Source organism: Xyrauchen texanus, chromosome 39 (assembly GCF_025860055.1).
Source record: "Xyrauchen texanus isolate HMW12.3.18 chromosome 39, RBS_HiC_50CHRs, whole genome shotgun sequence".
Classification (NCBI taxonomy): domain Eukaryota; kingdom Metazoa; phylum Chordata; class Actinopteri; order Cypriniformes; family Catostomidae; genus Xyrauchen; species Xyrauchen texanus.
The window spans coordinates 24,766,313-24,910,491 of NC_068314.1; the positions used below are offsets into that span (position 1 = coordinate 24,766,313).

Sequence of the window (144,179 nt, forward strand, 5' to 3'; positions counted from 1 at the left end):
GCAGTCCCAAGACAGCATCATCCAATAAAGCTTTATAGGCTACTAGAGATGCACCGATCGACCGACCAGGGACCGGAATCATCCGATTTTCCGCATGCTCGGCCCGGACCGGTGACCGGCCGGTCCGTGTGAGTGAAGAAAACATAAAGTTCGCAATTTGTAATAATTGTAAGGGACGTTCGGAACAACAAACATAATTAGACACTTAAAACACCATCACCCAGCTGAAAATGGCCATTTTAAAAAAGAAGCTAAAAAAGTGAAAGCGGCTGAAGCATAGCCAGAGCTCTGAGCCATCCACAAGTCAGCAGCCTCTCCTATCTTTCCTTGGTATAAGTAGCGAAAAGACCAAAGCAATTACGAGGAAAATTATGGAATTCATGGCCCTGGATGACCAGCGGTTCTCCATAGTTGAGGACAGAAGGTTCAGAAATCTGATACAGCATCACACCCATCCCAAAGAGTAGCCTATACTTTTCCGACGTCGCGTTGCCCGAGTTGTTTAATCTCGTGCCATGTCACACGCGCAGCCTGTTACAACCTGTCAACATTTGTGGGGTGCTGGATGGCAGAGGCAAATTGTGCCGTTGTGATTTAATGTGCTGAGAAACGTAATTTTTCCCACCGTGTCCGATATTAAAATCAGTGCGACACACACTGCAAAAGGCGTGGGTATTGTTGATATGGCTTTGGGATATGAAATTTAATTCTTCCGTCCAGCTGTTGTTAAATTTACATGTGTGTGTGTATATATATATATATATATATATATATATATATATATATATATATATATATATATATATATATATAAATTCTTTTTTTCGCCGGAGCACCACCTGAGTCTTCTCCAGTCTACCAGCAATGCTTGATTCAACTTCCCGCGTCGACTGCCTGCGCAGATATCAACAGAACATCTGGGTTTTGGGTGCCAGATTGAGGTCACAAATTATTAGAAATTAGTATGTGTTGATTGTGTGAGTAGGATGCGTTTCATGCAAGATCTGGCAACTGGACAACCTTGGCATAATATATTGATGTGATTATTCATAGCCTATAACATGGTTTGGGCCATACAACTTACGGGAGTTTCCCGGGAGAAATAACAAAACGCGAGAGGGGCGGGAGATGGGTGTGAAATACGGGAGACTCCTGGAAAAACTGGGAGTGTTGACAGGTATGGTTACAAGCCGATCCCGAAACAACAATCAGTTTTACAACTGATATTTGGATATCTAACGTAAGCTTAATGTCAATGTAGAGCGTATTGGACACTTCAGTTTTGTTCATAGGTTTGTAATCTTTGGAATTGTTTTGTTAGACGAGTAAAAAAAGAGAAAAATTTCCATTTATAAAAATAGTGGAAAATGACATCTGTTTTGTTATATAAAGCAACTCGTTTGCATTTAATTGTTATTTCTACCTCTTTCCAGTCACAGAGCACTTTATTTTGAGAGTTGTTTAAGTGAGAGAAGATCCTGTAACTTAGTGCAGTTTGGGGGAAATTGTAATGTTTAAGAATTTATTTTATTATGCAAATATAATTTAGCATTGAAGAAAGGTAGATTTTGTTTGTATATGCGGTTAATAATAGTTCTTGGCAGGTCACACTTGCAAAACAAAACGGATATCGGAATCGGCCAAGAAAATTGCAATCGGTGCATCTCTACCTTATACCATTCGTGCCATTGAAGAAATTGTAAGTCTATCCCTCACAGCCTCGTTGTCATTCCCATAAAAAAAAAAAAAAAAAAAATGGCGCTAGTGTGAATAAACTCTATACCCTGCTTTAAACTCTCTTAATTTAAACTAACAATGAACAGTAATATTACAGCACGTATTAGTCTTGGTTAATGTTATTTTCGACATTTACGACTTTTAATTTGAAAAGTATACAAGTATACAGTATATTAGCATTAGATAATGCATTATGAACTGACACAATCTTACAGTGAACTGTTGTGTTTTCACAAATGAACATTAAAAAGATGAATAGGGCCTACTGTAAAAATATACAGTATAAGTTCATAATACCTAATGTTAACACATAAAACCTTATTGTAAAATGTTACTATCTTAATAAATGCATTTTGATCCATTGCCAGATTTCTTTACTATTATATATGATTTTATAATAAAAAAATTATTATGAATGTCAGTACATTTGTTATTGTAGTTCTTATTTTTTAACAGCCATTTTTCTTCTTGTGTAATTGCAGTGCACTTGTGTTTTTAATTGCATATAAAAACACATAATTAGAGATTTAATCTACTTCTCTCTCTACTTCTTACAAAGGTCACCTGTCTGATCCGTGTACTGACCGAAGTTGTAAAACAGAAAACGCAGGCCAATCCCTCCCTCAATACCTATCAGGTGCTGCTGAATACACTACAAGAAGAAAATTATACAAATGCTATGATATTAGCCTGTGCTTTGAGTATAATTTAAATAGAAATGTATGTATTCATATTGTTGATAATTCCACTCATATGCTGGGTTAGTCTGCCCCTTTATGTCCTTTTCAGAATTCTTTTCTGAATATTTATTTATTTGTATTAGCAATTTATCTAGTTAATTAAACTAATTAGCAATGGAACAATCATCAGAAACCCCCACCCACACACACATGCACACTCTTTAAATGGATCTCTTTTTCTCACCCTTTGAGTAATCATCTGGTTCCCTTTGCACCTGCATCGCATTATAATGCTTATTGAGTTCCTGCAAAGCTCATATTTCTTCATTTGTTTGCCCATTTAATTTTTTCCCACATTCATGTTGTGTATTGACAGAAGAATGTAAAGGCAGTGAAATATTTGGAATCTAAGAGAACTTGTTGTCTATATAAAGGCGACACTCATTTTTTTATGAGGTGATATCGTTTCTCACTGCTGGGCGATCCTGTGCTTATTTTCCGCCTCACTTAACACACGTTATTCACGCAAAATTCCATCTGGATTTAAAGAAAAAAAGAACAACAAGCCTTGTCTGATTTCTCCAAGGGCTTCTGAATAAATGAATACATTTTGGATGTGAGCGAGCGGCTCTGACTGAATACTAAGGGCCAGATAAAATAGAGGTGCTGAGAGGTGCCCCGCTTCTTCCTTGGGATTGGCTTTGACGTGTGTCAGGAAACTAATTCATTTTCTCGGCCAGCTATCTTATCCAGCACCGCAACCCTGTCAGGGTAAGTTTGTTTACCCTGGATGCCGAGTCCCACTCACGCAAAGATTTAATTGGGGTCTTCTCCATTATGCAGATTCATTAAAGAGCCCTGGACAAGAGGTTGTGAGGAGATACAACTCGCAGAGATGCTCACAGAAAAAGCCACTAACAATTCATTCTTTTGTTCTAAAGTCTTTGTTTTCAAAGTTAGGTTCCTCAAGAACATATTAGTTCTGGTTTAAAGGGATGCTTCCCCAGAAATGAAAATTCGGACATTATTTACTCAGAGCAGAGCAGCCTCTTGTGTTTCATGGATGGAATTCAGTCACACAGGTTTTGAACGACATGAGTAAATGAAGACAGAATCTTCTTTCGGTTTTTTGGTGAACTATTCCTGTAAGTAGAATTTTTATACTGCATTGAATATGTGTTTTGGGAAATTAGCCTGAAGTACTTGATAAACTTCTGAACATATGTGTCTGAAAGTCTCTTCTTCATAGGGTCTAACCTTTTTGCAACCACTAGAGAGCACAACAGGCTCAGGGCAAAACCAATAACCGTCTGCATGGATTCTTCAGATTACTACTATCTACATCAAGTAACAGAACTTTAATCAACTTAATGAACGTTTTAAGGTCAATAGGAGTCTTTCTCTCTTGTTCCCTCTTTTAAAATGTTTGATGTCCTTTATTGTATATCTTGGCATTTTTTACGCAGTGCAGATTGTATTTTTAATAAGAATAGTATGGAATTTGTTTGAAAAGTTTCCTGTCATGTTGACAGAGGGATCCAATCATAGCACTTTCTCATGGTCTATGACACTCGCCTGAGAGAGAGAGAGCGTGAGAGACAGACAGAGGAAGAGAAGCTCACAGTTCTCTTGGTAGCCATCTGACAAACGTCATTGTATGTCAGCACAGATGTTAAAGAGGGGAGGAGAAGAGAGCTGGCAACCCTGTAAGAATGTAGATATGAAACACCTACGCCTTGAGCGGCATTCTTATTTTAAGTTCTGCATTAGTTGTTGCTGAGATCACTAAAAACATTTTTTCCATAGCATTCACTTAGACTCAGGTGCTGCTATTACACTTAAAGAAACAGTTCACCCAAACATGAAAATTCTATCATTCATTCATTTAATTCATTAATTTATTCTGTCAATGTTTTACTCAACCTCATGTTATTTGAAAGCTGTATGTTTTTTTTTTTGTTCTTTGCAACACAAATAACGATATTTTGCTGAATGTCCAATCTGCCTTACAGATAAACAAACTGATCTCATAGTGAGATCGGAAACAGCTCCTTCTTTAGCTAAAATCGGTCTGTTCGCATTGAAATGGGAAACACTGCCCCCAGTGGCCAAAGCGGTAAGTGTTGTTGGGACTTTGGGCATGTGCGAGCTCCATTTCCTTTGTGAAATGTTCACGGAGGGACCAAAAGCGAGTTTTTAAACAAGTTGTTCTCATCTGTACAGGCTTTAAAACACTGAAGAGGAATGCATATTTTACTGTATCCCCAACACAAACCCCCAACCTAAACCTAACCATCCGTAAAGTAAACATTTTATGTAAGAGGGAAAAATGTAACCTTTGAATCGTGCTTGTTGCTGATTATGCGAAAGCAGTTACTTCCTGGTTTCAACACAGAATTAGAATTTGGGTCTCCCACGCTCCTGATGCAATGCACTTGGGGGAAGGTAAATAGGAAGCCAAAAATGCCAGATAGGAGATGACGCTTGTCAGTGACTCGCCATAATTTGGGCAATCCTAGGGTGCTGGAACTTCCAGAAACAATATGCCGAGTTTTGCACGTTATTATGAACGTGGACTGGGGTTGTAAAACTCCAAAACTGACCAAAAAAACTAAACAAAAAAAGCAACATATAAGTTGTCCATTTAATTAGTGTACTATATTTCAGGTTTTCTGAAGCCTTACAATAGGTATAGATGATGTCATTTTTGGGTGAACTATACCTTTAAAGATTCTCCCCGATTTCACAACTTGGCTTGTAACATATCTGCGGCTGAATCCTATTGTCTCACATTATAAGACTTCCCACATATGTTTTGAAATGGTGTTGATGGCTGAATGCACACAGTTTAGTGAAATGCCTATTGTTATGCTGAGGAGGAATTGCTGGTCTTGTTTTTTTTTTTTTTTTTACTTAGTTCACTCTGTCTGACAGAATGGCAAAAGAGTTTCTTGTTAAATTAATCCAACTCAGTTCTCTGTCCTATTCTTCTTTCTTCATCTCACTCTCCCTCTCTTACTCTGAACGCTAGTTGACACTAAAGTCAAAGAGCCCCAGAGGTCCTGGACCTGTCCACGATCAATTTGTCTGCTTTATCCCTGTGTTTATGTGGCTGTTGATTGGTCACATTGGACCATGTAGAAAACAGGTTGAAGTGTGCATGATTGAACTGCATTGCGACATTGATTTGCCTCCTTCTGTTTTCCCTGTTAAACTCAGAGAGGGTGGGAGGAGAGGTTTGTCTTTATTCTTTTCCATTGTGTTCATTTGCCAATAAATTTCCTTTCTGTTTTCTGTCTGTGTTAAATTGGTTACAATTTTCCCAATTATTTATAAATTATAGTTCAACATGTATAAGACCTAACAACGTACCACAATACATATGTCACATATGTTCAATAGATTGCATCATGATATTACAACTTTAAAAGTGTTTTTGAGGTGTTCTTGAAAGGGTTTTGAGGTGAATTGTGGTAAAATGCTGCAAAATTGCAACAAATTTTTTCAAGGAAACAAAATGTCATTTTATGAAATTATTAACACAAATGCTTGTACTTTCTTGAAAAGTCTTTCCAGCAAGCTCTGAGGCTGAAATGGATATGCTCAACTCAGAGCGGCCCTTATACACTCTTTGAAGTTAAATTAGACTATGTATCATTTTTAATATTTACCTATGATTTACAGAATTGTGTGGATTACATAAAAAAAGTTGTTGACCACTAAGGCCCATTGTTCTGTGCTTCAGTAAAATGTCTCATATTTATTTTTGTGGGACACTGCTATTTTTCCATCACTAATCATTGGGAATTGACTGAACAAATTACTGGTCAGATTCTTAATCTGATCCAGAACAATTTAGCTGTGGTGTCAGTAGGCAGCAACCAAGTTATCTTATTTTGGCATGCTGGGATGTCTAAATTGTAAATTGATTCTTGCCAAACTTTAGCTGCTGCTTTATGTAGTTTTAACCCACATTTAGTTAAAAAGTATTGCTTTAAAATAAATTAAATGCAATTTTGCTATAGTTGTTCTCTGAGAGTTAGAGATTTAATTGAACTTCAATCAAATGTTTTTCAAAGCTGAGCCATCCAGCCCTTGATCTTCAGACCTGCCTCATCACTCAGTGTGATCTTATTTATTGTCTTTATTGTATCTGATTAGCAGAAATTAAACCTGCAAGCCATGCACATTCCTCATCATATTTCACAATGTCTTGTGTGTGTGTGCATTTGTGAGTACATTTCTGTGTATGTGTGGGTGCATGTACAGTATACTGTATATAAATGTGTATGCGTTAGCATTGATCCATAGTGGTTTGTGTTTATTCTCTGTCGTCTGGTTGGCTGGTGGGCTGAGTTTCTGTTTATTTTAACTATGTCATATATCACTGAATGATTTACGGTGCACATGTGGAGGCATGGAGTCTTCCTTTCTGTCCTCCACCTGAGCACATTATGCCTCCAGCTGAAATATGAGAGGGAATTTTAAAGAATTTGTTGTACTGTCAGAACAAAGATTCTGTTCCCATACTGGCTGTGTATTCAAGAGGGCTGGTTCTCCACAACATGATCACACTGGAAATCGACATGTTGCTTCCGAAAGTTCATGTACCCTGAAATCATACCTATTTAGCTGAATTACAAGCACTATCCCCTATCAGGCATTTTTGCATCAATTCATGCACAAACACATAACCCTCTAGCAGTACTGATAGCATGTTGCACAAGCTACCTGCAAGATACAGGTTCTGGTCTTGTGGGAACCAGGAAGTTATCAAGTTCAGATTAACAATGTTGAGTGTGATTTGAAGGCTGCATTTTCACTCTAAAATAAAACATTTTCTTCACTAATGGTTAGGTTTTGGGTTGGGGGTACAGTTTATAAAAATATGCCTTCCTGTTGACTTTATTACGTCATTTACTAAAAATACAACTAGATTTTGGTACCACTTTGTGGACGTTTTCACCAGCAAACAGAGCACAGACATACGTTCAACAACACTTCTATCTTTGGCCACTGGGGGGCAGTGATCCAAATTTCTGTAAGCACAAACTGATCTTTCAGTTTCAGATGAATGTGGCCCAAATAGATTTTATGTTCAAATCAAATTTTTTTTGTAAAGGCTGTTCACACTACATTTTTCCCCATATCAGACAAGTGTGAACAGCTGACACTTCATGCTGCATGCGTATAACACTCCGGATCGGATTTGAATGTTAGATTCAAAGCACTTGTAGCTGTTCACATGGTCATCCAATTAATGGGTCTGTGTCATGTGTGAGTGACCATTTACTGACCGTCTGATGTGTATTGCACAAAAAATGTCAAGAGCTATCTCAAAAGACCAAGCTCTTATCTGACTGGATGAGTTTACACTTTCCCTGTATTAAGGTACACAGATTTGATCAGTTCAGAAATTTTCCAAGCTTTTACAATGAGTGCTTCTAAGGAAGAGGTAGTCACTGGATTTGGGAAATATTTAGTTTGAGACACTTAGTACCAATTAATTGAGATAGATACATGGATATTCCATTTGATTATTCTGTATATTTTTCATTTACCTACCCTTAAATATCATGTAAAAATGAAAAACTGTTGGTCACTTTACATGCAAATCAGATGTCATCTCCTGTCTAAGTGGGCAGTCCTTGGCCAGAATAAGCTGCAATGTGGTCCAGACTTTGTGCCAAATGTCTGGTTACGGTAGAATTTAAACCAAATTACCCAAGGAGAATTATGCAGTCTTGTATGCAGGTGGTAGTCTGCTGATGTATTGTAGGGATGTTTTGGACAATGTGAAGATAGGTTAAGTTGAGTGTGTATGTCATGAACACACTCTGAATGAGCCAAAAGTTTGTCTCTGACTGCCGCTTGCTCCAACGTCCACTCTTTTCACTCACTGAGGGACTAGTTTTGGCTGGACTTCTCATAGGGCTGCTGATCAGAATTAGGAGAATCCTGTTATATGATAGGGCTAAACAAGACACTCCATTTGTCTGAGATTTTCTGATAACTAATAAGAGTTGAATTGGATACAGACATTTCCATGTGTGGAAAAGACCTTGTTCACACGCACACACTTGTGAATGAACTCTTGCAGTGTCCCCAATACCCTTTAATAGAATACACACTCACAGTTGAGGTAGCCAGCATAATATACAGAGATTGATGTATAGTTCATGTTGTTGGTGTGCACTCCCATTCCTTTTTGACTCAAATCTGTCATTCTTTTCATTCTTATCTCAAGCTGGGACTCCTGTCTAGCACTAGTCTCATATCAACCACAGCTGTTAAATGAACCTTTTAACTCAAAATCCAGTGCAGAATTTGTTCCTCTCACTGAGAGCGTAACGATCCCTAGACTAGACACTCTCGCCAAGGTTTCTGGACTGGGATCTTCAGAACAGCCTGAAATGTTGATATTTCTGTCCAACGTTGTCTGTCCAACCAATAAACTCAATCACCTCTTTCAAAATGATTTTGTCGATAGATATTTAGTGTGCTTTCCACCCAATCCAAACTCAGGGTCTCGAACTTCCATGTGTGCAACATTTCATGAGTTATGCGCCACTATGACACTTCATTCAAAAACAAACACTCAGTCTTTACAGCTATTGTCCATATAGATATTTAAAGTAGGACTGAGCATCGCCATCTACTTTACAAAACGCATACATATCGCAATGCATACACAAGGCAGATCTCTCCTGTGCAGTTTGCTTCGCATTTGTCCAGTCGTGTTTCTGGCCACACTGAAAGACAACCTGCTTATTTCTTAAATAAACTAGCCCAATATGAAATGTATATGAATGCACACACAAATATAAAATATTGATTGAAGAATCAAAGTATTGATGCCATACAGTGAGAAAACTATTATTGTGATAGGCTATATATGATGTATTAGTGCAGCCCTAGTTTGAAGAAATATTAAAGTCCTCTGTGTTTTTATTCCCTTTTGAGGTTCAGAGAAGGCAGACTCAAACTTTGCCCTGTTTTAGTTTTTTTTTTTTTTCAGGGTTTGTCACTGTGTGTTTGTGTGAACAACCTATTTGTTGTTTAGATTGTTTTAATTAGCATATCTCACTTGGTCTTAGGGTTATGTTTGCTTCCCACAATTTTCTGCATGTTTGCCTCAATCCAAGCAGAAAACAATCTCTGCCCCTCACATATGGTTTCAATAAGGGCCGCCGGTCTGGCTGGGGACCTAGAGTGAGAGAGGCAGAGAGAGAGGGGTAATGGGGACTGGGGTGAGGGGGTAGGGGCTCATGTCCCTCTGTTGCCCCACAGACCTGTGACCTGAGCTTGAAAATGCCTCAGAGCAACAACAGTATCACTGGGACTCACATGCATAAACAAGCACTTACCCAGACATAAGTAAAATTACCCACTGACTGTAAAGACTTATAAGAGTTTAATGATGCTCGCATGAGAAAGCAATTTGGAAAGAGAGACAGTCATCCCTCCTAGCGGATGATATGCATTGCCCTTCTCATGAAAGAGCTGTGCCCTTGTAAAACAAGTGTGAGGCTAACCTCTAATTGTAGGGCGAGCTTTACTGTCTCACGCTGTGATTTATTTCCCTTCTGCCATTGCTCTCTCTTTTTCTTCATTCTTCTACAAACTGTCTTGGATGCATTCACTTAACCGTTACTATATTTTGGCATGATTTATTTCCAGACTGATCACACTGTGAATGCAGCAACAGTAGTTAGAATGTTCTGCTGCTGAAAACAGTCTGTGCTTACCGATATTTGAAGTACTGCCCCCTGTGGACGAAGCTGGAAGTGTTAAACATATAGGTATTTATGATTGGTGCCAAAAATGAGTTGTATTTTTAGTTGTAAATTATGTTGTACAGTTAAATGGAATGCTTATATTAACTGTACCCCCTAACCCAACCCTAAACCTACCCGTCAGTGGAGTAAAAATGTAATTTAACAGCAAAAAAGCAACATCCAAATCACGCTCACCATTATTTATGTGAATGCGAATACTTCCTAATTCCCACGGGACAAGAACCTGTGTCTCAGAGATGTAGCATAGCGTAGCATTCAGAACCTTCCCCAAATATTGGCAGTTGTGCCATGCAAATTGTTTTCAGCACAAAATAGTACTGCATGTTTGTGTTGTTACCTAATTTGTCTTGTGTTTAACAATGCTATCAGTGGGAACAGTTCATTATTATTGAATCCCCACCACTCTTTATATCCTCTCAATATTCTTTTTAAAGGTTCACTCTTAACATTTGTGTTTGTTGCATTGACACCTAGTGCTGTACATGCAGCATCACACAAAATTTTTAGTTCTCAGTTACCGATTAACTATTCTACTATTACCATTCATTTCTGTTTAAAAGTTTTGCAGCTAGCTAAAGAAGATCACTGAGTGAAGTGATTTTTTTAAAACATTCTTTGCCTCCTCTTTTAATTTGAAGACAACTTTTCTTTCTGTCCCTCTCACTCTCATAGTCGGTCTCATTTCTTTCTGTAGTTTATCTCGGGGGCAGTGATGCTTATGTGCCCTGGAGTTGTGTACTTAACCCCAGTTGTCTCTAGAGAAAAATAGAGCCTGATCACTGAATTGCGTGATAATGGGAGGTTGAAGGTTAATGGCTCTATGGGACAATTAATGTTATTATTACAGCTTGTGTGAGGCTATGACCAGGAGCTCGTTCCAATCAATAATTGTTCCAAATTTGGCTGAAGCACTGAATTTGATTTCTCAGACATGGAAAATTAAATAGCTTGGTGAATTTCTTTCACACGTTTGACCCAACCATCAGCATTGACTTCACTATTCAGCATTTCCTGTGTCCATGTAAGGTCAACATATATTAAAGTAAAACATGTCTCATGGCAGATTTTATCTGGCAGGACCTAAAAATGAACTCCCATTGTTTAAAGCTCATAATATAAATCACAGAACTCAGAAGGCAGTTTGCTATTGTGTCTAATAGTGAACAAGTAATCATTGCCAATTTAGCTACACTATTGCTCTCTTGAGGGATAGTATTGGACTAAATCGAGTGAAATCATGGTGATGTCATTTGAAACTACACTTGCTGGGAAGGCCATAAATGGGGCTGTGATTAGTGTGCCAGGTAGGCGTTGTTGTGTTTTGCTTATATAATTGTAAGCTTCTGCCCAATATCTAATGGTAACCATAAATAATATCAGTGAAACAGCATGAAGTGTTATCTGCTCAATGTTAAGGGCTGCGTAGATGATTGGTGGTTTGGGAGGATGCACCTGCTGAAGCACTGACGGGTGAGAGCTGAAGACTGACTGTAATGTTTAGCTTATTTCACTTAACAGCAGCCCATAGCTGGAAACATCTGTAGAGAGCTGTCAGATTTGGGGTGAGAGGATGATGTTACTGCTTTATTTTTAAAAAAAAATCTTTACTTAGTCAACCCTCAGAGCAGAGGAAAAAAATCTAGCTGGAACTCCTCTTCCATTTCCATTGTGAAGCATTTAATTTTGGTGCATGCTAAGACAAATAGACCTTTGTCAGGGTAGATGGCATATTTAATTTTTAAGGCTAGTCAGGTCACTCAGTGGCCATGTTCCAAACACCTCTGGGCAGCCTGCAGGATGCTGTTTTCTTGGGATACAATAACAGCTCCCATCCCAATCTTGAATGTGGCCTGAAAGACCAAAATTTGGAAAACATTTGGTCCAGATTATGAGCTAATAACATATTTCAAATCAGCAATAAAATCTGACAACAGTCATCATATATTGTGCTTCTTTAGCTCACATTACACTGAAAAAAATGTTACAGACTGGTCTTGCTAATGTGCATGTGTGATCTCTGTGTAAACTGACTCAAAAAGGTGATTAGGGGCCCTATTTTAAGAGTGCTAAGCATGGGGGAGTCACGCGATGCAATGCGAGAGTCTGACGTGTGAATGGCAAGCACTGCACACTTTGTTAGTTTTTAATTATTTTAATTTCATAAACCGGTAAGATTCAATACACCCTGCTACATATCTGTTCTTTGAAGTCAACATGGCAAAGAATTCAACATTTTCGGGCTCTGGAGATATTAAAAGACACATACATGCTCAAGCTGAAACCTCTGACAGGCCTGCAGACCAGGGACTCAGTTTGGAAGGTGCGGCGGGAGAAATCCAGCGGAAATTTGAGAGCATGTCTGTGATGCTGATGGAAGTTGTTGCTGACTGTAATACGTCGATCAATTACAGTGATGGAAACAAAAGTTTCTGAGTTGGTTACAAGAATCAGGGATCGATTCTCTGGAGTCATCGAAGAGGGAATTAGCTGCTAATACGCTAGTAACCAAAGTAGATTTGGAACGTGTTTTGGAAAAACTGGAAGACCTGGAGAATCGTAGCCAGCAAAACAACGTCCGAATTGTTGGAATTCCTGAGCATGAAGGAATCGAGATATGGTGAAATTCCTAGATGAGTTCTTCCCGAGTCTGCTCAACATAACAGGACATAAGATGGAAATAGAGCAAGCTCACAGAGTCCCAGCTCGCAGATCGGCTGAGGGAGTCAGGCCCCGATCAATTCTGGCCAAATTTCTGAGATCATTCGATAAAGATCTTGTGTCGCTCGAGGCAAGGAGCAAAGAAAAGCTTTCTTGGAAGAATCACAGTATTTTCTTGTTCCCAGACTTTGCAACGTGAGAAACGTGATCGATTCAAGGAATGCAAGAAACTCTTACATTAATGGAAGCTCGCTTTTGTACTGATGTTTCTAGCCAAACCGAGAATAGTTACTAAGGATGGCTGCAAAATATGTACATGCCCACAACAAGAATTGTCTTTCATAGAGACAATGGGGTGAGTAAGCCTTATGGTGATTTTCATGTGGCCCCCGAGTGAATTGACTCGCTGAGCATACACTTGACTGTCTGAGGAGGCTGGGTGCCAATTTTTTTTTTTTTTTTGTGCTAGTTCCGCCTAGCGGCTGGAGTCTGTTTTGTGTAGTAACACATTCAAGAATCTCTTGCATTGACAGAGGATCACTTATGCACTAATGTTTCCAGCCAGTTGAAAATAGATACTAAGGATGGCCACAAAATATTTACATGCTTACAACAAGCAATGTTTTTCATAAAATCGATGGACTGAGGAAGTCTGTGTGTTTCTCACGGGCCTCATACACTTGACCGTCCAAGGAAACTGGGCACCTGTTATGTTTCTTTTTGTGCTGTTTCTGCCTGGTGGCTTGAGTTTTATTGTGGAGTATTTTTTGTAGGACATTGGAAGGATTAGGTCATCTACTGCACTTATGAAACAGTCGGCTCACTGAACATTAATTTGACGGTCCGAAGAAACAGGCAGAAAAAATGTTTTTATATTTTTTTTTGTGCTGGTTCTGCTGGAGGCTGGAGCTTGTTTTGCGGAGGAACACACCTGTGATACAGTTTTGTGAATGAATCTACATGTTCTTTGTTTATTCTGCCTATTGGCGGGAGTTTGTTTTATAGATTATTTTCTGTTATGTAATTCTGTCTCACAAAATTTGTATAGAACAACCGGACTTGATTAATCCGATGGCAAAGTTGTCACGGGGGCTCTTGTAGGCATACATTGACTGTTTGAGTTTAAAGTGTTGGACACCAGTCGGCGCTGTTGTGTGCGGGGGTTAATGCGCACATTTTCCTTTTTTAATGTTTGTTTAGTTCGGGGGGAAGTTTGATTGTTGCACTAATGGGGAATGTGGTCTTTATAATTGACACAATCTATTTTTCTAACATGTCAAATGATAATATGAGTGGATTGTCTCTCTCCACATGGAATCTGAATGGGTTGGGGCACCCCATAAAAAGAAGGAAGGTTATTTATTTTCTTAAACATAAGGAAAATGATATTGTGTTTCTTGAAGAAACACATCTTTCTCCACAGGAAGCTGAAAGATATGGGAAGATAGGTGGTGGAAATGCTTTCTTTTGTGCTGGCTCAAGTAAGAGCAGGGGAGTCATTACATTGATAGTGCCATACGATACCAATCATCACTATGGAAAGGCTGGTATAAGTGTCTTTATAGAAATGCTGTATTTTAGCTTTTTTTAAATTATTTTGTTCTCTTTTATCTTTGTATCTTCTTATCTTTTTTCATATATATGTTTTGATTTATGTATTGTTGCATGTTATGTCTGTGCCTTCTGAATGGACTAAGAGTCTGTAAATAAAGGTTGATGATGATGATGATGATGATGATGATAAGTAAACATCTACAATTCAATTCTAATATTTGCGCACCTAACGCTGATGATCATGGCTTTTTTACAGAGGATGTTGCAAGCTGCTGGCACCTCTCGTGATATAATATAGGGAGGAGACCAATATTATATCTGATTATAGCTGAGTCCATCTTTTTATGGACTCAGTCCTTGATCATAGTGAAGAAAAATGTGTAAGCCCCCTAGAGCAACATTAACTCTCCAAAGGATGTGTAAAAATCTTGATCTTACAGATATTTGGAGACTATAAACCCTTCTGGGAGGGATTATACATTTTTCTAAGGCGGTTCTTAGGGGTCAGATCATACAGTATGCCGTATTCATCAAAAAATCCAAAGCACGAGAACTCGTGGAGTTAGAAGTGAATATTAAAAATGCAGAGGCAGAGCTGAAGCGTCGAATGTCACCCGATGGCCTCAGAGAATAAACCCGACTGAAATACAGATATAATACTATTTTGTGGTGGAAGGTGGAGTCGGGGGACAAAGCAGGGAAGCTTTTGGCTAGATATATGAAGCAGAGAGAGTCTTTTTCTTCCATTCCGTATTTACCTCCGCCATTGATATTAATAATGCTTTTAAAGAATTATATCTTGATCTGTATAGTTCCATGTCTTCTTCTACTGATGAACATATTAGAAACTTTGTGGAACCATTAGATCTCCCTAAACTGACAACTGAGAAAAAAAATTATCTTGATTCTGAGCTTGGCGAGTTAATTTGGGCCTTGCCTACAGGCAAAGCTACCCTGCCAGATGGATTTGCTACTGAATTTTTTTTTATTCTATTACTATTGCTTATACTTAGGTTGGGGTGGGCGATATGACCAAAATCTTATATCATGATATCAATTATTTTATATCATGATAACGATATACAGTGCATTCAGAAATTATTCAGACCCCTTAATTTTTTCACATTTTGTTATGTTGCAGCCTAGATTCTTCTAGATCATCTTTGAGATGTTTCTACACTTTTACTGGAGTCCACCAGTGGAAAATTCAATTGATTGAACATTATTTGGAAAGGCACATATCTGTTTATATAAGGTCCCAGCTGAAAATGCATATCATATTGGCAAAAACCAAGCCATGAGGTCAAAGGAACAGCCTGCAGAGCTCAGAGGCAGAATTGTGTCGAGGCACAGATCTGGGGAAGGCTACAAATAACTTTTGGCTGCATTGAAGGTTCCCAAGAGCACAATGGCCTAAATAATTCTTAAATGAAAGAAGTTTGGAACAACCAGGACTCTTTCTAGAGCTGGCTGGCCGGCTAAACTGAGCAATCGTGGGAAAAGGGCCTTGGTAAGAGAGGTGACAAAGAACCTGATGGTCACTCTGGCTGAACTCCAGAGATCATGAGTGGAGATGGGAGAAACTTACAGAAGCACAACCAACACTACAACTCTCCACCGATCTTGGCTTTATGGCAGAGAGTCCAGATGAAAGCCTATCTTCAGTGCAAGACACAAAAAAGCATCTAAAGGTCTCTCAGGCTGTGAGAAGCAAGATTCTCTGGTCTGATGAAACAAAGATCTGTTTGTCCTCAATTCCAAGCGTAATGTCTGGAGGAAACCAGGCATTGCTCATCACCTGCGCTATACCATCCCAGCGGTGAAGCATGGTCATGGTAGCATCATGCTGTGGGGGTGTTTTTCAGCGTCAGGGTTAAGGCTGACTGGTCAGGGTTGAAGGAAAGCTGAATGCAGCAAAATATCAGAGATGTCGAGAATGCAGAGATATCCTTAATGAAAACCTGGTCTAGAGTGTTAAAGACCTCAGACAGGACAATGACCCTAAACACACAGCCAAGACAATGCAAGAGTGGCTTGGGGACAACTATGTTAATGTCCTTGAGTGGCCCAGCCAGAGCTTGGACTTTAACCCAATCAAACATCTCTGGAGAGACCTGAAAATGACTGCCCACCGACGGTCCACATCCAACCTGACAGAGCTTGAGAGAATCTGCAGAGAAGAATGGCAGAAAATCCCCAAATCCAGGTGAGCAAAGCTTGTTGCATCATACCAAAAGGGCTAAGGGTCTGAATACTTACGTCAATGTGTTATTGAGTTTTTCTTTTTAATAAATTTGCAAAGTTTTTGCTTTGTCATTATGGGGTATGGAGTGTAGATTGGTGTGGAAAAAAGTATTTAAAGCATTTTAGCATAAGGCTGCAACTTAAAAATATGTGGAAAAAAAATTAAGGTGTCAGAATACTTTATGAATATTTTGTTTTTTTAAATAAATAAAAATGTGTTTATATAACCATATTGTAATGCCTATTTTTGAAAAACCTAAAAATGGAAAATGAAAACTACTTCCTAAAAATTTAATTTTCTCTTAATTTGAAACTTGAAAAACATAGTCAAACTCAATCAAAATACAGTTGGTGGTATTCAATAAATGGTAATCAACCTTACCATAATGCTAAATTTCACATTTCAGACTGATGTTGTTGACTAGTAGTATCATTATGAAGCACTTCATTAGGCTCTTAATGGTTTAAGACATCTCTGTAAACAATATTTGAATACCTGAATGCAAAATTTGTTTGCTAACATCATTCAAACTAAATATTATTAAGGGTGATGTGTAGTTAAAAAAATCTGCATGACAGTTGACACATAATTGTTGGTGCATGACACATTTTTAGCTGTTTTCCTCATCAGTGTTGGTTAGAATGTCAGGCTCTCTTGCCGTTTGAGATGTTTAACTTCCTTCATAGCACTTTAATGTAAAAAAACAAAAAAATTCAGTAGAATACAAATGGGTCACACAAGTTTTGAAGTTTGTGCTGCGATAGAGAGAAACCAGGTTGAGTAGCGCAAGTGTCTGTGGAGCCCAATCTGAAAGCCTGTTGGACTCATGCACACTTTTACAACCCCTAACACATAAGTATAAACCCCTAATCATAAGTATTAAACTTAGGTGTATAACCCCTCCCACACTGTACATGCTACGGAAATGAACGATTCTTCAAATTGTGCGACATGTTGAGAAGAAGCTTGATATTACTTTTGAAAATAATCAAACTTATGATGTTTGCCTAGTAGATGATAAAACAGGCAAAATAACTTACATTGAAGGAGAGACTGAATTCATTCAGTATATATGAACCATATTAAGCCCAGGTAATGTGGTTACATTTTTAAATTGGAATAAACACACACACTTGTGCATATACATACAGTTATCATTCTGCATCATGGCAAGAGATCATCTGGTTCTTATCTTGCTGTAATTCATTTGAGCCCCATATCAAATATGCTTTCAGCCTTGGTCTGTCTCCTGTCTCCCGATACAAAGAAGTGCTATTTATAACAAAACAAATACACATGTTCACTATTACCAAAACTGGAGAAGTGGAGAAGCTCTGTATACACACCTTCTGCACAGTGTCTTCCAGATAACAAGATTCCAAACTTCTTTTTCAGACTGAAGCCATTAGAGTTTCTTGCACAATATTTATACTTGTTGGTTAATGTCAGTGCAATCTAGCTTTCGTGAATGCATCTCTCCGCCCCTAGAGCACTGGATTGTGTGCCAAATTCTGTTGCATGAAAATTGCAAAGTGTTCCACGATTCATCATGGAAGCCTATTTTCACCTTCCGGTCTCCAGTTTTTTCCCACGCATGTATGCACTTGTGTATGTTCTTAGTGGATTATGTGAAAACATGCCAAAAAACCCCAAAACCTTTGGGTCCAATAGAGCTGATAATTTACAGAGTTGCAATGAGCGTCTTTTGATATGCCTCACCCATTTAGGTTCAAGGAGAGGGAGCATGAAGTAAATCTATGGACCCCGCTTACGTTGATGATATCATTAACTACTTTGAGTAATGACATTAACATCTGCACATCTCCTACTCCAACTACCAACAGTTTCACTCTAACCAACAATTAAAATGTTTGTTGTTCTTTGTCCAGAATGCTGGTATTAGTACTTTTTGCTTCCTTTACAGACCGGAACCAGAATACAGTCCAGCGGAAATCAGAATCAAATAGTGGTTGGTCAGAAAAATGTGAATAGGAGAACTGTGAATTTGTTGTTTTGTTTTAAAAAGCCTTTCTGTGTCACTTATATACTCTCCTCTTGCCCCCTGCCATCTTCTATCTTGTCTCTGAAACAGTCTCTGTCTTGCTCAGTCTTTCCGTCTCCCCCTTAGGACCACCATCCATTTCCCCGGCACTGTCAGCACCTAATTGGACCGGCCAGGGGGCATCCGATGTCACATGCACGCAGATTATAAATTGACTCACTAAAAGATTTCCTCTGACATCATGCCCCTTGTGTGAGGCCCCTCTCTGTGCTTTTGTGCCTTGCATGAAAGGACCTCCATGGTGGAATGACAAGTTTTTGTGTTAATATGTGTTCATATATGCACCTGTTGCTTTCATTGGTCACTGTCATACTTGAATTTCCTATTTTGATTGCCATGCCAAGGCACATCATTCACCTGTTCAAATGGGAACAAAGGGAATTGAACGGTTTGCTTGTAGCCATTGTGTGTCGGCCGTAGACCCGGTAGCTCGTTGATAGGGGTTCGGACTATGTTTTCACTGTTCTTTTGTTCACTTGTTGCATCAGCCTGGCACACTTGCTGCGACGGCACAATGCAACCATGGCCAGAAAATCCCCCCACAATGTAAATATTATGTGATGGTTCTGGGAAGCGTTTTCGGTCATGTCGATGGAATTGCACTCTTGAATATTTGCCAGTTCACTGATTCCAAACAGTCCTTAACCACATAACCCCTCCCTCTCCCTCTATTTCTTCTTACTTTCTTTCCCCCTCCAGCCTCAAACAAGTCTTAATTTGTTTAGAATATTATTGCCTAGAACTTTTACTTGCTTGTTTGAAGCGCTGATGGAAAAGCAAGTAAATGATTGGCTGGCCACAGCATTCCGCAACTCCTGATTGGCTGATTGGAAGATTCTAGAGCTCCACGCCTGGTTTGGCTTGTTCAAGCAATGTTTGTGAAAGTATTTATGTGATTGTGTGGCATTCAGCCTGTCAGGTAGAATTCTTCAGCAAGTGGATTCACATATCCATACACAAGAGTAATGAACTCTGCTGATTCATGTTTGCTCCACACTTTTGAGACAGAAAGGTTTATATTCAAAACCTAAAATCCACCTTTCTCGGCAGATTTGACTTTTGAATTTACAGGGATTTACAAACTGTGTGTTTTAGTCATGGGAGCACAAAGATTTTTGTACAGCAAGGAGGACATGTGGGTTTTTTCTGTCTGAGTGTGTAGGCCTCTATCCTTTCCTTAGCCAAGTTTAAATGGCCACAGGGAAGCAAGAAACACAACACAGCCAGGTCCCCTCTCTCTTCCTCTCCCCATCCACTCTGATAAAGTGTTTGGCGCATCCCGCTGGCCTGCTTTCAGCTCATTGATTTTCTATTATTTATGTGTTTATTTATTTTTGAAACAGGTTCCCAGAGGAGTTTTTATAGCACGGTTTTTAGTTTTTTTTGTAGGCTCACAAGAGATCAGGGGTTCAGATCTTGCTCCATTAATATCAACCTCTAACATTAAATCAGTGTAAAGTCCAAAGTGCCAGGGCACTGATTTGCGGTTATTATGCAGGTGTTCTGAGTGGCTCTTAGGTGGTTAGTTACTGTCCCAAATCAAAAGAGCCCAACACCGAGTCGATTCTTGTCCCTTTATAAAGCTTGGGTCTCTCCTTCAATACAAGTCTGTGGAATTAAGTTGCAAACTGAAGTTTAATACTTAGTTAACCATTTGCTAAGTATAACCCTAAGGATGACCCTAGGTATTTCTTCAACTTGGACAAAAAAAAATTCACAAAATGTATGTATATATATATATAATAATTTTTTTTTTGTCTACAAACAATGCCCAAATGTGTGTTAAATGCATGCATCCCAGGATATTTGAAATATTTGTCATTTTTATTTCTGAAAGTTATGAAAATTCCCACCTGTTACGTAAGTAGGTGAGCCTCCCACGGCGGAGCGTCATGTAACCCCATTTATAATCAATGATGCTCTCTCTCTACACCCGTTGCGGCATGTCTGTCGTGGCGCATCTATCGCACCGACAATAAACGGGTGTCGCGTTCCATTTTGCACCACATGCCCTGGCGCTACTGCACAAATTTAACGGTTTAGAACGTTAGTGTCGAAGTGTCCAGTGTAGACAGCCTCAAGACGTTGCATCGTGTCGCATCAACAGACACGCCTGGTGTAGACAGGGTGCTAGCTAATTTCATAGCTAACAATTTCATATGAATACAATTTATTTATACATTTATTTTTTAGAGATAGGGAGCGAGGTAAGGCTTTTGTATTTGTGTTTGCTTTATTTTATCAGGTTATGTTAGTTGTTGGGATATCAGTTAGAGTGAAAGTTTTGTTTGTTATTTTGGTCATTTCGGTCAATCGCCTTTTGCTTCCTATTGTAAAGTGGTGATAAAATAAAACAAATATTTGTTCTTTCAGTTTGTTGACATGCATCATTTATATTTCAGCTTGACGATAGACGCAGGTCGTAACATTAGTAAAGAGTTATAATAGAAGACATTTAGATATTGCTTTGGTTAAAAGTAAAATAGCACCAGTTTTATAATTATTTATGTGCTTTCTTGGTGAATGAATGAGTGGTGTAATTAACTGTTTCAAATTATAGTATGTTTCACAGAGTAAGTTTTCTCTAAGTCTGGATTCCATCATTAGAAAATGTAAAGTTAATATATCTTTTCTTGGAGCTCTGCACTCTGTCAGGTGTTGAACACATACACACACACACACACACACACACACATACACACACACGCACACACACACACACACACACACACACACACACACACACACACACACACACACACACACACACACACACACACACACACAGTACCGTGACAGTTGTGAGCAAACATGCCTGTGCAAACACAAATGTGACACCTACACGTGCACACACGCACCTGTGAAGAGGCTCATAAATCACTCAAGACACAAACAGGTTTAGCGACATGTTTGACTTTGGCAGATGTCTTTGCATAATAAAACTTTCTTTCTCTCCATCTGTCTCAAGTTCTCGCCCCCTCCTCCTCTCCTCCTCCAATTTGTTCCTGTTTGTTCCTCATCACACTTAAACAAGCTGTCAATTAAAGGCTTTGGCTGATAAATTTGCTAATGCATTATGCAACTGTGTGTGTGTGTGTGTGTGTGTGTGTGTGTGTGTGTGTGTGTGTGTGTACAAGCTTTTTTACGGGACACATTCTTGAAAATATCCTCACTAAAATAATGAAATATGTCACAAATGGACTTGTGAGGTTGCCACTCGTTGCCATTTTTCACAGCTCTCAGTAATAAAGTAAGGATTAGTCTGTGGCTTTTAGTGATCCAGTTCACCTCCATTCTGTCTGCTGCTTTCATACCCAGTGTGCTGAATTACAACTCAGCTGATGACTTATCCATCTGGCCCTCATCTACTTTCTGTCATTCAGCCTGACTCTGTTTTCCCTCGATTCTGCTGTCTCTGAGTGTCTCTGGAGTAGCCTGTATGTCCTCCCTCTAGGGTTGAGAAATATCCTCTTTCCACCAATTCTTCTTTTTATTTCAGCACTGTACAAATAAATGTCTGCCTCACGCGTCCCTCACTTTGAAAAACATTTTAGTCAGAACTGCAGAATCATTACCATTATTGCAGTATGATTTCTCTTTTCAGTATTTTCTTTTTTTTTTTTCGTCAATCTTTATTTACAACGTTTCGACCCTGACCTGATGACCCAAATTAGGTTTCATCAGGTCAAACAAACTAATCTTCTTTTCCCTCTTAAGCTACAAATGCTGTGGGTGGAGTATACCATCACCGGATGTTAAAATATATTTACAAATGAACAACTAATGTTTTTTTTTACATTTATATATATATATATATATATATATATATATACATACATGGATGGGAGGGTTACTTTTGAAATGTATTCCATGACAGATTATGGAATACATGCTGTAAAATGTAATTTGTAACGTATTTTGTAATTAGATCACTCAAGATTAGTAACATATTCTAAATACTTTGGATTACTTCTTCAGCACTGGTAGATTTTTTTCACTTGTTTTGACTATAAAAACTCTTCCAGTACAGTAAGACAAAATATACATGTTAAAAATACATTCTCTGAAAAACCTAAATATATTATGTAGTGTTGTTTCTAAAACAAGATTAATCAAATTGATTTTGTTTTAAGGATTTTTTGATATTTTTACTGGAAAACAATTAAAAATGTATAACAAGAATATGTTTTTTTCCCTAATATCAAAGGTCTTACTAGAAAAAAAAAGAAATTATGAGCTAACCTGAATATTTTTATAAAAAAATATAAATGTGACTTGTAACATGTGCATGTAAAATGGCTAGAAATGGCATTTTAACTTGACAATTTACATAAGGTTTATTTATATTTCTTCTGCTCCAAACTTACCTCAAACTTAATTATCTGTCTGCTTGTATGAATGTAACACATTATAAGAAAATATTTCACCACTGTTCAAATGCACTTTGGATCGCACTATTTATATGTATAAATGTTTTCATCTGAAAGGGCTAAATATTAAATGAAACAAATGACAATAAAATTTAAAGTAATCTCTTCAGTAATCAAAATACTTTTTGAATGTAACTGTATTATAATACCAATTATTTAAATTGTAACTGTAGTGGAATGCTGTTACTTATATTTTGTATTTTAAATACGTAATCTTGTCACGTGAATTTCATGTGCAATTTCTGCAGATGATGAGAGAGGTCAATTAGAGAATGGCCAGACTACTTTGAACTGAGAAAGTCTACGGTAACTCAGATAACTACTCTGTACAATTGTTGCGAGAAGAATAGCAGGATTTGCTGTTTTGGTGGCACGAGGGAGACCTACACAATATTAGGCAGGTGGTTTTAATGTTGTGGCTGATTGATGTAGTTAATAGTATATATATCAACTATAAATAAAAAACATTAGAAGTCATCAATAATTTACAAAAACATTATGAATGCCTTCCAATGCCATTAAGAAAATATTTTGAATGCATTATGTTGACCCCAAAATGTATTTTGACAACAACAAAAAACAAAAAAAAAATAGGTGAGCGTCACTGCAGTAGATAACAAAGCAGTAACACAGGTGTAGTTCATCATTTTAAAGAAATATTCCGGGATTAATACAAATTGAGTTCAGTCGTCATCATTTGTGGAATAAAGTTAATTACAACAACAACAAAAAAAAGTCGACCCATCCCTTCTTTTCTTTAAAAAACAAAATATCAAGGTTATAGTGAGCCACTTACAATGGAAGTGAATGGAGGGTTCAAAGGCAGAATTTTATGAAGCTTATATATTGTTTTTACGGTCATTTGAAGGTTTTAGGGTTTACACAGTCACGTCATCATGGCAACACAATCTAAATTTACACAGGAAATGCTTGAAAGCAATTTTATCACACTAAAATCATGTTTTCATGCTTATTGTTTATGTCTTGTGGCTATACTTCTAAAACAGTGAGTATTTTAATGTGTACAGATTGGCCCCATTCACTTCCATTGTAAGTGCCTCTCTTTAATCCAATTTGGTGTTTTTTTTTCTTGCTTTTTTTTTTTTAAAGAAAAGTGGTAATCGTTTTTGTGGTTATTAACATTATGCCACGATGCTGTCGTTTGAGCTTGTGTTGAATCCGGAATATTCCTTTAACCAAGGACATGTTCAACCAAGTTTGAAAACCCAAAATTGTCCAAATTCAATTGGTCTTAATTGAACAGTATATCTATGGTGTAATTGTTTTTTTTTTTTAAACCTAACAAACTTGTGTTATTGTGAATTGTTTCACCAAATGCCTACATTAATGCTCATGCAACTGCACGATAAAGATCCTATATTGAATTAGTATAGACATAATTTAAGTTTAAATTAAGTATATCACATTAGAATGCATTTTTGAAGTAAATAAAAGCAAACTGAAAATAAATGTGATTTAAATGGAACTAATCGAACTCAATCAGGTTTCAGATTGATCTCCTCTCTCCCTCTCTCTTCTCATTAGAATTCCTCCAATGAGTCTGACCTATTAAAGCCATTTGTCAAATAGTATGCAAACCACCACCCATCCAATCAACCTTCATTTAAATGCATTTTGACATCTGTTTTCCCAGATTCCACAGCCATAAGTCTGACAGTGTAGTGTTGAACAGAATACTAATGTTTAAACACACACAAACACATGGCCAGCCTTGTCTCTTAATGATAACGTACCTGAGAGTTACGCATGGTGATACGGTCACTGACAGCAGAGAGACTGTTTAATAGTGTGGTGTTGTTTGTCATTCTGTTCTGAAATCTTGACTTTTTTATTTATTTATTTTATGTCAAATTGACACTGCCACAGAGACAACACAATTGCCCAGGCATCATGTAATAGATTAATATTTTAAGCTGAAGTGTGTAAAGTTTTATAATATAATAATACTCCATTGATAGATTAGTTGTTCTGAATGTTGTTCTTCTGATATGTGTATATATATATATATATATATATATATATATATATATATATATATATATATATATATATATATATATATATATGTAAATGCTATGTTGTAAAACATCATGGTTACTGTTGTAACCTCCGTTCCCTGATGGAGGGAACGAGACAGTGTGTTGATGTAGTGACACTAGGGGTTGCTCTTTAGAGCCCTGAGCGCCTCCCATTCTTTGAGAAAAGCATTTTTTGAAAATGGAATTTGCATGCCACTCTCCCATACATACGGGTATAAAAGGAGCTGGAATGCCCACTCCATTCAGGTTTTGTGCTGAGGAGCCGGGACAAGGTCCTTTTCTCTCTATGTTTTTCTCTCCAGAGAGTATAAGATTCAGCTGGGGCCAGTTAACACTATTGCACGTGCCTAGACTACCAATGTGGACATCGCCTGCCTGAGTGCTCACGCCTTGGCTTGGTGTACCTGCAGGATAGCCAGCATACAGGGCGGATGCGGCCTGTCCAGTGGCACTGTAGGCTTTGGTCACCATCAACAACATACAGGCTCTGGAGGGGAGCGGTGGTCGATCCTGCCAGGTGGCGTTTTGCGGGCACAGGTGCATCGCAACCGCCTTATCCACCTGAGGGACCTCAGTGTACCCATGGAACGACCTGCTGTCGAGGGTAGTGAGAGCGGACAAACCGGGAAATCTGTTTCGGGCAGTGAAAGGTGCCCTCCATGACCTCGTCAGTTCGTCATGCACCTCTGGGAAGAAAGGCCATGAGCAGCACCTGAACCCAGGAACCAATCATCAAGCCGCGAACACTCAGGGGAGTGTAGAGCATTCCAGTCCAACCCGATGCTCGCGGTGGCCCAGGCAAGCATGGCGGTCAGCTCTGCGTCAGCCTCAGACTGGGTGGGCAGACCCGAAGGTGGCAGCCCAGTCGAGTCATCAGCGTCTGACATCGCCAGTGCACTATCCGATGCAGCGATCAAAGATTCATCCTGCTCCCAGTCCCTGAAAGAGACGTCATGCTGGCCATGAGGTGGGCTGGTCTAATTTTTTAACCGGACGGGAGCAAACGAGAGTGCTAGGGAACGGGAGGTCTGCGGGGAATTACCCGGCAAGACCATGCCCAATGAACTCCACAAATCGCATCCAGCGCCAGCTGGGCCGACCTCATACCCGTGGGTTGAAAGCTCAGCACGTGGGGCGGCTAGAGTGGCCTTCCGCCGGAAGAAGGAAAGCCGCGACCGCAACATTGCCATGGTCATATTTTTGCAATGAGAACATGAACCATCCACAAACGATGCCTCAGTGTGACAGGTGAGGCAGCATCCATGGCCGTCGGAAGCAGGAAGATAACGACTGCATCCAGGAATCACACAAAGACGGAAAGGCATCTTTATAAATACGTGTCTTTATAAAGATGTTCAACGTCAATGTGTGTGTTCTAATAGAGAAAATATTCTCTTTAGCAGGAATCTAAACTCTTTTAGCGCTGTCAAATCACCCAGGGGTGAAATCTGCACTCATCGTGCAGAAGGAGAGAAAGCCGATGGAAATGTACCATATATCCAACAGCATATGCTTCTTAAGAGGTGAATGGAACAGCAGTAGTATTCAGCTCGCTGATAGTTGGCTGGATAAAAATTTTTTGTTTTTAAATGAAAACAAAACAGAGATCATTGTTTTCGGGTCCACTGGTAATCCCCAGGCTGTTACCTTTGACCTAAGCAGACTAGTGGCATTTAGTTCTGCAAGTGTGCGGAACTTGGGCGTTTGTCTGGATGAGTCTTTAAATTTTGAAAAGCAAATCTCTTCTGTAATAAGCTCTAGTTTTTATCACCTGCGGCTGTTGTCAAAAGTCAAACCTTTTCTTAATCACAAAACTCTTGAGATGGCTGTTCATGCTTTTATCACCACACGTGTAGATAACTGCAATTCACTTTACTGCGGTATCTCAAAACGCAAACAGCTCGTCTTCAACTGGTGCAAAATGCCGCTGCAAGATTCCTCACAAATGGTCGGAAAAGTGACCACATCACCCCAATTCTGAGGTCTCGTCACTGGTTGCCCATTCATTTCAGAATTGAGTTTAAAATCCTGTTATTTGTGTACAAAGCTCTATGCAACCAAGCGCCTAGCTACCTAACTGAACTGCTTCAACCTTACACGCCGTCAAGAAGTCTGAGATCAGGTGAAAAAATCTGTTACAAGTCCCTCAATGCAGACTTAAACGTAGAGGGGATCGAGCCTTTTCTGTGGTTGGGCCTCGGTTGTGGAACAATTTGCCCTTGGACGTTCGGATAGCCCCTTCTGTGATTTCTTTTAAGTCACTTTTAAAAACGCACTTGTTCTCTTTGGCCTACAAATAAGGTGCATATACGTGTATATGTATGTGTATATGTGTACATATATGTGTGTGTGTGTATGTGTGTGTGTGTATATATATATATATACGTATGTGTATGTGTGTGTGTATGGGTGTTTTTATAGATATATTTATACTTATATATTTTTTTCTGTCTATTTTATATTTCTCTCCTTCGAGTATGATACTAGTATTAAACCTGTTACTGTTTTCTCTGTTTTTATTTTCTACTACTGATAGTCTCTGAGACTGCTTGGACGTCTCCCGTTTTAAGGTGTTCTTAACCTTGTTGTACTGTTTTATGATGTGCTACTACACATGGTGTTGGTGTCTTTTAATTTTGTAGTTCTGTAAAGCACTTTGGTCAGTCAGTGGCTGTTATAAAATGTGCTATATAAATAAAATGAACTTGAACTTGAACTTGAACTAGTACAACCACTCGGCTCGGAAGAAAAAATCTGAATGGAGTGGTGATTCCAGCTCCTTTTATACCTGTATGTCCGGGGGAGTGGCATGCAAATTACAATCGCCAATTCTCATTGGCCTTTTCACAAAGAATGGGAGGTGTTCGGGGTTCTCAAGAGAGACCCCTAGTGTCACTACATCGACACAACGTCGAGTGAGTGACAGAAGGGGAACTAGTCTGCAAAAATATCATTCAAAAATTATAATAGTGTTGATTTCACAACATTTACATTGGCCCCTAAAAGTATTGCACACTTAAACATTTATGAATGACATTGAATTAGATAACAAAATATAAAATCAAGGTCATTTTTAGTGGATGTATGAAGTCAGTTGGCCTTAAAGGGTTAATTCAACCAAAAATGAAAATTCTCTCAATAATTTACTCACCCTCATGCCATACCAGGTGTGTGTGACTTTCTTTATTCAGCAAAACACATCTGAAGAAAAATGGAAAAATATCTAGATCCTTAAAATGCAGGTGGATGGCGATCAGACATTTGTAATACATTTTTGTAATAAAAGTAATCCCTTCAAGTCCAGTGATTAAATGAATATCTTCTAAAGTGATACGATCCATTTTGGTGCCAAAAAGATCAATATTTAATTGTTTTTTTAACTATTAATCATCGCTTCAAGGTTAGCAGCAGTGTCTCTAATAGATGTCTTAAAGTTACAGTGGCAAAAACAAGTTTTCATTCGTAGTGTCAAGAGATGGTGAAAATGACCAAGAAAGCTGAATATTATCTGTTTTGGGTGCAAGAAACCTTGCCTAATATTATAAGTGAACTTTTATACTTAAAATGCTACAAAGTGTGTTGCTAATGTGGTGGTATAGTTACAGCTGGTCAATAATTAGACCACACATGTTAAACGTGCCATCATCCATTAGAACGACTCCTTATCATGAAGATACTAGCTGGGGTTTTGTCAAAAACCTGTTTTCTATCCTTCTGTCTTTCCATTCCCATCCTCTGCTCTCTCTCATCATCCATTAAGGCCTTATCAATATAAATCTTACCATCTGCGTTGTACAGACCCGTCTCTGCCAGAAGTGTAAAACCGGTGCATAAATCAGCCTTGCCTCATTTTTGTTTGCAGATTCCTTTTAGGGTTCCACTTCTCATGAGCATGGAGTTGCTGAATTTATCATGTTGGTAATAAAATACAGGTGGCTGAGTCAGTTTTTGGAAAAAATGCACAAAGACACACACATACACACACGATCCCTAGTGTCGGGTCACATTGCACCAATCTGTTCATTGTTTGGAAATCAGGAGATGTCACTTTTTGGCAGTGCACAATTATGCTTTTTGTTATGAAATTGAAATGCGTATATCTGATAAAATAAAAATAATTGGTTAAATACATTTTCATTTCATTGTAGCAAATTTTGCACTGCTCACATTTTCTAATTTTCTTCTAAGTTAATTTGCATGACCTTCAGATCAATCTCTCTCTCTCTCTCTCTCTCTCTCTCTCTCTCTCTCTCTCTCTCTCTCTCTTTCTCTCTCTTTCTTTCTCTTGTATAACAATACAGTCAGCCACAGGATTTTTGATTTTTTCAGCCCGCTGTTCAGCAGTGACATTGATTTCCTCGCTTTCAGCTCGGTTTTGCCTGACTTGGTGCGTCCAAAGTGCTGTTTCTGCCACCTCTCTCTCTTTTTCTCTCTATCTCTCTCTCTCTGACCACAGACTCTTCATTTATTTATCATCTCTCTCTCACCGTTTTATAACTCACACTTCCAGACTTACAGACATCAGTATTAATACAGTCTGACACATGAGATAAATGGCCAATGCTTGTGGTTTAACATGTTTCCACAAGTCATCCATTTTATTTTACCAAGTGCTCAGAGTGTTGTTCATTCATTATTATTTTTTTCCTAGTGAACATCAGCATTGCAATATTTTGGCTATATTCTAAATACTTATTTTTATTATTATTATTATTATTTTTATTTTTATTGTCAATTCGCTTTAGCAACAACAATTGTTTGTATCTGTCACATTAGAAGGACTGGGTTTGTAACTATACAAAATCTAGAAGCAATAGTCCAAATGTGGTCATATATTGCCCTTGTGACAACCCAACCCAAACCCAAAAACCTCAGCTTTCTGTTCTTGGCTGACAGAAGTGGAACCGGACATGGTCTTCTGCTGTTGTAGCGCATCGGTCAAAAGGTTCAACATGTTGTGCATTGAGATGCTATTCTGCTCATTACTATTGTGCTGCGTGCGTTATCTGAGTTACTGTAGAATTTCTGTCAGCTTAAATCAGTTGGCCATACTCCGTTGACCAACAAGGTGTCTTTGTTTGCAGAACTGCAGCTCACTGGATGTTTTTGGCACTATGCTGAGTAAATTATAGAGACTGTTGTGCGTGAAACTCCCAGGAGATCAGTAGTTTCAGAAATACTCAAGCCAAACAATCATGCCATGGTCGAAATCATTGAGATAAACAATATTCTCCATTCTGATGGTTGATGTGAACATTATCTGAAACTCCTGACCTGTATCTGCATGATTTTATGCATTGTACTGCTGCCACATGATTGGATGATTAGATAATCACATGAATAAGTAGGCCTAGGTGTACATGTGTTCCTAATAAAGTGGTCACTGAGTGCAAATGACAAGTTTTGTGAAGCCATACAATAGGTTTGTGTGAGGAACAGATGAAAATGTAAGTTATTATTTATGGATAATCTTGTCCTCCCCCAAAGCTTACCTCTGCTCACAGAATTATAAAATGCCATGTCATTAAAATTTTCAGTGGGTATCAAATTAAATTTATGTTTGATCTTCACATAACAATTGTAAACCTATTTGTAGCTTAATAACCTCTTGTAGCAGTATACAGGTTTGGAATGACAAGAGTGGGGAGGGTGGAGTAAATTATGACAATAATTTCATGTTTTGGTGAACTATGCCTTTAGCTCAAAGTTTAATTATGTGCATTGAGCATGTGGTAAGACTTTACTGCTTTTGACTTTGCCAGTAGGCCTATACAGTTCAATTAAAGTCGCATATACTTAATGGGTTCACCTTTTGTTTCAATTTCAGATTCCGTTCTCGCTGGTGTAGTTTCCTCTCTGGGAGTACTTGAAGGTATTAATCCACTTTCTTTACTCTTTGACTTCCTCTCATTCCATTCAAATTTGGCCACATAATGCTTCGCTAATAAAGGAATAAAACCTCTTCACCCAGATATCACTTGCTGGCTCTCTTTAGTTACTCTCAAAGTGACGCCGTTTTATTGGTTTCCTTCACTGGTGGTGCTTAAACGGAATCGTAATTTCTCGCGAGCCTTAAATCTTGGCCAGCTGTCTATTTCGCTCTTCATTGTCTGGTCTGGGCCACATAAAAGTGATTTTTCTTCAAAAAAGGCCCAGTTTGTCAGGGTGACATCATGTCTCCAGGGCAAGAGCAGAAAATTCCATTTACACTCTTGGCCTAGCGACCAGATCGCAGCAAAGAAGGAGAGGCTTCGGAGGACAATAGCACGTGCAGCTGTGGGTGAGCGTTAACCACGATTCTCACCCTTAATAAGGAGAGCCATTCATGGCCTGCTCTTTGTGACACGTTCAAAGGCATTCTCTCACTTCTTCATGCTTTTATTTTTTCACCCTCTCCGGCATCTTTGCTAAACTCTCTCTTTCAAAAGTACATGGCTTTGAAAAGCATGAAAGCATAGATGAGTCAATAGCATCGGATGCTAGTGTTAATTTTATACAGCTGCTTATGCTTCATTGAGCATTCCAAGAATTCCTTATTCTTATAAACCTTCATTCAGTTTTAAATTACCATGTAAACAAGTTTTGCCAAGTGGCATAAAAACAGTGCTGTATCTTACCACATTTTACATAGTCAAGAATTACTGCAAGGAATGAATTGTGCTTTAGACTGGCACTAGTTTTGAAAAATTATACCTGAAAGTGGACATATTTTTTTTGTTCTTTAGAAATAAAAGACTTAAGAATATGTAGACATACCCTGACATTCACAACACAATATTTCAGGTGCAAAAGTGGATTATTCTGAAATGTATTTGGTTATGACATCACAACTATGACCACAATAACGTATGACTGCCCACACCGGTACGCTGAGGCCAGTAAATCATAAAAAGCATTTGGGTAACATAGTCTTAAAGGACTGGGTACCTTAAAAAGTTAACTTTTGTCATTATTTACTTTCCTTAATGTCGTTCCAACCACATATTAATTTCTGTCTTCCGTGAAACAAAAATTGGCACCTTAGGCAGAATGTCCGAGCTGTTCTTTTGCCATACAATGAAAGTTGATGGTGATTTATACTAAACAATGACTTAAGGCCCTGGCATACTCATGCAGAAATTCGTCTTTGTTCTTTGAATAGAGCACAAACTAAGTTAAAAAAAGCTGAGCAATGATATACAGTATGCAAACATTCAGACACCAACAACACCGCTGTAGGAGGCATTTAGAGGAGCATTTAAATAATATGAATGTGCAAAACTACATGTAAAACCTTAAATAAAGGGATATTAAAATGTCTTATCAATGACTTCATGCCTCATTCTATTATTAGAGTTCACACAAGTTCAGTAAAATAAGCTGTTTTTACCACTCGATGATGATGACATTCTGCATTCATTTAGCTGATTAATGATTACACTCTTTTATTGTAATTGATGACACTGATACTACTGCAAATATGGGTGTATAAAAGAGTATTAATGGACAGAATACAGAATGATAAATGAGGCATAGCTCACTTTGGGCAGCTTTGTGAATGGGTTTCGACTACAGACAGCACTTGAGTAGATGTTTTTTCTTTTGCAGACCAATTAAACCAAAAAATCTCATTCTTGGAGAGTGTTTCTATGCAAACAATCATACAGATCTAGGTAAGTTTGCAACTGCTTGCTTACAACTCATAGCAGTGTGTTCATGTTGACTGAGCTTCAGGTCACACCCATGATGTGGACCAATGTCAGTAAGAAGGTGTTTAGCAGCCGCTATGAAGTTTTCCTGAAAGTTTGCACTGGCGTGCTGTTACAAACCACCGCAATGAACTCAAAAACATTTGGTTCTAAATTATGTTACACTCCGTTTTTGTATACCAAAAACAACGATGAGTTTCGGGCTGTACATCTCCAGAAGATTTGCAGGAGTCACATCGACTAATTTTATGGTACTTAATGGTGCTTTATGTGCATTTTGAAGCAGTATTATAATGTGTGGTCAGAATAACATGGGGTGAGTGAATGAAGATAACATTTCTATTTTGGGGTGACATTTTTCTTTTAAAGGAATAGTTTGCCCAAAAATAGAAATGCTCTCATAATTTTCTCACCCTCATGCTATCCCAGATGTGTCTGAATTTCTTTCTTTTGCTGAACACAAATTAAGATTTTGAGAAGAATATTTCAATTCTGTTGGTCCTCACAACGCAAGTGAATGGTGACCAGAATTCAGAAGATCCAAAAAGTACATAAAGGCAGCATAAAAGTAATCCATACGACTCCAGTAGTCTTCATAAGAGATTTGATTGGTGAGGGGTATAAACAGATCAAAATTTAAGTCACTGTTTTACTCTAAACCTCCACATTTGGTCAGCCTCATGCTGTAGGTGGCTGAACGTGGAAGTGAAATTGAAAAATTTTAAATTGAAGTTTTAAAGTACAAAAGGACTTAAATATTGATTTGTTTCTCACTCTCACCTATCATATATCTACTGGAGATATGGATTTATCTACTGGAATCTTATGGATTACTTTTATGCTGCCTTTATGTCCTTTTTGGATCTTCTGAGTTCTGGTCACTATTCACTTGCATTGTGAGGACCAACAGAACTGAAATATTCTTCTAAAAATGTTGAGAGGATGGAAATAGTCATGTAAAACTAAATTACGATGAATTGTGGCACAAGAAACCTTTATTAACATAATTAAACTTCAGGAAAAAATAAAACACTGCAAAAATGTATATTTTGACATCTTTATAGCTGAGTGTATGGGTTTTTGATCACATGTCAAGCACAACGGCTGCTGCATTGCTACAGTGGGCCACACAGAATCCAAAACATAACCCGATCTACAAACCTGGCAAGCATTTCATGTCAGGAAACCAAACATGAAGTTTCGCCAAACCACCTCTCAAGTCATTCACACCAAAAACAACTTAAGCCCTGGCATCTGAATGGCAGGCCGCACCAAACCATGTGTTCTCTCCAGTGGATTCCACAATTCCCAAAGTTTATCTATCAGCAATCCCCTAAACTCTGTGTTGCTCTGTTACAAAACCTCTGAGCAGCTGTATCATTACATCACCCGGCCATTTATTTCCCACCGCGCACACTCAACTCGAACGTTTACGTGTCAATGAATCAAACTTATTTCCTTGATTAAGTGCAAGTGTTTCATGAGAAGTCTTAGTTTAGAAAGAGGTACATGCTTGTACATAAATACTTTTAAATTGATTTCAAGAATGTTCTAGGTCAGTTTTTCTCAAACTGGGGTAGGCGTACTCCTGGAGGAACGTGACAATGGGGGTACGTGAATAAAATTCACAGATTTACTGTTCTTTTAATTTCATCACAGTATAAAATGCATTCAAACCAATTCATGTATTTCTCACTCGCAAAACAATTTTGTGTGCCCTCTAGTGTAGAAACACCATAATGGTTGTGTCATAAAGGTCAGATAAATATGCAATCAAACAACCTTTTCTTTTGCGTGCGTCACACAAGTATGTTTTTTTGCCAGCCCAGCACACTGCTAGGTGACATAGCTTAGTGATAGCAAGTAAAATTGATACTTCACTGTTTTACCAGACTCGCATATGCCAGTCGTCCACGATTTTAGTTTGTCTGCTTCTTTTTTTTTTTATCAGAATCAGAATTAACTTATTGACCTATCTTGTAGACCATTTTGCATAATTAAGGGAGTATTCCGCGTTCAATTCAAGTTAAGCTCAATCGAAAGTATTTGTGGCATAATATTGATGCGAGTCTGTGTTTGTAGCCTGCTAGCTTTTTTACCATCACTTATCTATCTGTTTTCATCTTTTCATATCTGCCATTTTTCAGCACGCATCAGGTTTCCCCCTGTATTATTCTCTTATCATGATTCAAATGCGTGCATTTTTCAACACCCATTTTCTCCTCTTGAGTTACACGGATTATTGCATCGATCTCAAAGCACTGCGTATCAAGAACGAATGTAACAACAAACAATTGCGTGTGGGATTCACATCCATCTCAAACCCTCGCTGCTCAGGAACAACAAACAGTTGCGGTAAGTCATGGCATCCACTCATTATTGCTTCCTGCATTACATGTCACATGTTTACTATAGCTTCTTTTGTCAGCAGTGAGGGATTCACATGTGATAATTGTAAGGAATTAGTCAGACTGATGGAGAAGATTCAAGTGTTAGAGGTCCGCATCTACGAATGTTAGTGGAGGTCAGTGAGAAAGAGAAGCCAGTAGATACTGTTTCGGATGCGGGTAGAACAGTGAGCAAAACACACACTTTGGTTACAGGTCCCCGCAGCAGGGCGTTTGGGTGACGTCTTGACAGCATACTCGATCAGCAAAGTGACACCACTCTGCCGTTCCTGTTAGGGTTTCCATTCAATTCTCCCCACTCAGTGATGCACCCTCTGAGAATCATGTTGAAAGAGCCTTGGTGATAGGTAATTGTAAGGTATGTGGAAATAGAGACTCCAGCCACCATCGGTCGGACTCCACTGCTACGTGTCTCTGAGCGATGACGACAGAGTGCAGCCAGTGCCAGCCAGACATTATTTCAGTCTATTATGATGGACCTCAGAGGATGAACTGATGCCAACTCCAATCATAAAACATGGAATACTTCATATGTCATTTCCTGAACCTTGGACTTTGGATAGACCTCACCGAAATTACCGGCCAGTTGAAATGCAAAGCACCTCACTGATCTTGGCCTGCATGACCTCGGTTTAATGATGGACTTCACTCTTAAAATGGAATACATAGACTATCAATAAATTGCCAACATAAGACTTCATCAGCCAACTAACAAAGGATAATGCAGTTAGTTGTTAGTATGTAGTTAGTATGAACTTCTGCAGTTAATCCAGGATGAACATCAAAAACATTAGTCATTAATCTTGAAGTTCTTACAATCTTTGTTTTAACACTTACTTAGTTTAATAATTTTAAACCATGTCTTGCACTGCACAAAGTAATATTGGCATTATATTCATGATGTTAGCCAGAGGGGAACTGGCCTCCACAGTGAGTCTGGTTTCTCCCAAGGTTATTTTTCTCCATTAACCAACATCTTTTTGAGTTTTGTGTTCCTTGCCACAGTCGCCTTTGGCTTGCTTGGGTTTCTAAATACAGTTATTATTTAAATACTTATTTTTATACACTCTTCAATCGTATTTAATCAAACTGCACAATGATGACTATAAGACAATAGAGATATTACGGTTCAATTTCCTGTTAATGCATGATGTTCTGTACAGCTGCTTTGAAACGATGTGTGTTGTGAAAGGCCAAATACAAATAAACTTGATTTGATTACCACAATTGTTGATTTGGACTTGATTACCACAAAAATTAATTTTGGCTTGTAAAAAAATACAATGTAGATTTATGCTTCTAAATAAGGTTCCATACAGTAAAAAAAATACTTTATGGCAATATTTAAAAAATAATTGTAAATAATGGGAATAGTAAAAGTAAAATGTCTAAATGCATTCAGGTAATGAGAATAATGGGAATTATGGTATAAAATATGCTTAACCCTTGTGCGGTGTTTGTGAGTCACATGCATGGTGTTCACAGTCTTTTTTTCTTTTCTTTTTTAAAGATATGTACAACTAAATCTACAAGTAAAAACATTTAAGGTGTTTATTTGTTGGTGGGGTTTTATGGTATTTAGAACTTATTTAGCTCTAAATTACTATATTATATAATTATTACACATTTGATGTTATCTTCACTTCAGTAAAAACCATGTCAATTCATCAACGTTTGTCATGCGTTGGGGGTCTCAAGTCTAGTGGCATCTGCTGGAATAATAAAAAAAAAAAAATTAAATGAAATAACAACCATGGCCAATAGATAGATTCTGTGCTCATTGCATTGGCTGATCTCTATAAGCCAATGTTGTAACAAATGTCATTTTTTGATATTATCACAGGTTTACGCATTGGATATATGTTTAGACATTATATTTAAAAAAATATATATATTATTTGTTTTTTTCTAAACCACTTGTGTTGAAGTGTCAGATTTTGCAAAGATGCTCCAATATGCTGTTAAATCTGAACATGTTGCCTCAGTTAAATCTGATTGTGCTACCATGAAAAGACAGAGAAACTATTTTGTTACCTGTCATTTATATCAATTATCAAAATTCCAGCATAAACTTTGTCACACAGGGGTCAGACTCAGACTTCGACCTATGTGGTATGCTTGGTATATATAGACAGGTTTGTCTACACTTGTAAAGGCCAAATGCCCTCAAAATTGAAGAAAAAGAACCTCTTAAATAGGTCAGATTTGTTGATCTTCAAATCTAGTGATGTGCACATGTGTGTGTGATGGTTAGGTTTAGGAGTAGAGTTTGGAAATAGAAAATATCATTAGCCTGGTATGAAATCAGTGTAAGTCAATAAGAGATCACTAATATAATCAAACAACTCTCTGTGTGTGTGTGTGTGTGTGCGTGTGTGCGTGTGTGTGTGTGTGTGTGTGTGTGTGTGTGTGTGAGCGTGTATTTATCACTTTGTGGGGACCAAATGTCCCCATAAGGATAGTAAAACCCGAAATTTTTGACCTTGTGGGGACATTTTGTCGGTCCCCATGAGGAAAACAGCTTATAAATCATACTAAATTATGTTTTTTGAAAATGTAAAAATGCAGAAAGTTTTCTGTGAGGGTTAGGTTTAGGGGTAGGGTTAGGTTTAGGGGATAGAATATAAAGTTTGTACAGTATAAAAACCATTATGTCTATGGAAAGTCCCCATAAAACATGGAAACACAACATGTGTGTGTGTGTGTGTGTGTGTGTGTGTGAAGATGTTTTCTAGTCTTACCCCTTCATTTATGTGGGATTGTGGTCTGCTTTGTGTCTGATTTATTTATTTTCATTTGACAATAGTAGCACTCAGATAAAGGATACAATTTTTATTGAAGAAACAAAATTAAAATGAGTCTAAAATGACCCGAACACCACAAGAGGGTTAAGTGTCCTGCCAATAGTTACATTGCAAAAAATATGAAAGGCCCTAAATGTTGGATTCATTATCTTAATGCAAAATATAATATCACTTTCACATTTTTGTGATTTGTATTAGCATTCTTAATTGCTCTTGTGGTTTAGTTTTAGTTTTAATGTATGCAATTGTTATATGTAATTCTAAAAATGTATGACAGGGATGAATGGATGTGCTCCAGAGTTCTTTGATCTTCAAAACAAAGACTCCCTCTTAATCTGGCAGCTAATGAAACACACATGATGTTCCGATGAAGACAAAGTTTGTGTGTGTACTTGTGCACAGAGTTGGAGGGGATAACTTCATAATTATTTCATGCTGTTTTTCAATTGTTTTTCCATGGTTAGCCATCAGATGCTCCTGATCTGTGGCCATAGGAGAGCTCCAGCAATTATCTGTGGCCTGGCTGCTTAATATTACCAACAAAAACAACACCAGTGTAACACACAACCAGCAAACATAAAATCACTATCAGTGCACACTGAAATTATACAAACACATACAATTCTCTTTAAAGCTGATGTGTTTAATTGCTGCATCACTTGCATCACCAAACAGAATTTTTAAAATAATCGCTGTTGTCAAACAGATTCCAGATAACTCCCTCATCTTCCAATGATTGTACAAACAGATACTCCCCACCCCAAAACTCACCCTATTGGTTGAGCCAATGTTTAAATGAACACAGCGTTAGACTTTTGAACGAAATCATCTACAAATGGCTTACGTTAGTTGACTCTGTATGTTAAGCTGGGATACAAGAAAGAATTTTAACATAACAAAATGACACATCAGATTTAATTTACCACATTCCTTCCCTCCTACTTCACCTCTTTAAACCCTCTCAACTCAAAACAAAATTTTGCTCTCCTAAACTTAACACTAATTGTGTAATTGAGATCCTGTCAAACCTGTCCTTCCTGAGGCTCCAGATCGCACCTGTTGCTGCATACATAAGTCTTCCACACAATAGCTCACTTCCAATACCTAGTGAGCTGCCTACTTAATCAGCATTTAAGGCATCATATGTTTGCTCTCAACTCAATGGTTATTCTAAAATGTTGGCAGCAACATTAGGCTGGTGTCCAAGGTACTTCATTTTGGCCAAATGCTAAGGCAGTATAGCATATATCCTTAGTATATGAGGCAATAATGTAATGCATTGATTTCTTGAAAGGTTTCATTCAAGGTAGCGAATGAGATGAGGGAAATGCTGATGATATATACTGTATATTTATATTTCATCCATAAAAAAAACTTCAAAAATCTTATTCAACTATTTTACCCAATATTTATGTGTGCTATCTCGTGCTTGTTATTTTAGACATTGTTAGCTTAGCAACATGCTAACATCAAACTTCATTCAAATCAACGGATTGCAGCAGTACCACACACTTTTTCTGCCATCTTGGTTACGGTTGTGTTTTCCCATTCATTTTTTCCATAGGGATTTTATAAAATCCTGTGTACTTATCATCTTTCAAGAGTGCAAGAACTGCAATCCTATGAAGCATTGCGAATTATGTAATCAAATAAAAAATAATGGAAATATATTAAACTGTTTATATTAGGTTTATTTTTGAGTATTGAGTATATACATTTGAAGCTTATAGCAAAATATTTAGATATATACAAATATGTAATTAGTTTAAGGCGAAAGGAGACCTAATTGATTGCGTCATTCACAATGCGTTCTGGGAGTGGGCGGATGTTGCTGGGCTCATTTGACTTGCTTTTTTGGGAGCGATTCTCTGATTGGTGTATCATTTCCTTTCAGGATCATGGGTAGTGTATTTCCTCACCTGTAATTCTGTTATTAAACACAATTTTTAAACAATGAAGCTGAATTAATGCAGACTGAAAGCTTCAACAGAGGCATATACCATCGATTAACAACCTTGGAGCTCATGGTGTATTTCTCTTTGAAGGTTTATACGTTATCATTAAAAATGTATTCACCTATGGAGAAAATGATTGTGACTTTTACTTCCTGAATACGACTTTTGCACCGTAGTGTGTGTAGAGTCTCCTGTGCGCTTCACATGAGAAGTGCTTTTTGTGGGGCACTTTTTGTGTGGTTGAGTTGCTGCCCATGAATAGCACTCCAAATCAGTCATGATGTTCCATTTCAGTTTGGATGCTGCCTTATAACGCAGCTGCCTAGTTAGACAGTAAGGCAACTTAATTTTGGCTCGGTTTAACAATATCTTTGTTAGCACCAGGATCTCCCCTTTGCACAATGTAGAAATGCTGGACTCATTATAATCTTCCATCTGCAGCTCTCATCAAAGCTTAATATCATTTTCCAGTCACTTCTTGGAAACCTCTGAACCATGTAAGACAATGTGTTTTCCAGGACTTGACAGTGCTGCATATGTGTACAATATCTAGGACAGCGTTTTGCTGAGCTGTGGAGTTCTGGGATGTTTTAGGCTTCTTTCTCTCAGACTTTGTCACTGTTCCTTAAAGGGGAAATTAAACCATGACATGTCATATTGGAAATGTGGACATTAACATTGATGTTCTGTTTAGTTCCCACACATGCAAACCCAAGGGCTTTGGATTGTTTTTAAAATGTGTCTTAATAAATGTAATAATCCCCAATTCTCTCTTTCCTTTTGTCTCTCTGTAGGCCGTGTGGTGGAGAAGGAAGGGGAAATGGCTGGACTCTTGGCAGGCTGCAGTGTGTGGAGCTGTTGCAGGTGTGTTGGATTAGCCTCAGCACAGAGGTCTGGGAAAGAGAGAGAGAAGGCAAAAGAGATAGGAAATTGGCATGAGGTCCAACACCAGGGATATCCAGACTTTACCCAGCCACATTCCTGTTTAATTCCACACAGGTCAAGATTCTCACACCAGGTTGTTCTCCAGCAGGTGTACACTGACAGAGAGGGACAGAAACAACCAATAAGAGGTGGAAAGTGGGGCTTGGTGATACAGCTAAACAAGTTATATTATTTAGCCCTTTTACGATATTCAATATATATCTTGATATTAATGTACTGTATTTGGTCTAAAATGGCTAAAAAGGGTGATTTTTGTCTTTATCAGAGGAACCATGATTTCAACCAAATAGCTGTTGCAGTCAATTGGATTCAAAATTGAAATGTAACAAGTAAAATACAGTAAAAAACAATTGTCAACACGGTTTTTTCACTAAAAAAAACACAAGAATATCGAATCATTTTATTTTATCTGTACCAATACAAATATATATATATATATACAACAAGCACATAAGACTTTCACCTACTGTTGCACTTGTGTACACAGTAGTGTGACAATAAAGTGATTTGATTTGATATATAGTAAACAGTATTCATTTTTACAGTTGTGTTTTTGTCATAGTTTTAGTCTTTTGCCAAAAATATATATTTTTTCTCCCCAATTTAGAATGCCCAATTCCCAAAGTGCTCGAAGTCCTCGTGGTGGCGTAGTGACTCGCCTCAATCCGGGTTGTGAGGACGAATCTCAGTTGCCTACGCATCTGAGACCGTCAATCCACGCATCTTATCATGTGGCTTGTTAAGTGCTTCACCACGGAGACGTAGCACGTGTGGAGGCTTCACACTATTCTGAGAGCGAGAACCACACATTATAGCGACCACGAGGTTACCCCATGTGACTCTGTCCTCCCTAGCAACTGGGCCAATTTTGTTGCTTAGGAGACCTGGCTGGAGTCACTCAGCATGCCCTGGATTTGAACTCACGACTCCAGGTACGGTAGTCAGCATCAATACTCTCTGAGCTACCCAGGCCCCTTGATGAAAATTAAAAAAAAAATGTGTCATGTCATATTCATTAGTCAATTATAAAATCATTGTGACATTAATTGTTGAAAAATGTTAAATGTCAGCTGAAAATTGTTGCGAATAATATGAATTTTCAATATATTATATTGCCCAGCCCTACTGGAGAGTCAATAAAGAGAGGAGGTTGACCTTATATTGCCAATACATCAAACTCTCTGTAACTTTCATAGCCGTTGTCAGCATTCATTGAGTTTGCTAGGTCTAAACTAGATCCAGTCTAACTATGTCTAGGCTTTTAAGGGACTGCAAATATGGCCTAGGGACCTTTGCAGCTGTCTGACTTCCCAGTCACCCCACATTCTGGAAAGCATCTCAGCCAAGGGTCATAACTCACCATGGTTTTTACTAGGTATTGGGACTGCATGGACAGTATGGCGGAACAAGGACACTTCGTCCACTGGGGAAAGAACATCCTGTTGCTGGCCACATCACCTGGCCACTAATCATGGAATTGAATTGTGTGTGTACATGCGCTTCTTTGGCACAGATTTACTGCTTTACAATTGCAGTTGTTAGAATCATTTTGAAACATCATGAAAACAAATGTGAATTATGAAACGTATCTCTGATGGTGCCGTTTGCTTGCCATCACTGACACAGTTGCAAACCTCAACAGTTTTTTCACCCTCACTCTTCATCAGTGTTTCCTCTTTTTTTTTTTTTTTTTTTAGGAATGTTTTGGGTTCAATACAACTTTAGCTCTATTGACAGCATCTGTGACATGCTGTTGATTACCAATACAATAAATGTGACTCTTGCCTCAGTTTAAAACAAGCAAAAACCGTGTGCTAGAATGCACTTACAAAGGGAGCCTTACAAAAACACACTAAATAGGGCCGTTAATCAATTAAAACATACAATCAAACTAATCGCATAATATGTTTACTATTTAATCTCTTTGTGCAGAAGTAATCACATTTATCAATATTTGATGAGAAAAGTGAAATACTTCACATTTCATTGGCAGACTAAAGGCATACTTACATACTTAACATGTTTTCTTGCATTACCGTGGCAGGAACAAACCTCAGTACACAAGGGGGGAAATAGTTACCTTAAAATGTCTGTGCCATTAAACTGGATGTGTTATGATTCTGGTTGCTCTAAATATATTTGCTTTACCTTTCTTGCTCAGCAATAGTCTCTGTAAACTGTTGCTCCATCATGACAGTTGTTGGCTTGAAAAAGAAAACTCACTAAAAGGAATAGTTCACCCAAATTGAAAATTCTCTAACCATTTACTTGATCTCATGTCATCCCAGAAGTTTATGACTTTCATCTGATGAAGACAAGGGAAGATTTTTAGAAGAATATTTCAGCTCTGTAGGTCCAAACAATACAAGTAAATGGGTGCCAAAATTTTGAAGCTCAAAAATCCACATAAGGGGAACATAAAACTCCAGACAACTATAAATCTATATCTTCAGATATGATATGATAGGTATGTGTGAGAAACAGATCAATATTTAAGTCCTTTTTTACGATAAATTATGTTCCCTGCTCAGTCAATCTCCCCTTTACTTTGACTTTGACTTTTATTTAGAAGGCATTCACAGACAGCTAGACAGACTGAATTGGAATTAAACAGAAGGCTTGTTTATAGGCGCATCAAGTCCCATAAAGCTTTGCTAAAATGCAAGCTCAAAACTATTGAGTTGTTTATCCCGCCCCTAAATTCATCCGATTGGTCTACTGTTTTAAAACTGACATTGATCATCTGTCAAAAGTTTAACTATTTGAAACTTTTTTAAAACTGTGAAACACAGTGTTAATAACACAAAACGCTCAAGAAAATGGCAAGATATGGCGCAACTGCCAAAAGCATCCATCTGGTGCATATGCACATAAACCAACAATTATAAAATAAGGCAGACTGAACACAAGTGCATGTCCATGAGAATTATATTGTTAATGCATAACCAGATGCCTTAAAGAGTAGTCCCCACACTATAAGGATGATTAAGACAACTTTACAGTTCAGATAACATCAATTGTTTGTGCTGAAGAATTAATAAAAGTACTTTAACAAAAAAATTTATATTTCTCTTTTAACCCCTCTGAAATACCTTAACCCAGGTTTTACGTTTGATTTTTGAAATTAGGGCACAAATAAAGCTTGATATAAACCCAGAACATTCCTTTAAGGACAAATCACCTGTGTTCAGGGGGACATTTTAATAAGTCAAGTGATATCAGACCTGATGGCGAATATAGCTGTTTATTCTTGCATTGGGAAGGGCATACAAATTATCAGAAAGTGTCTAAGCTTGATACTGTTGTTTGTCTGATAATTTTTAACAAAGAGAGAGCGAACCTCTTTTTGTTCTCATTTAAGCAAAGCAAGTTTATAAATGAACATGAGTGTTTATGCGTGTGTGACAGTGCCAGGCTATCAATCCGCATTTGCTCGTTTTCCATTGATCAGTGCGTCATGTGTATTGTGTCATGTCACATATTTACTTTTTATACTCGGTGGTAATTATAATACAATTAATACTGTAACTAGTGCTTGTTTGTGTTTGCGTGAATGCAAACACATAATACGTCTTTTTCCAGGTGCAGTACCAGGTCGTCACGACTCCGCTGGATGTGGCGGAGACTTGGATAATGTTGGCTAAGGTGAGACTTTGAGACTGTTGTTTAAATCTGCTGTCTTCTGATGCCTCCCAGATGAAGGGTAAGGTGAACAAACAAAAGGCCCTAATGTAGACAAAATGAACTGGAGAGAGAAAAAGAGAGAGAGAGAGAGAGAGAGAAAAGAAAGAAAGAAAAACTCTTTGTAGACACACAGCTTGATCCAACTGCAAGGTCAGGCAGGGACGCTACTGACTCACAAATGCACTCCCTCTCTCTGTCCGCTGGCCAGTTGAGACTCAAAACAGACCAGTCCTGTGGATGTGCATGTTAGATGACAGAAGGCATTTGGATATTCAAGAGTAATTTCCACTTGTTTATGGACTGGAGTGGAACTGAGCTTCAGAGCTCCAGGCTACAGACTTGGTATCTCTTGTAGACATAGACATTGAACGAACTGTAGGGAAATTTTTAGCCTTTGAATCCTTAATAGGGGAAAGCATGATTAAAACAATAAATGGTCTGAGAATGGCCTTAGTAATGCATTTTAAAAGCAAGGACCTGAGTTTGTTTGGAGCACAGATTCTTGCGAACTGCTAAGAGACCCCTGAACTGTGCTGCATATCTAATTTCTAGATATGCAGCACATTTTTGAAGGAAATTCAAGCACACCAACAAGCTGTGAAGTTTTGTATGGTGTAAAGTGGGTGAAAGGCACATTTTGAAAAGATGTTGGACTTTTTATTGTATTTTTTATTGCTGACATATCTTTGAACATAAAGTTTTGGCAGAGCAGATAATAGAAGCTACCTCACAGACAACAATAATTATGCTGTATGGTACAACCATTTCAATAATAACAATATTTTGAGACTTGAGTACCACAATACTACCGTTTACATCCAGACTAATCTCACAGTGAAATTGGAAACCGTACGTTGAATTTCTTTTAGCTAACTTTTGTCTTTGCTTACAAAATTTGAAACACAACCCCCTGTGGCCAAAATATTAAGTGTTGTTGGCGTATGGGCACACGTGAGCTCCATTTTCTGGGTGAAATGTCCACGGTGGTGCGCCAAAAGCAAGTCGTGAAGCAAGTTGTTTTCAAATGTACAGGATATAATGTAGCTAAAAGAACTGCACATTTTATTAACTACCTCCCAACCCAAACCCCAAACCTAATCATCAGTGGAGTAAAAATGTAATGTAAGAGGGATAGCAACCACCGAATCATGCTTGTCACTATGTGAACGAGATTACTTTCTGGTTTCAGTGTGGGATCCGAACCCAGGTCTCCTAAGATGCAGACGCAATGTGCTTCCAGTCACAGCATATTTTGGCCAATCCTAGGGTACCAGAACACTCTGAAAAAAAAAGACTTCCCATGTGATCATGTTGTTACATCGATTCGCAAAGCTTCCTTCCAAGTCCACCTACACCATTTATGAAAACTAAGCTGCAAAAACGGGTAATTCCGAAATCATCATGTATGTCATATTAAAACCATGAACATTAAAATATGACATCCCACATGTACATATAATACAGTATTTATCAATTTGTTTAGCTCTGATGAGTGGCAGCGTAATTACGCTAGTACGCCGAGGTTAGCAGATCATAACAGAGCTTATTTAAATAGCTTGTTTAATTATAATGGTCAGAGAGAGAGGTTGTAAAATGATCATGTAAAAAAAATGCAACTGGTTTTAATGAAAGAAACCTTGACTATCATGAAAAGTACATTTCTGTGTAAAAAAGATAGAGTGCGTGCCCCTTTAAAAGGTATGGTACTTTTATAGTGAGTAACAAAGTAAGTAACAAAATGTATCTTTGGTAAGGGATCTCTTTTTGCACCCGTCTCCTCAGGAGTGTGATGTGTTTTGGCAATGGAGGTCTCAAAAAATAGAGAAATAGAGACGTTGTGTTAAGACAGGTCTGCTGTAGTGTGTGTATATTCTGGCGAATAGGCACTCGGCTGTTTTTCAAGCACTGTGGAGAACTGCAATAAATGTGTACTGGGATGCTCAATGTACAGGCAATTGATCAATTCTAAAACTCGAAAATTTGATTACCCCAGTTTAAATATAAAGCAATCAAACCGTCTTGCTCTGTCTGTAGGAATGAGACAGCCCATAACTTGCTTTGGCTATTGTCTGTGACAAGTGGTATTTAAGACTTTCTCTGGATCATTCTCATTCTAAAGAGCATTTTATATGAAACACAGTTGTTAATGTCCAAGTTTAGAAGACGAGTCATGAATAGTTTTGGACCATATTGTCAAAAGAAAAAGTACATTTTAAATGTGCATATCTACTAGAGTTTTTTTTTTTTGCTTCAAGTTTTAGGAGTACACTATACTAAAATTCATATACAGTAGGCTACTCTGCAAAAGTCTGAGGCACATTAGATGTTTCACAAAAACATTTGTCTTAAGATGGGTATTTTATAACTTCTGATTTAGTGTGTTATTAGGAAATATACATTTATATATAATGTATTTAGATATCAAAACATTCCTTTTGCAAATATAATAGAATTGAAATAGAATAAGGTGTCCTGCAACAGATGTTTTGTCTCCAGCGGAGCCCGGATCTCAACATCATTGAGTCAGTCTGGGATTACCTAAAGAGAAAGGACCAATTGAGAAAGAATGCTTCGAAAAACCAATCCGCTAACAACCTTGAAAAAGAGAATTGGTGCTCTTTTAAATGGGTCATGGCATACTATTTTTTTTTTTAAATAATTTTATTATCTTCCCTAAGGTCTGCTTATAATTTTAGTAAAGTTTTTTTGCACCATAATTTAATAATATAAGATCATTTTCCACCCTGTCTCTGGCCCTCTGTCTGAAACACTTGATTTTAAGCTATCTGGCCCTTTAAGACTTCATTGTAAATAGTCACTGTTCTGATTGGCTAACTTCGTACAGCCCCTCAAATACAGCTATATTTGAAACTCAAACAGAAGAAAATGAACAAGCTTCACATTATAATTTATAAAACTACATTTCAGGGTTAACACATAACTTACACCAAACACACTTCACCTGAATGTGTCAAACTGTTCACTCCAGCACAGCAACTACCAAACAGCCATGGCATTTGAAACATTCATGAATGAAACTGGTTACTCACGGTTTTCTGGTCCAATAGTGTTTTAACTTCCGAATCTTTCAAGAACAGTTTCTTTGCAAAGCTTTAATAATATTGTGACTGATTCAAAAGCAATCCATGCTGATATGAGCCCAAAAACACATACAATCCACACTGAAATGCTCTGAAAACACAAATGTTATACAATCCATGGTAATTTTGGGCGCTTCAATCGTTTTCAACAGGCCAAAGTGGAGACGCTGTTCTTCACATCTCACGTCTTCCTTGTTTGTTTACACAGAACGACATGTGTTTCTCCCAGTCAGCGGCAGCAGCAGAATGAAGCACGTTTTTAAAAGTTGCACTTGTACCGCTATTAAAATGCGGCTCACATCACCGGAAATGCATCAAAACGTCCATCTTGTGCATGTTTACATAAGACCAACCATTAACAATAGTACAGATGGGTGCAAAAATGGTCAAGGATGCCTTCAAAACAGCAAGGCAGTAAACGGCAAGATGAAACAGAATGGAGGTCTCCTTTTTAGAGTTATAACTTGACATTGTGTATTTTAAAAGCATTGCGAGATGCATGATAATGTTAAAGCCATTTATCTAGTGCATTTTTATGTAGAAAAACATTTAAATCCAGATAAGCACATGTCCTGTGTAAGTCCCCTTTGGTGTAGATGAATCTCCCATGACAGGCCCATGTCTCTCCTCTTCACCTTTATGAGTATGACTGAGCACCAGTGGGCAGGGCTGTTTTGCTGAACAGGCAGTCATATGCAGATGTATTTAGTCCTTGTGACGTCACAAGTTCCACGAATTCCTAACAAACCATTTCTCAATCTTTTTCTATTAAAAGATGAAAATTCTCTCATTATTTACTCACCTTCATTACTTTCTTCACCAGAACATGTTTGAAGAAAAATAGAAATATACCATAGCTCAGTAGGTCCTTAAAATGCAAGTGGATGGTGATTTCTCTTTTGAAGCTCCAAAAATCCTAGACAGTCAGCATAATAGCACCAGCTGTTAAATTAATGTCTTCTAAAGTACTTATTTAAGTACTTTTTTTTTTTTAACTCTGAATCATGCTTCTGGTCAGGAGCAAAACGCACATGATGTAATCGCATTGGCATTTGAAACATGCGTGAACTGAGGCACATGAGTCACAGCCAGAAGAGCAGCGCTGTTTACATGTGAGAAGGAGGAATGCTGTACAGTAGCTTGGTTGATTTTGGTTTAGATCTGTAGTTATCTATTTCTTTACTTACAATGGTGCATTTGTGTGCTTATCACAAATCACTCTCAACCAAGTGGAGAACATGAGATTACGTCAGTATCATGGCAACGCGAATACATCACACTAGAGACTGCTTGGACTCCACCCTCTTGTGCTTACCCTCACATTGGATTATTGTTAAAATATTTAAAAAATAAGATATTTTTTTCTCACCGAAAGTCTTTATAAGACATTCATTGTTGTATCGATGATGTTAATGCTGACTGTCTGTGATTTTTGGAGCTTAAAAAGAGAAATCTCTATTCACTTGCAGTTTAAGGAACCACTGAGCTAAGACATTTTTCTATTTTTCTTCAAATGTGTTCTGGTGAAGAAAGAAAGCCATACACACCTGGGATATCATGAGGGTGAGTATATAATGAGAGAATTTTCATTTTTGGGTTAACTATCCCTTTAAGGAGGGAGTTTTCAGTTCTGAAACTTACAGTATGTTTTTATATTACAATGACCTCTTAAATGTAAAAAGATCAAGGAAAAATGGATTCCTCATATCATGACCCCTTTAAAGGCATTCCTGTGTGGGGATTCTAGGCTGTTGTTTTGTTAACTATCTTTCATAAATCCCTGAAATAGATAGTTGTTTTAAAGATGATTCTGTGGAACAGGTGTAGATGGTAGAGTAAATCAGGGATATATCAGAATCATGAGGAAGACAAAACACACTGTGTATGCACATGTTTGACAGGAAGCGTAAGACAGATCGTCCACCATGACTGTATTTTATCTCTCTTTGTCAGGCTGGGACGAGCACAGCCAGTGGAAACATCCTTCTGGTTTTGTGTGGAAGAGTCGAGGAATAGCTGGGTGAGTATGAATTATGATGTATTAGACCTGAGATTACTGAAGTAAAACCATGCATTTCTCCTTCATTTATTCCAGTTTTTTTATTATTATTCCCATCCACTTAGTGACCATTTGTAAATATGTCTCCTTTATCACCACAGCTTTTCTTGCCCCATAGCTTGGCTCAAACTTTTTAATAGTGTTTTTAAACCCTATTGTGTCTAAATATAAGATATTTGAGAGGCATTTCTTGTTTGTAGAACAGTTGCATAAAACAGCTGAATCACTTAAAGGAATAGTTCACCCAAAAAGTATAATTCTCTCATCCTTTACTCGCCCTCATATTGTCTCAATCTCGTGTTAATTTGTTCTGTGAAACACAAACAAAGATTTTTTGAAAGATGTCACAGCTGTTTTTGTCTAAACAGTACAAGTCAGTGAGATCCAAAACTTTCAAGCTCAGAAAAGGACATAAAGGCAGATTAAAAGAAATCCAGATGACTCAAGTGGTTTAATCCATGTATACTGAAGCGGTACAATTTCCTTGGGTGATAAAAAAAAACGAAAATACTGTTAAAATACGTGTTAAGCAAAAAGCTTCACAAGAGTTGAGATGGCATGAGGGTGAATGAGAAAATTCAAGTTTTTCAGTTAACTAATTATTTTGGTTATCTATCTTGCATTTATTTGCATCCTATATTGTGATTGGTCTTGCCTTGCATCTGTTCAACCGTAGAGACTTTACAGTGCAATAACAGTGTTATTATATAATGATAATCATGCGCATCGAAAGAAAACAAGACGCATGCTGAGTGTCATGACAACAGGATGCTCTGATGCAGCATTTATATTTACACAGAACCAAAGCTTTTTGTAAACATTTAACACTATTCTTTGGTTGCAACTTGCATTGAAAGCACTTTCATTTTTCAGGAAATGCACATTTAGTTCTGTTTTCTCTTCACTTCGTAATTCGCAGTACACTCTGCAACCTCAAATGCAAGAAATTCCTAAAATCTCTGCCTTGATTGGAATATGTGGAACTCACAGAGCTGTAAAAGGGGGCTCAGCCATGCTTGCATAAGGGGCAACAACTCTGGTAGATTCACCGCTGCATGCCTTCTACAAATTGCCTGGCTCTAAAGCTGTGATTACTGTAATGGCTCCAAGTGCAGACTAGTGAAGCCAGAAAGTGCTTCCATGTGTGTCAGAGCTCTGCACAGCAACCAAAACAGCAGCAATCAAGGCAGCATTGCGTCTGTGAGCTAACCCTACTCCATGCATTGAAGTGCTACTAAACCACTACCATGTCCACCACAAACAAGTAGGCTTGACAAGTAGTACCCTGCGCAAAGTAATGTTAGAATTCCAGTTGCACTGATATCAATTAGAGCTTTGGTAGATTAGAGTGGAACAGCTACTTCCTTTGGAGTTTTGCAGTGATGTACAACCTACTTCTGTTCAAGTCCATGTCTCTGATCTAAAATCTTGTGAACATCTGGGAAGTGTGCAGTATTTATATAGCCATTAATAGCGGTTTTATTAGACCCAGCCACTGACTAACTTGCTGGCTATCATGACTGGTCATGGTGATGATGTCACAATGAATCAGTGAGCTCTGTATCTCTCACTGTGACAACTGTAGCAGGTGGGGTTGGTTTGTGGTTGCAAAATAGTAGATTATGAAATGCATAACAATGAAGTCAGCAAGTACTTTTATTAGTGGTGCTTGCAATTGCTCATACTTGGGGTTAGGGGTCAATCCCATGTGACTGCTATGTGCATTTTCCATTTCCCTTTTTGATTTGTAACTAGTAGCACATAATAAACAAGCAAAAAATTAACTTTCTAACTTTTGGTCGGATTTTAGAAGTTAATGCACTTTCTGCATAGAAAGCTATAGGATGCATCCTTGATCCCTTCTTAGTGAATTACTGAACTTCCAGTGTGCTGTGTGTCTGCACTAGTCTCAGAATAGTTGAAAATGCACTTTATTTTCATCCTAACTCCATGTAAAGCCCCTGAAAGCAACATGAATACATTTATTCTCAATGTGAAAATGCATAGTAAATATGTAGGAATGCATTTACTAATGTTAATGAATAGAACCGTATTGAACAGTGATAACAAAATAAAATATAACAATTTATATTCAAATGAAGCGCAATGACCCACATATGTGTTATAGTTGAAAATGATTCAAAATAACTAATAATAATCCAGTAATAATCCATGAAATAAATAATATCCAGCCGGTTTTTATTTATTTTATATTATGCAATGCATATAGTGAAGCCAAAATACAACGTCCACAGATGTTAATGCGGGGTCGCTCAAGGATAAAGGAATATTTTGGGTTCAATACAAGTTACGTTTAATCGACAGCATTTGTGTCATAATGTTGATTACCACTAAAAAATAATAATAATTCTCCCTCCTTTATAAAAAGAAAAATCAAGCAATGGAAGTGAATGTGGACAATTTTTGGAGGCAGACATTTTAAAGTCTTTTTACATTTTTTAAAACACTTACATTGATTCTTCTGTTAAAATAAAATGTATTATTTGAGCAGTAAATGAGCTTCATATGTAATTTTTACAGTCATTTTAAGGTTTTAGGGTTTGTTGACATTACATTGTCATGTACGTTGTAAAATTGGCTATACATTTATACAGAAAAGGTTAGTAAGTGACTTTATCACACTAAATTAATGTTATCATGGATATTGTTTTTGTCGTGTGGCTATACTTTTGAAAAAGTGAGGATTTTAACATAAAATATTGGCCCCCATTCACTTCTGTTGTAAGTGCCTCACTGTAACCCAGATTTTTGCTTTTTTTAAAGAAAAGGAGGGACAAGTCAGAATGAGTTTTCCTGGTAATGTAAGTGCAGCGTAGTTCTGGCGGGAAGACTAGCAGCTGTACATCATCGCACCATTAGCTGGGTAATTCCCAGCCAATCACATGTAAGCTGTTGCTTTAGAAGTCTGCTCACAATCTATCACACTGCTGTTTCAGTGTGCTAACACGGCAACCTCCACCACCCCACCACCACCAGTTGAGTCCCGTCCTGCACGGGGGTTGAAGGCTAAAAATGTCATAGAATTAGAATGAAATTCTAATTCTAGTCATATCTAGATACCAGAGCATCATTGTCTTTACACAGCTGAGTTAAGGCTGCTTTGTGCCTGCTCAAAATTCTGTGTAAAGATGCAATGCCACATAAAAGCCAGACTAAATTATGCCTGCTCTGACTCCCTTTAGCCCCAAGTATCAAAGGCAGTTTTGATGTGTAAATGAAATGCAGCATTAGAGCATACTAGAACTTTGTTGTTGTCATGACATTTAAAATCTTCATATACTGTATATATATTGTGTGTGTGTGTGTGTGTGTGTGTGTGTGTGTGTGTGTGAGAGATGTAAATCTGCATATATTTCATAATTTCATTTCAGATTTAAAAGTACAATTTAATTAATTGAATATTTCATTGTTCATATTAATACTTTCATATTAAAAACATGAATCACATAACATTATTTATGCTATTGTAATTGCTGTGTAACTGCATTTATGCCAGCTCTAAGTAGCAATAATCAGTCTGAATAAATACATTTAAATGCCACTTCAGATGCAGCTTCTGTGCCAACTTTGTAGTGTTAAGATATAGAGAGCTATAGAGAGTGTGGGTTGGGCTCTCTTTGACTCGGGCCTATACGCAACCACCTAGAACACCCAGGCATCCACATTGCAACATACAATTCTTGTTTTCTGGCTACTTATGTATATTTTACAACATATACCAATGTATTATATCAACCTTTTGAATTGAAATGTTAACACTGAAAATACTGTGCATCAGTAAATTCAGGATCATTTCACAAAGTTGTATAGGAAATGAAAGCTTTGATGCATAATTGTGGTTTCCATTCCAGACGAAAAGGTCAGATCTGACACAAAGCAAGCATACAAGGTTTCACATTTCCTCCTAGACTGAAATACCAGCCTCACGCTGTACAGGCTAACTGACAGAATGCATCCTTGCTAATTTGTTCCAGGATGAGCGCGTTTGCTCATAGATCCACATGCTCACTCGACATAGCAACTCTCGGTAAAACACATGATTCCAGCGGAAGCATGCTGAAACGACGAGTTCTAAGAATCACTGGAATAGTCATAAGATCCCTGACATGCTTGGCACCTTGTACAGCTTTGCAGTTGACAAAACTGATGTATTAGTGGTTACACCACTTGTGACCTTATTTCTAATTTTAGAACCACCCAGCCTCCCCCGCTTTGTGACCACCATTATCCCCCACAGGTGTTACACACTACAGAGGCTTGATCAGGCTGATCCTGAATCAGTTGGTTTAGGGGTCTCCCAACGTTTTATCAACTTGAACCCTTATGATCTAAAATATCAGTATCCCCTGTGATATCAATTTTTTTTTCAACATTGTTTCTCAATGTTCCTGGAAGACTCCAGCACTGCACATTTGGGATGGCTCTCTTATCTAACACACCTAATTCTACTGATTAGCTCATTAGAAGGGACTCCAAGCTCGAAATGAATCTTTCGGGCAAGGCTCCAAAATGTCTAGTGCCTTCCATGGATCTAATGGAAGGTTGAAAATAAGAGAAAGAAGGAAGAATGAGGGTTATTGAGCAAGAAAGTAAAAAAGAGTGAGAGAGGACTAAATAGAAAGCAGTTTTATTGGAGCAGGGGTGGGGGTGGGTCTGGAAGCTTTCAGGGACGTGTGTGGATGTTATCTGGCCATCAGTCATGCGGAGAGGCCCCCAGTGGCCAGTGCTTATACCAAAAACAGCTGCGTGGAAAAGAGCCTTAGGAGAATACAGCACTTTCATGGCCTGTCGCATCCTCTAACCTCTCCAACATCAACAACCCCTACACTGCACATTTCTCCTCAAATGTACCATAATCTGTCAAACAACACAATGTCAGCTTAGAAATAGTGAATACATGTTTAATGGGGCATGCTTAATGTTTTATTTTATGTTGCACTGTAAATTTCATCTACCAAAATCAAATACAAACTGATTTTGCAAGTATGAGAATCTAGTTGAAAAAAATATATTTTACATATGCATATACTGTAATTAAGCAATATGATCAATATGAATATGATTGATCTGAATATCAGCATAGGCATGGGCACCTGCAGTATTTTATCTGTGGGTACACACCGAAATCTGTTCAAAAGTATACCCTTATATCTAGGGAGTTCTGGGGCATGGTCCATGTTTTTTTAAAACAACCCCAAACCGTTCAGTTCTGGTGACTTTGAGAGAAGCAATTATTTTTTCATATTATTATACCGCAGGTGTGTAGCTTTCATGACACTACTCCATGAGAGAGTGGTCGAAACAAACTAGACTGAATCACAAATCGATTCAGACCAATTTGCAAGCCTACAGAGCTGAAATATTCTTCTAGAAATCTTCAATTGAGTTCAGGAGATGAAAGGAAGTTACATCTGGGATGGCATAAGGGTGAGTAAATGATGAGAGAATTTTTGGGTGAACTGACCCTTTAATATCTTAGTAACTAGGGTCAACTGTTTATGATTAAACTATTTATGACCTTACCTCGATAAAGGAAAGACGTTATACATGACCGTACAGATTGACAGCTCTTTCAGCATTATCAGTGTAAGAAGATGTAAACGCATTCATTGAGCATCACGCAGACTCGCAGCTTGTCTGGATCGTCGCAAACGCAAACAATTTATAATAAACAGTGAAGTGTCCCAGTGCTGTTATACTAAATATCAGCTCTCTTAGAACACCACTTATCCAATCAGATTAGAGGACCGGAGTCAATTTATGCAATGCAGGACAAAGTGCATCTACTTCCTCTTTGCCAGATACATACGGCAGATTATTGGTAGACAAATTGCATACATTGCTAATGCCATAAAATTGTATTCTTTCTAACAGTCTGTGCTGTTTCATCATGTTTGAAGTCTGTTCGCTGGCAGCATACCTCTAGCGACATTCATCAGCATGGGATGCTTTATTTTTCTCGGAGCATATGAGAAAGTGTGAAGTACATTTTTATAAACACCATCTCCATGGAACAGATCTATTTGTGCAACGAGAAGCTGCAAAAATTGTCTGCCACAAACCAGCTTTGCAGACGAGAGGGAGATTTGTCACGCCACAAATAAGACACCTGGTGCCTGGATAAAAAGATCACATAACACGACGGTTTGCATTCCTGGTCATCAGTGCAAAACGTATCGAGTTTAACTGCCTGAATTGCAATTCTTTTGCACCACAGATCATGTCATTTTTGCAATGAATGTATGGAAGTCTACATGAATCCCTTAACATGCAATTAAAAAGTGTTTTTATAATTATGCGCTTATGTGGCATTTTATGTTGTAACATTGATATCACCAGTTATTAAATATATGAAGTGGCCTAGGTATTCAAGGTAATACTTTACGGAGAAATCATGATTCATCAAGTTTGCTCCTAAAGGAATATTCGGGGTTCAATACAAGCTAAGTTCAGTCGACAGCATTTGTGGCATAAGATTATTAAAAAATATTATTCAACATGTCCATCCTTTTCTTAAAAAAACAAAACAAAAAGAAAAAGTCTGTTACAGTGAGGCACTTGCACTGAAAGTGAATGGGGCCAATGTAAATGTTAAAATACTCAGTTTCAAATAAAAAAGTTTCAAATTTTTTATTTGGAATTTGAGAGAAATGTTGACCCGAATTGCCTTACTGAGATATGAATATTTATCTGCTAGCTAGCCCTCAAGAGTTCTAATCCATAACAAGCTAGAGTTGGATCAATATAAGGCCTATTTCAGTGGATTTTCATTGTTTGGTCTAGACTTTAATCAATACCCAGGCTTAAGCTAGTTGCCCTATCTGTTTCACTGTTGTGAGGTGAAAACATTCACAGAGTCAAAGAGAGAGACAGATTAGTCCACCGGTGTGAATGTTTTTCAGACCTGTCATGAAGCTCGGGGCACAAGAACAATACTTAGTATTTGACTGGAGCAAAAGTGGGCTGATCCAGCCCTATGGGCTCTCAGTCAACAACTACCTTTTACTAGCATGTGCTTTCTTTCCAAACACAAACTTGAACAATGGAAGGAATGGAATAGATAACTGAGAGATAGTGAATTGTGTGATTCCATTATCTTTTTAGCAATAAACAATGATAACAGGGTTGCAAGTACCACGATTGCTGACTTAGCTTAAATTACACCATCATTTAGGAGGGGTTATCTAGAGTAGGACCAATTGTTAGTTTGCTGTAAACACTTATAATTCCCATAATTGAATGAAAAAATGTATCACAATTTTGAGTCACAATTTTATGTAAAGTTCCTTTTTTTTCTTCTGTTTAATGGAGAGACATGGTAATTGAAAAATCTACTTATTGTAACAATCAAAACCAAAATTACTTACAAAAAGTAGATGAAATTACAAAAAGTAGATGAGATCTGAACAGAACATCAGATCGTCAAAATTGTGACATTTTAATAGTTTGATAAAATTGAGAAGGACATGACCAGAGAGGTGGAATAGACCAAAAATTACATAAATTCCATGCTATGTTAATTTAATGTTAGATATTGTATATCTAATAGTTCTCACTCCAAAAAAAGTAAAAAGGCACCATATTGTACCTATTAGTACGGAAGTTGCCAAAGACATTTTAACCAATGCACTTCTTAAAATAATCACAGACCAGGGGGTATAAAAGAGCAAAATGTGAATTTATTAAACACTCTCCATTTTTGACACTTCAACAGTTTTAGCAATGTAGGTATACAGCTGTAAGTAAAGTTCATTTCAATAAATTAATCTGGTTTGAAAGATGGTGACCCACACATCTGTAAAGATAACCTATTTTAAGATAGTGGGGTTCTTCACAGAGCTGGGTTACACAATTAGCTAACCAGCTAACCACAATCAGTTAAAGCTTCTGCTTTGGCCGACATCAATTCTGATGACCGTTTCCAGATTTAGATGTCAATTTAGTATAGTAGCCTGGAACCAAGATTTTAGTAGCCATGATTTGGGGTTATGCTGGGATTCACAGTAATCCACCTTTACAAAACATTCTCCTAGTTTAGTAGTAGATTTTCACTATTTGGCCTTGGAAAAACAAACCTTGGCTGTAGACATTAAACTGTTATTTGTTTCAGGCTAACTAAAAAGGACTATATGTAGCATAGAATTAGCTACTGAAGTCTGCACCAAATACAATGAAAGGTTATCTGGTGAGGTGTTTACTGAAGAAGAGATTCTGCTTATTCCCTTTGAAGACATCATGAAGACATTCTGTGCAGTTGAAGGAAGGCCCCTGAAATCCAGTACACTTGACTGGAAGTGCCCTCCCATCAAACAAGTTTTCTAGAGAGTTGCTTTTTCCCTTTTGTGGTTTGACAAAATTCAGCTTTGCTGTTAGCTTAAAGTCATTGTTAGAACAAATCTCTCTATATCATTTTGAAATGGATACACGTCGATTTGTTATTTCCCTAAATGTGCTACAAAAGACGGTCAACAAATACATTTTAAAAGTTAAAACATACCACAGGTACCGTAGTTGAGTGAAGCAGCTTTTTATTATGTTTAACTTTGTTGAAGGAAAAGTCTTGAATTTGCTGAGAATTGTAGGGTGTACATACTGGAAAATATTTAGGCCAGTTCAAATGAGTCTTCTAGGATTTATGTCAAAGTGCTAATATTTTGCCTCCAATATTTTCCTGTCTGTTTGTACCGTAACAAACCTGAACAATTCAAAGCAAAGCTCTTTCTTCACTTATGAGAAACAATTCATTCTGATTTAAAGGAATATTCCAGGTTTTGTACGTTAGTGTGACGAATACGAAAAAAGAAGAAACAAATGCATTGACAAGTCACTTGCAATGAAAGACAGTAGGAAAGCATACAACAGTTGCCCTACAGACTTACACTAACAATGCATTTTGTACATGACAGCATGCCACGGATATTTAACCTGGAATATTCCTTTAAGGTTGTGAGTTATGATTATTGAATTAATCTAAACTTCAAGTGCGTGACCAACATTTCATTTCTGAAAAGGGAAAATGTACGATCTTGTAATAAGGCACTGCTTATTTGAATTGTGAAAAGCAGGAGAGATCTGCTAAAAAAAAAAAGATAAAGCGAAAAAGTAAAATAAAATATAACCACTCTGATCTGACCATGCAACGAATAGAGTTAAACACTCTTTTGTAAAAGTTATCAAATACATACGTTCATATATATTTATATATGAAAACTCTTATTTACAGCTCAAAGCCCAACGCTATAGCACTCTGTCATACATTTGCATGCGTTAAATGCAAGTCACATTTCTGAAGTGTGAATCAGGCCTCCCTCAGGAGGATTTATATCTATATACAGCTTTAACGCTCAGATGGGACACTATCATCCCACACAAGCTTCGCCCTTCAAACTCCGGACGCCCCTATTCTGCATTCAGAGAGATGGGGCCAGCTTTGGCTGTGCCCCTCAGTGTGAGGTAGCAGTTCTCAGTGCAAAAAGGATAGTTAAAAAAAGAGGGTTGGTTTGGTGTTATTCACTGGGCCGCCTTAAGGATGTATTCTCGCTCAGGGTGGGATTGAGCGTATACATGTGCCCGTTGGGTAGTAGAGTCTGTGTAAGCTCGGACCCAATGTCACAGTCCCCACCAGGCGGGAGCTTTACAGGCCAATGGTAGTCCTCTTCAAGTGAGGGAGGGGTGCCTGTTCTGTTCACCAACAATCCTGAGAGAGGAAGTGAGAGAGATTAGTGAGGTCATTCACATCCTGAAACTAAGAATGGGTCAAAATACTCAACTAGTTCTCCAAAAACCATCTAATGATTAATGAGGTTAACTAATTTATCTAGAAAAGTTGCATCTTTAAATTAATCCCATCTAAAGCCCCAACGCTATATCCATTCTATTAAAATGGACAAATTTGATAATTGTGCCACGCCTCCCACTTTTTTTTTTTGAGTGTCCCACAACAAGCGTTACATATTTAAGACTGCGTGTCATGTTAAAAATAATCTAGTTTTAAAAACGTGTCTCAAGACCACTGCATTTTGTTGCAGTCCACTGCATCTAACATCTATCTGTTACTGAATTCAAGAATGCATCTTATGTAAATGCCCCCTGAAGATTGGGGTCAGGTGAATACAAAACCAGCCTAGTTATAATTCTTAAGACCAATAAGTGAACTAGTCGATTTTGAAAACCAAGTTTTGCACATCCCATCCTGAAAAGTTTGTCGCAGTTTGTCCCATCATGAAAAGTATGTTGCAGACCCAACATAACAGATAAATGTGCATGTTTTGCGACAAGTAATGGCAAAAATAGATGAGTTTTCTTGATTTATGAGACAAGGGCGACTCTGCTAGAACTATGGTGAAGCCAAAAAATATGAAAAGTGTCAGTGAAGGATTAATTCATCTTTCCTTCCTTGTTCTCACCTTTTTGGTCATTGTACTTGTGTGATGAGAGTGATATCATCACCCTGTCATGGTTGGTGGGAAAGATGGGAGATTGGCTGTCTATCCTAATCCCGTTGGGTGTGCCATTGCAGTGTGATTCACCAATGGTTTGGCTGGTGAAGGTTGACGGTTGATGTGTCTGCTGATACTCCAGACCTAAAGGGGGTGCTATACCCTGAGGGAGGTAGTTGCAGTGTGTAGAGTAGCAGCTGGAATTTTCCAAGCAGTCCGTGCACACAACTGGACCATCGAAACCTAAGTCAAAGTAAGGCAAATGTTAACCCATGATGTCTTACGCAAAGATCATTTGAAATAACTGTAATAATTACGTTGAATTGCATTTGTAGAACTTTTTGGCAGATAATCTTTTCAAAATACAATGTTAAATTACTTAATTGAACACTCATTTAATGTTTTTAGCTATAAGCAGGCTTACACAGAATCTGCTGCCACAGAAAGCTCTACAGATTTCTGCACAATTGAACACCCATCTTTTTTTAAATGCTGAATTAGTTTTTTTTGTTTTTGCAATAAGAGTGTAGTACTCAGATTCCATTTGGGCCTGGCTAAAAGCAAATCTAGTGTGGATACTGCACCATTGTTTTCTATGCGTCCATTGGGTTGAGATCCACCATCGGACTCCACTCGTATACACACATCCTGTCTCTCAGATAAAGTGCCCTGAGAGGACAAGTAACTTGGGACATCAGGAGGGACAATTGTCTCATCTGTAAAAGGCAAGACCAAAGGTTACATATAGAAGTCTTGCATTGTAAAAGAATTAAAAAATACTTTTATAAAGAATTGAAAAATACAAAAACACTGGGAGAATGTACACACCTGTGTTTACGCTGCACTCCTCACTCTTCTTCCTCGTCTGGTAAATAATACAAACCCACACCAGTGATGTCACCACAATACTGGTCACCACGGCAATAACAATGATTCCTACAGTAACAGTGCTTGGGCTTGAGAAGGGCGTGCACTCTTCAAAGCGTTGATAAACATTCAGTTGGCAGTGAGCGCGTTCCGTGCCAAGCGTGTTGGACATGAGACAGGTGTAGCGTCCTGCGTCCTCTATAGTGGTGCTACCGATCACCAAGAGCTGGTTCCCAGGGGTGAAGTGGTGACGGTCACTGGGTCGAAGAGGCTCCTCCCCCTTTAGCCAGGTGATGCGAGGAGGCGGGCTGCCTAAAGCCTTGCACTGAAGTGCAACAGTCTCGCCCACCACCACACTCCGATCCTCCATTTCCTGTGCCAAGTGAGGGGTCTCTGCAAGGAGATCACAGGGAATATATTGTAGCCTATTAGTTAAAGATCTGAGTTTGTTACCACAAGAATGTACGTTCATATCCTACAGCATGCCATCTTTGAGCTATTGCATTGTTCCCTTGAACAATACACGAATTGTCCCTGTAACTTAATGCAGGGAATATTGTCCCTGAGTAGTGACAGTAAAGATCTAAGCTTGTTACCACAATGTTACAGATTCACATCCTACAATCTTTGAGCTATTCCATTGCACCACTGAACAAGACACAAACCAAGAATCAGAAGCATTGACCCTGCAACTTAAGACAGGGAGGATTGTAACTTAGTGGTTAAAAATGTATGCTTGTTACCACAAGGTTACAGGTTCACATCCTACAAAGGGCAATCTTTGAGCTATTCCATTGGCCTTTGAACAAGATACAAACCAAGCTTTAGAAGTATTGTCCCTATAACTTAATGTTGTAACCAAGTGGTTAATGATCTGAGCTTGTTACAACAAGGTTGCAGGTTCATATACTACAATGGGCAATCTTTGAACGATCCCAGTGAGCATTTTTGAGAGATTTAGTGGTCATTATGCAAAAGATATTTTACCACAAAATGCAGCGATTAAAAAAACAATTTCAAAGAGGCGTGTAATAAATTATTCTGTTCCATTTGAAAGAAAATACAGCATACACATCTACACAAATCTGTTACAAATAATAAAAAGATTACTCAGACAACCTAAGCCAGTTTGGCTCAAGCCTACTATACCACACAATGTCCACATTAATAATAAAGATTACACATAGACTAAGGGCTCTGTTGCCTTGCAATTACTTGGTTGAGAGCAAAGCTCAGAAATACTCAAAAGTACCACTGTGTGAGCCCACTGCCCTCCCCTAGCCCTTGTGACCTCCTTTCTGACTTTTAACCTTTAACCCAGAACATGAATCCAAGCTGCTTCAGATGAAGGAAAGGAAAAAAACATTGTTAAAAATTCCAGTTTTATAAAAAGATTTATTAACTTAATATCAGGGGGAAAGGAAGCCTAATTAAATTATGTTGCTTCCATACCTTATATGGATGTAAATGGGTAGTTTACACGAAAAACTTTTGGAAAGCTGGTATGTCCTGCTATACTCCAAAACTATAAATAAATTAATAAATAAATATACTTAATGTATGTGATTTTCATGATCTCCTGTTAACTGAAGGCTACATGGAATGTTTGTACTTTAAAAATTTTCATTTGTCACACCGTAGGACTATTCGCACCTAGCACCAAGTATACACTTTCCCTTATACATTCTAATCATTAATCGTGGTGTTGATTTAAAAATAAATAAATTTTATATATATATATGTAATGCATCACTTCCCACATATCACTGAAAACATAAATGAAAAACGTTTTTAAAAAAAACATGAAAATCTGGTTTGGTGCATCTTGGGAGACACTACCTTACCTAGCACTGTTAGAGAGACGTTAGCCGAGATCATGCCTGCCGTGTTTTTTGCCGTGCAGCTGTACACGCCCATGTCCTCTGGCTTCACGTCCATGATGAAGAAGACATCATCATCAGGCATCACACGCATGCGCCGCTCTCGTGCAGCGGGAAAATCTGTACCGCCATCTTTCTGCCATGCCACCTGGGGGGTCGGATGTCCTTCTGCAGCACACTCCAACCGCGCCTTCGTGCCGGTGCGGATTGTGATGTCGCGTGGGGTCTTCACGAATGAAGGCAGCACTGTGAGCATAGACAGAGAGCAAGAAAGGGAAATTAGTCATAGCAAGGTTGTTTTCCATAATGTTGCTACATCAGCACCAAACAAGTCCAGCATTCATAGCTGTGACTAACTCAATTGGCAATGGGAAATAGCTTGATTTGGAGAGGCATGAAACCAAAAATGCCAGAGGACAATCAATTTGCATCTGTTGCTCCAACTGACAAGGCGTATAATCCAAGTGTACTGTTAATATAGAGATGGAGCTTAAAATGTTTTATTCCAGTGGCAGAATTGAGGAATGCAAAGCAGAAGTAAGCAAAGCAGAAGCAAGCAAAACATTTAAAAAAAAGTTTCAAAGCTGGTCGATAAAACTGGTGGGACCAGTTGACCTTAACTGGTAGAGCATAACAATACAACACCAATGTCAAATTTACAGCTTTATCTGATAAAAGCGTGTCCGCTATATCTGTAAATGTAATGTAAATGGAAGATTCAAATCACTTTTCACTGCGTCTCATTCACACACCAATGACGGTAGAGCTGCCATGCAAGGCACTAGCTGGGAGCAACTTGGGGTTTAGTGTCTTGCCCAAAGACACTTCGGCATGTGGAGTCGTGTGGGCTGGGAATCGAACCACCAACCCTGCGATTAGTGGCCGACCCGCTCTACCAACTGAGCCACAGCAGAATTTTCATTTTTGGATGAACCATCCCTTTAAGATGTAAAAGTAAAACGTACCGTTTACAGTGATGCGGGCCTTATTAGAGTAGGAGGAGCCAAAGTGATTACTGATGATGCACTGGTAGCGGCCCTCATGGTTGAAGGTGATGTGTCGGAGGTGGAGGATGGTGGTGTACTCCATCACCCCTCCATCACTGGCCCGAACATGGGCAAAATTCTCCACCTCAGCTTGGCGCAGGGTCTCCTGGTCCTTACGCCAGGTGAAGGTCATGGGCGAGCTACTGCTGCTGGCAGCCGTGCAGGTGAGACGCACATCTTTTCCTAATACTGCCGCTGTGGTCACAGGGTTGACGGTGATCTGTGGTTTTGGAAGGTCATCTGAGTAGAAACACACACATACATACATTTTAAGTAAGAAACAATGTAGTCAAATGGGTGTTTAGGACCATGACGTAAAGGAGCGAAGAAAGAATGATGTGACAGTTTTGCGGTCATTTACAAAAATAGAATTCTGCAATTGACCTATCCGAATCAATTATTTTTATTATTATTTTATCTCATGTGTGTAATAAAAAAAACTTTAGGTGACAGTAAAATAAAGCCCCATAAAAATGGTAGTGGCTTTGATTGAACATACTCCCCACAAAAAATGACAGTACATTAGGACTGGACGATATGCAAAAAACTATTTTAGCGATAATCGCCTTAAAAAATATATGATTATATCATCAACACCCCTGCCGAGGGTCTGTGAATATTTTTTGCTTTATTGATTTTGCTTTAAAAATGTAATTTGTTTATTGCAACACGAAAAACAAACATTTCTAAATTAAAATTGCACTTTAAACTAAAAAATGCATCAAGTGATCAAAAAATATTTTGCCATCACGCAAGCATCCGTCAACGACAACAGGCAGAAAATTACTAATAGCCTACAGATCAAGAACGAAAGACAATTTTTAAATGTAAAAATAGTAATAATCATAATAATAAAGCCTAATAAATTCCCTTAATAATGCTCCCAAATGTGTGTTCTTATCGAATTTGAGTTTGTATTGCGTTTTGCTAATACAGTTAATGCTGCCTAAAGAAAAGAAAATAGAACAAAATGTTATGCTCAAGGTTAACGTGTCTTGCGTTATTTTATGATTTAATCACTTTAGTCTTTGTTTCTTTAATAGAAAGATATACTGTATATTACTGAACCTGCAGAGTTGCTTTCACAATGCATGTTAACCGCGAACTGGTCCGTGAAAATAAAGCAAACTAAACTCACAGTACCTCCAGAGATGATCAGAGATCATTTACAGCATTCTCATAGATTACATTATTCTTGCAAACAGTTTTCAGATGACTGAAACAGAAAAACAAGTGAAAACTCTTCACAAGCACTTGTTCCACGAGACAGGCTCGCGTGCAGGCTTCCATGCTGCATGCCTCTGAACAAACACAGAATCAGACACAAGCATCGATGGCTTTTCTTTTTCAGTTCTTAAAAATACAATAAAGTGTGTTTCTTCAAGCACGTGTCTTTGTGACAAACAGCATTTCTTGTCATGTGTCACTCTGAGACATCTTATAGGACGGCTGCCTGTTGCGGGTAGATGAGCAAAAACACCCCCACATGAAATAAAATTGGACGAGGAGCTTGCGAACTGGATTCAGCCTTGTCGTATTTGGCGGGTGGCAGGTGCTAGTTTCACAGCCTGGGCACTGTTTACTATATTTGCTGACTTCCCAGATCCATGGTTTTGCCATTTCCCAATATTGCCTATCATCATCTGTCAATTTAGATATCGTCGATATCTGATAACATCGTCCTATAGCCCAGCCCTACAGTACATTAAACAAATTGTGCACGTTTGCATGTAGAAACTAGCAGTTCTTAAGTGTCTTGTTCTCTGGACACTAATATAAAATACCTGAACTAATAAATGTAGCAAAGAAAGTTGTAAATCTAAATAAAATCAGTTTGATTATCTTTAATAATTTTAAAGAAGATTTTGCCATTGACAATATGCCATAGGATATGAAAGTAGCACATAACAATTCTTACCACAAACAAAGCTCTGAGATGGAGCCTGGTAGATGCTGGTGCCTTTTAATGTCTCTGGGTGTGCACATGTTGCCTGAATGCCTGGCTTCAGCCCTCGTGTCACAAGCCACTCCGGAAACCAGTGAAGCTGACAGTCGCACAGAAAACTATCACTCTGAATATGACTGGAACAGTTGAGAGTGAGAGAATATATCAGTAAAAAACAAATTTGAGTTATAGAAGGTAAATCTAAAGTGTAGATTGATGTTATTTAGAAACAGTAATGTGATGAGTAGTGGAAAAGAACACTTTTAATATGACTCACAGGTAGCGCAGGGACTTCATCTTGCTGAATGCCTCGGGTTGGATGGAGCGGATGGCATTTTCCCCCAAGTTCCTGTTGAGAGATTAAACAGGACCCTCAGGCATGATTGAAAGAGGACATGGGAATGTTCATCCACAGCTGTTGCAGTTGCATGTAAAAACTGGGCCTTGCGTTGCCTATTTTTATACGGAATAACTCCAAACAAGGTGGAAACACCCAAATGTCTCAGACATTGAGTAACAGAGTCTGCAGAAGTGCTTAAAAAATCCAATTTCATCTATGAAACTGACCATATGCTTCATAACTGTGTTCCTGTGCAAGTTAGAGCTGGCTCTAATGAGACAAAGGCAGCTGGCCTTGCAAACTACCCCATCCTCTCCTTTTACAAAGACATTATTAAATTGCTAGCAGCCCTCTTTAAGCATTTACTTTTGGCAGCCGCTGTAGAGGCCAAATGGTATTGTGGGATACTCACAGGTGTTCGAGAGCCTCCAGGCCCGAGAAGGCTTTCTTGGCCACCGACTTGATCTTGTTTCCATACAGAGTTCTGCCATTGCCAGTCGTGCAGGGCGTGAAAAAAGAGAGGGAGAGAGTGTGAGGAAAAAGATAATAGGGATGGGAAGAGAGAAAGAGTGTACACAATTAGTTCAGTTAAATCTGATAAGAGTGAGGGATTGTGGGACTGGAAATCCAAACTGTGTAGAGATTAGGAGGAGGGCGAGGAATCAGGGCCCAGCGCATCTCTTCAAAGCTTACTTTTATCTTTATTAGAATTTAATAGCGATGATGGTGGAGCCCCAAGCCTGAGGTCACATGAAAAGGAGCTTCAGTGGTGTAGGGCAATGCGGCTTGTAAAGTAATAAAAGTGGCCTTGTCAAGGCTGTGGTTCAAAATCAGTATGAACTTCTTGCCCCCTTGTAGGGGATAATCCACATACACCATGGGATAGCAAAGGGGAAAAGGTAACAGGATCCTATGGGGATGAAACCCACTACCAGATGACATGATTTCCACCCTTAAGCATGTTGGACCAAAACAAGCTCCTGATCAGTGCACTTCCTGTCTATGGGAAGGCTCAAGACCCTTTAATCGCCACTGTGGAAGCCAGAGCTTCCTTTAAACCTGACTTAAACACACAAGGCAATGTTGTTGTTTCAATCGGGATGAACATCCTAGCTTTGGATCTGCACATATTGCCAAACACTCTTGCCATGCTTGCTATTATAAACAAGACCTTCACTTTATAAAAAAGAAAAGAAAGAAAATGGAATACTGCTTTATTTTTACAGTTTTGTAACAATAGTTAAATTAGTTTGGTAGTATGGTTCCTTTTGTATTACTTTGATTTCTGAATGTATCCTTGAAAATGTTATACTGCTGTTATATAACTACTCTTACTCTACTATAAACACTGTATACCTAATTTCTTTTATTGTTTTTATTGTTCATATATTTTTGTTCCTAATTGTTTGCTTGTTGGTTCCCACCAAAGTTGGATGCACATGTGCTCCCTCCAAGAAGAGGCTACCTTTTTTTCTTTCTCTCAAAACACACAGTGAAATGCATTATGGGAGACCAACTCTCCAATTTGACTTTTTATAGACACTAACACAAAGTCTGAACTGCTACTTCTTGCCTCCCTCCTTCAGTTTCTCAAACTTTGCGTCACGCATTTTGAATAATGTGCACTGCTCCGCACAGTCAGTTTCTGTGCGAGAATGTTGAGTATGAACCTCCTGAAAAATATATATATATATGCCAATTTTAGCCACAGAAATTGGGGAAAACATTAGTAAAGTTTCGCCCATTGTACAAAGATGCCTGGGTTTGTTCCTGGCAGGCCCTAACCCAGCCCCCACCCTAACAGGAGACTGTAATGCCAAGTAGATTGCCAGGTACAACTATGTACACCTTTCTGTAAGGTTTCAGGAAAAATTGTATACTGTATTAATTTATTTAATTAAGTTATTTATTTAATTTTTTTTACCCGTAAAAAGAAAATATTAATCACAGAAATTAACGCGTTACATTTCCCAGCCCTAATATTTATATGTTCAACTTAAAAAAAAGGAGTGTGTTCAATAACAAACTATTCGTTTTTGCTGTGTTATCCAAATTTGTGCAGAGAATCATTACATTTAATTGGTATTGGAATCAAATAATGAACTTTTTGGTATCATGATAACCCTGCTACTGAGTTTATTCAGTATGTGCTAGCAGGAACCCATGTGTGAATCACCCTAGTAAGCCTCTAATGCACAAAGCCTAGCCACTATTATATCTGTCGGCCTTCTGATAGTCTGTGGGAGTGCGACAGCATCTGTCATCTCCTGCAAGACTAAGACATTACCTCCACTCATCTCCTCTGGCCCCCCATCAATTCTGGACCCTCCAAGGAGGCTCAGGTCCTGAGCTTCCATGCCAATCTCATAATTCAAAATGCCCGGTCTCTGGCAAATCATGCTATCAAAACTGCAGTTTCCAATAGAAACCCTTAAAATAAACTAGATCCATAGACATGCATACACGTAACTTGGGCTTAAAGGGATAGTTCACCCAAAAAAGAAAATTCTGTCATCATTCATGTTGCATTTACATTTTGGATGAGCTATCCCTTTAAAATGCATTCAAATCATTATTTAAAAAAAAGAGACACAGATTTTATTGGTAATGTACTAAGTCTACAGTGTCCCTCGCTTCTGTTAAAAACTACTGGAATGAACGAGTCCATGTCCTGTGGTAACAAAACAGCGGAAAACACTTTGAAGTAGTGTGCATCAGGCTCTCATTCTCTCTCACATATTCCCAGGATGGGTGAATAGGCTTTCTGGCAGGGTGGCTGGCAGGATTTGGCCAGGATTGTGCATCAACAGGCGGCTTCCGCAGATTTACAAACCTCTGCTCCTGAACAAAAGGCACCGAGCGGGGTGTTTGATGTGTGTGAACGCCCTCCTCCCATTTTATGCTTTCACTGATTCGATCACTAAAGCCAAAGACCAGAGCTTATCCCCTGTCAGCCAATGAGGTTGGCCCCAGTGCTCCAATTCAATTCACCTTTGCCTCCACTAAAGGCGTGCTTTGTCCTAAACTAAAATTTTTACGTTACATGGATAACTGGATCCTGATAGAAGAACAATGGATCTTAAGCCTGGTGCACACTGTACTATTTTTACGATCCTTTAAGATTGTTGCTTGACAGACTGTACAATATTATCCCAGTGACACTGTGCAACATTACGACTGTAATGCAGAATTTCTGACACTGACAGAACTTCGAGAGAACTACAACATTCATCACATTGGCCGCCGGTGCTAAGTGTACCAAGTGATCAAAGATTGCAGATTTTGCCATGCAACCAGATACATTTTTCACTAACCCCAAAATTTGTCTCAGACGGCAAAATTGTGGCCAAAATCATACAGTGTGATACTGGCTTTAGTAATTTGACGCAAATGAAAATGAAGCTGACATACGGTCGTGTTCAGTGTTTTGCACTATGCACCTTGGCGTTGATCATGAAAGTCCAGGTTGATCAGGCAAGTCAGTTTACTTTGAGGCCATCTTGGTAAGAACATTGGACAACTATTTTCTATGTAGAAAACAGGCATACAACTAGAATGGGGGAGGACCGAAATCTCCAAAACTGATTGTCATGATTGATTGTTGTTGTTGCATTTCAAAATGTGTCAGATTGCAATTCATAACTTAACGCAAGTATGTGTTGCATTTTCATTGTTGTTGATAGGGCCACTATAGCGGACATTAGTGTGACTTGTCCGCTTCTACAGCGAGTTTTCTCTTTCAAGTCAACTACTATCCAGGCAGAGCAACAGAACAAAAATATTGCTGAGCAAACAAGTTTAAGTCAATACATTTAAAGCAACTTACCTGAATAGTAGTACATCTGCTTTTAGAGTTAACTTTTGAAGTTAACCTATCACCCTCTTGAGTACAGTGGTTTGTTACCACCATAGAAACGCAACAAGGCATGTTAAGCACATTTGGACCGGACCATGCAGTGTGTTGGCCAAACGCACAGATCCATATTCAAGTACTTGCGTAAAGTATGTTTCTTGTCTTGTACTGCCTCTAAACATTCAGCCTCACTTTCATTCATGTCAAGGTCCTGGCAGGCTTAACTTGATCATAGCACTTCAGTAGAGATCAAAGACTCAGACCAATCCCACATCAATACAAGGATAAGAAGGCCCAAAATCGAGGTGAAGAGGTGGAGATGGTGGTGAAGACAGAAGAGAGAGGGCTGATACTCACAGCTTGTTGAGGTTTTCAAGCCCAGTAAAGGCCCCATTGGTGTCTTCTATAGTGCCAGAGATGTCATTATGGTCCAGCTCCCTGCAGAGAGAAAAAGAAAAGAGATTAAGACAGAAAGACAGAAAGAATGCAGAATTGCTTGTCCAAGAACCATTTGCAGACATTGGGTAGTGGTAGAAGCTGCCCTTGGCACCTGGTTATTTACATGACACTTTTTCTCTCTCTCTCTCTCTCTCTCTCTCTCTCTGTGCCAGCCATGCACATTCTTTCCATTGTGAATTGTGACTTGAAGGAACACAGCAACGCACATGCTAATGCGTGAATAATGCATGACAGCTGAATGCGACTTACACAAACAAAAGTCCTTCACACAGATGCACACGTACTCATTCTGACAGCCGTTTGAATCAATCACCGATCCAAACATGTTGGCAGGTAAGGGTGTATGGGCACATCCCACAATGCAGCTGCAGACGAAGCATGGACAAGCCCGAACATTGCCCGTGGCTTGCCTAAATGTTTGAAACTCTTTAACTTTCTGACACAAGTCTCTAAAGAAGATGGATCAAACCATCTTTCTCTCACATTTGTATCTTCAAGCTTTCTGAACATATTTCAACAATACCTTGACTATCTAAATAATCAAACGTTTTGGTTATTTTCGATATGTACCATCTTAATTCCATTGTATCTTTAAGAAACTTGGAGTACCATTTAAATGACTTTGAATATGAATATTATCATAAGGTAATTTAATACCATGATATATACATGTATATATATATATATATATATATATATATATATATATATTCCCATCTGATAACATCACTGTATCAGGGTGCCAGCACAGAACGTTTTTAATGGGTCACTTTGTTTTCGACAACATAAAAAATTTAATTCTCTGTGGAAAAATAAAAAGTGTCTTTTTAAGGTGAGAGGGAGGAGGGAGTTCACTAGTTGCCTTTTGGCCCACAACCGCCCCTTGGCTCTTTCTGTTACTTTCCATCTATGCCTGGCCCTAGCTGCCAATTTCCTATTCTTTCTGGCTGGCTGCTTATGAAAGGGCCATGGCTTGTTAATGACAGTAGGCCCGGAGGCCCCAAAGCCTGACCCCCACCACCGTGGTGCAAAGATGGTCCGTTTCTGGCCTTTCACACCCGACCAGGGTTCCTCTTACCCAGCCAGAAGTGCGCACCAATTAAAACCTCCCCTGCTTCTTTTCAACAGGAGCCCCAGCAAGGCACTAAGGCCATGATTAGATTAGAACTGGCTCAGAAGGGAGAGAGAGAGTGAGACAGAGAGAAAGAAAGGAAATCAAGCAAGTAAGACATAAATGAAGGCTGGAACAAAAGGTATGGTGGAAAGAAAGGGGGCACGAAACAGGGGCCCTCACAATTCACAGGACACCCCCCCCAACAGACACACACACTCTGCCCACTGCTAGTAACAGAACTGAGGGCCGTGTTGTGCCTTGGCTTGTCACCCTCCTGTGTAAAAGCCTTCATCTAAGAAAGTAAAGGCAGAGTTCGTCTCTTTTTTTTTTGAGAAACTGAAGGAGGCAAGAAGTAGCAGTTCAGACTTTGTGTTAGTGTCTATAAAAAGTCAAATTGGAGAGTTGGTCTCCCAGAATGCATTTCACTGTGTGTTTTGAAAGAAAGATAAAAGGTAGCCTATTCTAGGCGGTCTTGAGCAGGGAGCACATGTGCATCCAACTTTGGTGGGAACCAACAAGCAAACAATGAGGCAAAAAGAAAAAAGAAAGAAAAGCATGGCTACTTCACCAATGCCACTAAATCAATTACAGGCTTCTTCCACATAACATTTTTAATTGATTGTTAAGCACCAGTTGTGCTTTATGAATTCCAACTCCAATCTGTATTCCTGCTTTATTCAAGACTTGATCATGAATTCTTTTTGAACTTTTGTGAAGCTGTCATCAAAATAATAAAAACTGAAAGGGCTTCAGTTGGTTTTCCCGCCAAAATAAACGCTCCATTTAAATAGAAAAAATATTATAGAAATATATCACTACTGTATAGTTATCAGGCATGTGATCAGCCAAGGACAAAACAGAAGGAATTTGGCCACACAAAGTACGAACCATTGTAATTACTCAATTCTTATTGGCAATTTTAGTTTTATCAGTTAGCAGTTTATATTGTAAAAAAGTTAAATTGTTTAAGGCCATTTTGCGATTTCAGTCTATATATAGTCTATAATGAGGCTTTAATGGATATCACATAGACAAGCAAGAATTTTTACAGCGTTTTGTAACTTATACTGTCATGTCCGTTGCAGTTTCCCACCAAAGTGAAAAAGACTGTTAATAAAAATAACACTACATGAATTCATCAATGTTTGGTGTCTATTTTTCACGGACACTCTGGATTCATTAAGATAAAGATGACTTACCTGAATTACATCCCAAATGAAGCAGTCATTCTGCGCATTCTCAAGCACGACACAGAACGTTGAAAGCGCAAAAGGATCTAGTTGGCAGGTTGGATGACGATGATGCACGCAATCTCCCCTTCCCCTCAAGGCCCCTGCCCCCCCCCCCCAAAATCTGATTTACGCAATTTACACGGGTCATCCCACCGAGGTCAGAAAATACGATATACGATAAATATTGATATTGTTTTAATCGCCCAACCCTAATTCAGAAAAATAAAACAGAAAACACAGAATTTGTGGAAAAAATTAAAAACATTTAAATTGGGGGTAAAAAACATAAAACTCACTTTTATAGGACTCTACATGTTAAAATGCAGAGATGCTTCGGTTTATGACCTGCCCCGCACATTTAGAGAAGAACTGACTAAGGATTGAAAAGAGTTAATAGAAAACCTTTACATTTTTTATATATTATATGGGGGATTGTTTTCTGTGAAATGTTTTTACAATATGAAAGCTAAAATTTACTAACTGTTTTGCTTTTTTAATTTTTTTAATAATCGAGTTACAGGAGCTGAAACCAATAAAGCAGGCTAGCTCCATTGGTTTTGTTTCTAGTGATTATTTTTATATACATTTTTTTTCTGTGAAATTTGTTTGTGATTTTGTATAATCTTGTGACGGCTAAAAATGAATGTTTTTTTGAGTAAAACAGTTGCTAAAACATAATAAACATGCTGTTCTCAAATTATGTATGTATCGGAAAGTACAAAAAGGGATATTAAGTCTCATGGTATCAGGACATCACTACCTTATTATTAGACAGATATATTAGAGTGACAGGAATTATTGGGCAGAAAAAATGGGGAATGGGATGCGGGCAGGCTGGACTTAAACCTGCATAAGCACCAGCTACATGTGTCAGAACTCCATGTCTCACCACCATCATCATGTGCTTTTCACATGCATAACTTTATCTAATCTGGAACCTAGAAGCTTCAATATCGGTTAGGAAAACTTACAGCGTGCGTAGGGAACTAAGGCCTTTGAAGGCTCCCTCTGTGATCTGACTGATGGAATTGTGTCCCAAACGCAGAGAAATCAGATTCACCAGCTTGGCAAAACTTCCTTCGGTCAGCTTCGTCAGGTTGTTGTAGGACAGGTTCCTGAAGAGAAAAAACAAATAAGAATTGCATACAAGATTTGTAAGATTTGTATTCATGTTGGCACTAACAATATCATGCTTTGCCAATCAGAGATCACCAAATATAATGTTAAAGAGGTGTGTGAACATGCAAAAACAATGTCAGACACTGTAATATGCTCCTTCCCTATTTGTCGTGGTGACGAGGTTTATAGTAGATTAGAGTCACTGAATGGCTGCATGTGGTGTCTGGAGAATAGCATAGGATTTATAGACAATTGGAAATGTTTTTAGGGAAGACCAGACCTGCTAAAGAGAAGGTCTGATGGTTACTCCATCCCTACAGGGAAGGTGCCACTCTCCTCTCTAGTAATATGGCTCATAGTCTTATAGTAATAGTATTTAACTAACTGGGGCCCAGGTCAGGAAGCAGACAAACTGGCTAATCCGAATGTCTGCTAGCTGCCATGAGACATCACACAGGTCACATTAACTACAACACATAGATAATTAATCACCTATATATCATATAGAGACCGTGTCCCCAACTACCAAACATGAAAGGCTCATTAAGTTATTTAGAAAAAAGTTGATGTCAAGATTTAAAAAAAGAAAACCAAATGAAGATAAACATCACATAAAGGTAGATCTTACTAAACATTATATAGCTTTCATCCAAATCACTAAATGTAAATTAAATGATTACGGTTTGGATTTGCTATGTTTGACTGAAACCTGGATTAAAACAGATGAATATATTAGTTTATACAAGTCTACTCCATAAGGTTATTGTTATAAACATTAGCCTCGTCTGAAAGGTTGAGGAAGAAGTGTTGCTACAATTTACAGTGATATTTTCATTGTTACTCAAAGGTATAGATAGAAGTTTAAATCTTCTGAACTAACAATGCTTAATGTGACATCGTCTGATATAAATAAAAAATATTTTTCGTCTTTTGTTATTGCAACAGTATATAGACCACCAGGGCCATATTCTGAATTCCTTTGAGAATTTGCAGATTTTCTTTCAGATCTAGTGGTCGGTGACTTCAATATCCACGTAGATATACTCAACTCTACTGGGATTGGACAAAATGTGACAGGTGCAACCCATTGCCAAAGTCATACACTAGGTCTAATTTTGTCATATGGGATTGATGTTGATAATATAGAAATTCTGCCGCAGAGTGATGATATCTCAGATCATTACCCAGTCTCTTATATGCTGCATTTAGCAAAGATAACTCAATCTACGCAACATTATCGTTCTGGTAAAACTATTCTTTCAACTACTAAAGATAGCTTCACTAATAATCTTCCAGACTTGTCTCAAATGCTCAGTATGCCAAAAAAGTTCTGAAGAACTTAATGTTGTCACAGAAAATATGGATACACAGTCTTCTCTAGCACGCTAGATAGTGTCGCCCCCTTTGATTAAAGGAAGTTAAAGAGAAAAATCCTGCATCATGATACAATGATACAATGATCACTTGTGCTCTCAAGAGAGCAGCTCGGAAAATGGAACCTAAGTGGAAGAATACAAAATTAGAGTTATTTCGTGGTGCATGAAGGATAATGTATCATACTACAGACAGGCTCTAAAAACTGACAGGTCTGCATATTTGAGCAAACTCATAGAAAATAGCCACAACAATCCTAGGTGTTTATTTGGTACTGTGGTTAAATTGGTTGGGAATAAAACTTCTATTGAACAAGATATTCCATCGCAGAATGGTAGTCATGACTTTATGAATATCTTTACTGCTAAAATCAAAATCATCAGAAACAAATTTGAAATTAAGCATCAGTCTGCACTAATGCTCCATATGAGCTATTCAATCCTTTGCTGTTATAGGTCTGGAAGAGCTAACAAAATTTATCAAAACATAAAAATCAACAATATGTATGTTAGACCCAAATTAAACTCCTAAAAGAGGTGTTTCCTGTAATCTCAGAACCTCTTCTTAATATTATTAACTCAAGAAACTTTAAACCGGCAGTTATCAAACTGCTTATAAAGAAACCACAGCTTCATCCAGGAGAATTGGCTGATTATAGACATATTTCAATTCTCCTGTTTATGTTGAAAGTTAAGAATGGAGTGCCCCATCAGTTTTAGGGCCTCTGCTTTTCTCCCTATACATGTTCCCCCTGGGAGACATTAACGGGAACCATGGAATTATGTTTTCACTGTTATGCTGACAATACCCAACTTTATATTTCTTCAAAACACAACAAAATTTCACATTAAGTTACGACACATGCTATCTGTTTCTGATGCCGAAAAAAACTGTTCGTGCTTTCATGACTTCAAGACTAGATTATTGTAATGCATTCCTAGGTGGATATCCTTATGGTCTAATAAATAAACTTCAGTTGGTTCAAAATGCAGCAGAGAGATTGCTAACTAGAACCATAGATCATAATGATCATAACAGCCCCATTTTATCACTGTTACATTGGCTACCTGTTATGTTTTGTATTCATTTTAAAATTCTGTTAAATAATTGCAAAGCTTTGAATGGTCTAGCAACAAAGTACTTAAGTGACCTTCTATCATGCTATAATCATAACCATACAGCTCACTACGATTGTAAAACTCCAGCCTGTTAAAAATACAGAGAATATCAAAATCCACAAAAGGAAGATCATTTTCATATTTGGCTCCTAAACTACTAAATAGTCTTCGGAACACAGAAACACTCTCTCAGTTTAAGTCTAGACTAAAGACTTATCTATTAAGCCAGGCATACACCTAATTTATCACTCAATTCATAGTTATGCTGCTTTATTTAGGTCTGCCGGAACAGAAAACACGTATTCTTTAACCCTGCTTTAAAGTGAATAGCATCTATGCTAATTTTATTCTATTTCTTTCCCTTTCTAAACCTTTAAAATAAATGTAAATTTTGTTATGTTGACTTTAGCAGTCAAAATCTTGAAAAATACAAACTTTCTATGACAGTGCTACTAATGAGTGAGAAAGAAACAAATATAAAGAAATGCAGGGAGGTATTTATAATCAACCATTTGCATAAAAGCATGTTGATGTCCCATCAACTCCTCCTCAATCCAGTTATAGCCATGTCATAAACAGATGGGCAAAATCATGGCTGACCAAGGCTTATACGGCAGTCAACAAGCCCTACAGATAATGCCTTGTTACCCCACAACTGACAAGAGTTTTAGTTAAAAGAAGATATCACACAATAGGGATATGACACGCTTGATGGAACTGACCTGTGTATACATACATTCACAGAGATAAGATCGCTTTCACTCAGATGGAGATCTCTGCATAATGCTTGGCAGACACATATATGGTTGATTACGCTGCTTTTTTTTACTTCGCATCAAGAGAGTTGAGTAAAAATGGGACTGAGCTAGTAAGTGCTGGCAATCCTGTGCATTATTAGGGGATATATCTACAGGAAGACGAGGAGTGTTGTGTGTTTAGTACAGTGGGTGATAGCAGGGCATATTGTGGATGGAAGCTTTCTTGCAGTGTAAAAATATCTTTAACACCTGTCAAAATTTGAGCAAGAACACAAAAAATATACACTCAACGAGCACTTTAATAGGATCACCTGTACACCTACTTATTCATATAAATATCTAATCAGCTAATTGTGTGGCAACAGTGCAATGCATAAATTCAGGCAGATACGGATCAGGAGCTTCAGTTAATATTTACATTAAAGGTGGGGTATGTGATTTTCTTTTTTGACCATTTTTTCAAAATAACTTGAAATCCTATTCCTAACCCACTTACTGGCTGTAAATTAGAAGCACTGAAATGAAAATTAAGCAATTTAATCATCTGTGGAACGGGCAGGACTCGAAAAACTCCAGCCAATCATTTTCAAGACCATCTAGAATCATTGGACAGAAAATGTGTCAATCAAACGGTCGTACCATGCCCCCCTCCCCCCACCACCCTGGCGCGCGTGTTCCGTTCGTGCGCATACTCAAAGCTCGTGACCCAGTAACAGGAAGCGATTGTATTTATGTATGGAGAATAGAGCTTTTATAGTGCTAGTGGGGTTGTTCCACATTTCTATGAATCCTGTTTTGAATAGAAGGCCGCTGTATAGACGCCAGGGCTGGCGATGTTCTTTTTTTACAGTTATGAGAAAATCAGCTCTACACCTTTCAAGAGTGGTATGCGACCCCCTCCTCCTGCTGTGTCAACAATTTGCTCTGAAAAATTGTCTGACAGGTGAATGCACTGTTTGACTAGTGAGTCTAGAACACTGCTAGAACACTGCGCATCTGAGTTTTCGCTCGTGCATGATTGCGCGTCCATGTTTTTCGAATGGGTGGAGTCAGGGCCAGCGTTGGAGGAGAGAAGGTAGGACCTTAGAGTTGTGTATTTTCAAAATCTGCCGGCCGTTTTGCAAATCACATACCCCACCTTTAACCATCAGAATGGGGAACAAATGTGATTTCAGTGATTTTGACCTTGACATGACCGTTGGTACCAGATGGGCTGGTTTAGGCATTTCTGTGACTCCTGATCACCTAAGATTTTCACACACAGTCTCTAGAGTTTATTCAGAATAGACCTTATTCATGCTAGCACCATTTTTAATCAGAATGGCAACGAGGCAGTCTCTTCAATGGACTGAACTGCAAATTAATTGAAAACAAATATTTCTAAGTACATTCAGTAGACAAAAAAACTTCAGACAGCATCAGCTGTGGAAAATCAGATGTAACCAAGGAGCCTTTTCCAGCTTTATACCTTGTGTCCCATTGAAGAGATGGTGAGTTTATCTGTCACAGCCTAATTTTCATTGCCATTAAAAATCAAAGATCGTGCTAACGTGAATAAGGTCTATGGTGCCAAGGTCTATGGTGCATCCAGCGAGATGACCGAAATGCCTTGCTGATGAGAGAGGTGAACAGAGAATGGACAGACTGGTTCGAGCTGACAGAAAGGCTATGGTAACTCAAATAACCCCTCTATACAATTGTAGTGATCAAAATAGCATCTCAGAATTCACCACAAGGTGAACCTTGAGGCAGATGGGCTACAACAGTAGAAGACCATGGGCACTTTATTAGGTTCATTGTGTTCCTAATAAAATGCTTGGTGAGTGTATATTCCCAGGAAGCACACATACATCACAGAGGCATCTGTGAAAGAGCGCATCATTTGGAAAATATTGCATTATATTTTATGCATTATCTTTGTGTACAAACATCTGATAAACATCTTAAAATTCTACATAGGTTAAATAATAAATGTTGCAAAACAACTGCTGTACATTGTTCTAACATCAGATAGGAAATGTTTTAAAGACATATTACAGATGAACAAACGCTAAATAAAATAAACACATTGAATAGACATCTCGGCGACATATATGGATGACCTCTGCACACAAAATGCAATGTTTCCCACCAAAATATACTGATAAACATGATCTCTTTGTGTCTGTACTAGGCAGACACTTTCCAAAAAAAACTTTTTAAAAAGTACTTTAAAATAACATTGTAAAAAATGTTTGTTCCAACTCTCAATTTAAGTTGCAACATTGGTTTAAAAGTGTAAAGTTAAACTAAACGACTATATTACTTGATTATTTTGATAATCATTACGATTGTGTTAATTGAACATTGCACTCTTAAATCATATATTGCTGCCATTTCATAAAATTGGCCTAATAACACCCCTTATCTGTTTGAAATCTCCTTAAAGCACAACCTTGAGTTTCTTATTTCTTTATTTTACAGTTCAGATAAAGGAATACAAAGAGGTATGAGTGAGACAGAGATAACTAGAGAGAAAGGAGATGTAGAGATGTCTTACAGTTCTCGGAGTCTCTCACAGAAGCTCCATCCTTCCGGGTTGAAGTTGGAGATGGAGTTGTTGGAGAGGTAGAGCTGCAACAGCGACTCCAGACCATACAGAGAGCCGCTGTTCACCTCCTGCAGTCTATTAAAATCCAGGTTACTATAAATGAGAAAATATGCGTGTTTATTGTTATTATGAGCATTGTAAATATAAAAAATATTCTATATAATGATTACCAAATTATCTATTCATGTTGAGTGTCAAACAGACTTGATGTAAAGACAAGTATTGCAAGTCACTTTGTCAAAACCATTCGTTAAAACATAAACATACTGTAAATGGTCTACTCTAAAACAAGCATGTCAATAATACATAATTGTGTGGCTTTTGTAAATGCTATATGCTTTAATACAAGTAGTTTAAACCCATTAATATAGTAATATGTGAAGGTTTGTACTTACAGGACCCTCATTCGGGCCAGACCCCAGAACGCTCCATCAGTCAGCTTGCTGATGTTGTTTCTCTGGAGCTTGAGAACCTCTAAACTGCTCAGACCCTGGAAGGTGAGTCCCTCGATTAGCCGTAACCTGTTCCTGCTCAGCTCCCTACAAAACACACATAAATTAAACTAAAATGTGTTAAAAAACACAGTTTAAAGCATTAACAAAGGTTTCAGGGTTCAGCTCTTTTAACACAGCAACTGGATGTAATTTTCAATAATGGTTGCCGTTATCCAGCAACAAGAGTGGCAGAGACCGCTGGCGACGTGATAAGGGTGTGTCCACCCACTTAACATAGTTGAGAAAAGTGTAACTGCATGCAAATGAGATGCAAAGCGATGCACCAACTACCAATGTGAGCTCACGTGATTCATCTGCTCTGAGATATAATATTAGGGTGTTGGCAAGATGGAAAACAAGTTGAAGTTGCTGTAAATGATTTGTTTATGCCCACATGCAGAGATATAATATGAAGAATTACAACAAAACAGCAAAGGCAGTAAACAAATCAGATACCGGTACTAATGATTTTTACTAAAGTGGTTTGGAGCTTGTAATGGATATATCACTCTTATTTTTGAACATACCTTCGCTGAGTGTGATGCCCTCATGGTTTCCTGGTTGCCAGTGTGTCACAATGTTATTTGAGTACAGAACTACTCATAACTGTTTTCAAATCTAATAAATGTTAACACTGCACAATAAATGTACACTGAAAGTTATTTTATATGTGGGCATAAACATATAACTTCAGCATATAAATTGCAAAAGTGTAGCAAAGGGTAAGTACTTTTAAAAGAAATTTCAGTGATTGGATCGGTATTGGCCGATCTCAGGCCTCAAATTTCCAGCACCACTAGTAAAACATTTTATTTATTTTTTTTAAATGTGTCAGAAACAATGTTTGATTCATATATGGATAATCGTTCATCTTGTCGATGATATGATGTATTACTCACTGTAGTAATTTTTATACAAGCACTTTTCTCTGCAGAATTATTCTTTTTTTAATTAGAATAAAATTTTATTTTCACAGACAATACATTTCATTTGTGATTAGCATATATTCTTAATCTATAGCCAGTTGTGCAGTGGTGACTAATAATGTTAGAACATCCAGCAGCAGGAATGCCTTTTAGCAACCAGCAGTGCACAAAGCCAGCAGTATGTTTTATACTGTATACTGGACTATAAACAAACAGTATCTCATCAATCAACATCAACTGACCAATCGGGTCAACCACAATGCCTCAATATAATGCTTCACCAACACCACAGAGAACTGCTCTGTTCATAGTATGATGTCATAACTAACTCTCCCTCTCAGCAACATAGCAGTGGCTTTGTGGATATTGCAATGCGCTCCAGGTGTTTGTGGACGTGTGTCTTATGTTGCCTCATGCACACAGAGATTCAGTTTGAGACTGTCTACCTGAGGAACAAAGCATTGTCTTTTGATGCAGTCTGATGCAGCTACATTTTTACAATAGTGGTTACCTACCCTACAATCTATCTAAATGGACAATATCCTTTTAAATATTAAGGCCTAACTATCTCTTGATATTATTTAATACTGCAATCAGAGCAGTATTTATCGGAAATACTAGAAAATGTGCTAATCCATATAAAAAAAGCCTAAATGAACATTTCCCTACTGCCCTTCTCTATTTGAACTGATTCAAATTATTACCTTTTTTTTTTTTAACCAGTTCATTACATAAACCATCCAAACAAATAAATTCATTAAAATGATTTGGACTTTAAAGATCTTGATGTCTCTGGTCATCTAGTACTGTAGATGAACTATTTCTTTCTATCAGATAATGTACAGTATACATTATACACAGTATATAATGCACTTACAGTTGTGTGAGCTTGGGCAACTCTAGGCCTTTAACAGGAAGGTGGGTTAGTCTGTTCCGGCTCAGTCTGAGGACCTGCAGGCTCCTGGCAAAATTCTTAAAAGCCCCAAACTCCAGGTGAACAATCTTATTATTGTTCAGGTACCTGCAGAGGAGAAATATTACAGATCAAACCACAGATTTTGAAAGACTACAGCACTTAATTAAAACACAAGATTTGACCGGTGTTCACAGATCTATCTGAGAGAGAGACTGAGTGTGTTTCTTACAGGTCTTTGATTGGTAATCCTGAAGGGAAGCAGTGCTCTCTCAGCTCTGTGATGTCATTATTACTCAGATCTAGAGTCTCCAGAGCAGAAAAATTCTGCAACAGGCTCCCCTCCACCCTCTGGATTTTATTATTGTGCCTAAAAGGGGGAAAAAAATTAGCACATTTATTAAATCTAACGCTATACACAGCTGTACAAACCTCCAATGATTGTCTCTAGACAGATTACATACTGAACAAATGAATCTATCTATTGTCTGTACATATCAGGTAAAACAAATCCAACATGCTGACAAAGATTAAGACCATAGATCTGTCCTTGATTACTCTAGACTTACAATTTGTAAGTCGCATTATCCCAGTGTTTTTTGGTTTATTAGCATACAGACAGTGTAACTACACAAAACCATATGTTGACCCACATATCTGCGCTGATAGGTGGCTGGCTGCTCTAACCACATGAGACTCTTTTCGGAGAGAATGTGTCAATAGGCCTTTGAAGCCCAATGGACACTTGTTTCCACACACGCCCTCAGAAGTGCCAAGTGACTGTGGCTTCATACAGTAACTTGATTTGTCAACACACGCATACAGACGCACAAACACATATAGCATGGAATCCCAAACAAAAACCCAGCTATGGTGACAAATATCAGTCAGATGAAAGATTCATTTAAACCTGTGTATATCTGTTGCTGTACATATAGCTTTGGGCACAACAAGAGATTAACAACTGACTAAACATATTACTCTTTCTGGCCATACATGAATGGATTTACATCTACCCTAGCATTAGAAGTTAAAGTCTGTAATATTTGTATGTTAATTTACTTTTTGCAGACAGCGGCAATAGGAGTGTGTTTGGTGTTGCTAACATAAAATAAGGCTTTAAGCACTGCCAAATGGAATATCCACACAAAGTCATGAAAAAAGCAATTTCATACTGAGATAATTTGAAGGTTTTTTTTATCATTGGAGGATAGGTCTTCAAGCTTTTTGTCAATTCTGCTTTGGGCTCTTTTGGTTTGAGTAGATTTGGTGCGAGAAATTTATAGCGAGCATTTTATACTATGGTGTCATTTTGGACTTGGTGTGAACAGTTCTTTCAGAGAACAGCTATTTCAAATAACTGTTTTCTCTCATGGGGCTTTAGATTTCTGTCTTTTCCCCTTTTTTCTTTGCCTCTTTAGAGTAGAGGCATGAGAAAGCGGCTGACTTAAGAATCACACTTGTTTTTGCCGGCCATGGAAGGAATGGTGAGGTCAAGGCTCTCCACATCTGGAATTTGTTTTGGGGTAGTTTCAGAGAAAGCAATCTCCACACTGGAGGATGGGACAGTACTAATCTTCCTCTCTCAAACATGGTACTAAATAAAAGGTTGAATGTGAAATGATGTGGGATATGTTGAAAGCTTGCTGCTAATTACTATACATTTCATTCTTCCAGATTAATGCCAGCTCCATGATGACATGGCTAATGTCCCTGCAGTCATAACCACTTAAAACGGATCAATGCTGCCTTGTCAAATTTTGATCATGGGCCTGGTGTGATGTAATAACAGTTAAATCTACAGTTCACAAACTAGTCTATAAAACATCTGAACTACCACCTCAAAATGTGGGGTAGCGTGTCATAGTACTCAAAGATCTGGGCTGGTCAAAAGGTTGTAAGTTCAAACCACCTACAAGTTTTCAAACCCAGTTTTCACCCCTGTACCAATGTACAGTAGGTCTTTCAAGATTGTCCCTAAAATATATGTACTGTATCTTTGAATAAAAGTATCTGTGAAATGTTAACTTAAGGTTTCTAAATGAAAAGGTTGGTCACCATAGAAGTTATGGATCGCTCTTTATAGCATAAGTGCTCTTAAGGCCAAAGTATACTTCGGTTTTCTGTGTGCAAATTTCGTCATCGGAACATTATGCATGGACTGTACGCATGCAGTCAAGTTTTTCTAGACACACATACATATTATCTTTGTCTTTGGCGTGTGCACCTGCCGTTGAAAGTGCTAAAAGAGTACCACAAAGCAGTCATAGTGCTCCTGCGTGGACTCGCGGTCTAAAGAGTACAATTTGAAAGGCAGAATGTGCAACAGTGCACTTGACTGAGCGGCAAATGGAAAAAAATACCCTGGCCTTTAAACAGAGTAAAAATGAAACTTAAATATTCTCCATGAAAGATAATGAAGTTCCTTGAAGATCTTCAATTGTATCTGAAATACAGTGGGTACGGAAAGTATTCAGACCCCCTTAAATTGTTCACTCTTTGTTATATTGCAGCCATTTGCTAAAATCATTTAAGTTCATTTTTTTTCCTCATTATTGTACACACAGCACCCCATATTGACAGAAAAACACAGAATTGTTGACATTTTTGCACATTTATTAAAAAAGAAAAACTGAAATATCACATGGTCCTAAGTATTCAGACCCTTTGCTGTGACACTCATATATTTAACTCAGGTGCTGTCCATTTGTTCTGATCATCCTTGAGATGGTTCTACACATTCAATTGAGTCCAGCTGTGTTTGATTATACTGATTGGACTTGATTAGGAAAGCCACACACCTGTCTATATAAGACCTTACAGCTCACAGTGCATGTCAGAGCAAATGAGAATCATGAGGTCAAAGGAACTGCCTGAAGAGCTCAGAGACAGAATTGTGGCAAGGCACAGATCTGGCCAAGGTTACAAAAAATTTCTGCTGCCCTTAAGGTTCATAAGAGCACAGTGGCCTCCATAATCCTTAAATGGAAGACGTTTGGGATGACCAGAACCCTTCCTAGAGCTGGCCGTCCGGCCAAACTGAGCTATCGGGGGAGAAGAGCCTTGGTGAGAGAGGTAAAGAAGAACCCAAATATCACTGTGGCTGAGCTCCAGAGATGCAGTCGGGAGATGGGAGAAAGTTGTAGTAAGTCAACCATCACTGCAGCCATCCACCAGTCGGGCTTTATGGCAGAGTGGCCCGACGGAAGCCTCTCCTCAGTGCAAGACACACGAAAGCCTGCATGGAGTTTGCTAAAAAACACCTGAAGGACTCCAAGATGGTGATAAATAAGATTCTCTGGTCTGATGAGACCAAGATAGAACTTTTTGGCCTTAATTCTAAGCAGTATGTGTGGAGAAAACCAGGCACTGCTCATCACCTGTCCAATACAGTCTCAACAGTGAAGCATGGTGGTGGCAGCATCATGCTGTGGGGGTGTTTTTCAGCTGCAGGGACAGGACGACTGGTTGCAATCGAGGGAAAGATGAATGCGGCCAAGTACAGGGATATCCTGGACGAAAACCTTCTCCAGAGTGCTCTGGACCTCAGACTGGGCGAAGCTTCACCTTCCAACAAGACAATGACCCTAAGCACACCGCTAAAATAAAGAAGGAGTGGCTTCACAACAACTCCGTGACTGTTCTTGAATGGCCCAGCCAGAGCCCTGACTTAAACCCAATTGAGCATCTCTGGAGAGACCTGAAAATGGCTGTCCACCAACGTTTACCATCCAACCTGACAGAACTGGAGAGGATCTGCAAGGAGGAATGGCAGAGGATACCCAAATCCAGATGTGAAAAACTTGTTGCATCTTTCCCAAAAAGACTCATGGCTGTATTAGATCAAAAGGGTGCTTCTACTAAATACTGAACAAAGGGTCTGAATACTTAGGACCATGTGATATTTCAGTTTTTCTTTTTTAATAAATGTGCAAAAATGTCAACATTTCTGTGTTTTTCTGTCAATATGGGGTGCTGTGTGTACAATAATGAGGAAAAAAAATGAAATTAAATGATTTAACAAATGACTGCAATATAACAAAGAGTGAAAAATTTAAGGGGGTCTGAATACTTTCCGTACCCACTGTATCTCCATTGGTTAGCTAGTCATGCTTGACTCCCCAACACCTGCACTGTGATCAATGTAGGCCAGAACTCCTACAAAGCCCAGACAGACAGGCCCATACAGCGAAGATGAGTCAGCACTAGAACAACAAAGACTTCTTATTCTGATCCCCAGTTCTGCGCAAATCTCACAATAAACACATGGTCCGTTGAGACCGAGAGGGGATTTCTGCTCTGGTTGTCTGCTGGCAGGTGTTCAGTGGGAGCCTGAGAGACCAATGAGGCCTTTCCCAGTGAAGAGGAGACCCAGTCCACATGCAGATGCTCCCTGGCTTGACCGTTTAACTGGAATTCTGGGTGGGAATTGTGAGAAAGAAAGTGCAATGGTAAGACAGAAAAAAAGGAAGCGCGAGCGAGCAAGACAGCAGGAAGGAGAACAAGAAAAGGAGGGGGTATCCCCAATGTCCCACCTGAATAAACAGACAGAGGGTATGGATAAGGATGAGTGCTGTGCTCACCGCCCTACAGGATGTTCCTATGACTAGCAGAGCACTGAGACTCAACTGAGGAGCAGGTCAGCAGCTGGTGACCTTCGCCAGGCAAAAAAAACATGCTGACGTTAACGAGAGAAGCGGCCCACACTCATATGCTGGCCATCCCAGACCTGTGTCTGCAAAAATCTTCTGGATCAGTGTCGGTGTCTGTTGTTGTATCGAAAGAAAGTGTGGGAGTTGAATGTCTCTGACGCTTAATACAACCAAAGCAGCAGCACACAGAGGATCAGCAGGTTAGCTGCTTTAGGCAGCACTGATTGGCTTACCTGCTTGATAAACTCCAAAATTAAGAAGATGAAATGGTAGAGGAGGTTTGGGAAGGGTGTTCAAAGAGTGGAGAGAGAGAGAGAGAGAGAGAGAGAGAGAGAGAGAGAGAGAGAGAGAGAGAGAGAGAGAGAGACCGTTGAGCTGACACACACTAGAGCTGGGTGATAGGTTTAATATTCATGATATTTTCAATGCATCATGAACATTGTGATAATTTAATGCACTTTTGGCTATTAAGATTCCAAAATATTCTGTTTCTTTAGAGAGTAGTTTCATATTTTATGATATCAAAGCAATAACGACAAAGGAGTCTCAGTGAACGAAACTCAAATGAAAGTTTGCAAACGTGTACTGCATGCAATGGCGGATGAACATTTCACTTTAATATGTTTAGCACATGTAAGTACATTTTGAGCAACATTTCTCATATTCTCTTATTCTACCTTTGTTCTACTAGATGCATGACAGGACATGGTTCTGCTCCTCTGTTGCGATCAACTTGCGTTGAAGTTGTATTTTTTTTCTTGGAGCTTCCGCTTTCCCCTACCTCCCCCTCCTCTCGCAATTTAATTGGATGTTGGTTACTACCGGACTCTTGCTTGTCAGGACAGTGCTCACACATGACGACAAGACGTCTGGATTTCAAGGAGTTCTGAAATCCGTCTTGGCATCTGGGATGAGTCAGGGTGTGTCACAGAAGCACACCCACAACAAGACCATGTGTTGCAGACTATTCGCCGACTCAAAAAATGAAAGGAGACAAGCATATGTCCACAAGGCATCAGGCCACATCCACACTAATGAGTTTACGGTTTCCTAACATCATCGTTTCCAAAGTACATGGTCAAGGAGAGCTTTTTCGAAAAAGTTACAGTGTGGCTAAGAGGTGTAAACAGAGCAAAATCAATGCCCCATACAAACGAAAACAAATTAGTGTGGATGTGGCCTTAGTCAGACATATTTTAATTTTAATAACATTGCCTCAGTGAAGTTTCAAACAATTTGTTTGTGCCATCACTTAAAAATGTGTCAAGGAACATTTAGCGAGTGACATTTTAACTGCTTTCAAATATTTTTGTAAAAAATGTGCCATTAATTACTATGTATTGGGCTAATTATTTAGGTGCATATACTGTAAATAAAAAATTACTAAAATGACTCTTCTATGTGCATTTGTATTACATGTCACATTTGAATTACCTTATCATTTCAAAGTTACAAGACATGTTAAAAAGACATATTTCACACAGCACATTGTTAAGTAATTCAGCTCTGTTAATGGTCACAGGAAAAGATTTAAATCAGTAGAATGGCAACTCCACTGTTTAAACACTTAAAGAGAGAGAGGGAAAAAGAGAGCTACTGTTTAAATGCTGTACTGAATTCTCTGTGGCTAACCCTGTCCCTCTCAGATGAAATGGGGCATTGAGGAGTTGGTGTTGGTGACAGACGTTGCAGTATTTTAGTGCTGGCTCTGTGGCTCTATCACAGGGGGCTGCTGTCTGACATCATTCCAGCTGGTGAACTCAGAAGAGAAGAATTCAGGGAGAGGAGCAGCTTTGCGAAAAAGAGTCAAGAGCAGGAGAGGGGTCAGGTGCTCCTCGCAGATGGAAACTGAGAACTATCTCTCTTTCTGTTCATGCCCTTTGATACCCTTTCTCCATCTCTCTTTCCATCTGAATATGTAGCCAACGATATCGTACGGACCACAAGCCCTTACGATTGACCCCTCCCCCATTTTATTTTTTTTTTTTACAGTAAACTGTTTGATTGACAGCTACAGCTGGGCGTTCTACTGCATTCAGTTGTGCAGCTCAAAAAAGACAAGCTCTTCCCAATATGCAAAGGCACTCCATAGCAACAGGCCTTAAACCAAAGACAAAAAAAGAAGCACCCTTCCCTTTGGAACTACATTCTCCAATTGAACACCCCCATCCCAACCTATCCAACAGCCTCCAATGTCCTTAAGTGCAGTTCGGCAGTGTAACAGCAGTCAATATCAAATGGCATTAGGGAACATTTCTGAATCCTGTTTGAAGGATAGTTCAGCCAAAAAAAAATCAATACATTCTGTCATCCTTTTCTCACCCTCATGTTTTTCACAAACCTGTATGACTTTCTTACTTTTTGTGGAGGTGAAAAGGAGGTGTTTAGTAATATGTTATGGACTGACAACCTCAATATCATGTTCATTGTATGCTCATTATATGGAGAAAAGGTGAAATGCAAGTGAATGGTGAACAAAGTCAGACAGGTCACAATATGAGGGTGAGTAAACACTGACAGAATTTCCATTTTTGGGTGAACTATCCCTTTAAATCAATTGACCAGTCATCAGCACATGGATATTTTTCACAGATTCTGGGAGATACTGATGATTAACTGTAAATCAATGAGGTCACACCATGACAGTGCGACTGACCGCAGTAGACACTGATCGCTTTACTGCTCAAATGAATGGCACATTTGGTAGTGAAGAGATATATTACAGATGGAAACCCGATCCATGCAGAAGACAGATCACTGCTGGGATATCAGAGGGTGTAAAAGTGATACAGGCAAACCTGTGTTCTGTACCTGGGTACTGATAGATCTACAGACCTGCTCAGATTGAACATGATTTGTTATGTTAGATCTGAACATACTAGTTAACTCAAATTTTACATGGTATCTAGAGGAGCCTGAAAAACAAATGTGTACCTGGATGCTGAGGGAGGACCCAGTCTTACTGCCAAAAACATACATACACCCACATCATGTGATTGCCCTTAATAAGGTGGTAATTCTCCAGAGCAATGCTGACAAAGGCAATCCCACCAGTCTGAATTTCACAACCACAGCCAGTACTACAGAGCTCAATCTTCTAGGGGTTGGAATGTTTAGGGATCCCATGATCTTGAATTATGATACTTGGTCAAGTAATTTTTTAAGTACTGTGATAAAGTATTGCAATATGGGATATTAACGTTTTATTTGCAGTAAGACCTGCATTTCGCAAAATGAGTTGTACAATATCATAAATGCGTACAAAATAAACACTTAAGAAATGGAAAGGTTCTAATTGATCATTTAAGGAATACATTTTTGCAACAATTGAATTGTTGCTTAAAGAAAGCATGACTGTCAACTCTAAGCAAACAAAATGAGTTGACTGTCACATGAATAGAAAGTGCTGTCTGAGCAGATGACACTTACAATAAGAGTGTAACGATTGTTTCTGCGCTGTCTCCAAATGAAGGAATGGATGTCAACTCATTGTGGTGAAGCCTCCTAACAATCAAAACAAATAGTCCAGGTTACATATGGCTTAATATAATTTATTTATATTATGATTTATTTAAAGGGATAGTTCACCCCAATTTTTTTTTAAATCTCTCATTGTTTACTTGTCCTCATGCCATCCCAAATGTGCATCACTTTCCTTTGTCTGCAAAACACAAACGAAGATTATATAGAAGAATATCTCAGCTCCGTAGGTCCATACTATGCAAGTGAATGGTAGCCAGAACTTTGAAGCTCCAAAAATCACATTAAGCAAACATATAGTAACCCATACTATTCCAGTGGTTAAATCCATATCTTTAGAAGTGATATGATAGGTGTGGGTGAGAAACATAACAATATATATGTAATTTTTTACTCTAAATCTCCACTTTCACATTCACTTAAATTTGGATCCGTTTCTCACACACATCTATGATATCACATCTAAAGATATGGAATTAACCACTGGAGTCTACTGGATTCCTTTTATGTTTCCTTCATGTGATTTCTGGAGCTACAAAGGTCTGATCAAAATTAATTTGCATTGTATGAACCTACAAAGCGGAGATATTCTTCTAAAAATCTTTGTTTGTGTTCAGCAGAAGAAAGCAAGTCATACACACATTGGATGGCATGTGGGTGAGTAAATGATGGGAGAACTTTCATTTTTGGTTGAACAATCCCTTTAATTACATGAGAGGAAAGTATACAGTACATATTGATAATGCCACCAAAATCTTGAATAATTGATTTTTTTAAATGGTAACAGGATACATTAAAAGGAATAAAAATGTATCTACTTACAGGTTCAAAACAAGTTAAGCACCATCGAAATCAAAGTTTTTGTACCATGATGTTGAATCTTGATTTAATCTCGCCCCTCGTTAATCTGACATATTGACACATTTATTTCAATAGCGCATTTAAAAATAACACGTATTAACCAAAGTGCTTTACAATAAAATAACAATAATAAAATACACAGGTACACCTCCAATTCAATACACCTCCTATTAGAAGCTAATTGGCTAATTTTCTAAAGGCTTGACATAATTTTCTGGAATTTTCCAAGCTGCTTAAAGGCACAGTTAACTTAGTGTATTCCTGACCCACAGGAATTGTGATCTTGTCAATTAAAAGTGAAACAATCTGTCTGTAAACAATTGTTGGAAATATTACTTGTGTCATGTACAAAGTAGATGTCCTAAACGACTTGCCAAAACTATAGCTTGTTAATATTAAATCTGTGAAGTGGTTAAAATATTTAGTTTTAATGAATTCAACCTAAGTGTATGTAAACTTCTGACTTCAACTGAAACGAAGCAGAATTGTCATTGTATTTGAGAGGAAGATACAACTAAATTAACAAAGTAACAGTAAGGTGCTTACAATGCAATTGAATGGGTCAGTCCATAAATCTCAAATACAGTTTCAAAAGTATAGTCACAAGACTGAAACATTATTTGTGTTAACATGATTTTAGTGCGATAAAATCACTCTCTAACCTTATTTGTGTAAAGTAATACACAATATTAAAATTTTGTTGTAGTGAAAACATAATGGTGGTAAACACTGTGATCTGGTAAATGTCAAAACACTAGTAAATCCCAGATTTTATCACACTAAAATCAGGTTAATACGTATAACGTTTATGCTTGAGAATATACTATTTGAACAGTGTGTATTTTAATGTTAATGGACTGGCCACGTTCATTTCCATTATACAGTAAGTGCCTTACTGTAACTGAAATATTTGCATCTTTTTTTTAATAAACAAAGGACAAGTCACAATTTTATTTTGGTGCTAATAAGCATAGGCCACAAATGCTGTTGACTGAGTTGAACTTGTACTGAACCTGGAATATTTCTTTAATATCTTTTGTTTTAAACGTATTCATGAATAAAAAAAACAACAAATATAAATATTAAATATATGTTTATAGCTAAATATATTGCATACTTAGTTATTGTTCTTAAATAAATATTTATTAAATAAATATAACTATTCATTTATATAAGGATATTTTGGTCCCTTACAGACTGAGCAAAAGAGAAAGAGTTTGAGAGAGAAAGTAGGCCCATCTGGCTTATGGCCAGACAAAGTCCCTCGATGTATTAAATATTTACAACGCAGGTTAGTGGCTGGTGTCGGGTGATGATGGAAGGCGCTTATAATAGCAAACCTCTTTATTCCCAATCTCTACCACTTTCAGGACAATATCTACCAAGAAAAGCACTTAAATATGCAATAGAATTGACAGCACACTTAAAAATGATTTATGACTGATTGTGGGTAATGGATGTAATTAACATCATTACACCATTTAATGTACTTCATTCAATTGCCCCTCTCCTTAGGGTTTTCCTTTAGGGGATGTTTTCTAGCAAGGATTAGTAGTGTTTTTTATTTTACCCTTAACATTTACCAGCACCTAGACACAAAAAAACGTTTTATGTTGAACTCCGATCCATCTTATAAAGCATATGCTTAAAGTTTTAGATTGAGGAAAGCTGAATCTGTATTAATCTAAAACGGCAGTCTTTTAGGGGGAAAACAAGTGCTGGTTCTAAACTTTGTGAAGGCCGACAAAACCCTAGAACATTCGGTTAGAGTCATGGAAACGTTGCTAGCCTTCTTATTGATTTGGTTAAACAGGGACAGATATAAAGCTGATGTTGGACAGATCTAAAGGAGGATTGGACTGTGAGTGTCTGAGTGCTTGATACATGATGGGGACATGGGACTGTTCTACTCACACTTCTTTCAGGTAGGGCAGTTTGGAGAGGATGTCCGTATCGACTGCCGCCAGCTTGTTGTGGCTCAGGTTTCTGAGTGAACAGAGAGAGAGAGAAAGAGAGGGAAGAGGAGGAGGGGGAAATTGAGAGAGAGAAACATATTAAAACACTTTAGTCAGGCACTCATAACTGTGATAACTCATAACTATTCCTTCAAAAATGTGGTGACATGAAAATGATCACATTTCTTTCATGAGCAGACTCAGTCTATCACCCTAAAAACCTTTTCTCATACTTGGTCATGAAAATAAAGTCGCCCTGAAGTGCCTTCATGAGCACTGTTCAGTATGCCGTTTTGATTTCCTAATAATAAATTAGGACATGTCGAACAACTTGTTCCATTTAAAAAATTGGTAATAGGTTTTAGTTTACTATTGTTTTTGATTTTTTTTCTCTCTCCAATTTGGTATTCCCAATTCGCTCTAGGTCCTCATGGTGGTGTAGTGACTCGCCTCAATCGGGGTGGCGGAGAACAAATCTCAGATGCACCCGCGTCTGAGACCATCAATCCACACATCTTATCACGTGGCTGGTTGAGTGCGTTACCGCAGAGATGTAGCGCGTGTGGAGTCTCACGCTATTCTACGCACCCCACCGAGAGTGGGGTATAGTGACCACGAGGAGGTTAACCCAACGTGACTCCACCCACCCTAGCAACCGGGCCAATTGGTTGCTTAGGAAGCCTGACTGAGTCACTCAGCTCTATTGTTTTTTATTAAAGATTAAGAGGGCAAACTATATTTTTAATAACGTGCACAGATAAAAACATTTATAATAAAAACAGCAAAATCTACAGAATGGTGGCCCGTATCCGTATCCCCACGGTATGCCTCCCTTTATTTTATTTTTATACATGAAATAAATTCTGTACTCTTTATTCCACAGCTTGCCTTAGATATATATTTACATACATACTGAATAGAGATGTACACACACACACACACACACACACACACACACACACACACACACAACACAACCTCACACCTACACTTCACATAATCACATGCAAAACTTGTTTTGTTTGTTTTTGGTTTATAGATTTGTTTGTCCTGTATTTAAAGTTATTTTTAAGTATTGCGATGTAGAGTATTGCAAAATAAGCAATCATCATGTTTAATTTGTAGTAAGACACCACATACAAATTGTAACATGCACTGTAATATCTGATATAATAAATATGCACAAATTATAATTTCAGAACCATAACTACTAAAACACTAAAGTCAGGAGTTAATAATAGTAAAAATGACTATTTCTTTGGTAAAAAGCGGTGACGTGAAAAAGATTTTTCTCCTACGTGCAGACAAGCACCCTAAATCCTCTCTCCGCACTGTGCCAGCACCAGCTTTCAACAACACACCAGGCGGTGCACTAACTATCAGTCTGGTCCATCATTGAAACATGCTATATAGACACTTATGACCCATAAATCAGTAACATCAACAGCCTCCTTAAGCAGCACGTCATCTTCATTTCAGCATGGTTCAGGCGAGGACTCGTCCAAGGGCTTCAAATTGGGCTTGGCAGAGCGTTGGCTTCCTGCTCTTCTTGATGAAATGACTGAGATTAATGGCACTGTGATCTTTAAGCTCCTGTCAGCTATGTGGTTTCTTCCTCCACTCCTTGGCTACTGCAAGCTTAAGATTTTATTTTCGGATGGGCTGCACTATTCTACATTGTTTATAGTCTGACTTGGTTACAAAGGGACTCCTTGACTGAATCAAGATTGGATCTTTTGGAGGAGTATTGACATTTTGGCAGTTCTTTCAAACCTTTCATTATGGATCCCCTTAGAGGACAGGGAGGGAAGGTATTTTCTGAAATATTTTCTTGTGTTATCAGATTCGTAGTAAAATTATAGTACCCACAAAATGTACCAATGTTTTACTACAGTAACAATATTTATGTTTAACCATGATAGTCATTGTAAAACCACAGTAATAATACAGGAAAACCAAAACCATGGTAATAAAAATCATAATCATTATTCAATATAGTAAATCTGCAGTATCTATGACTATAGTAACAATGTACCGACATTTTAATTTTTTTTTTTAAATGAAATTTGTGTGCGAACGTAAAACATTTTATTGGAAAACCCCAAACTATTTCAGAAAATAATTTCCCTCCCCGTCACCTAAGGGGCTCCAGAATGGGGTCAAGATGCATGTCAGATTCAAACTCGCATTTCCCACATAAACACAAAAGCTCAACGTGGCTAGAGCACTGACCACTAAGCCACAATTCCGATCTCAAACCTTTTCAAATAATCAAACAGTTTGACTATTCCTGGTTAAATATAAAAGTTATGTTCTTTTCAGGGCATCTGTGCCATGCAATCCTTAAATGGAAAACAGTTTCGACTCATGCTCAATTTATAAAACAAACAAATGCATTGACAGTTATGCACTTGTCTACGGGGCAACATTGAATATTCATTCAATGAGTGACTGGCAGTTTTAGGTCAATAAAAAGTCCAAAAGAAAGTTTTAACTAGTAAAATGCATTAAGAAAGCCATTTTGCCCACAAACACATACATCTATTGACAGCGGGATTATGTTCAACTGACTGACTAAAAGCTTTATTGGCACTGTTGATTAATTTATACAGATACACACCGATATTTTTAGATGGCATAGGGTTAGCCACTCATCGGTGCTTATAAAGACACAATTGGATTGTTGTCTTTCTGTCTGCTGAGATGATTTTGAGTTTCGTGGGGCTGTAGCAGGTTGTAAATAGGGACGCTTGGATCGGTATCGGCTCCGATACTGAAGCTTTTAGAGGGATTGTGTATCGGTCCGTCGAGCCCGATCCAAATCCGATACTGTGTGTTAGTAATGTTCATTACAGTCAAGCTCAAAAGATGACATAAAAGAACCATAAAAACATAATTAAAGTAGTTCATATGACTCCTGCATTTTATTCAAAGCCACTTGAAGAAGTGTGATAGCTCTGTGAATCACAAAAGGCTGCGTTTAATAAGTAAATATATAAGCTCCAGCACGTCAGTGAATGGCGCTGCTCTGTTTACAAACACTAGTGGCTATTTTTAGCCTTCACGCGGTGCGCAATATTTGAGCACTACTCACGAACATCATCTCAGATGTAGATGTTCTAAAGTTCGGTTCACTTATAATATGCATTTAGAATGACACTGGAGGTGCTTTTTTTTTTTTTACCAGAATTTGAATAAGAAGCTAATAAAACTACAGTGAACTTGCATACAAACAGACACATACAGGACTTCCTGGAGAGTTTAGAATGTCAAAATAAAAGCGTGAGGGTTTAAAAGTTAAAGTTGCACAATTGAAATTGTTACAATATAATATATTATTATTATTATTATCAACATCATTTGTTTACAAATTATAATAATATTTAAGTTGAATGGGTTCCAAAAAATAATTGTGTGAATGAAAAGTGAGCTGATATCTTACAACTAAATTGAACAAAATAGAGATCAAATTCCTGATAAAAATAGAAGTCCTGATAAAAGTTGAGAAAATGTTGCAAATAAAAACAAACAAAAACGGCTTCTTTTCTACCGGACTTATATGTAATAACTGTTACATTTTTGCTGCTACGTTATTCAGTATTTTAGTTAACACATTTTTCTTAATAAGCTACATCTATATTGAAATAATATGTAGTAGAGGTTTGTGTTTCTTTACATATTAAAGAGTAATCCCAATTAGTTCCACACAATAATGTAAAGATATTCTAAATTGATTATGCAAAAAAACAACACTGGTATCGGATCGGGATCGGGCGATACTGAGATATTCAATATCGGAATCGGAAGATTTAAATTGGTATCAGTGCATCCCTAGTTGTAAAGGGGCGTAATTGCCTTACACAGTATTTAACGTGTCTGTTTCTTACCAAGAGCTGTCAGTCGCATACAGTGAAGCTAAATGTATGCAGACCTGAGATAGAACAGGCCTGTGCTACAGTCAACATTCAGTTGTATCATTCCTCCATCTAAAATTGAAGAGAAACAATGTACCATGTGTACCATTTAAAGACCCCTTAAAATAAAATTTATGACAAAATGCCTGTTAGCGGTCTGCTAGTGTACTCCGACCTAGACATTGACCAAATTAACTTTTAGCAAAAATATGCATATGAAATGTACAAATTCTCTGAAATTCAATTTCTTCCAGGAATAATCAAATATATTGATGATTACTCATACTGCACTGTAATAAAATACTCTTGAATGAGAATATCCCACCCCCTAATAAAACCTCAAATAACTGCTCGTCAAGCTAGTTCATGGGGGCAATGTCTTTGTCTAAAAATGAATGAAAAAACTAACTTGTTAAATAACAATACAATCTCATTAATGACTCTTATTTTAATTTAAATACACATAGCCTATGTTATGCTCAATTTGTTATTATTAAAGTGGTGGAGGTAAAGTTACATAAACTAGCAAAGCAATTTACTCAATTACTTTATTTGGTTTAAACAGGGAAAAAAAATTTTTGCACCACTTATAAGGCTCTGCCTGTGTATGCATTTGTGTGAGGAGATAATAACACTGGGTGAGATGCCCTAAAGGAAATTGTCTGACAGGGGTGAACATAACAAAATTACAGTCCTATAAAATGAAGCAATTACCTAATTATACTGAAGCAAAGTGAAAAATTGCAGGCTTGCTTAAAACAAGCAACGCCAGGGGGCATGAATACAGTCAAGAAAACCATGCACACCATGTAGAACGCCGGTCGTTAATCTGCTTTAGATGTTCTCAACAACCTGCAAATTGCAGGAGCATAATGGAACCAATGTTGCCACTCTCTCTTCTTGCTCAACACAAAAGAACATCTTGTCATACACTGAGTACTGACTTATGTTAATATTAGTTTCCACTGCAGAATGTTCTGGGCTGAAAATGAGACCGGCAGGAAAACATGATACGTAGTCATTAAACGAAAGAGTCACACATTTAGAAAAGGGGCTTGTGATAATTTTGTCATTCATGTACATTAACAGGATAATTAACACACATGCAGTCTTCTCATCCTGAAGAGTTTTCTCAAGAATGTCAAGACGAGGGGCCAGCATTAAAACAGCCCGGGGTATTACTGGCACAACGGTCAGAGCTGAGCGTGTGTTTTCATCAGCTGGACGACCGTCAAAAGTTGACCGTCTGATGTTTTTGACAAACAATATGTAGATGACATTTTGTGTTAGCATAATACATTACGCTGTCTGTTGAAGCATGTTTTCTCATATTACTGATGCACTTCCACTTTCTGGTTTAGCAGTGTCAAATACACAGGCGGAGGCACAGCCTCTGCCAATACACCTATATGGCTAGGTAGATGGATGCGGCTCAATGGACAGAGCAGTGCAAGCACAAATATCTTAAAGCTTGAGCTCTGTGAGAAGCGAGAAGCAAGACGCTAGAAGCGGAAACCATTTGAATTCAGCACAGAATTCTACATCACCACCCTTGAATTTACTATAGTAACACTAACTGTACTTCAAGCAGAAACAGTGGTCTAAAGGTCATAATAATAGATCTAGTGGTCGACCGATATGGGTTTTTTAATGGACTAAGCCAATATCCAGAGAGCAGGGTGGCTGATAGGCCGATACTATGCCGATATATCACACAATTTAATATAGTAAATTACAAACATAAAATTGCTAAAAATAATCATACTAATAAACTCTTATTTAGTGCTATATTTACTCAATTTCACAAAAATCTGAAATATAATATTGTATTTTAAATGGTAGATAGCAGTTTCTTCAGATTTGTTAGTACATGAAGAAATTGTTAATATGTTAGGAAGAAGGAAATAACAGTACACACAGTAGTGCAGCATTATTAATGGAACACATTAGTAGTTCAGCACTATTAATGGCATGTCCACATTAGCAATCACATTTTCTCAAACAATACCAAATCAAACCAATTGTAGATAAAGTACATAGTGAAAAAGACATTTACTTATAGTACACATGAAGCACTTTTACCTTGGGAGCATCCAAAAACATAGGCAGCTGACCTGCTACCTTGCTGCCTAAACCGTTAATGGCTGTTTTTGAATAAATGGAACTCTTAAGGAAACTGGTCTACGAACAGTTTGAAAAGCACCTTAACTTCATCGTACCTCCATATATAGCCTCCGGAGGCAGCATCTTCAGACGCAGCCTTGAAGTTGCACTCACGCTTTCGTGCGGATCTAGCAGGAGCTTCAATCTCCTGACATTTTAAACAGCTTGGATCACCTGCTTGGACTGTTACAGAGTGACCGTCATGATTTGTAAATGAGAGGAATGTTTGATCCTGATCCTAACGTTTTTGATTCTGGCTGATAGAATACACGCTTCAGAGGAAGATATTAGATGAGCGCTCGGCAGGAAGAAAACGCACAGTGGGAAAAGCACACACAATAAACTATACCCATTTCTAAACACCATTGTAAAATATAAATGGTCCCTCATGTTCACGTATATGCGCTCATACATCCCGGAGTTTTACGTAAAGAGAAACCCTACCATAGCGCAGGTCACGATAGAAAGGTAAGAAAGAAACACAGCAACAACTCCAACAAATAAAGTGGAGCAACAGAGAATAAAATCGTGAAGTCTTCCTCAGATACCATGTTTGTTAATTAAACAAGCATCTAAGGGAAATGATGTTGCTTCGGGGAAAGCTGCTTACTGACCGAACCGCATGTATACGGGAGAAAAGAGTATGCTGCTTATACAGTGCATGTAAACAAGAATGCTGCTTTCTCACAATACGCCATCTTCTCGCAATAACCCGCTTTCTGATGTCCATGTAAACGTAATCATCGTGTTTGCCAACAGTTCTGTCAGCCATTAGTGGGTGGGGCTAATGGAGGGGCAGGGTTTATTGGTGTAACATTAATGTTTAACTGCTTATCAACCAATCAGACACAGCATTCATCTGATGTCATTAGACGGGATTGCCTCCAGTCTTCAGGTGACGTGGATCTCATGGTGTTTGGATTCACAAGCAAGTTTTTCCTAACCAACCAGAAAGGAAAATAAAGTGTTCATATAATCACAGTGTTTTATCCTCAGTCACTCCACTTTGTTAAAGCCTCTTTATCTTATCAGATAACACTAACTTTCACGCCTCTAGGCTGAACTTTGGGACATAAATCACATGGATGTTGAAACCGAACGATAGGCTTAACTAACGCTCCAGTTTTCCAGTCAGGTTGATTTAAGTTACTGGTTGTTTTCTTAGTAAGTTTAAATGTAGGGGAAAGCTTATTTCAGTTTAGTGTGCTTCTGAAAATTACTGAAAAATAATCTGAGATTGCTGATAATAAAAAAAATATCAATATACAATTTTAAATGTATATGAATTCAACTGTAAACTTTTATAAACTAATGTCTATTCTTGGTCACCCCAATTTTTTTTTATTTTATTTACCCTATTTACTCTCTTAACACATGTTCCTGATCGATTCATCAGTGCACGTTACTCTAAAGAAAAACACATTTGTCTTCATAATCTTACATCACAATGTAAAATAACTTATTGTTATTTTCCAACTGCTCCCATTCATTTCTGATATATAAAATCAAGTCCCACCCTACACATTTTTCTCATCACATTCTGGAAGATGGGTTGCGAACGTCATTTCATACCTTTTAATAGAAAAGAGAACAAAAAACAGAAACATTTTGTGCATAAATTAGGTGTGTAAACCAGTTTTCTGCTTTGAATAAACATGACTGCATAATCGTAGGTACTTAAAAAATGTGGTAAAGAATCTAAGTGTTGCACAAGGAGTGCTTGAAAAAAACTTTCCACCAAGAAAAAGTCAATGTTTGGATGAGACAAAAGTGCCCCATCATCTCTACCTGGCCTTCATCTATTTGGTTTAAAGCACACCATGATTCAAACCAACAAAACATTGGTCAGTTGAATTAAACAAACACCTACCTAAGAGACTACTGGTGGCCACATGGACTCTTAAAGAGCAACATGCAGGTTGAATTTATAACTGAATTAATACTTTATATTGTCTGCAGAGGTCTTTTAAAAACACATATTAGAAATTACTAATGAAATCTCATTTGATGTAGAGATTTTGATGAAAATGTGCTAGGCTCTGGAATACGCCTTTCCCGCTATCAACGCGTCATATGACGTAGGGCGAGGCAAACAAAAGAGCTCGCGGTCAGCTCTCATTGTGGGTGTTGATGTAGTTAGAGCAGTAGTGAGAGACAGAAAGTTTTAGAGAAGCCATAATGGTAAATTATTGTGTTTGTGCTGGTTGCACGAATTCCAGCCTGTCAGGACATCGTGTCCATCATTTTCCTTCAAGAAAAAACAAGGCTTTTCGGTCTTGAGTGCGTGTTGTGCAGGTGAAGAGAGCAGACTTCACTGCCGCGTCTGTTACCACACACTCGGTCGTTTGTGGCGCACATTTCACTCCGGAGAATTATCGACCTGGTGATTTGTTGGAGTCTCGGATGGGATTTCGGAGTAAGGACCACGTGAGGCTGATTACTGATGCTGTTCCCTCGGTGCACTCGATGGAATCAAGTCCACCGTCAAAGTGTACACCGGATTTTGGCGCGGGCTGGACTGGAGGACAAAGTGCTAACGTTAGCAGACATTCTGTGCAACAAAAACGAGGTAAGACTTAGCAGAGTAAGTCTTACTTTTAATTATTTTAACTCTTAATTTGCTCATAATTATAGGCCTGTGGGCCATCATAGGCATGTTCGGCCACACCGGAGAACTCGGTTTCTTCATTCGCATCCATTGTAACCTGAGCTTGAACTTGACCAGACTCCCTGGCCCATCGTCACTTCCGGTTAGTGCTTTATAGACGCGGAAGTTATTTTATCACAATTTATCTCAAAATATCGTTAATGGCTAAATATATATTATTCCAGTTCAGAAAATCTAGTTGTTTTATCATCAACATACACTATGCTATATAGGGGTGTCCAACCTGCATGTTGCTCTTTAAAGGAAACCAGAAACACACTCTTGGATTGCTAAGAGACATCTAGTCAGTGCACTTCAAATCAAATCAAATCAAATCAAATCAAATCACTTTATTGTCACACTACCATGTACACAAGTGCAACAGTAGGTGAAATTCTTGTGTGCAGTTCCGAGCAACATAGCAGTCATGACAGTGACGAGACATATACCAATTACAATAAACAACATACTTACACAAAACAATTTACATATCAAATGTACACATACTTACACAAAACAATTTACAAATCAGATGTACACATACTTACACAACACAATAATTATATACAATGCAGAATATAGAACAGAATATACAATACAATACAATAAGTGGGAGTATATGAAATATATATGTGTATATATATATATATATAGCAGTTGTATTGAGGAGAATATGTTGACAGTCCAGTGTGAGATTATAGATTAATAAAGTGCAGTGCTAATTATTGATCCTGATAGATCAAGAGTTCAACAGTCTGATTGCTTGGGGGAAAAAGCTATCATGTAGTCGGCTGGTGCGGGTCCTGATGCTGCGATACCGCCTGCCTGATGGTAGCAGTGAGAACAGCCCATGACTCGGATGGCTGGAGTCTCTGATGATCCTCCGAGCTTTTTCACACACCGCCTGGTGTATATGTCCTGGAGGGAGGAAGCTCACCTCCGATGATGTTCCTGGCAGTTCGCACCACCCTTTGCAGGGCTTTGCAGTTGTGCGCGGTGCTATTGCCGTACCAGGCGGTGATGCAGCCAGTCAGGATGCTCTCTACAGTGCTGGTGTAGAACCGTGTGAGGATGTGGTGGTTCATTCCAAACTTCCTCAGCCGTCTCAGGAAGAAGAGGCGCTGGTGAGCCTTCTTCACAACGGCCTCAGTGTGGACGGACCATGTGAGTTCCTCAGTAATGTGGACACCGAGGAACTTGAAGCTGCTGACTCTCTCCACCGGTGCTCCATTGATGGTGATGGGGCTGTGTTCTCCGTCTTTCTTCCTGAAGTCCACAACAAGCTCCTTGGTTTTACTGACGTTGAGGGAGAGGTTGTGCTCCTGACACCAGCGTGTCAGAGTGTGCACCTCCTCTCTGTAGGCTCTTTCATCATTGTCAGTGATCAGACCTACCACCGTCGTATCGTCAGCAAACTTAATGATGGCATTGGAGCTATGTGTTGCCACACAGTCATGTGTGTACAGGGAATACAGGAGTGGGCTGAGAACACAGCCCTGCGGGGCTCCAGTGTTGAGGGTCAGTGATGAGGAGGTGTTGCTGCCCATTCTAACCACCTGACGTCTGCCTGACAGGAAATCCAGGATCCAGCTGCACAGCGAGCTGTTTAAGCCCAGAGCCCGGAGTTTCTCATCAAGCTTGGAGGGCACTATGGTGTTGAATGCTGAGCTGTAGTCTACAAACAGCATTCTCACATATGTGTTCCTTTTTTCCAGGTGGGAGAGAGCAGTGTGTATTGTAGATGCAATGGCATCATCAGTGGAGCGGTTGTTGCGGTAGGCAAACTGCAATGGGTCCAAAGAGGGGGCAGAACAGAGCAGATGTGATCTCTGATTAACCTCTCGAAGCATTTGCTGATGATGGGGGTCAGAGCAACAGGACGCCAGTCATTTAAGCATGTGATTATAGCTTGCTTCGGTACAGGCACAATGGTTGATGTTTTGAAGCATGTGGGGACTACAGACAGGGAGAGGGACAGATTGAAAATGTCCGTAAAAACACCAGCCAGTTGATTCGCGCACGCTCTGATGACGCGGCCCGGAATGCCGTCTGGACCCGCGGCTTTACGGATGTTCACCCGTCGGAATGATCGGGTTACATCCACAACAGAGACGGAGAGTGAATCAACCTCTGTAGCGTCAGCAGCGAGTGCGCTCTCCGCGAGGGCGGTGTTACTGTCCTCAAAACGAGCATAAAATGTATTAAGTTCGTCCGGGAGAGATGCAGCGGTGTTCATGGCGGAGACTTTATTCCGCTTGTAGTCCGTGATTGTGTTAATTCCCTGCCACATACTTCTAGAGTCAGTGGTGTTGAACTGGCCTTCAAGCTTGTGCCTGTACTGGCGTTTTGCTGCACTGATAGTGTTACGGAGGGCATAACTGGCTTGTTTACGCTCCTCCGTGTTAGGAGAATTAAAAGCGGAGGTCCGCGCAGTGAGTGCCGCGCGAACATCGCCGTTAACCCATGGTTTCTGGTTGGGGTATATCCGTATAGTTTTGGTCGGAACAACGTCCTCTACGCACTTCCTGATGAAACACGTTACGCTGTCAGCGTAAACCTCGATGTCGTCATCAGAGGCGGACCGGAACATCTCCCAGTCCGCGTGATCAAAACAGTCTTGTAGCGCAGAGTCTGATTGGTCCGACCAGCACTGGATCGTTCTGAGGGTGGGTGCTTCCTGTTTCAGTTTCTGCCTGTAAGCGGGCAGAAGCAGAACGGAAGAATGGTCCGATTTGCCAAATGGGGGCGGGGAGGGATTTGTAGCCTTCCGGAAGGGAGAGTAACAATGATCCAAAACCCGGTCCCCTCGTGTGTTGAACTTTATGTGTTGGTGGTATTTTGGGGCGATTGCTTTGAAGTTGGCTTTGTTAAAGTCCCCGGCAACAATGAACGCAGCCTCAGGGTGCGCGGTTTCCTGCTCACTTATACACCCATACAGTTCCCTGAGTGCCCGGTCTGTGTCGGCTTGCGGGGGATGTACACAGCTGTGATGATAACCGCTGTGAATTCCCTCGGCAGCCAGAATGGTCGACACAGAAGCATGAGATATTCCAGATCAGGAGAGCAAAAAGACTTGATGAAATGTACGTTCCTCTGATCACACCATGATTTGTTGATCATAAAACATACACCACCACCTCTGCTTTTACCAGAGAGGTCTTTCGCTCTGTCCGCTCGGTGCACGGAAAAGCCCGTGATTTCGATGGCCGAGTCTGGAATCTCCGTAGACAGCCAGGTTTCTGTAAGGCACATAACGCAGCAGTCCCTCGTCTCTCGTTGGAAAGAGATCCGCGCTCTCAGCTCGCAGAGTTTGTTGTCCAGAGACTGAACATTTGCCAGTAGTATACTGGGTAGCGGGGGTCGATTTGCACGACGTCTTACTCTGATGAGAACGCCGGCTCGTTTTCCTCTTTTCCTTCTGCGTTTCCGCGGCCGAGCAGCACAGACAAAGGGCTCCGCCGGCGTGTTTGTAAACAGCGGGTCGGCATTAAGGAATTTGAAGTCCGGTTTTCGATGTGTGATTGTAGAACTAATGTCCAAAAGCGTTTGTCTGTCGTAAACAATAAGGCAGACAACATCCAAGACAAAAAAACAAAGAACTGTAAACAAAACAAACAATAAACCGCAGTGTTGTAACGGAGCTCGCAACGCAGCAGCCATACTCGGCGCCATCTTGAGTCCAGTTGAAATTCCATTTAAAGGGAGATGATAGCCACATATTTTTCCAGTCATCTTCTGACCTTAAATTTACTTAAATCTATCTGCCGTAATTATTCAATCACATACTAGATTCCCAGACTGAATTAGCACAATCAGGCAACTGCTCTCATATCAGCTTGAAAAATGTTTACCCACACATCGTGTCACTTCCATGCTTACAAGCCTACACACCTAGGCTAAAAACACTGTCTACATTCTATTCAACCATTTTATAGCCATGTAGACAATAATGACTTCAAACCTAATAGCATTACAGGCAAGTAAATCCAACTCAAACTCTAACAACCACTGATATTTTTTTTCCTCTCTCTTTTTTATTAAACCTCAAGGTAAATGGCCAACAGTTTCCTATGTCAGGAAAAGGGGCTGAGAGAACATTCACACCTAACAGTGGTCAAAGTCATTTAGGAAATGACCAATGATAGCCAATAATAGACTGAACTGGGAGGCTTTTGTTTTTACGCCAGCATGATAATCCTTTTCAAGATATTAGGTTTTAATTTGTTCATTTAATTTAATTGAATTCAATGACCATTGCTCATTGCTACGAGTTTAATCAGCAAGAAGAATTTGATTTGTTGACACCAAACATATCTCACATATGCTGGCTCGTAGTAAGGCATACAAAATAATAACAATGTTTGAATTATCTTCTTAAAAGCAAAAGACACTGTCAGAATCTTCCTCAAGAACCACATCATGAATAGAATGGTGAAGAGATTACCTTTATCAAGCTATCTTTATCACTGATAAGCGGAGTGTCAACTTCGTTCTTTGGAAGTGTGAAATACTGTCAATGATAGAGCTTTATGATGCAACTGGAATACAGTAGTGTCTTTAATGTACCCTGTTTCAGAGGGCCATAAAATAGTCAAAGAATAACTTTCAGTCACAGCTCTGAACGAGAAAGAGAGCGAGATACCAGAAGGACAGACACTTGCTTCGCTAAAGCCACACAGCTTGTGCTCCTCTCTCTCTCTTCCTGCCATAAAGACCATTTACAGCCCAGTAACACCACTGATAGTGAAGCCAGGAGCTTTTTGCAGACAGTCCAAACAAAACACAAAAATAGGGAGCAAGACTATCAGATCTAGAGTTAAGATCACAATGAGATAAAGATAATCATGAAGTGAACGCTAAAAGGTAGGAGTGAAGAAAATAAAATTAAATGACGGAAAATAAGTCAACAGACAAATAATAATTGAAGAAGTGAAAACAACCCAAGAAAAATGAGACACGTTTTAAAGTATAAAAAGACTGAAATTAGACCCAAACAAGAAAAAGGTCTCTTCACCGTGGGCTGAACCAGAACCAAAGCCATGAAGACGCCAGCCAAGAGTCCAGCGCACTCACACGGAGTAGTCTTGATTACATACACATTTGTTCCAACTGATAATTTTTTAAAGTTTAATGAGAACCCTGCCTCTGCCTCAGAGTTTAGACAGAAGTGTAAATATGTCCTGTATAGTTACAGACTAACTCTTAACGGACTGTTCCAGAAAACTTCAAAGTGAACAGAACAAGTGATCATCAGCCCGGCCCTTAATACAGTTTATTATCTTAGCAGAAAGAAAAACTCTGGAATAATTGCACCACTAGTTTAGCCGGAAATGTCATAGTCAGCTTTAGTACATTCATCATATGGAGTATTATGTCTGAAATTTTATTTTGTGGGACTGCATCACCAACAGGGTCAAACTGCGTACATATTGAAGTGACTAAAAAGGGTTATGAGATTCAATCCTATACAAATGTAGCATTATTTTCTATAAAAGAGACCCAATTTATCTCAATTCACTCTATATGAGTGGCCGACAAGATTGGAATGCATATAGGTTTTTAATTTAAATAAAAGCAAAAATGTTCAATTGACAAGGCCGTTGGTAGAGTTTGGAACTGACACAAGGGGGACCTTTTTGTTGTTTGGCAGTATAGATAATGTATACAGAAAAAGCATGTGTAAGCACAATCATTTACATATGTATACCTATATGCCTGCAGATAGATGTAAAAGGCCATAAAACTATCAGAAACCACGTGCAGTATGGCGTTAGAGAGGTAGATCTTCAGTAATGCTGAGAATGTTGAATTGTGATTTTGGTCTCCAGACAAAATGTGCTGGGGGGGGTGGGTGGTGGTTCACTATAAGGCCTGTTTCTCTCTGATTCTCTCACCCCTCCCCTTCACTCTTTTTTTTATGTCTTTTCCAGATCTCCAAACTCTTACCAGATGTACAGAATTCACAGATAAGTCATCCATCACTTTGTAGACACTTAAACAAAGGAGGGAGAGAAATGTCCCTGAATGCATGGAAACTACGTACTCAAGAGCTGAACTAACAGAAGTTGCCATTAACCTCTGAGCCATGCAGGCCAAGCTAAACAAGGCCTTTTACTCACAATCTGATAATGCAAGCAAACTTTGCTCCAGGTTACTGCACACACCTGGAGCAAAACAGTTGAGCATTTGCATACGTTTTATATAAAACATAGCACAGCTAGATTGTGATTTGTTTTTTGTAGATGTTGTTTTAGAATGCACAAATAATACAATGAAAAATTTGATCTGCCCTAATGAAATAATCAAGCCACAAAGAACTGTGATTTAATTAAATAAAAATTGCTTCAAAGTGAATGTGTGAAGCCGGCTGCTATAATACACTGACCACAACTCACCATGAGCATCACGCATGCTTTGTGTGTATAGATGACAGAGAGTAGAGCACTCATTAACAGTGAAGCGTGCAGCACATGCAGACTCTCTCTCTCTCTCTCTCTCTCTCTCTATATATATTTGAATCAAGTTAAATTTAAATAGATGCATTAAATTGAAGAAATTGTGACAGAAATATACTACAGACCAGTAAAATTTAATAGTCAATGTAGTAGTAATAATAATAAATTATATAACAATACTAAATACATTATATTTAGGTAATATCTCACAAGCAATAGTACAGTTGCAATAAATACAACTTTTCATCAATGCTTTCATGCACACTGCAATACTGGTGCAGCATTGCATTTGACAAAAATAAATTTGAAGTTGTGTTTTGTATAGTGCTGTGGGAATATGTAGAAATGTTATGTGATACAAATAATGCAATGGTAAGTGAATAGTAGTTGTTCTGTTTTCATTTGATTAAAGTTATGTGAATTAAGAGTTTGTTATGCTTAAGTTGTTACATTTTAAAACAGAATTCAGAAAAATAAAAACGGAAAACAGGAATTTGGGAATAAAATATGTATAACTCCTATGTTGTGTTTTTTATAATAGTATTAACATTCAGATTTGCTCAGCAACTCCACAACAGGTGGCAGGGACTGTAAAAAAGTTGGTCTTCACTCAAGTGCTCAAATAAAAATACGTACCAAAAGTCTGGTGGGCTGTTTACAACCCTAAAGCAGGGACCAAAACCACACTCACACAACCCAGGTTGCACATGCATACCAACAACTACCCCTCAGCTTTCAAAACAAACAAGAAGGCCACCAAAGTGTCAGGACCCCATAGTTTCCTTTGAGAAGCTCACCTCATGTGACTAATTTTTGTGAGCCAAACTGTTTCCTCTACACTAGTGCACTCTCAAAAATATACTTCATAGTACACTAAATGATTATACAAAATAAAACAGCCATTTAATATGAAACGTATCCATCAGTACTGGTGACAGTGAGGACTCAAGGGTAAGCCTGGACTTTGATAAATTACTATAATCAAAACCAGTATTTTTCATTTGTAGCGATAAATTGGTAGTTTTCATTAGTTCAGATGGATATCAAGTACAGGAAAAATGTTTAAAGGGAAATAAATAATTTAATTCAATAGGAATTCAGAAGACTTTTTCAGCCAGCTTCAATTTAGAATGCACCAGTAAAGCATAACAATTATTCCGACTATTATTAAAGAAATTTCAATAATTATTTAATAACTAAAATTGCATAAAGTTGTCAAGGTGAAGTCACGTTTGGCTAAAATGCGTTGATTAGCCTAAATTTTGTTGCACACTACACTGTAAAAAAAAAATCCGTAATTTTAATGGTAAAAAAAGGTTAATGGGTAGATCGTTTTATATATACATATATATATATATATATATATATATTTAAAAAGACAATACATGTAGTTTTATGGTTACATTTTGTAAAAATATATATTTTTTATGTAAAATGTATGATTTTCTGTATAATTAACAGTCAATGCAAGATCTACTTTTCTTTAACTAGTTCAGCACGATCTGGACATTTCAGTTTAGAACTCAAATATGAGAAAACAGACCATGAAAATACAATATTTGATCTTTTCAGAAACAATGTCTGCTTACCAATCTTGTTTACCGAGGATGAATTCCATTCATGGTTAAACATTTTATGGTGATGAAAAATCTATTTTATTTGCTTGGTTTTTTTTTATACTTTTTTTTCTCCATTTACTGTAAATGCAACACTGAATATGATATTTACAGTAATCACATTGAGAGATACATGTTTCTACTCATTTCTCCTTCAGGTAAGCTAAAGTTTTATAATGTGTCTGCGGGGGCACGAGATGTGCAGCTGCGTGTCTTTAACGTCTCATGATGAGCTTTGACTAACAGCATACAGAGCTGTGGCTTTATTCAGTAAATAACGTTCTCTGGATTCCCACACTGAGTTTTATCTATGATAATGGCCATAAACTATTAAATATTTTGTGGAAGTGGGGCATTGCGAACTACTACAAACTTAATCATCATGAAATCTATTTACAGTTAAATGGTAGCCTAATGAATGTACACAGAATGGAACACAAATTATAATGTGCAGAAAAAACCTTATCATATGGATTCAGTCATAGAGCAGAAAGTGTTTGTGCATCCGTCAATGCGTGTGTAACTTTTTGCAAGTCCGACGGACGTGTTTTTTATTGCATTATTTTATCTTGCTTCATTAAAGACTATATTGCAAACAATTGTGTAGATAAATGGGTTCAGAATGTATTCCAATGATTTCAACTTGCCCCACGTGGAAACGAATGGATCCCCTTCTCTCGCACATCTGGACTTGCAGCACCACAAATCGCATGCAGATGAGCTTATCGCGTGTGTCCAGCAGGTCTGTGGAAACTGGATATCATCTGTTTGAATTATGTTGCATTTCTGAAGGGATGTTATGCTTTTTCAGGTCCTGCATTAATTTTTAAATCTAAAGTGAAGCGCTGTCACATAGCTGACGCCTTTTGTCGTTATGTGTTCGCACACTTGTCCGTGAACTGCATCACTTTCCACCTTAATTTTGATGTCGATTCAGCAATTATGTAATCGAGGAATTTTTTGTAAATCGAGTAATCGTGACAGCCCTAACATTCATCTATTAATTCAACCACCTCCTCCGCTCTCAGGTTAACCCCGACACATTATCTCCTTGTATAACCCTATATACCACAATCTACAACCCTCTCCATTTCTCTTTATCTTAATGGAGTCATGAGGCCCAAATCTCAGAGCTAACCGCACACACGGCCATGTGCAAGCTGGCGATGCCAACACCTTGCTGTTTCCTACTATTGCCATCATGGTCTCTGCGAGCCATGGGGGACCTATTAAAAAGTATTGGAAAGTATTTGGACAACTGGAAGGTTTTAAGACTTTTTAAGACAGATTTTTATACCAAGGCCATATCCACTGGTTTTTCCTACAAAAGCTTTTTCTGATTTTGATTGATATATTGCTGATGGGCAACTCAAAAACTAGGTCCTATGGCCTTAAAATGCAGACTCTGTCAAGACAACAGCATATGATAAAGGAACAATAAGATAATTGAACTAATGCCTTTCAGTTCATGAAAATGCTGCAGTGTGGTTTGACGTTGTCTTTTGTGACTCCAGAAGAACTTGAGTCTGGATATCATAAGCATCTTGAGTCCATATGAATTAACAAAGATGTGTACAAAGGACACAGAAAATGAATAGGGATAGTTGTAGAGATTGAGGACATCGCAAGCTTATTTAACAAAATGTATTGTCAAAATGCCACCTCAATGTAAATATTTTAAAAATAGTTAGACCTTAATGACTGCATATAAGGCACGCCAAGAGGAAAAGTGTACCACCTCGTAGGCTGTGGCCTACCAACACAAACACTGCCGTTTTGTCAAAGTTATTATCCGCCTGATCTACTGGTTTGAAACAAGGTAAGCCACTTCAAATATAGGTTTAAAAATTTGGTTGTTTAGAAAGGAGTGTAAAGGAATTATTCATTGGCACTTATTAATGAATTGTGAGCTTAATCTGTGATAAAAATGGCCCATGTTCCCTGTAATCGTAGGGTACGTGGCATGTCAAAACAACTGAGTAAAGCTGTAAAAATGAATATGAATTGCCTACATCTCATGAAACATTACTTTCAGACTATACCTTCAGGTACAGTCAGATCCAAAAACTTAACACACGTCATGCATTCTACAGATTTATCTAAGGGCCACAAACTAAAGCACTCAGCAAGACCAGGTCAAATTACTCAGCAGTAGGTAAGGCGGAACATCATCAAAGCTACCTGCACAATCTTTCCTGTTTACAGACTGATATCATGTTTAATGAATGTTGCACAGTCCTATCGGACAAAGAATGATTATTTACCAACAAAACACCCATTTGTTACAGCCAAGATTTCAGATAAACATTTTTATATGTGGTTGTATTTGTGTCATACACCAACGCACATATAACATTACAACATCTTCGACTACAATCTGACACATCGGATAATATAAAACGCAATGCAGATGACTCATGACTCCAGTTAACACTTCTGTGTTGAAACTTGTTTATGATAACCATCTTTCAAACCTCCCTATGACTAGCAAGTGAGCTGCCTTTGTGAAATCTACAGACAAGACAGTATCTTCGCAGAGATGAAACATGGTTAAGGTGTTAAAGATAATACTGGGCAGTAAAATCATTCCCTTTGAAAATGATATGATCTGTGATCTCAGCAGCTATAGAAAGACAACACAGATAACAACTTAGTGACTGTGCCTAGGCTGTGGAGATACATTACACAACCTAATGCCTAACAAGGATATATAGAAACTTCCATAAGCGTGGCATGGTTTGATGAAATCAAATCTTCAGAAAGTGTAATAATACCGCTTTTTACATTTTGTACAAAATGTGTGTGTGTGCGGGGGGGTTGAGAAATATCTGAGTGTTCATACAATGCAAGATAAGAGTAAAATAACCACTGCCACTATTCTCCTGTTTAAAAGGCTAGCAGGATTTATCATTTTGCTTATGGCAATGCTGAGGGAAATAGCATCTTTTAAAAATACATGTACATACTGGATTTACATTTTTAGTAAATAAAAAAATGTAGTCAATAACATTTTATTATTTCACACTGAATTTTTTTTCCCTTTCTCTCTAAACAAATTAATCACTTCCAATAATGTGTACACTAGTTATAGCCTAACTACCCAACGTCCAGCCTTTAAAACTTATGAGACTTTAGGAAGTTATTATGGAACAGTTTGACCAAGGGTGACACATGTCAGAGATATAGGCCAATAAAATAGTACTTAAAAAAAAAAAAAAGGTTTCTAGTCTGTTAAACTTTACACTAAGGCCTATTTATAGTAGACTAGGAAATAAACATAATAGGTCATTTTAACAGCCCAATGGCCTTCAAGTAATTATACAATTGAGTATTTATGATTGTTGCTTCATTACTTTGACTGGTATCATACCAGCAGGCCTCTCAACCCTCTGTCAGAATTTCCAAACCTTGGACATGTCATTACCAAGAAGGCCACAACTAGGCTTAACTTTTTTAGACTATTAATTACTGATACTTAGAAATATTTAATGATTTGCAATTAGAAACAGTTCTGCCAGTATTCAAGTCATTTTAAATAAGAGAACATAACGAGACATGAACTAGACACATATCATTTGGCATTATGTGACTTTAAATCACTTTCTTTTCAGGACGACTTAGGTTAAGGGTGTTAAAAGACATTTTAAAAGCGTTGATAGTAGTTAATGAAGATTAAGTTGTTTCAGCTCGAGATAAGCCGTTATGGGCGGTTTAATGTACTTACAAATGTACAGTCCTCTTAGGCAAGTCTTGAGGAACATCAGTCATGTCCAAGTGACTGCAGTCGGTCGTATCTAGCGTACACGTACAGTTTTGAGGACACGGTGCATCCGAGCTCAAACCATTATTGATTAACAGTTCCAGCGTCAAAACCCAATAAAACACATAATATGAAAGTGATCCCATCTGTCCCAGCCACGCCGCCATTTTGTATCCAGTTGTCTCAGCGCTTAACGACTGATCTGTCTCATCCACAAACGGACAGTTTGGGGTTATTCAGTTTCTCAGAGTGCGAGTGATTCGCCGTCATTAAGTTGAGTGTTTACACAAAGGTATTATCGACTTATACTGCGTTGTTTGGGGACAATGCATGAGTCCTGGACTTGAAAACTGTATCTCCCTTGCTGTCACACGAAAGTAAATCAAAGTTGAATCACGACAAGGCAATACAAGAAAACTTGTTTAGAAGCCAAAACTAAAAGCAAGTTGCTAGCAGTTGTCCTTAAATGTTGAAAAGGGGGTATGCATGGGAGATACGTTCTTTGTTTTGGCAATGGAGATCCACTTGTTCAAATGTAGTTTAACTCGTCAACGGTGTTTCTAAAGTTCTTGTAATGTTTTCCTCCAGTGCGTTTCATTATTACGAGAAGGAAAAACACTGTAAATCATGTCCATGAACTCCATATGAACGCGTTGAAAGAAACTAACTTTTTCTCTGGGGGAAAAAAAAGCTTTGAGCCTCTCGTTTCTCTGCAGATTTTATATAAAGTTTTCTAACAGTGAATTCAGACTTAATTCAGAACAATTAGTCAATAATAATAAACTGCTTTTGAAAACACACGCATGCGAAACCGTTCCAGTAATAAACCCGTCCGAGTGTTGTGAACTTTGCGGCTCTTGTTTAGTCTCTCCAGCAGTCCTGCGCGCGGTGGAAGGAAACTGGAAGATTGTATCCTGATCCCGTGCACGATCCGAAAAAAAAAACTCCCGCGATCCAATAATTCCCAATTCCACCTCGCACTTCTGACCGTTTCCACTGCCTGTTCCCCCTCCTGAACTTTACTTTTCTTTTAATCCGAATGTTCTTTCGCTCCACGTTGGATACAACAGAAGTGATAAAGATTTTCTCATTGAGCTTCACTATTGGTTCTCTGAGGATGATGGACGGCCCAACTCCGGATCTCACTGGCTGTTTTGGAGCGCTCGGGCACCACGATTTTGGAGGTGCCAGGGACCAGCTGTCAGTCACCTCGCGTTGGCTCCGCCCATCTTTCCCACCTAGAGTGCTAAACGGCACTCTCATCGCCTCTTAAAGAGATACTGTTGCGTGCTGAATATTTGAATATAATAATGAGAGAAAACGGTACGATGCCAAGCAGACGGAGGGGGAAATTAGCAGTTGACGACCTTCTTTGCGTTTTATTTATTTATTTAATAATTTATTATTATTATTTTAATTTCTTTTTGTAGGGCAAGTTTTGATTGAAAACCCAACAGCAAAATTATACAACAATATTTGTAATCCTTAATTTGATATTTTTCAAGTTGTGCAATTAAAAAAGTCTATTATATACGGTTTAAAAGTAAAAATGCATTGCATTTAATTAAAAGCTGCTTAGGCTACGTCAGCAAAAAGTTACCTTAAAGGAATTGTTCACCCAAAAATGAAAATTCGCTAATACTCACCCTCATGCCATCCCAGATGTGTATGACTTTCTTTTTTCTGCAGAACACAAATGAAGATTTTTTTTTTTTTAAGAATATCTCAGCTCTGTAGGCCCATACAATGCAAATTAATGGTTGCCAAAACTTTGAAGCTTCAAAAAGCTCATAAAGGCAGCTAAAATGTAAATGTCTTCTTAAGTGATCTAATAAATTTTGGGTGAGAAGAGACCAAAATGTAACTTTTTTGCTGTACATCTTGTCATTGCAGTGCCTAGGCACAGTCATGATTTCAGGCTTGATTACACTTCCTTGAGCTTGAAGCATCTGCAGAGCACTAAATGACGCTAGGGAGTGTTTAATCGAGCTTGAAATCATGATCACCAAGGAGACCGCTGATGTCAAGATTTATAATGAAAAAATATTTATATTTTGGTCTGTTCTCACCCAACACAGATACAATCCCTTCAGAAGACATTGAATAACCACTAGAGTTTTATGGATTACCTTTAAGTATGTTTTTGGAGCTTCATAAATTTGGTCACATTCACTTGCATTGTATGGACCTAAAAAGCTTAGATATTTTTCTCTTTGTGTTTTGTAGAAGAAAGAAAGTCATACTCATCTGGAATGGCGTATGGGTGAGTAAATTATGAGAGAATTTTAATTTTTGGAAGAACTATTCCTATAAGCACAACATTGCATGCCTTTGTTTTATGTAACCTGTGAGAATTTGTGACTTTTATATGTTATCCTATATTTTCATCCTCTTTAACCTAAATGGAATTTGGTTCAGATATTTTGACCTTCTATTCTGAGACAGCCGTTGGCATGTTTTCACATATGATTTATCTGTCAGTGTGCCACCAGTAAATCATTTGCTTTACAAATAACTTGTAAGTGACACACAAATATTCAAGAGACCATAAAGAGACACAGAATAGTGCTTTGAAGGGTAAGCAGCACAAGTACACTTGAAAAACAACAAGACTGCTATGTTGCATTATTAATATAAAAAAAATACAGCAATACATTTAATGTTTAAATGTGATTAACATAAAATAGCAATCAACAACTAGAACCCTTTACACTTAACACTTACTTCAGCAAAGCGCTTGAGCTTTCCAGCAAACACTGTTTGGATCAGTTGTAGTGACAAGAATGTGTGCCACTAAACTCATGTGCATATGAAATGATACTTCCTTTACTTTCTTGCCTGCTCTTTCTTTTTTCTTGCTTTCTCTCTCACTTACTCTCCATCCAGTGCTCATCCACAGCTGGAAAAAGATGAAAGACACTCATGCATGGCTTCGGATAGACAGTGCAACACGTAAAGACATTGGATTTGGTGCCTCTCTGAAAGAAGTAGAATTTAAAGGAGTAGTTCATTGAAAAATGCAGATTCTCTCATCATTTACTCACCCTCATGCCATCCCAGATGTATGACTTTCTTTCTACAGTAGAACACAAAGATTTTAAGAAGAATACCCCAGCTTTGTAGGTCCATACAATGCAAGTGAATGGTGACCAGAACTCAGAAGGTCCATAAAGAACATAAAGGCTGAATAAAATTATCCATATGACTCAAGTGGTTAAATTAATGTCTTCAGAAACCAACAATATATTTAACTGAAATATTCTTCTAAAAATCTCTGTTTGTGTTCAGCAGAAGACAGAAAGTCATACACATCTGGGATGGCATAAGGGCAAGTAAATGATGAGATAATTTGCATTTTTGGGTGAACAATCCCTTTAAGAGAGAGGAAAGTCAAGTCAAATGGGCCTGAACCAGAGTTTTGAAACGGTAGATATTTCAAGGTTGGAATGGATGCCGTCCCATCTGCGTGCATTGGGTTTTGTATGTGTGTTGGCCTGAGTGTGTTGCAGTACTGGGCCAATTTATCACGCAGGCCATGAAAGAATCTTCAAAGATAACGAGCCCATCTGCTCAAGCTATTCGTCAACTATAAAACGGAGAGGCGTGAAAAAAGGCCAACGCGTGCTATCTCTGGTTGGTTAAAGGGTGTGCACTAGCAAGGAAATGCCTTGGTTAATAGGATGCAGAGACATTTGCACATCTCATCCAATCCTCAAAAATGCAAGAACCCCAAGGAGAAAACACAGCCATACAGAACTGTCTAAATTTCAGATGAGGCATGAATAAAGGATTCACATTCACTGGGCCAAATGTAGATTGCTTTAACTGAGGCTTTATTTAGCTGTAGATTTTTAGACAATTACAGTTGCATAACACCTTGACAATGGCTGCGATTTTCCAGAATTGCTGGCTAAGAAATACTGTCTTTAACTCAATCCCAGTGGCAGAACTTTGCACAATCATTCTGCAGGTGTCCAAACAAGTATGTAGAGATTTTTTATTGTGTGTGTACGCTAACACATTTCTCACCGTTGTTTGTTTAATAAAGTGAGTGAATCTCACACACTTGTGCCAAGTTCCTTTCATTCCCCAATGCTCAATGCGTACCGACCAAAACTGAACATGCTGAAAGATGTCTCCTCCTTGACCTGCGCTTGAACATTGCACATTGCTCATCTCTTGTTGTCATCCTCATAGAATGCATGCATTGGTGCAGCAGATTTGTGTTAAGAGCTTGCTTCTAGAAGTGTTTACCCTGGTAACGTCTACCTCATTTTCATTTGTCCTCAATCAGCACACAAATTCAGACTTGATGTGTAGATCCTGCCTCCCATCTGCTGGCAGGGTGGAGAATACAAACCCTGCACAGATGCTGTGAATCTTATTTGGACAGGACTGTTTTTATAGGGACAACTACATAATACATGATAAAAGAAGCTATGGTCTGGAACGCTTTTTTGTTGTTGTGTGGTGCAGGCCAGGAATGCAGTGTGTGAAAAGTGACTTCTTTATGGCCTAGCTAAGAGGTGATGCACCTTGTAGCATTTGTGAAATCCAAAGTGATGATGGATTTTCAGTATTACAAAAAATCCACTATAATCTCAAATCAGTGGTGTAATAATGTCATTTGTGCATATGAAAAAAAAAGAACTCTCACTAAATTATGTAATTGTTCAATGTATACTTAATTTACTAATAACCTTTTCCTCCAAATGCACAGTTGGGTAATACTCAAGCTGTTTGGGGGGGAAATAGGATATGAAATCAACTTCAAACAGCATATGAGAAGAAAGATTGTTGATCAGTCCAAACATGACCCATCTGGTTTGATGAACAAAGTTTTACAAAACATTTCACATTTCACATATTCAAGGCCCATGATATCAGGGCCTTGAATCTACAGAAACTCCAGTATGTAATATATTAACTTTCTTCTTCAATGAAGGCCATTGAACATGGATGCCCATCTGGAGAAATTGAATTTATCAATATAGTAACACAATCCTCATTCCCATCACAACAAATGATAATATGGCATATGCTTTGTGGACAGATTTATTGGAAATTTATCAATGTCATTACATTATCTTAACTGACCGATGAGCTGTTGGGAAGTGGTCATTACATCTTTGTGGGCGGGAGTTATGGGGCACAGGGGCAGACTGATTTACTTAGGCTAAAAGAGCCTCTTTAGACATAATACTGATAAAATGGCCTTCTGGGGATAGAAATGAAGGCAATTTCAGGCCTGACTTAACAACATAGCTTTCCTCACATTATTCAGCAAACATGAGTTACTGTACATCCCTTTTAAGGGGACTTATTTTAAAAACAGTCCAATATTGTGACATTTTATGCTAATATTATGGAAAGATGGGTATTTTGGGCTAAGAATAATGTCCAACAACAAAAGCGCATTATTAGGCCTAATATTTCCCACCATTTAGAAAGTAATCGAACAGTGAAAAACACAAATAGAAGTATGGAAATTATATAGTGACCAGTGATATTTAAATAATAATAGAAAATTATTTTATACTTAAGTTTATTCAAAGTAGCTACCGCTTGCCTTGATTTCAGCTCTGCAAACTCTTGGCATTAGGGCTGGGTATCGTTCCAAAAATTTTGATACCGATATCTTGACTTCGATACCGGTTCCTAAACAATACTTTTTTCGATACCAATTTTAAGATATCCGTTTTAACAAGTTTACAAACTTTATCTAAAAAAAACTTTGTTTTTCACAACAGACTGATTTATTACAGAACTCAAGAGCTTACCTTTTATGGGAGGTTCCACATTGGATACATAATGTTTAAAATGGTGGAGGACGTTGCTTTTTCTATAATGAATGACTATTAAAGCTGACAGCATCTCTGATTGAGTGTGGCAACAGGTGACTGCACACACTCTCTCTCTCTCTCTCTCTCTCTCTCACACACACACACACATCCAGCCATCTATCCTTGGTTATCCAATAACTTGTTAGAAACAGCACAAGACGTGATACTATTACTGAAGTGAACTTTTTGAATTACTAAGTCTTGGAGGCATCATTTGTTTTGAACCAGCAACGGCAGATTCTGATTCGTCACGTAAGAAAATAGTTCCGTTCACAAATGCGTTTTTATGACCGTACTCGGTTATTCCTATATTTTTTTTTTTAAATGTAGGCTACTTGTTCATTGAACTGTTGTATATAAGCAATATCACACTCCCAATCGTGCTATATGGCCCTACATCATCACAAGGCCACAGGCCGAGTGCCATAGGTAATTACAGCAGTGATGATGTAGGGCCATATAGCACTCTTGCTCATGTGATATTGATTAAATATATATATAAATATATATACACACACACACACACACCGATCAGCCGCAACATTAAAACCACCTGCCTAATATTGTGGCACTATTCAGAGTAAATTTTAGTGACTGTTGTGTGTGAAAATCCCAGTAGACCAGCAGTTACAGAACTACTTAAACCAGCCTATCTGGCACCAACATCATGCCACGGTCCAAATCACTGAGATCACATATTTTTCCCCATCCTGATGGTTGAAGTGAACATTAACTGAAGCTCCTGACTCGTATCTGCTTGATTTTATGCACTGCACTGCTGCCACACGATTGGCTGATTAGATAACCGCATGGATGATTGTTGTTGCCAGACAGGCTTGTTTAAGTATTTCTGTAACTGCTGATCTTCAGGGATTTTCACGCACAACAGTCTCTAGAATTTACTCATAATTGTGCCAAAAATAAAAACATCCAGTGAGGGGCAGTTCTGTGGATGGAAATGCCTTGTTGATGATAGAGATCAATACAGAATGGCCAGACTGGTTCGATCTGACAAAGTCTACTGTAACACAGATAACTGCTCTGTACAATTGTTGCGAGAAGAATAGCATATCAGGAAACTATCCTGAGATGTGGGTTGGCGCTGTTTTGACGGCACGAGGGGAACCTACACAATGATAGGCAGGTTTTTTTTTCCCCAAATTTTTAAAGCCCAATTCCCAATGCACTAAGTCCTCGTGGCGGCATAGTGACTCGCCTCAATCCGGGTGGTGGAGGACGAATCTCAGTTGCGTCTGAGTCAGTCTTATCACGTGGCTTGTTGAACGCGTTCCCGCGGAGATGTAGCGTGTGTGGAGGCCCACGATATTCTCTGTGGCATCCACGCCCAACTCACCATGCGTACCACCGAGAGCGAGAACAACACATTGTAGCGTTATCCCATGTGACTCTACCCTCTCTAGCATCACTCAACATGCCCTGGATTCGAACTCATGACTACAGGTGTGGTAGTTAGCGTCAATACTCACTGAGCTACCCAGGCCCCAGACAGGTGGTTTTAATGTTGTGGCTGCTTGGCAACAACAGATCAAATTGTTACCCCATTCTGATGGTTGATATGAACATTAACTGAAGCTTCTTTCTCGTATCTGCATGGTTTTATGCATTACACTGCTGCCATACAATTGGCTGATTTTCATTTGTGTTTTGCAGAATAATGTATAATGGCAAGAGGTTGAATGATGAGAGAATTATAATTTTTGGGTGAACTATTCCTATTAAGATTTCTAGCTAGCTACAATCACCTCAACTATAACGCACAATGGTAAAACGATGCATGAAAACCACACCCATGATTCATTTTAACCAATCATCAATGCTCTTTGACTTCTCTTAGAATTTCAGGGAAATTCATGAAACTGGAGAAATTTCATCAAATGAACACCTAAGGTGCACAAAACTATTAGTGCATTTCTTCATTTTTTTATTTTAGGAGAAATAAAAGAAGCCTGTTCACCCAGTAAGAAGCCATGAGAAAACCCCACCAGGAACATAACCCTATTCAAATGACCTAGAACACCGTGTTTCTTGTTTTTTTCCACCATTATCCTTTTTCTTCTCCTCCTTTATTAAGTACAAGAAAAGAGGGAAGGTGAGAGAAAGAAGGAAGATGAGCAAAAGAGAGAGAGGAGACATAGGGGCCAAAGTCCTGTAGAGGACTGAAGCTTGAGCATGGTCAGCCATCACAAACCCTGCGTTTAGCCAGCTGCAGCAGTGAAACTTTTCTTTCTCCTCTCCCTCTTTCTTTCTTGCTCCCTTTCTTTCCCAGACCTGAATAGAGCTGCCCTGAATAGACTGGGCCAGGTCGGCTGAATAGTTGCACTGGAGGGAGGGGTGGGATTGGAACACAAATGAACCGGAACCCCTGCAGAGTGCTCCGCTCCTGGCCACGGCTATGATAGGGAGGAAGGGGGAGCTGCATTTAATCGCTCATAATAGAAATTAGCATGGTGTAATGAACCTGTTTAAATGTCTATTATTTGCGCAGTTCAAAGAGAGGGGTGACTTTGTAGTTGGAATCTGCAAGCCCAAGCCAAACATCAAAAGGAAAGCATTTGTCAAAACTTAGTAGGGCTTACAACTTTGTCAAAGCAAACAGTAAGTTTTTTCATTCTTTTTTTGCAGGAGAGGAAGTGTGCGTCTTGTTCAGTTTTAAAGAAATGCTGTTTTCTTTTTGTGAATACAAGAACTAAGCTAACTTTGCTAAAGAAAACGCTTAGACCTGGCATGTATGTCCAACATAATTCTACATATTTATTCAGCAATCAGGCAATTTTGCACAAAGCATATTTTCAAGGCTGAGCTCTTAGTTTTTGTCCCTCATCCAAGCAGAACTGTCAAGATGCTACATGTACAGTATGCAAATAAATTAATTTGGTTGATTATGCATGATTCTTTTAACCTTTTCTTATAACTTAAATCATTGAAAAGATTCTGGGGAAAATTCACTACAACCTGCAACTTAATTACTAACCAGTTTAACCAGATGCAATCAGAACTGAAACAGCACTGCACTATGAGCATGAATACTATGAAATTAAGCCGTTAGCTGTGCCCCAAATGAAACACTATACACTGTGCAACTGCACTAGTACTGTACAGTATATACACTATGCACTCAGCTTTGTGATTTTTCTAAGCGTAGTATCATCCCAAATTAAACACTAAAGTTTTTTTTCTACATTGAAACATTCTCTGTTTTTCAGCCGACGAAAGTGACATTTAAAATGCACACGATGTATTGCTGCTAGCTTTAGCACATTTGCCAATCTCAGTCCAACACTTATATCTCAAATAATGCACATACATTTTTTGTCAGGCCAGCATCATGACCAGGTAATAGCTTGTTTGCACATGACGTTACGATTTTCTACATAGGAAGCACTATCACAAACTCAAAATGACTATGTTTTGCATTGTTTACAGTTGCTCAAATCGATCAAACTGAGAAACCACAAGGAGCTTTTATCATGTACCAAAAGTTGTTGTTCATAAGGGGAAAAAAGGCAAGAAATTTACTGAAAAACACCATATAGATAATACAAGCAATACCACACTAACACTTAACTGTTAGACAAAATACAGGCGAAAATAAATAACTTACCCTGCCATGCAATTGCAATGAGCTGCAATGAATTCTCCGTCTTTTTTCGGGGTGGACTATGTCTTTAGTGGTGTTTCGGTGGACCTTTGAGAGTGGTTAACCTAATAACGTAAAGTAAACAACCATAACACTAACATCGAGAGGCGCAGCAGCATTTAATGTTTGTTGCTAGGTTAATCCACAGGACAAAAAAGAAATGCCACTCACTTGGGCGAAAAACAAATGACAGTCATTGTGGAGCACCTTGGTACTGAGGTTGTTGACCCAACCACTAACAAAAACGTTGTAAGCCTCCAAACTTTTGTATGCTTTCATTTGTTTTCTGGAATAGAAGGATGTCTGAAGGACAAGGTAGTTGCTTATATCTACCGCCTCGATGGCAGGCAAGTATTTCAATTCAGTTGAAAAATTGCTCCTCTTCATAGTATAAGGATCATGTCCAAAATATGTTGTGATTTTCTGTTCATACCTTTCTCTCGAAATAGCGTCTAAACTAGTACAGTATGGACTTTCCTCCATCTCGTCCATTCTGTTTTCACTTCCTGCCCTCCATCTGAATTTCGTGCATCATCAGAATCACGTGACTGCAAATAAGCTATTCTACATTTACATTTACATTTATTCATTTGGCAGACGCTTTTATCCAAAGCGACTTACAAAAGAGGAAAACATAAGTGAATCATCTTAAGGAGACATTTGTACGAAAAGTGCCATACTACAAAGTTTTACTAGCATCATAATAGCATTCAAAACAGATTTAAGTGCAACTTTTTTTAGTGACTGGGTAAGTGCTCTTGGAAGAGATGTGTTTTTAGCCGTTTTTTGAAGACAGAGAGTGAGTCAGCTTCACGATTGGAGTTGAGAAGGTCATTCCACCAATGTGGTATGATGAAACTGAGAGTCCGGGAAAGTGTTTTGGTGCCTCTTTGTGTTGGTACAACAAGGCGAAGTTCCTTAGCAGACCACAGGCTTCTGGCGGGAGTGTAGATCTGCATAAATTATTTTAGGTATGATGGAGCAGACCCAGTGTCTGTTTTGTATGCCAGCATCAGAGCCTTGAATTTAATACGTGCATCAACCGGCAGCCAGTGGAGAGAGACAAAGAGTGGTGTAACATATGCTCTCTTTGGTTCATTAAAGACCAGACGTGCTGCAGCATTCTGGATCATTTGCAGAGGTCTAATTGAACATGTAGGAAGGCCTGCAATGAGAGAGTTACAGTAGTCCAGTCTAGTTATGACAAGTGACTGAACAAGCAGTTGTGTGGCATGTTCAGAGAGGAAAGGTCTTATTTTCCTAATATTGTAGAGTGTAAATCTACATGATCTTGCAGTCTTTGAGATGTGGTCTGTGAAATTTTGCTTGTTATCGATGGTTACCCCTAGATTTCTGACCGTTTTGGAAGAGCGAAACTGTAGTTGAAGCCAGCTGCATGGTGATGCTCCTTCTGCTACACAGGGCAAGCCATGAATTATCCAAAATTCCACATGTTGCTCCACGTTTGCACGTGGTATTTTAGCACATAAAATCTGCATCTTAAACACCCGCAACATAGATTAAGGGGGAGGGGGGTTGTTGTGATGGCAGTTTTCACTTGTTTGGACTTCTCAGCCGGTCCTTTATCACACCCGTAACAGTATTAGGACATTTTAGCACAATGTGTGGACTTTTTAGACGGTCCCTCACCTGTATTAGGCAACATTTACAATGAATATCAAGGTTAAATTAATGATTTTGAATGATTTTGCTGTGACGCCATCAGACCAGCTTAAAATATGGAAATACAAATTGATTTGATACGGGACGTGACTTTTCGTCTATAAAACTGGATGATCCCGTATTTTATGGGACGGGTGACAACCCTAATCACAGTAGTCAGTGATGTTGTTCACTCCAGCCAAAGTGTGCGTGTGCAAATTGCATTTCCACATTAATTGTGTGAGCTCTTTTTGCAGTTTCCCTGTCTGCACAATCCCATTAGTGAATCGGGTGCTAAACCAGCGCAGACAGTGCATGCAAATAACCAGCACTTTTTCTGAGCGCAATTCATTCTTAGTGAATCCCCCACTTCGTTTTTCGGAGTGACTATTTGCACCCCGGAGTAAATAGCATCTGCCACACAGTGCAGCTATTTGTACCCCAGTAGTCTGGAGAAACCACAGGAATATGTAACAAACTAGACAGCAGGTGTCGCTGCAGTGGTTTGAGGTGTCAAGATGGTGTGAATGTGTACTGTTGTCCTAGCGACCTGCTTTGAATCTGTCTTTTGTCCCACTCATCAAATTATAATTAAATAATGGAGAAGAAGGGCATAGTCAAGAGCACTTTCAAGATTTTAAAAGGTTCGATTCAGGTGCCTGAATCACACTGGTACAGCGATGCTGTACAATCCTGGCAGCGTACGCCAGAACGTGTCCTCTGCAACCAAGCATTCAAAACCAACATGCAATTTGCACTTAGTGCAGATTTTGCATTTGCACCATTTCCTGATTTGTATAATTCCTTTATTGAATCAGGCGCTAAAACAACGTTAACGCTTAAAAATGAATTTTCAGCAAGCGCAATTCATTCTTTGTGAATCCCCCTGTTCAGTATGCTTAAACCAAAATATATTTCCCAGAGAGCACTGCCCCTCTGATTGCTTGACACCTCCACCTCATACAAACCCACCTCTGACAAGACAACAAGATTCACCCTCCCTTTTTTCACCACTCTGATCTGAGACCTGTTACACTGATGACACAGCTCTGGTAAAACACTCTCAATAGTGGTGATTTTGTCATTGATTGCGTGCAGCTGCACAGCTTATGGCTGTCTACCCTGAGGCCCCTGTTACAGATAATGGGATAATGGTTGCCACCTTCTGAACAATTGTGGCCCACAGCGGTGTGTGATATTGCATGGATTGGTTAAATATTTGCTAAAAATGGGTGGGAAATGCATGTGGGTGTGTTAGGACGCTTTGTTCTTAGAATACATATGCATGTATAATTGAGTCAATAAACAAATAAGGTTAACTGAGGTTATAAAATGAGAATTAAAAAAAAAATAGTTTTTTTGTGTTGATCAGAAAAAAGAAATTCATACACATCTGGGATGGCATGAGTGTGATAGAAATTATGATAGAATTTTCATTTATGGATGAACAATTCCTTTAAGAAATAATAATATATAATTCCAAACTACTCATGCCAACATATATTCTTTTTTTCCTTCATATGTTTCAGCTTTTAATCATTCTTTTTTAATCATATCTCCGTATGGTTACACCACTTAGACATGTTTTACTTTAAACTCTTAAACATCATAGTAGAAATGTATTCAAGAAATGTTTTTATGTGTAAAAAGCATTTTTTTTTTTTTTATGTATTTTTTGAATAACTTAATAGATCTGGACAAAAAACGATGATCACTACATTCACCCACTTGCATTTATGCTGGGGTGTAGCAACCATTATGGCTTTTAGAAATGTTTATGCTTCATGCAAAGAGAAAAATATAGCTGGCTGCATAAAAAAAGACAATTTTAAAACCAAGCAAAAGTCTCAGTTGCATTGGCAGTGTAATATTGAAGCCAGGCTGATAATATACACACAATTCTCAGATTGTTCCTACATGCCTGCATTCATATTCTTAGTAGGTACTTTCTCATAAAAAAATATCTCTTAGGAAATCACTCTACTGCCTATTTTAATTGAATAAAACATTTTTTGTGAATATGAACTGTGGAAAAACAATCAAGATAATTAGTATATAAAATGGTAAAATATGACAAAGACACAAGCAAATAATCAGTTTCCAAGAACGGGATGAATGGTTTAAGTTTTTCTTCATCCAGCCGCTCCCAGGTATGCATCTTAATTTGAGCAGGGGGGTTCCAACACGGCAAGTAAATAAGAACAGAGGCCTATACAACGAGGCCTATTCAGTCCTCTGACACGGCTTCAGTTCTCCAGTCTTCTCGAGCATCCAGCTGTGAGCACTTGAGACAGGCCAGGGCCTCACACTGCATACTCAATGCAAGGAACTGCCAGAGGACTTTCCAAAACCCTCCATTCCTTTGGCAGACAGCACCATGAAAGAGCCATATCTCCAAACCCCCAATTAGGCCGAACTCTTCAATCCAGAATCCCTGTGAATAACCTAAATAGAAATAAGCATTTTGGCTGGGGAATGCTCTAATTGGTATTGATATTTCAATACTTATCTTTCCAAATAATTAAGGTACTTGGAGCTGCATGCTTGACAAGAACACAACACAGTTGAATTAAATCTGTTTTGCCTGCAGTACAAAGTTTTTTTTCCTCAAACTCTCTCCATAGGCCTGCACACAGGAGAGTGAAGTAAAGGGAGTCAGTGTTGGGTTTTCACATTTTTTAATTTAGTGTTACATGAGCTGGTGTTTCTGTATACAGCATACTGACTGCCAAAGCATGCTTATGTGAAGCATCTGATTTACTGGCCCAAATAAAAACTTATGTGGATTTTCAGCTCAGTCAAAATAAGCTAAAGCTAACTCTACAAAACCACAAGGCAAATTGCCCCTAGTTTAGTCAGGGTGAAATCTGAGCCATGTTCATTCATTCATGACACACAGAGTAAAAATTATGAAAAAAAAAAAAAGACATAGAGAGAGAGAGAGAGAGAGAGAGAGAGAGAGAAATAGGGAGAGAGAGTGTCAAAGTCGAATGCACTAATTTACTCATATCGTTCCAAAAGAAGAATATTGGCTTCAATATTAGACGGCCGCAGGTCAGGAACTGGCTCTGGAGGCCTGGGAGTGGGCGGAGCCGTGGAAGGCTCTGGGGGCGGAGACGTGGAAGGCGGAGACATGGAAGGCTCTGGGGGCGGAGGCGTGGAAGGCGGAGCCTTCATAATTAAAAAAAAAGATAGCAGCTTGAAAAATTGTCTGCAAATATTATATTGGAAAAGAAATGCTTGGACTACTTCAAACAGTTGAACAGGAACTGTAAAATAGAATAAAATGTATATTATACAGATACTGAAATTGTTTTAAAGGACATAACATTTTAATTTTCTCTAAATTAACCTCAGAGACAAATTTTAGACCATATATAAGCAAATCGAGAGCTCTGTCGTACAGGAAACAGTAATCAAAAAAATAATAACATGCACTTCACAGTAAATGCCTTGTTCTTTACTGAAAATGATTCTAACATTATGCGTTAACTGAAGCCAAACCTGTGCTATAGCTGTAGATTTACAATGGCATGCTGTCAAACAAGAAATTCTGTGAATAATGGACCTTGTGCTTACTTCCAAGTGAGCGGAAACATACAGACCAATAACTCAACCAGGGGTGTGAAGCACAAGTGTGATGTGTTAGCTGGAGTCTGGATAGGATTTTGTCAGGGTGGGGTGGTGGATTTGTTCAGGGTGTTTAAAGGTTGTTGAAGAGTAACAGGACCGTGACAGTGGAGATGAATCACAGTTCTGCATGTCTAACTCCCAACAGCTGTTTAGAGGAGCAGTTAAGACACTACCCACATAGCAATGAATGACCGCAATGAATGACGGTCCTAGTGTGGACCAGGTCTGGATTCCAGACAAGGGCCACACATGGGCCATAACTGGGCCAAGTCTCAGCCAAGTTAATTACCCATAACTGGCCCAGAATTGGGCCAGATCAAAATGTAACATTGGAACCAAAACATAACCTTAAGTAAACCATATCAACACCAGTATTTAAGCAGAAAGGCCAGAACTGAGCCACACCCGAGACTGAAACACAGGTGAACTAAAACCTGGCAGCCACAATATGGGCCACAGATGGGCCATGACAGATCCACAATATGGGCCATGACAGATCCACAATATGGGCCACAGATGGGCCATGACAGATCCATATCTCAGCCACCTGTATGACCATAGCTGGCCCTATTCTGGTCTGGACCAGATGAGTTCCATGTCAGCCTCAACACCACCATAACCAAGCCACTTACACACCCCTCCCAGATGAATAGTCACAACAAGACAGTATTCTGAACAAATATTTATTTGTGTTAAACATCAAAGCATTGGCATCTGACATTTTTCAGTTGTACAAACAACTCCTATCTAAAATGGCACTCCTCTCTCAGTTCAGCAAAAAATAATAAAAACAAAAATAAAACAAGTGCAGTTTTTTTGAAGTTTTTCATGACGTTTCACTTTAAATGTTACTTGATCATCCATGTTTCTGGTCATCAAGTTTCATTGCTTTGCCTAATGCTTGAACGTCCATGTTTCTGGTCACGAACAAGATTCACTAAACATATAACACTAGAACATGTTTCTAGTCATCAACAAGTTTCACTTCACAAAACACTCCGTCCACGTTTATGGCTAGGAACAAGTAGCACTCTTCAAATGACTCTGAAACAGTCATGATTCTGTCACTGAACAAGTTGAACTCTGGACTGAACATCCATGCCTAAAGCCTGTTAACCAGTCATATTGTCCTTATGCAATTTGTTCTTCATCCTTTCTTTTCGTCCACCATCTCTGTCTGGGGCCAGATACAGCCATTTTTTAATGGTGGAATCAATGTCTTTCTCTGTGGCATCAGATGTTAGACGGTTACGTCTCACAGCCGCTGAAAAACACAAGCACACATGGTGTATAATTAACTTATGCATCATCAGGTAATGTGGATATTGAATAAAATGCAATATTACAACAAAACCTGAACCCAGATTCAAATTCAAATTTATACTGTCTACTACAGGCGAAAGATCATTTAAGATCATGTATATTTTTACTTTTTTTAATTCAGTGTATGTTTATGTTATGCAACCTTGAGCTTGTATTGAGGCATACATAAAATGTTCTCTTCCTCCTTCACTTTCTTAATCTCTAATATAGTGCATTCATGCTCAACCATGCTGGTTCCAGATTTGTTTTGTTCATTCATGCTTTAAGCATTTAAGTAAAGAGAGAAAGAGAGAAAAAAAACTTTGTGAGGTCAATCTCCACTTGATTTAAAGGAGTTTTTTAGAAAACTGGACAAAAAGACAAAAGGTACAAGACTGTGTAATTAAAGGCTTTATAAAAAGAACTGCAATCCCATGTATCACTACATAATCAAATTAAAAACAGCATGACAGTGTAGTTTTTCAAAAAGAATTCCACTTTCAAAATATTATTTAAAAAATAATAATTAAAAAAAAAAAAAAAGCAAGCTGATGGCTTAGGTAGAACTGACTACAATCAATTAACAAACTAGCTCACATAAAGTCTGTCTTTGCAGGTTTACAAAATGGTGTTAAAATTTAATTTCCATTTTAGACTGGAATTTTTACTTCCGAACCTGACTGTTGCACTATGTACTTCATCTGCTCGCTCCTTTTCCTCTGCCCTCCTCTTCCCATTTCCTCTTTTTGTACTCCCATGCTCTCTTCTTCTAATCATCTTAAAACTTGAAAATCTATTAAAATAACTTTTTTATATTAAAAGTATAAATGACAATTTATATTTATATTTGCACTTCTACATTTTTTAGGATTTAATTTCATTTTTAGTCTAGCTCCATGTTCAATCTGACTCTAATTTCAAGTGATCATTTAATTTAGGCAATATTACTAATTAAAAACTGATCACAAAAATCAATTGTACGTTAATTTAGATATTTGATTATTCTGGAAATCCGATATACCTTCATATTCATATTCATTATTTGTTCATTAAGGACCTACCATTGCTCAGAAATTCACTCTGTGAACAGTGAACGCACAGACACAAATTTGCCAGTTCTGTAACTTACTCAGATAATACATGGTGATTATAATACTTTTTAAATACTCAACTACTCAATGCTCAATACTGTTTATTACTTATTGTCAACTTAATTTAAAGGTTGGATGTTCAATGTCAAAATTCAACATATATTACAGTATACGGATCTTCATAAGTATTGTTAGAAATTTTCCGGTTCCGATTATGGTTCCATTTAAATTAACTATTACAAAGTGCTACCACCAGACCCGGAGATCGGCTGAATGGATTTGAAAATGGTAAAACTCAACTTTTTAACTCTAGGGATTGGAAGTTGGACAATTAGCCTATTTTCAAAAAAATGAGTGTTCCTTTAAGGATTGGTGAAGGGACAGATGAGCAAATGGTCTTTCTCCCAGATCTTCCCGTCAAGATTAGAAAGTTTATTGTTTTGTTGGATGCCATGCGTGTTGCCAGAGTTCCTGAGTTTTGGATTCACAAGGAATTGATTTCATAAGGAAATAGTTTCACTCCTTACATATTGGGAATAAATGGCAACTTACCAATCACAACATCTCGTATCTGTAGGCGTAGGAAGCTACTCTTTCCATTCAATCCCCTCATGTTAACTTTCCTCGCCAAGGAGTTGGTAAACAGACCATGCATGATTCTCCAAACAGACTCCTGCACGTTCGCCCCACCTTTAAGAGCCAGTGTGTTTACCTGAAATCATTTATGTAATTAGTTTTAAGCAGTGGTTTAATATTTTAGAACTTCAATCACTAAATACAAAGATTATTATAGATAAAATTGGTCAAAAAATTCTCTCTTAAAAAAAAATAAATAAATAAATAATAATAAAAATATATATATATATATATATATATATATAGTGTGCACTTAAGAAACTTATTGTGTGCTCCCGAGAAACTGTTTAGGTGCTCACACATTACAATTTCTGGCTAATCTACTGTAAACCATTTCCTTTGTGCGTTGCCATTTTACTGTGGGAAAAAGGAGAGCAGAGATGCAAATTAATTAAGGAAGATGGCTTTCATTAAGGCCCCAATGTACTCATGGATACATTTTTGTTCCACCTATATTTTTTTAACTTAAAGGTGGGGTATGTGATTTGCAAAACAGCCGGCAGATTTTGAAAATACACAACTCAAAAGGTCCTACCTTCTTTCCCTGACCCTCCACCCACTCAACCCATTCGAAGAGGGGGAGGGGGGAGGGGGGTATGGTACGACCGTTTGATTCATGCACTGACTGTCCAATGATTCTAGACGGTCTTGAAAATGATTGGCTGGAGTTTTTCGAGTCCTGCCCGTTCCACAGATGATTAAATTTTTTAATTTTCATTTCAGTGCTTCTAACTCAGTGGCTGTAAGTGGGTTAGGAATAGGATTTCAAGTTATTTTGAAAAAATGGTCAAAAAAAAAAAATCACATACCCCACCTTTAAAACACTTTCATCTTATGCTGAAAACTTTGAACTGTTATAATCTTATTATGATGTCATTATCAATCACAAACACACTAGTTTGGAAAGAAAATATTTTTACCTTATACAGCAAGCTGGACCTTGAAACATGTTGCGTTTATGCATATATATATAGTCCTACATAATAGAAAGTTTAAAGGCCAGCAGTTTTACAGTATTAAAAATGAAAAACTGTGTCAGTGTTTCATTTCATCAGAAGTACAATTCTGTTAATCTGAAAGGTGAAAAAAATACACCAAGAATTTTGATTTTTGGGTGAACTATCCCTTAAAGCTATTGAGAGAAAAATAAACTTATTTGGAAAATAAAAGCCAACCAACAAGGATTTAATGTTATAAAAAGAAATGCTCACATACCAATTGCTTATGGAGGTCAGGAGTACTCCGCAGATTATCCTCCATGTTCTGTAGAGAAGTGAGATCTTTGAGAGGCAACAAATTTCGATCTAGGCCTATCTCTGTCTCCTGACTTGATTGCATACACTGGAGGGTCTTAAAGATAATTCGCATTTGGTCCATAAGCATCTCCTGTTTTGTTAATATATTACTGAAGAAGAACTAAGAGGAAAAAAGAGAAAGACAGACAGATTAGTTTTTTGTTGTCCAAATTGTACTTGCCACACACACACCTATAGAAAACATAAAATGTCTACATTAAAACAAAATTTTATTTCAGAAACCGATAAGCAAAATTATTTACCAAAACACAATTGGTGTTGACATTATTTAATAAGTATAAAAACAACATTACACATGCATTCACATGGGACACAGCAAGCAGGGAGCACTACATAGCTATCAATTTTATAGAAGTGTTTTGTGCAGATGACTATGAGCATGCACAGATTAGGGATGGGGATTTTTGGCAATTTCGATCATCGATAGGTTTCAAAATCGATTAATCGAGTACTCATGGCGAGGGGCTTGTGCAGGGGAGGGGCAAGGCCGTAATGGAGATAATAAAAATCTGTTATGACAATGAATGTTAAATATAAAAATATGACATGCAAACATGTCTATCAAACATGAACACATGATTATAACAGTTAGATTATGATGTAGCAATGTTATAAAAAAAGAAGCATCTAAAAAAGAATAGCTGCCTGAGGTAAAGCTGACTTTATGCCAATAAACTGAAACCCGTTCTATGACACTTCCTATGATATTAATCAGATAACTTGGATACATAGCATTGACGTTAACATTACAACTTATCTGTACAAAAGGATGCATATGCCAGTGAACTAAGTTATGCACTAGCGAGAGAGAGTGAGAGATGCAAGAGAGCAATATGACCGTCTCAAATAACTCAATCATTGTCGGGCATTACACTTGAGCATGAAACTAAACATGTAATATGCAGCACATTCAGCATAATAAATGTTAATATCCCAACGCATCCTATATTAGATTTAGATGTAGCCAACCCAGACATCACTATGTGACTTCGAAGCCATGCATTGCTCTCTTCTCACGTCTATACTTTGAACCTCATGCTGTTGCAAGCTAAAAAATAAGAGCTCATGGTGCCGCCCAAAGTTGCTGTAACTAATCAGATTTTTTTTCCATGATTATCGTTTTCATGATCGATCATTGCTGTCACGGCTGAGTACTCGATCGCTGTTGCACATCTCTAGCACAGATTGCGGAAAATCGCTGGCCATAATAAAAAAACCAATACCCCTTTTTCGAGCATTAACTCAATTTCAACATGACAAATTCCAAAATATTGGTCAAACAATTTTATTTAAATTGTAAGTTAAAATTCTGGCCTATTTCTGTCCACAGGGCGTAATTCTATTAAAAACGAATTAAATCTAATACATTTTAGCACCACTAATTAACAAAAACAAGCCTAGACTTTTTTATGGCTGCTCTTACTAATGATTTTAACACATTTTATTGGTGTTTGTGGTACATTTGTGTGTTGTCCGCCACCAGAGTTTTCACATGTCGTGCCATATCTCAAACATTATTTATCACAAATTAATAAAAAAATATACATATGAATTAAATGTTCCCTGAACTAATAAACTACATGCACAGATTAAGCATATGCATTTTGTACTTTATTTTGCTTAATTTCTACCTGTCCCATGGTTTAGCTGTCATTACCAACACGCTCTGCATAAAGGCACTTTTTTAACTGTTTTTTCATCATCAAAAGTTTATTTGGTAGCCATGGTAACCTAATAGCATAGCGGAGCACATGGATTTCAAGCTGCAAGACTGATGCCTTGATGTCCAGAAAACTTACTTTTCTAAACTTACTTAAATATACTCTTTATTCTTTGTGTTGGTCATGTACACTTATTATGCGTCATACCATGTGTTGTATTTCTGTATTTTTAAACATTTTTGGATAATTTTTTATCACTTTAATAGTTAAAATGGTGTACATGCAGAAAGCTAGCTACACTTGCTTAGTCATCATCTTTGCTAGCAAGGCTAGTTTTTTGACAAAAATGTCATTACAGCACAGTCATTACCAGCACATTACAGCTTGTGCTGGTAATGACAGGTTGTGATGGTGATGACGGCAGATACATTAAACATACTGTTCTTTAAAGAATTTATGTTAAACTATGTGTTGATGTTTAAACCGATTACTAGCTGGTGTTTTTTTTTTTTGTTGGTCTGAAGTCACTTAGGCTCTTAAATTACAATAGGTTATGATCAGTGATTTGTCATCACCGCAACAAACTGTCATTACCAGCAATGTCATCACCATCGCCATACATACATATTTTTGCCAATGAATTATGTATAAATTACAAAAACATCCTATAATTTGTTGGACAGTCTGAATTATCACTGTATTAAAAAGTTTTGATGTATGGCATTCACTTAAAATAAGCTTATATTCCAAGCCAGGGTAGACACTTAGATGACTATAATTCATCTTGCAAGTAAAAATCAACAATCCCATTGAGTTCAAGATAAAATAGATTCCATGTGAAACCAAAAAATGTTTTAAAAGCACTGATTTATCATTTAAGTTTTTATTTTTTACATATATATTCGATGATGTGATGGTAATGACACATTTACTTGACATAGTTAAAAAAATGAGAAAAAAAATCACTAATTCCCTTATGGTCTCAACCAAGCTCATAACGTTGTTCCTGACTTGAGGACTGATAATTTGATGTATACCAATTAGTCAAATTTGGGATTTTAATTTTCAAAATTGCAGCAACCCAATTTGGCCCTTGATCTGAGAAATGCCCATTATAGTTTTACAGAAATTTGTTCCAACCACAAATACCATAACATGCAACCCTAACTTGCATCATCTGCCAAAGATGATTACATTTGTGACATAAGACAATGACTGACTTTTTGGACATGTTAGTTTATTGTATTTAAAACACATAGATTAAAACTGCGTTTAAACTAAGTCATTGGCGTGCAAATTTTAATTAGAACAGTTTACTATAATTTCGATAGCATGTTCACACATCAATTAATCATTAAGTCCGTAAAATGACTTAAGTAAACTTCAATGATGTTTTCACTTACCAACTCTGCTGTCTTTTTCCCGGTTCAGTGCAAATTGACCGTTACTGAAGTCTGTGAGAGACTGCAGCGCCCGCCCACTTTTTCGACATACAGGTTCCGGGAGTATTTTCATTCACCTTTTCTCTTTGTAGATTGCTGCTTTAAAGCGTTATAAGCCATGAATTATAACAACCAGCTAAAACTTGAATCACAACGTGTACAATATTCGATCTGAAATAAAAAAGATTTGAAAATTTGTCAAAAATACAAAAGTACGAGACTATGTGCGTTAAATCCAACTGGGTAAATAAAACTACAATCCCATGAAGCACTGCAAATGACAATTGCGCCTTTTGTCAATTTTTCTCTGATAGGTCAGCTTCGCATTTCCGGGTTTTTGAAATCCTCAAAAAAACTCGGCGCGATCATGCGGATTGCGGAACACCGGGGGCCGCCATTGGCTAACAAGCCTTCAACTGCCATCTGAGGCGTTTAAAGACTCCATTTGTCCATTGATTATTTCTAAAGAAACACGACAATGTATAAAAGGCTCTATTACCTTGTATCTTACGTTTTGGCCCGTAGAAGAGGTTTTTGTAAAAATAGGCTAACGATTGCGTCATACACGCGACTCTCTGTTGCACGCAAGAGAAATTACCGTATAGACAGAAGTAGAAGCTCGCGCACAATCGGGGGGACGTGGAGGCATAAAGTCGAAGGAGAAGCCCATAGAGAGTTGTAAAGTTGCTCCTGCTGCGAGCTCATGAACAGCTCACGATCTCCGGCTCTGCGAGATTCGGAAGGGAATGATTCAGATTCCTCTTGGCACAGCTACTAGAAGACGTACTACTGTGAGACAGGTTGCTCACGTTAAAACTACGTCATCAAGCTCAGTTTGAGCATGCGCAGTGCGCGTGGCAATTAGGTTGCTGTGTCCATTTCTTTTACTGTCCATTATACGGAAGCTATGTGTTTCTAGAAAAATCTGTCATAAATGGCAACACGTTTCTATAATTTCTCAAATACATTTAATCTCTTTCAATCACATATATGTTCAATTTGTGATCATCTTAATTAACTAACTGGTAAAAGAGTAATCATCATAGAGTAACAACACATTTCCTAGTTACTCTGATAAGACTGTGTGTGGTGTTGAAATTAAATTATGTTTTAGTTTCATTTTAATCTGTTAGGTATAATATTGAATGCAGGATTAAATCATATATATAGTGGAAAATGTATGATAAGAAAAGTCCTGGTGTACAGGACTTAGCCTACAGTGTATGGATATACTATTCTACAATATAAGATATATCATCAGCCTGTCATATATTAGGCATGAATATCATTTTACATGTAAACACAATAATTAAATAAGCAACAGAAATTTATGTTATGCATTTTAAAAATATATTTTCAAAATGTATTTCAATATATTTCACAGTGTTTCACATACATGTGAATATATTACCTTTCTGTATGGGAAAACATTGGTATTTTACTCAAAAATATTTGAAAAGGATTTTAAATGTGGCTCAAGATCGGCCATACATATATGGCCCACATATCTATATTTGACATCTGGGCCAAATACTCCATTTGACATCTGGCCCATGTCTTGGGTGCCGTCTTAAATCCAGTGCCATCTCTGCCAAACCGGGCCATGTTTGGCCCACATGCTGTATGCCAGTTCATGATGAATGCCAGCTGTGCCAGACACATGCCAAATCTGGGCCAAATTTGTTTACTGAGTAGTACATAAAGTCAAATAAAATGTCCTGAAACTTAATCATATATATTGTTTAAGTGGATAGGGCTACAAACCCTAAACTGAATGAGAATATGAAAGCAGTGAATGCAAACCATTGTTTGAAGTCAGTTATATATATATATATATATATATATATATATATATATATATATATAACAGGATATACTATATCATACATCAATCGCCTGTCATATGAGGCATGAATATAATTTTACATATAAACACAATAATTAAATAAGCAAAATGAGCTTATTATGTTATGCATTTTAAAAATACATTTTCAAAATGTATTTCAAGATATTTTACAGTGTTTCACATATATGTGAATATATTACCTTTCTGTTTGGGAAAACATTGGTATTTTACTCAAAAATATTTGAAAAGGATTTTAAATGTGGCTCAAGATCGGCCATACATATATGGCCCACATATCTATATTTGACATCTGGGCCAAATACTCCATTTGACATCTGGCCCATGTCTTGGGTGCCGTCTTAAATCCAGTGCCATCTCTGCCAAACCCGGGCCATGTTTGGCCCACATGCTGTATGCCAGTGCCGGATGAATGCCAGCTGTGCCAGACACATGCCAAATCTGGGCCAAATTTGTTTGCTGACTGGGTAATGTCCTCATTATCCTCATCACCATCTATAGTGTTGTAGTCTTCAATATCATCTTTGCACTGCAAAACCTAATCTCATGAAAATAATGTTACCTTGGCAAAATTTTTCCCAACGAAATGAAGTATTTCATTACACGTTTTGCTGCAGTTTCCTAGTGATGTCCTGCTGGGGGTGCCAAAAGTGAGCGATATAGTGTGTAAAAGTGTTTTGATATCATAACATAGCAGTGTGTGAGTAATAGAGCGAAAAATAAGAGTTTATAAAGTCATAATCAGCCGCTCTACTAGTGATTTGGGTGAAATTGAATCAAAACCACAGTTTTTGTAGCCCTGTTATTGTTAATTTTACTGGGAATCTGCAACGATATGTAGAACACGGCATGCAAAATTAAATTAGCAAAACTTGAGTTACAGTAACATTCAGTCTATGAGACTAGGTTGGCATTGCAATATCATTCAGCATTGGTGATTGTTGTAGATTACTTTGCATGATGAACAGACTGAATTTTATGTTGTTATTCAATTGAAAATCAAATCAAATTATTGATCCAATTATTTATGGAGCCAAATCAATCTCATTAATAATTCACGCACAAAAAATGATTCACACATGCGTAGACAATTTCACATTCATGAAACCTAATTCACGTACACAAAAAAAAAAAATCACGTGCGTGAAAAAAATATATATTCACAAAAAGCTATTCACATACGCAAAATAAAAGTATGCATACGTAAAATACATTTTACAAACGCAAAACTTACTTCATAGATATACAACTAGTCGCAAAAAGTTTCGAATGTTTAAAATGTACGAGTGTATCCATGAATCTGAATGTGCAAATAGTAATTCACGTATGAATCCCCTCGGATTTGTGTGTGTGTGTTTTTGAGACTTTCCTGGCAGAGCTCTCTTCCCACGTGGGTCTGTCGTACTCTTTAGCCAATCAGATGCGAGTTCAACCAATCATATCATAAACCACTGATTCTGCGCACCTTTTGCGCAATATGGATTAATTGGAACGGAAATGAAGCCTTTACATCGGTAATCCAGCATGGCGAACGGGAAGCACGGGTAAGTGAAGTAAAATGTTTTTGGACAATAATGTATTGTGACTGAAAACATAATGAGGACAGTATTGATACTTTTATTGAATAAATAAAATAGGCAACTTACTAATACTGAGAAAAAAATCTGAATATGTATGTGTGACTCTAACAACAACAACAACAACAACAACAATAACAATAATAATAATAATAATAATAGCAGCACAAAAAAAAAATTACTTCCCGTTCTTCGTTCGCCATGCTGTATTATATAAATAGGGTTTACAAAATGCATGGCTTTTGGTGTTCAGGAAATTGACATTGACAATACGTATGCAAGAAATTGACAGTGAAACTGTGGCAGAAATTGTCAGTATTGGACAAAATGCCAATAAATAAACTGCACATGAATAATATATTTTCAATAGGTATTGTAGAATTGAAAAGAGTACAAAAGAGTTACCTAAGAGTAAGACTATAATATAATATTATTTTTTTGTATCTAGGTTGGCAATGAGCACGTACAAGCACTCTGCACAGTCATAAATCCTGATGGCGGCCCTGACTGCATTTATATTACTTTAATCATTGAGTAGTTAATACAGGATTTTTTTACCGACCTTGTGTGAATTCTGCTCATAGAATGAGGCATGCTGTCACTGATGATAAATTTTAAAGTCTTATTAGTTGATGTTTTACATGTAGTTTTGAGCATTCCCATATTTAAATGTACTTCTAAAAACCTCCCACAGCAACATGGCCGGTGTCTGAATGTTCACGAATAGTATGTCGTTGCTCAGCTGTTTCATGCTTCTTTTTGGCTCTGAGTGAAGAAAGAAAAATTACTTCTTCATGAGTGTGCTGGGGCCATTATAAGGGAAAAAGTCTTGCTGGTTCAGCTAGTTAAGAAGATGGTACACACCCAGCATACTAGCCTCCCAACCAGCATCTGTAACAAAACATTTGCTGGTGACCAGCATTTCTTGTCTTTCAACAGGAATTGTTTAGAAATATGTTGCCATAATCATATATCTATATTTTTATTGTGAGGGTTTTCCAGAGGGTATGAGATATTTCCTAAAGCAATCCAAATAAAAGTATAGAAGTGTCACGGTCCTGTCACTCTGTCAGTCTGGGCTTTTGTCTGACCAGTGGCATAATCGTCCCATGTCTGTCTTGTGTTTTGTTGTCTGTCTTTGTGTGAGTGTATGGTTTCAGTTGTATTCTCTGCCATGTGCTCTTTGGTCTGTCTTGTTTCATGTCGGGAGCACGGTGTCTGGATCCTGACTTTCTGTCTGGTTCGTTATCGGTCTGTGTCAGGATCTGGACACTCGTGCTCCATGTCTGTCTGTTATTGACAAGGGTGCATCGTGCTTCTGTAATCTTGGCTGCATGCACTAGCGTCAATAGTTTGTCTCTGGCAAACACAAGCATCGCGCATGTGTTGCAAGCCCGGATCACAAGCTCTCTTCGTGTTGTGCTGACGTTCGGTCACTTCGGTCTAATGTGTCTGGTGTCTTTGTGGCCGAACTCTCGCTAAGGTGTCCTGTCTTGTTTTTGTTGCCTGTTGTGTGCATCATGTCGCATTTGTCTCGTGATGTACGCTTCGGTTTCGTTTAGTATAAGAATGCTTGGCATCGCTTTGTTTGCCGTTGATATACATTCTCTTGTCTTGTTGGTGGGCATGGGCATATATTGCCTTATTTATGCTCAATGTGCACACATTTTTTGTCTTGTGAGAGCACGTGGCTTTATTTTGTTTCTGTATTGAGCAGTATCTCTCTGTCTTATGTCATACCCCGCCTCGTTGTTTGCCCATTATTAATTTAATAGTCACACTAGACCTGTCTTGTTAACCTGTTGATTTCTCTCCCTATTTTAGTCTCCTCATGTTTGCTGCCCAGTGTCACTTCATCTTGTTTCCTCTCTTGTTGGTTCTCTCATGTCTCATGTCCTGCCAGTCGATCTGTTTCCTCCTTCCCTGGTTCCCGTAGCCCGTCCGGTTGGTCCTGTTCGATGTTTCCCCTGCCTGGATTATTTACTTTGTGTTTTTCTCCTTTGGGGTAGTAGTTTATGTCTACCTCCCCCTTTTAGTCCCTTTTTTACTCTGCAATTTGGTCCTGCCTCAGCATTTCCTGACAGGAAGTTCACAAAATTCAGCATTTTCAGAGGAAACACACTACGAAATAATTTACCTTGTTGCCAGACTTTTTGTCCACTACACTTGTGCAATACCACCTATAAATCAAATCAGACAGAGGCCCAATCCATTACAAACTAAATTTACCAATATTAAACTTGTTGAAAAATGAGAGGTGATAACTGAAATATTTGGCCCATGTTTTTGATCATGCACATACAATATACACCTTTGTACGAAATGACTGTGTATGTATTGCATAACGGCAGTTTGGTTGTCCTCTCTCTTTCCCAGGAAATGCCTCTCTAATGGAAAAGATTAGTGGCTCTATTGTCAGCTGTTGCAGAGTGACACAGGAAGGTGAGAGGCAAATTCTCTTGCTTCTGTTATTGAAGGTGTATTGTACGTTCCATTCAAAAGTCTAAATTCCAAAAACTGATAATTCCAAAAACTAATAAAGTACAAAGCATTTATGGAACTATGTTTCATCCTACAGCGCTGCTGATCTTTGCATTGTGAATCACGATACAAAACTGTAAAATTTTATAACCAGCCACGTGACATTGGCTTTTAATAATCTAACTTCATCTTTTAGTATTGAAGTAGTGAGTTTCAATGTATTTTCCATACATATTTCATGTGGAGAATTAAGACAAGTTCAAAGTTCATGTGAAATGTCCAGGGTCAATTTTGGCAAGAGATGCTTGTGCTCTCCACAACTTTGTTCTTATATATAAACATAAACCTGGATTTATAACTGCTGACATGAACATTCAAAGCCAGTAAAATGGTAAAACAGATACCATTTAAAAAACAATTTTTATTACCCTATTTTTTCCCAGTTTGCAATGCCCAATTCCCACTAATTAGTAGGTCCTCGTGGTGGTGCAGTTACTCACCTCAATCTGGGTGGCTGAGGACAATTCTCAGTTGCCTCTGCTTCTGAGACAGTTAATCCATGCATCTTATCACATAGCTCGTTGTGCATAACACCAGAGACTCCCAGCATGTGGAGAATCATGCTAATCGCCGCGATCCACGCACAGCTTACCACGTGCCCCATTGAGAGCGAGAACCACTAATCGCGACAACAAGGAGGTTACCCCATGTGACTTTACCCTCCCTAGCAACCGGGCCAATTTGGTTGCTCAGGAGACCTGGATTCAAACTTGCGACTCCAGGGGTGGTAGTCAGCGTTAATTCTCACTGAGCTACCCAGGCTCCCCACAGATACCGTTTTTAAATGTTACAGGCTCCTAACCTGTGCAGTATTTTTTTTTCCATAAGTGGTTTTAATATAAGTTATCTTGTGTGAACAATGATGGCAAATCCAGATTTATTTTTCTGTATGCCCCCTGTACCTTTCTCTTTCGCTATTTTCCTTTAGCTCTCATTTGCCACATGCACACGCATAAAAAAAAAAAACATCTAAAATGTTTTTTTGGGGGTGGGGGCAGTTATTTAGCGACAGCTTATTTTAAGCAGAGGTTTGCATCTTATGTTTTTCCTCATTTGAGTTTGAAGTTTTTAGTTTAAAGTTAGTTACCTTATTGAATAGGGTATATCCCATGATATTTATTAAGTTACTGTAGATATGAACACTTAATCATTATTTATCCCTAACCAAATCAGAATAATAATTTACCTAAATATATTAATGTAGCAGGACAGCTGGAGTTGAAGTTACGTTTTTAAGCTAATACCTGCAAGGTCTATTCTCCACACAAATCTATCATATGGCTTCAAATGTCTTGGAGTACAGTGTGAGTGTTACTGCTTTATTTGTTTTTTTTTTACTTGAAATACATGGTCAAAATAAACTGCCATTGAATGGAAAGCAACTCTGCAATTCTCCTTTTGTGTTCCATGCAACTAATTAATATTGTATAGGTTTAGAACAACATGAGGATGAGTAAATATTTATAGAATTTTCATTTTTGGGTGAATTATTCCTTTAACTACTAACAAATACTATAAATAATTGCTAACACATGAGCATTGGCATTGTGAAAAATTGGTTTAACGTTTTTAACTTTGCATATAAACACACAGATGGGAAGTCAGCTATTATTATACATTACTGCAAAATTAGTTTCAAACTGCAGCATTTAAAAGCAATTATCTCTAATGCTTACAGAGGCAAGGAAAGAGCAGGCATCTGCAAGCAGAGATGGAAAAACTTACATCCATGTGTCCTCATTTAAAATGGTGTAGTACAAATCACACACACACTCAACTTCTATGATCAAATGACCTTTTTCCTGTAACAATTTGTTTCTGGCTGTATGTGTTTTGGACTGTTAAGTATGTTACCATTTCAAAAAGACAATCAACTGAAATAAGCTTATTTGGAAAACAACAACAAAAAGTTAAACCGTTACATGACTTTAAAACCTTAGCATTACAGTGTGACTTGTTCATAAATATTTCTCGAAAGTTTCCAGAAAGTATTAATATTTGTAGAGTATAAAGACAGTATTGCAGAATGATTCTCACTGACTGCAGGTGTGCTGTTCGTGCACATGGTAGAAATACTTGACTTAAAATACTTA

The 144,179-nt window shown here is 38.2% G+C and overlaps 1 protein-coding gene and 1 pseudogene across 1 annotated transcript; one reads left to right on the forward strand and one right to left on the reverse strand.

Moving 5' to 3' along the window:
* Positions 1-30,939: 30,939 nt before the first annotated feature.
* Positions 30,940-55,872, forward strand: LOC127632705 (S-adenosylmethionine mitochondrial carrier protein-like; annotated as a pseudogene).
* A 1,711-nt stretch (positions 55,873-57,583) lies between these two features.
* On the reverse strand, positions 57,584-115,013 carry LOC127632664 (leucine-rich repeats and immunoglobulin-like domains protein 1). The gene is made up of 18 exons (XM_052111382.1): positions 113,825-115,013; positions 93,265-93,336; positions 90,439-90,513; positions 82,590-82,727; positions 82,322-82,465; positions 80,420-80,563; positions 79,974-80,117; positions 74,037-74,180; positions 70,618-70,698; positions 66,820-66,891; positions 66,345-66,416; positions 66,041-66,204; positions 64,042-64,362; positions 63,041-63,322; positions 61,158-61,589; positions 60,914-61,045; positions 60,297-60,572; positions 57,584-59,587 (listed from the first exon to the last, which is right to left on the reverse strand). Exons 1-18 carry the CDS (start codon positions 114,025-114,027, stop codon positions 59,397-59,399), a joined length of 3,087 nt encoding a protein of 1,028 aa, XP_051967342.1. The 5' UTR covers positions 114,028-115,013; the 3' UTR covers positions 57,584-59,396.
* Positions 115,014-144,179: the final 29,166 nt, after the last annotated feature.

What these genes read in the sequence shown, in the direction of transcription:
- LOC127632664 (XM_052111382.1), bottom strand. Translation starts at nt 114,027, where the DNA reads ATGGCGGCGTGGCTGGGACAGATGGGATCACTTTCATATTATGTGTTT. An exon ending in CTGGAGGCTCTCGAACACCT is followed by an intron (nt 66,417 to 66,819) that starts GTGAGTATCCCA and finishes ATCTCTCAACAG; the next exon opens with GAACTTGGGGGAAAATGCCA. An exon ending in ATGAAGTCCCTGCGCTACCT is followed by an intron (nt 66,205 to 66,344) that starts GTGAGTCATATT and finishes CAACTGTTCCAG; the next exon opens with TCATATTCAGAGTGATAGTT.